The following is a 144,179-nucleotide window of genomic DNA, read 5'->3' as shown; positions in this document are numbered from 1 at the left end:
ATGAAAGAGGGGGACGAGTGGAAGACAGCCTTTAATACCACAAAAGGACTTTATGAATGGTTGGTCATACCCTTTGGCCTTACAAATGCACCTAGTACATTCATGAAACTAATGAATGAAATGTTGAAAAATTGCACAAGGCACTTTGTGGCAGTTTACCTTGATGATATCCTCATTTTTAGCAAAACAAAAGACCATATGAAACATTTAGAGATTGTGTTAAGAATATTGCACAAAGAGAAGTTAACCATCAACCTAGAGAAGAGTGAATTCTTGAAGCAGGAGCTTGTATACTTGAGTTTTGTATGTTAGAAATAGATAATACTGAGAGGGGGGGGGGGGGGGGGGGGGGTGGGCGGTGAATCAGTATTTTACAAGCTTTTGCCCACAACTTGTTGGTAAATAGATTTGTTCTTTCTGATTTTGATTCTCAGATGCCCTAATTTGTGAACAATATCTGGTTACAACAGTTGGAAAGTTGCTTCTAAGAAAACTAACTTCCCTCTGAATTATTACGTACAACTCCCTATTGCAGATTTGCAATGAATTTTGTTTGTTCCTAAATCTAATAGGGTATGTTCTTAACCCGAGAATAGGAGAGGTAAATTGAGCCAAAACTATACAAGATTTAACTCAGGAAAGAAATGATTTCATAGTATTAACTAAGTTTATGAATTCACACATCTTATGAACTCATAAGACTGAATAATTTTAAATTGCATACTAACCGCTACTAAACTGAATTCACTAGAAACTGAAATGTAGAGAAAGGAAAACTAGTTGGCATAAAAGCACTTAAAAGATCTCTTTTGAACCTATGATGATAGTACTTATCATGTTCGGTTCACTGTCTCGATACAGGGGAAGGAAGCTCTGTTCTTTCCTCATTTTAATCCAGATAAAAGAGAATATAAACCACTAACAATTGACAGATTGGAATAGAAAATAATTGATACAAAATACCATTCAATTGACTCTGCAACATCAAGTACTTCACACCAAAAATTAGCCAACCTTTCATTAATCTTTCAAATTCATACATATAGGATTCTGAGATGACTATTACAAAGGAAGTTCAATTGGTTCATCTCCTTCAAAAATGACAAATGGCAAGGAGCCAGTTTGTCAATCACAATGATTACATCAAAATATCAAAAGGGGAATATGAATCACTTCACCTTCTTTCCCTTTTCTGCTTTTTTCCTATAGGCCTTAGCGGCTACAATGATTGGGATTAATTCTTCGTGCCTATGGACATGTACATTGGTGTATCTCAAGAGCCATTTAGCATGTTCTCGGGCTAGATCTTTGACAGTGCCCAATCGATCTTGTAATTCTTCCATGGCCACATGCACGTATCCACCAAGCTTCTAAAGTTCGAAGACTCCGTTTTGATGACCAGAAGCTATTTCTATCAAGCCATCTATGAAATTGAAGAAATTTGTTTGCATGACAGCTACTCCAATGATCACCTTCCCTTGCCCACTAGACTGTGGATCTATGTGCAAACCTCTTAATAGCTCATAATCTTTGTCTTGCTCCTTCTTTGCTTGGCTTCAGTTTCCTTCAGTCCCTCTTCTACTGTCATGATCATTTCAGATTTGAACTGGATGCTCTGAAACCATTCGACTAAGGGCTCATCTCCTTTAGGCAGAATCTTCACTTCAACAGCCTCCTTTGCCTTCATTTGGATGATCATCTTCAATAAGGGAACACAATCATCACTCTTGGTTTTTTCTGTGGCCAAGGTGGCTCTATTTGATATGTTACCCTTCTCAGTTTCCAGCCTCAGTATAGCATTACCAATCTGCTCTATAATGGAGAGTCCTTCAACCTTGATTTTTCTACTCCACTCCCTACCGATTTGTCCAAAATGCTTATCTTCCTAGAGCTAGGAGATGAGTGCTTGAACATCCGCAGCGATGGGATCACTAGTCATAGGCATTCCGGAGATGCTGGCCAATGGGGTGACCAATTGCCTGATGAAGCCATTTAGTTCTTGTATCTCCGCCTTCATTCTAACCTTTAACAACTTGAGGCTTTCCAGTTGTCCTTCAATCACTTCGTTTGTTGACTTCCACAAGCCAACCTTGTTGTCATGTCTAGCTTCTCCAAGATCTACAGAATGCAGAGCGAAATCATCTGTAGACATATCTTCAAGTCTTCCTTCCTTGGTAGGCTTTGCAATTTCCATGGTCAAATGCCCTGTTTCAAGGTCTTGTTCGAGGATGGACAAGGTCTTCTGCTTCTTGACCTTGCTCAATGCTGATCCAGAGTGGATAGCAAGAGGCAGAGTATCTTTGTTTGGGGATCCTTCATCTTTCCTCTTTCTTTTTCTATCTAAGGTGTCCTCCAGCCATGAATCTGTGCTTATTACCTTGGAGGCAGTCCCAAGAGATTCTATGCTAAACATCTTTCTTTTGGTTGGAGTGGTTGTTTTTGCAATTGAAGAAAAAAGATTCAATGGAGTTTGTGAAACAAGCTGCAAAGAACCTTGGCCATTCTCCTCTCTTGCAGACTTCTTTGCTACTTCATCAAATTCAGTGGATTCGCTTTCACTGCTTCCATCGTCTCCCAAATCCACCACTTGTACATGAGGGCTACTTGGCAAGAGAAGTGCAGGACTCACAGATGGGACTAGACTACTATGAGGTGAAGGGGGAGGAGTGGCCGCACTGTCTTTCGTTTCTTCCGCCTTCTTCTTCTCTACCTCTGACGGGGATCCGATTACTGGGAGGGGGCCACCCTGGCAAGTTTGAGCAAGGGGAATGTTCTTGTCTGAAGGTTGATTACCTTCGCCTAATGATTGGGCCAGTCCTTGAGTGAGAACTAGCATTACACCTGATGTGTCACCCTGAGAGGAGGGAGCTACAGCAGTTGCTAGAGAGGCCTGAGCTGTGGCACTTTTGCTTTGGTTCTGTCTTGCTATGGTCCACTGGATCCATTTTCCAGTCCTTTTGATAATCCATGCCATCACAACATCTAAATCTTCTCCTACATCTTCATAAGGTTCAAAACTAACAATAGTGCCTCTCAACTTTGTCAAATAGGTGTTACTGTACATATTTTGCCCATTGTCTTACACTCCTTCAACATCATGTTCAATTTCATACATCTTTATTTGATCCACTGTAAGCCTGGCGAAAGCACGATCATGGCTCTTGAACTCATCTCATATTTGATCCTTTTCATATTTGCATCTTGCAGCTTTTGACGGATTCCCCTTGAAGTTGCCGAGATACCCAAGTTTTAGGAACCTTACTCTTAGTGCTCTGTGGCTTTTGGAACCATGATTGCATGATCTCCTTTCTCCAAATCATCTTCATAGAGAATTCAGAAATGGCACCTCCAAATGTTAAATCCGAGAATTCTTCCCGCTCAATAACTTGAAGGCAATTTACCAATGTTTGCCTATCAATAGAAATCAATACTGTGTTATCCGACAATATAATTTGCCTAGTGTCAGGATTATAATGATCTATGCATTCCTAAATTAGTTTGAGAGCTTGGACTGCAACTGGAAAACCAGCTGCCTCAACTAGCTCGCATCCTCGAAGCTTCTCAGTAATGGGATGGATTGGCTCCGATCTCACTCTCCTTTGAAAATCTTGCATGTCGAAGAAGCGAAGAGAAGTGCCCGTGAAACTCTGCAGTGAAGACTTAATTCCATTCAACCCATCGAAACCCGCGAACTTAGTTGCCATTTTATTTGAGAATTAATTTCAAAATCTAGAAAAGAAAAGGATAACAAATGCACAGATATTAGCTTTTCGAAAAAGGTTGTGCAAATTAATAGAATAATAGTTCAAGCAAGAGCGGTAATTTTGCACTGTTCATGTCTCCATCCATATAGGAGATTCAATTCATCTGTTAGTCTTCAGAATCCGTGCCACACGAATGAATTGAAGGAGAGGTCCATTGAAGCAGTAAATTTATGGTTTTAACGAATATCTCAGTGTCTTTTCACCTTTCCATTGGCCCAATGGTAATTTTATATCCTTTCACACTTACTTTCCTGTTTCCCATTAAGTTTGGAAAGTCACAAATACAATACTCCATAAGAGAAAACTCGCCGAGTCGAATTCTGCTTTAGTAACTTTTTTCCACCACAGTTAAGATACTCCTATCGTCATCTTTGGAATTTTTGCACACATTTCGTGGATCCAATCCAATTCTAGGTTTAATTTTCTTTAAAATCCAAAAAATTGTCCTCATGGGTTGAAAACCCGCTGAGGAGAAGACAATTTCCATTTCTCTGCCCAGGCTTCCATCTTACTTCACCTTTTGTCTATGGTTACCTTTGGGTCCGAGAAAGTCTAAAGTGAGTGCAAAAATCCATTAGGGGCCCACCCTTTGTTTACTTTCCTTCGGAATTGCCTTTCGCGGAAAATCAACTTCATGGGTTGAAAACAAGCCGAGGAGAAGTTGATTTTGATTTTTCCACCTAGAATGATTATTGGAGCCGTAATGAGTCCCGGATACTCCCCGAGGTAGATAATCATTAAGGGAAAGGGAAATGCTCATAAAGTACTTCGCTATGGCCTTATTTTGACCCATATGCATCATCTGAAACTCTTTGCGGAAAAACGTCTTCATGGGTTGAAAACCCGCCAAGGAGAAGACATAGTCCGAATTTCTGCAGGCTTCTATTTTCATCGAGTAAACAGTGAATCATAAGTAGAATAACTTTGAAAATAATCTTTGCATGAGCAATGTGAATTTCCATCGGATTAGGTACTAAACCACCCACAAAATCCCGACTTTGAAAAGGAGAACCACCCGGCTGTGAAATGTGGAGAAGGGAAAATCAAATGAAAACTCATTCCACCTAGGGGGCTTAGATCTAGACTCGAACACCTATGGCTTTACTGAAACACAAATTTCCTCTTTGCTAATCGAGTAGAAGAAGAAAACTGGGGGAAACACAACTGAATATTGTTAATTACTTTAGAACTTGCATATGAAAGTAAACCAACAATGTTGAATAGTAAATATAACCATACACACAGAGAACTCATAACACCATTATTTTTTAACTAGGGAAACCCTGGCCAACGGAAAACCTCGGTGGGGATGATACCCACAAGATGATCCACTAAACAAAAGAATCTTGTTAAGGATATTGACCATGTTAAGAGTCTAGAAATACATATAGTGTCTCGAGTCCTTGTTAGAGGACTAGGCCCTGTTAAAAGCCTCAACCTTGTTAGGAGTTGCATCAACCTAGTTAGGAGTTGGTAGATCAGATACAATGTATGCAAGAAGAGCCCACTGCCCTAAAATGCAACATACAATTGAGTTTCTTCACAAGAGTAGATATACATACAATATTGTCTTATTGTTGTCAGCTTCATGTTGAAACTCTACCTTCCCAGATTTTGTTTCCACATGTTTCAGATTGGGCAAGAATACTAACTCTTGCATCACAATCTTCTATTTCAGCTTTAATTCAAAAGTTTCTTTTGCTATCTTTCTTTCTTCTTCTTTTCTTGCTTTCTCCTTCTCTCTTCTGCTTCTTCCTTAATCTTTTTTGCATTATTCTTTGCTTCTTCATCATCCTCTTCATCCGAGCTAGAGTAGGCAGTAATATTTCCAACAATGTTGGACCTATATCCTACAAAAGGATTCTCCATGGCATCTATAGTTATGTGTGTACTATCCACTTGCATGGATTCAGTACTAATAACTATATGAGGAAAGAATAAGTTTGTTGTGCCTCTTCAACTTCTTCACCTTCAGTAGGAGTACTGGCCTCCACATAAACTGGACTTCCTGTTTCCAGCTACGCAAACCTTGGTGATCTTAGGCATGAAAGTCATATATTTCACTATGGCTTCTTCGGTTTCCTTCTTAACTTCTTCATAGTTGCCTTCCATAAGAAGAACTGCTCTTCTCTTATTCCTCAACAAAGATTTTATACCTTTCAAGATCTTTTCTATGTCTTCCTTTGTACTTTACACAATTTATTAATCATATTCTTTCTTAATGTAGTGTCTTCTTCTACTACTCTTCTCTTCCTGTTAAGCAATCTATTGTACAAATCTTTTGGTATCTTATTTTGGATACTATCAAATCTCGTATTCCTCAAAATCATATTCCTTACAATGGCATTTTCTAACCGTCTCCTATCCATGTTAGTATACAAACTATAATACTTATTCAAGTGAACAAAACTATCATTATTTATAATCTGCATATTCAGATTCTCAATTTTAGGCTTCCAAGCTTTCTTACCGGTTGGTGTCCTTCTCCAACTTTCTATTCAACTAGCTTCTCTTTAGTCTCTTCCTCTTACTCCTCAAACTCACTGATTTGCAGTGCTTTTCTCCTCTTTTCAGGTCCACCGGTGGTCTACTTGACCCTTTTCTTGGGAGATGGTGTAGATTCTTGCTTAACCTTTACCAATCTCTCTGATTTCCTCTATGCAAATGTTGTTGTCACCTCAACATCATCAGATTTCCTCTTTTGTTGACCATTTTCTACTCTAATTGGTTGAACTTGCACAACTGCTGCATAAGGTGCAGTAAGTATTTGTGAAGTAGACCCTACTACTGTCACATCCACAAATGGTGCTACAACGGCGATAGGTGTGGCTGCCAACACCTCAGATGGCCCACTGGCTTTCATCTCCATTGCTATACCTTTAATCTCATTGAATTCTTCTCTTGTCATGCCTGGCTTCTTAAGAATGGATTCAATATTCTTCTCCACATTCTTCTTGATCTCTTTACTATGAAGTTCAGAATGAACTTCCCTTATCTTCTCTTTATAGGTACCCCATCTTGGACATTCAGTGTCCCTTTCTGACTGTAGAATAATTTGTGTGTATCCTTCAATGAGTTCATCACTCATTTCATATCCCATGGGTTTAATAAACTTCACTCTAGGTTCTGCTACCTCCATACAAGTAGTGGCAGTTTTGACCATGAAACATATTACATCTTTATACTTCTCCACCATAGAGGGAGGGATTCTATATCTTAGCTTCATCTCAAATTGGAAGCTTTTCATCATTCTATCAATGTCTCTATCTCTGACATTCTCTAGTCTGGCCCTGTAACACTATATAACCATCTTCATCGAACACTGAATACTGCCCTAACTTGTCATACTAGGGAATTGCTTAGTTGCATAGAAAAATAAGTGTCAGTAGAGATCTAATTCTAAAGACTGCATTCTTAGCCTTCTTCAACTTTACAATGTTGTCCAACAACTGCACTATAACAATCTCATACATATTTACTTTCTTCTTCTCAACTGCCATTACATAAGCTGCATGCAAAAGTTCTGCTAGCACAAAGTTCACTCTAGAACTATGATTCAGTTTATATCCTGTAATCTTGCTCAATATTCTAACTCCATTGTCCTAGATCAGATCAACTCTTATACTCCTTCCATCAAACTTAGTTTTCAGGTTTGTCTCAATTGTCTTTCTCACATTTTTGTCATTCACTGGATTACACCCTTCATTGCTTAAACCTATGACCTTATGAATTAGGTCACTGTCAATTACAATAGGCAAATCACCTACTAAAACATTTCTTCATGAACTCAACTTAGGATAATCCTGCTTCACTCATCATTATCAAATTTCGTGTAAAACATATACTTAAGCAGGTTCAATTCATTTAGGTATGCATACTTAGATTTTAGGGTTAGGTCTCCATTACACATAACTCCTAAATCCTTGTGAATATCCTCATCTCCAACATTCTCAAACTTACAATGAATGTAGCTTCTAGTGTCTTCTACGTGACGTAAATTTGGTGGCATTTAGGAAAATGCTCCTAACAGATCATCAATAAGAGAAACAAACAGGTGTTTCTTGAATTTGTACCTAGGTCTCTCACTTATATCACAAACTGACTGGCTTTCTATTCTACTAACTATGATACTGAAATTCTAACTTAAAGCTTTGCAAAATACCTTTGCTATCGTGAGTTAGGGCTTCTACAACTTTGCACTCAAATTCGCTATCAAATCGCTCACTAATTGCTCCAAACACTTCACAAGATCAAATGGTACTAAATCTCTTACTTGCAATCCTTAAATCATTTCAAATTTAACTTCTCATTAAATGTGCATCTGCTTCTTCTACAAAAGATGTCACTAATTACCAGTAAACTCGATTTCTTCCATATGACTTACTACAATCATCAAAAATCTTGTGCACTCAACCATAGATTCCTCTCTATCTCGTCTACCTTCTGCTAACTTCGCAACTTCTATTTCACATTTTGTCATCAATTCTTATTAACTGATGCTCTGCCTCTTCTAGAAATGCTTAGCTCAAATAGGATGAGTCACAAACAATTTCTGACTTCGATTTCCCATTAGGTGCATCAAAATATTGTTCTTCCAAAACTATATTAGAGCTTTCTGGATTAATAGCTTTCACAAATGCTTCCTTGAATTCATCAACATGTTCTTTGATTTCTTCCTTATGACTATTGTTGCCAACATTACCATTTCTTCTGTCATTCCTATTATTGTTCCTTCTATGATTAGGATTTGTGTTGAAGTTCCTTCTATCCATTCTGCAAAATCTTTTTGTGTCAAAAGTTATTACATAACAGATATATAGGTGCATTCCTTCTCTAATTGGTTCCAATCTGACTTTCAAGTGCTCTGCAATTCCTTGCAATATGTTCAGGATTGTTACACTTGTAACATACAAATTGTTTCCTTTCACCATTAGATTTCTCTCCATCCTTAGATCTGCTTTGTAATCTTCCTCTTTCATTACCTGTAAGGTTAATATTTCTAAACTTTCTATTATTCCCATTATTACTATCAAACTTAGGTTTCTTACAATCTATTGCTTTATGTCCATAACCATGACAATTATACCAAAAGAAATTAATAATAGGTTTAAAAAACTTACCTATGCAATCTCTCTTCATATGACCTAAAAGATCCCTGATGGATCTCTGCTGCAAATCTGCTGTAGATTTATTTTATTTTTTTGTTTTTTCCTGTTTATTAATGTTTTCTTGTAGAACTAGATGGAAATGCAGAAGGGTTTGTTTGTTTTTGTGTTTTTGATGATTATTCCACATAGAAATGAGAAGTAGCAAATGGCAAGAAAAGAGTCTGAATATAAATAACAATATGCAGAAAGTCAAAGTTGATACAAATCGTACCAGGCAGATCTCTGAATTATAGAGCCAAATAAAAGATCCGGTACATTTCCTCTAACAATGATGCCACAACTGGCTGATGAAAACGGGCTGATAAGATGCAAGAAACTACCGCTGAGTAACTGATTATTCTATGTATCCAAGTGCTGCAAATGACAGAGTACGGCTGCAAGTACGACTGCAAGAAATGGCAATGTACGGCTGCTAGAATTCACCTCCCATACGCCAAAGAACATGCCCAACAAAACAACTGTAGGTCCAAGCTGAAGTGGTGTCTACCTTCCTCCTGAATACTGTTGAAACTACTGACAAACCAATACCCAATTCTGCTGAGGGTTACGTCCCAGCCAGCAATTACCCTGGGGTTTGCGTCCCAGAATGCAAATCGCTCAAGTAGAGCAAATCTGAAAAGAAGTGTTTGAAAATATGCATAATCATGAGAAATGGCGCCCATCTCCTTATAACCCCTTGCAAAGCAATTCGAAACCTAAAGTGACCCCCAATTGGCGTTGGCTATAAAAAAAATGAATTAAATCTTATTTTAAAGTGACCATGTCACTAGAAAATGACCTTTTCCACCATAGTAATAAATCCGTTCACCGAATTGCCCTGAGACCAAAGAGGAAGATTTAGAGAATTTCAAGACCTTTCCAACGATCTATCATAACATGGGATACGCATCCAGATGAGGCCAAAATTCCCTTATTACTCCAAAATGGCAATTAACTTAGCCTTATTTAAATATTAAACGCTAACTTAGGAAATATTAAAAATATAACCCAAATAGCCACAAACTGCCCAATTGACATCACAAACCATAAAATCATCCTATCACCTGTCTGTGACTGAAGTCGGAAATCAAGGATCCACTGGCAGTCTCATCCCTAAAATCTAGGGATGCTCCTAAAATTTAGGAAACAAGCCCTATCCCTTTGAAACTGAACCCAAAGGGTCATCTCATGGAAACCCAGCCCTGGGCATGATCATACATTCTAAAAAGTAGGAATGAACCCCATAAATGTAGGAACTGCCTCCTAAAAACAAGGAACGTCACCCAACTAATCAATACCCATGAGAAAACCAAGTCCCCAACACTGAATAACCATACTGGGTCTCTATCCGACCATGTCAGCCTACAAGACCCCATAATAAGCTGACTCACATGTCTCTATTAGACTGAGCTAGAGTGGGGACATGACAGTCCTCCCCTCTCGGAGATGCCTGCCCACAAGCAACTGTAATGCAGGATGTTGTAAAATGCTCTCACCCTCCCAGGTGGCATCCTCAATGGGAAGATCTCTCCATCGAACCAAATACTCTCGAATCACCTGGCTTCTCAGCCGCCATTCCCTCACCTCAAGAATCTCATCAGGGACCAAAATCAATTTACCTTCGTCATCCATAGGAGGTAATTCGGGTGAAACTATAATATGTTGTCCAAGGGCCTTTTTCAGGCAAGATACATGAAATACATTATGAACTTTTCTGCCATGTGGTAACTCAACCTCATATGTAACCTCTCCCACTCGCCTAAGTATCCTGTATGGACCATAAAAACGTGGTTTGAGCTTCTCAACTCCCCCCCTTTTTAGGGTGCTCTACCGATATGGTTGTAAACGTAGAAAGACCATATCATCCACCTCAAATGCCCTCTCAATCCTGTGCCTATTAGCGTACATCTTTTGCTGATTTTGGGCCTGCTGCAAATTCTCCCTAAGAGATCTCATGACATCCTGGTTCTCTTGTAACCAATCCTGACCCAAGGGAACTCTACTGTCACCAAATGCCAAATCAGTGAAAGATAATGCCTCATATACATAGAGAGCTCTGAAAGGCGTCATGCCAATGGACATATGATGCGTAGTATTATAACAATACTCGCCCAAATGCATCCAACGCACCCATGCTTTTTGCTGCCCTGACACATAGTTACGCAAATATCCCTCAACCCATTTGTTAACTATTTCTGTCTGCCCATCCGTTTGAGGGTGGTAACTAGTACTAGGTGTTAACAAAGTACCAGCAAGTGTAAAAAGTTCCTGCCAGAAGGAACTCATGAATCTGCTGTCCCTATCACTCACAATGGTCTTGGGAAGACCATGAAGTCTAAACACCTCCCTGAAGAACAACTCAGCCACCTGCGATGCTATAAAATCTAATGCAATGGGAAAGAAGTGGGCATACTTCGTTAACCTATCCACAACAACATAGATGCAATCTTTCCCCTGAACCCGAGGAAGACCTGTAATGAAATCCATGGAGATCCCTGTCCACTTCTGTTCCGGTATAGGCAAGGGCTGCAATAATCCCGCTGGGTAGGTATGCTCCAACTTGTTCTGCTGACAAGTCATACACTCACGGACATGGCGTAAAACATCATCTTTGAGACCCTTCCAAGAGAATCTCTCACGTACTGCCCTGTAAGTCTTACCATATCCTGGGTGTTCGGCTGTAGGAATATCATGGAGAGCATGCAAAATTTGTTCCTTCAACTAAGAACCCGGAACAAGGTAAACACTGTCTTTATAGTAGATAATATCATCTACCACACTGTATCTGTCATCCACTATCAATCCCTCCATAATCTCACAAGCATGCTGATCTTTGGAGTATTCAACTAAAAGTTGAGCCTTCCAATCTGCTGAAATCTCGCTCAATGAACATAGGGCAGCCAATGAAGGTTTCCTAGAGAGTGCATCAGCCACAGTATTATTCTTCCCCTTTATGAATTCGATATCAAAGCCATAAGCCTGAATTTTGCTAACCCATTTTTGTTGTCGATCATTGAGCTCTATTTGATTTAGGAAATACTTCAGACTGTTATGGTCTGTACTCTGTTCTCACCACAAATTTACTGCCAACAAGATACTATCTGAAATTGGCTAACGCATGCATAATAGCCAACATTTCCTTATTATAGGTAGAGTACAACTTTTCATTGTTTTGCAACTTCCTGCTCTCATAGGCAATGGGGTGTCTATTCTGCATCAACACCGCTCTTATACCCAAGCTCGATGCATCACACTCTAGGACAAATGGCTGCGAGAAATCAGGTAGTGCCAAAACGGGGCAAGTACTCATAACCTCCTTGAGTCTATCAAAGACCCCCTGTGCTTGTTCTGTCCATCTGAATGATCCTTTCTTTGTGAGATCTGTCAAAGGTGCTACCAGCTCTGAGAAACCCTTCACAAATCTTCTATAATAAGCACACAATCCAAGGAATCCTCGTAACTCAGTAATGTTTCGAGGAACAGGCCAATTCTGAATCGTCTGAATCTTCTCTTCATGCACCTTCACCCCCTCAGCACTGATCACATGACCCAAATATAACACCTCCCCCAATCCAAACTCACATTTGGAAAGCTTAGCAAATAGAGACTGACTCTCCATTATGCTAAGTACCTCCTCGAGATGTCTGAGATGGTCCTCCCAAGTACTGTTGTACATCAATATGTCGTCAAAAAACACTAGAACCGATTTTCTCAACTGCTTGTTGAAGATATGATTCATACAGGACTAGAAAGTAGCTGGTGCATTGGTAAGGCCAAAAGGCATTACCAAAAACTCATAGTGCCCATAGTGACAACGGAAGGCGGTCTTGTGTACATCCTCTGCTTGTACACTTATCTGATGATAACTTGAACGAAGATCAATCTTAGAGAAGTAGACAGCCCCATGTAACTCATCTAACAACTCATCAATGCGCGGAATGGGATATCTATTTTTTATTGTCTTCTTGTTCAAAGCTCTATAGTCTACACACATCCGTAGAGTCCCATCCTTCTTCTTAACAAGCACTATAGAAGAAGCAAAGGGGCTAGAACTAGGTCGAATGAAACCCATGTCCAATAGCTCATGAATAGTCTTCTCAATTTCATCCTTATAGGCTCTAGGATGACGGTATGGAGTAGTAATCACTGGCTTCACTCCATCCTCCAACTTTATACCATACTCAAACCCTCTATCTGGTGGCACTCCAGGAGGTATATCACCAAACGCTCTACTGTGACGATCCATCACTGACTGAATGTCCAGATGAAATACACGGCCATCCTGAGATATGGGTGTTTTGGATTTAACCAAACAGTGTGTAGCCGAAAGCACATCATTATGCCTAAGGATGGTCTCCATCCTGCGACAAGTCACCTCCCTGGGTCCACCATCTGACGCTGCCCTCAAAATCACCTTCTGCCCGCTAGAAAGAAACTCTAACTGCATACGGTGGTGATCAATAATGTAATGCCCAATACCCTGTAACCACTGCATGCCCAAAACCACATCATAATCTTCTATGGGAAGCACATAGAAGTCATTAGTCAAAGTATAATCTCCCATTTGAATACTAAGCTGTGGAATCCGCTTGGTACAACCCAAAATGGCACCATCAGCCACCTTCACTCCAAAACCACCAAACTCCTCGTACTGTAAGCCATGCCTCTCAACTAATTTTTGATCAATAAAGTTATGCGTAGCACCTGTGTCTACCAAACTGGTGATCCGCTTACCCTTAAGTGTACCTTTCAACCGGAAGGCATGAAACTTAGGATAATTGGAGAGGGTAGCCATAGCTACTTTAGCTGATGCCACAGGCTCAGCGGTGTCTAACTCCAACTGTGTCGGAAACTGCTCAACATCCTTTGTATTATCCTCAATATCAGTATCAGGAACCTCCTCATCCCTTAACTCAGAAGTCACCTCAATCAAATGAACCTTTCCTTTACCCATGCAACGGTGTCCTGGTTCCCATGGTTCTTTGCAGGAAAAACACAACTTTTTCCTCCTCAATTCATTCCTTGTCTCCTAATTCATCCAAGGAGTTTTAGATGAGGTCCCTCCTTTGTTCTGTGTCGTATTGGCCTTCTGTGCAAGCCGTGAATCTCTAAATGGTTTCTTATCTGCCTGATAAGAAGTGGGAACAGTATCCAATCTCAATGTCACATCAATAGCCTCCTTAAGAGTAGCTAGTTGGAAAGAACGTACCAATCCTTTTAGTCTATCCTGCAAACTCTCAATGAACAACATCACACTACGTTTCTGAGGCATATCCGGTACCATAACTGCAATATGCTGGAACTCATTAATATAGGCTTCTGCATGACCAGTTTGTTTAAGGTGAGCCAACTCCCTGTAATAAAGTTCTGTATCCTTACGGTCAAATCGTGCAATGAGTCGCTCGGTGAACTCAGCATAGGAGTGAACTAAGGCGTGATCCTGGGTGACCAATCCATGGTGCCACCAATCATAGGCAATCCCCTCTAAATGCAACATAGCAAACTGAATAGCCTCACGCTCAGGCATGGGCCTCAATGAAAGGTATATGTCCAGCTTGTGGACCCAGGCTCGTGCGCTAGTGTCTCCTAAGCCATTATATGGGGCCAATGTAATCTTCCTAGTAGCTCTATTGAGGTCATAATTCTGCTGCTGTTGTGGTAGTCTATTACCACGATCTCCCCTGAACTTGGTTGTATCTCTACGCTGTGCACAATACTGGGGAAAAGGGAAGACATCCCTAACCTCAGGAGGTAGGGCCCTCCACTCAGTTGTGGCCGCCAAAACTGACTCCTAAAACCCCACTTCTGGTGGTTCCACCTGCGCTGGCCGTTCACCTGGTATGAATTGGGAAAGCAATGGCCTATTCGTAGTAGGTGTACAATGGCGATGCCTCCTACTTGAATGAAGGGAGCTCCCAACTGAAGAATGGGACTGATGGCTGGGCTGACTACCAGCCACTGAAACTGATCTACTTTGCCTGCCTCTGTGTCCACCCATCTCCAAACACTCCAAGGTATCCTGTAACCTGTCTACAGCCTGAGCGATCCTGGGCTGAGTAGTGAATAGGGTCCGCACCATCTCTCTTTCTTCTGCTTCTGTAGGCATGGCGTCGCTAGCAGCACCCTGTGCCTCACCCATAGCTGGTATCTGTGCATCTCTGGCGGCCTCTGCTTGCCACTAGTTTCTCATGCGCTCGTAGAATCTATGTATTTCTCCACCAAGATGCATAGATTTGTATTCAATCCACCAACTAGTGACTACCCAGATGCCGAAATGATTTATCAAAAACTTTTATCCAATACCCAGATGCCAAATCTGTTGTGACAATTTCTCACAAACCCTACAGGCTAGCAGGATGTAAGCTCTGATACTACTGAAAGATCCCTGATGGATCTCTACTGCAAATCTGCTGTAGTTTTATTTTATTTTTTTGTTTTTTCCTATTTATTAATGTTTTCTTGTACAACTAGACAGAAATGCAGAAGGGTTTGTTTGTTTTTGTGTTTTTGATGATTATTCCACATAGAAATGAGAAGTAGCAAATGGCAAGAAAAGAGTCTGAAAATAAATAACAATATGCAGTAAAGTCAGAGTTGATACAAATCGTACCAGGCAGATCTCTGAATTATAGAGCCAAATAAAAGATCCGGTACATTTCCTCTAACAATGACGCTACAACTGGCTGATGAAAACGGGCTGATAAAATGCAAGAAACTGCTGCTGAGTAACCGATTATTCTATGTATCCAAGTGCTGCAAATGACAGAGTACGGCTGCAAGTACGGCTGCAAGAAATGGCAGTGTACGGCTGCTAGAATTCACCTCCCATACACCAAAGAAGATGCCCAACAAAACAACTGTAGGTCCAAGCTGAAGTGGCGTCTACCTTCCTCCTGAATACTATTGAAACTACTGACAAACCAATACCCAATGTTGCTGAGGGTTACGTCCCAGCCAGAAAAACCAATACCCAATGCTGCTGAGGGTTACGTCCCAGCCAGCAATTACCCTGGGGTTTGCGTCCCAAAATGCAAATCGCTCAAGTAGAGCAAATCTGAAAAGAAGTGTTTGAAAATATGCATAATCATGAGAAATGGCGCCCATCTCCTTATAACCCCTTGCAAAGCAATTCGAACCCTAAAGTGACCCCCAATTGGCGTTGGCTATAAAAAAAATGAATTAAATCTTATTTTAAAGTGACCATGTCACTAGAAAATGACCTTTTCCACCATAGTAATAAATCCGTTCACCGAATTGCCCTGCGACCAAAGAGGAAGATTTAGAGAATTTCAAAACCTTTCCAACGAGCTATCATAACATGGGATACGCATCTAGATGAGGCCAAAATTCCCTTATTACTCCAAAATGGCGATTAACTTAGCCTTATTCAAATATTAAATGCTAACTTAGGAAATATTAAAAATATAACCCAAATAGCCACAAACTGCCCAATTGACATCACAAACCATAAAATCATCCTGTCACCTGTTTGTGACTGAATTCGGAAATCAAGGATCCACTGGCAGTCTCATCCCTAAAATCTAGGGATGCTCCTAAAATTTAGGAAACAAGCCCTATCCCTCTGAAACTAAACCCAAAGGGTCATCTCATGGAAACCCAGCCCTGGGCATGATCATACCTCCTAAAAAGTAGGAATGAACCCCATAAATGTAGGAACTGCCTCCTAGAAACAAGGAACGTCACCCAACTAATCAATACCCACCAGAAAACCAAGTCCCCAACACTGAATAACCATACTGGGTCTCTATCTGACCCTGTCAGCCTACAAGACCCCATAATAAGCTGACTTACATGTCTCTATTAGACTGAGCTAGAGTGGGGACATGACATGACCAACTTCATTGCATATGAAACATCTACCTTTGAATTCATGTCTAACTTCCTTAGATAATTCAGCTTGCTTAGCTTCATCAAATTGCTCTATTTTCTTTGATTCATCGTGTCTCACAAACAAATCGACTAGTTCAATTTTTTTAGATACTTCAATAGTTATGCTTGATTCAATCTTACTCAAATCAGATTCTTTACGAGACTCAACAACTGGATTTGGTTCTTTTCTAATTTTAACTTTCTTGGTTAATTTCTCTCCAATAATATCTAGGGCCTGTCTTATCATAAAAGGGTCTCTGGTAAAATATCTGCTCATCAATTTTTTCACTGTGGAATAAAGCTTCTCTAATTGTTGTTTAGCTTGTGTCAATTCTCCTTTCACAATAGTGTTGTATTTTTCTATCTTGCATGTCCTATCTTAATAGAGTTTAATTCAGATGTTACTTGACTTAACTAGGATCTAAGGTCTGCATTCTCAACTTTTAGATCAGGTTCGGTTTTTCTATCATCTTTCTTAAGACTTAAGTTCAACAATTTTCAATTCATGCTTCAAGATCTCATTTTCTTTCTTGAGAATTCCTACTTCATCATTGTCACTAATCTGCTCATTTGATTCCTTTTTCGATTTTAGATCATCAAACTTGTCTTTCAGTTTACCAATGTAAACCTTTGCATCCTCATACCTATCTTTCAGGTTATCTCTTTCTTCAGTAAGAAGATCAATTTGCTCAAGAGCTTCTTCAAGGTTTCTCTTCAACTGTTCAATATCCATAGGGATCTTACTCAAGCTGTTAAGACTCTACAGAGTAACTGTTTTTTGATAACAATTGTTAGAAATAAATAATACTGAGAGGGCGGGGGGAGAATCAATATCCTACAAACTTTTGCCCACAACTGAATATTGTTAATTACTTTATAACTTGTATATGAAAGTAAACCAACAATGCTGAACAGTAAATATAACCATACACACAAAGAACTCATAACACCATTATTTGTTAACTAAGGAAACCCTAGCCAAGGGAAAACCCCAGTAGAGATGATACCCACAAGATGATCCACTAAACAAAAAAATCTTGTTAAGGATATTGACCTTGTTAGGAGTCTATGAAATACATATAGTGTCTCGAGTCCTTGTTAGAGGACTAGGCCCTGTTAAAGCCTCAACCCTATTAGGAGTTGCTTCAATAAGAGCCCACTACCCTAATATTCAATATACAATTAAGTTCTTTCACAAGAGTAGATATACATACAATATTGTCTTACTGTTGTATCTCGCACTTGCTCTGATCATACATCAGATTTCGCATCGCATAAGGCTCGCATATCATTTAAGCTTCCTTCACATATAGTTTGCATCACATTTTTACCCACACTATTTGTGCAAGATATCATTTTCACTTATATCTCGCAAATTAATAAATCTTTGCTTAATCGGCCTTGATGCTTTCTCACATTTGACCAAATATAAAATAACTTGGGTAAACATCTAGGATGTCGACCCAACATGATTAAATAATTTTTTTTCCAAAATAATTCCTTAAGCCGTACACTTCAATTAGTTGTCATGCTCTGTTCTTCTCTACTGATTACCTGAACTTGTAATTTAACTATAGCTTGCGATGTATTGTTCATACAGGTTTGCGCACTGACATACATCATCATGAGCCTGTCAACCATCGATCCTCAACTGCGCATGAACTAACTCAAAGTCTATCATCCATACATACTGTATTTGTTTCTATACTGTTGCAAACTGTTTAGTACTTAGACAATTTTCTAACTCTGATAACATCATGAAATATCAAAAGGTATATGTTTCCATAAATGACAACACTCATACATATACCTAGCCATATTGCCAACATTATAGTCTCCCCAGGTGATTTAAAAAAGGACCCAAGTAAAGTAGAAGCTATCCTTAGTTGACCCACTCCAAAAACAGGGGCTAAAGTTAGGAGTTTTCATGGATTGGCTCAGTTTTATAGGAAGTTTGTCAAAAGGTTGAGTAAGATATGTGCACCCATGTTAGACACCATCAAGGGATGACTTAAGACCAAGTTTAAGTGGACAAAAGAGGCTAATGAAGGGTTTGAGAAGTTGAAACAAGAAGTGGCCACACAATCCATACTAGTGTTACCTAGTATTGACAAGTTGTTTATAGTGCAATGTGATGCAAGCAATATAGTTGTGGGAGTAGTCCTAAGTCAAGAAGGAAGACCAGTATCATTTTTCAGTGAAAGGTTGAATGAAGCCAATTCCAGGTATTCATCTTATGAACCAGAGCTCTATGCACTAGTCCAAGACCTTAGAAAGTGGAGGCATTATCTTTTACCCAAGGAGTTTGTTGTTTACACAGATAACCAAGCCTTAAGCTTCATAAACACTCAAGTAAAGTTGAGCCTCAGGTATATCAAATTAATGGAGTTTCTCCAAGCCTATACATTTACCATTAAGCATGAGAAAGGACAGAATAATAAGGTAGCAGATGAACTTAGTAGGAGACTACTAGCTGTCCAAGAGATCTAGTTACAAAGCATAGGAGTTGAAGCATTTAAAGATCTATACCAGGATGATGAAGACTTTTCAAAAGCCTGCAAGATATGCCTTGATTTCAATAATCATTCTCATAGTAATTTTGCTGACTATACATTACAAAATGGGTGTTTTTCAAGGGTAATCGGTTATGTGTCCCTAAAGGGTCGATGAGGGAAAACCTCATCCAAGAGAAACACAGTGGAAGTTTAAGTGGTCATTTTGGCTTAAACAAAACATTAGACCTAGTACAATGGTTGTATTACTGGACAAAGCTACAGAGGGATGTTAGGAGATATGTTGAGCAGTGTGTGATCCATCAAAAAGAAAAGAGAACATCATCTAATGCAAGGTTATACCAACCACTACCTAGACCTAATAGACCATGGGACTGTATTAGTATGGAATTTATAGTTGGCTTACCAAGGACAAATACTGGATATGACAATGTATTTGTGGTAATAGATAGGTTTAGTAAGATGAGTCATTTGATACCTTGTTGGACAACTCATGATACCAGTTACATTGCTCATCTCTTCTTCAAGGAAGTAGTAAGAATCCATGGTTTTCCAATCAGTATAGTGTCTAACAGGGATGTTAAATTTACGTGGCATATTTGGAAGACATTGTGGAAAACACTAGGTACAAACTTGGCACATAGTTCATCTTACCATCCTAAAAACAGATGATCGGACTGAGGTGATTAACAAGGTGCTTGGAAACCTATTGAGATGCCTAACCAAGGAGTATGGTCAAGCATGGGATCTGGTACTTCCACAAGAAAAATTTGTTAACAATGACAGTACAAATAGATATACTGGAAAAAGTCCATTTGAGATTGTCTATGGCCCACATCCAACAAGTATTTGCGAGCTCAGGGAATTGAAGAACCAAGATGGAATCAGTGGACATGCAGATGACTTTGCACAGTCTATGAGGGAGGTACATGAACAGGTGAAGAAGACTTTGATAGAAGAAAATCGAAAACTTAAGTCCAAGGCACATGAAAGGAGAAAAGATCTACAGTTTGAAGTAGGTGATTGGGTAATGGTGCATCTCAACAAAGCCATACTTCAAAGGGGCATACCAAGAAAATTATAGATGAGGAGAGTGGGACCATGTAAGGTTCTAGCGAAGTATGGACAGAATGCCTATAAGATTCACCTACCAAAGGAGTTATCAATATCACCTATATTCCATATACAAGACCTGGTTAGATACAAAGGTTCTGATGTGGCAAAGCAAGCAAATAACATAGAGGTAAAAAGTGATGTCAAAGACCTCAAGTTTCCAGCTCAACTAAAACCAATGGCTGAACAAGTGTTAGATTCTAGGGTTAAGATAAAGACAAGGCATAAACTCTACATGGAGCATTTGATCAAATAGAGGCACCAACCAAAAGCATCACTGAGAGTGATTTCAAGAAACTAGGCATTAGTATGGACCTCATCACTCCTAAAGTGACTTGAGTTATTTGTAACAGGGGGAGAATGGTGCACGAGCATCTAGGATTTTAGCTCAAAATCCTAATGCAATTTTGGCGTGTAGGTGGCCCTCACCAAACCACTAAAGAATAAGGACTAGGATAGAGTCCCAAGAGTGTTCTAGGAAGGTTAGAATGTCTAGATAGAATTTCGGAGTTAGTTGTAGTAAAATTGCTCAAGTTGATCTTGTAAATGCAAAGTCACAATTGTTAAGGAAAATTTGGGAAAGTAGCCAAAAGGTGGATAAAACTTGTCAAATTTGTGATAAAGGAGTTCTAGGAGTCATTTTATCCAAACTCCACAAGTTGGCTTCATAGGGATGGCATTTAAAAGCTTTGGTGAAAAAGTTGTCAATGTTGCTCATGACAACATTGCAACATTGCAACTTTGCAATGTTGTCATGACAACATTTTGCAAAATATTGCTAATCACCACGAATTGGTTGGATCTCAGTTCCAATAGTTGGAGCATGGTATTTGAAGGTATTTGAGGTCAACCACAACCACATATTGGAGTTTGATTAAGTTTTGTAAAGTTTTCTAGTATTGAACAATAGCAAAAACTGATGTTTTTACCACAATAAGCTTTGCAACTCGAGCAACTGTGCATTAATGGCTTGAATTGATGAATCCAACTATATGATTAGTTAGGTGGTTGTTTTTACTTTATTTGTATGTAGGAGTAGAGTAGGAAATTTTGTTTTGGCTATCTATCTAATATTCTTTCCTCATGACTGGTTCATTGCTCAATATAGAGTTGAAGAAAAATGGCTCTAGCATAAAATCCCATGGTTGGAATTTTACGGCCAGTTTAGACATGCTAGAGTATTGTACATACACTGTCAATATGCATTTTGGAGTCCTGGTAAACAGGTTTTCTATTTTTAAGATCAAGTCCTAGGCACGACAAGGTGTACCCGGCTAGGCAGCTTGATGGTTGCAGAGCATAAATGGAGAGTTTCATGGATTGAAATAATCAATCCTAGTGATTAAAGGAGTAGACGGATGTGTGAAGATGCAATGTTCATAAGGAGTAGTCATGAAGAGGCCATTTGTGTTTGTTTTGGAGCCAAGAAAGTTGTGTCAACATGAAGGGCTAAGAAACCTTGTTTTTAGGCCAATTTATAGGAACAAGGTGTACGGATAGCTAGGTGACCTAAAACCTAGAAAATCTTCAGAAACTCTGCAAAGAGTATTTGGATCATGGAATAGATTTGGGCCTTGTTTGGTGACTTTTCAAATTATAGGTCAAAAACCTAACTAGGGGGCCTAATTCAGGTTGAAAGGCTAGTAGTCCTACAACCAAGAGATCAATAAGAAACATATGCAAGGTGAGTATAGATGGACTCAAAAAAAGTTGAAAGGAATCTAATTGGAAGCTTTCAATCCTTGAGAATGATCAGTAATGATTTGACATGCTGAAAAGAAGATTCAATGAATTAAGTCACAAAAGGCAAGAGAGCAAGTGTAGGGAAGAAACTTGGTGGAGAGACCTTTAGAGGAAAGGGGAAATATGAGTGGAAGTCCCCTAGATAGGGACTTATAGAAAGCCCTAGTGAGGTCAAGAAGAGACCTTTCAGAGTACTTAATAGCCTAGGAGTCAATTGGGAAGATCTCCCCATTTAGGGTAGCTTGTGCATTGTAGGTAACATGTGTGTTGCTTAATTGCACTTATTTTGTTTCTGGATTTACACTGGTTGGAAGGGCAATTAGAGCATGAGGCTTCTAGTAAGTTTCTATTATGTATATTCTCTTTGTGTGCTTTGTCTCCTTGTTGTGAGTGATTGTTAAATTGACCCTATATGGCCTTCAAGGTATAAAAAATGAAGTATCAATATGAAATCATGATTATCTTTCTCATTCAGTTTGAATTGGTAAATTTCCCCTCTTGAATAACAAATGAAGTGTCAAGTGAAAGAATTGTTCCCTAAACCTCTTTTAGTATAAATAGTTATGGTATATGATTAAATCTTGCTTAGCATGTGTTGCTTTGATTTTGAATAGAATATCTATATCCCTCTCTTGTGTTGAATGGCTAATAAACACTCTTTGTCATGTCCCCTCTTTCGCACTAGTCCTTCGGGCGCCTGGTTAATCTATCTCCACATTGGATAGATTAACGGCATTAACAATCAGAATGCCTGCTAGTCACAAGGGAAGATTTATCTTAAGTTTTTCATTTAACATCTTAAAGTACTTTAATAAAGTTACTTTATGTTTTACTAAGACATTCACTTTATGAAGTGACTTAAGTGACTAGAAGACGAAATTGGTGTTTTATCCCACATCTCTTGTGCCAACAATCTTCCCTCACTTCGAGGTTATAAAAAGGAGGCTCAGTCTTGGGAAGAAGACACGAATATAGGATACAAAACAAATTCCAAGGTTACTTATGTGTGACTGGATTTTCCTAAGGATGCAAACTCTTGAGGAAAAGTGCAACTAGACGAAAATCTAGTTCAGCACAGTATGATATCAATCTGAGAAGCTTGATTTGGAGACTAGATATGAGTTCGAACTGCATTGGTAAATATGAGAAGATTGGTCAGAGGTAAACATTATTTTCTTAAGAATACCAGCTGGAGTGAGTCGGCTTTCAGGAACCGACACATGCAGGTCAGATTTGAGATTGTTTGCAGAGTGTATTCTGTCATTGGCATATCATTAAGTAGCCGTGTAATGCCAGAGAGGAGTACCGGATAGTTGGCAGGAGTTCTTCACATCAAACCAGCTCCATACATGGTCTACACATGAACTCCAAACCGCAGGACTTAAGGACGGACTGGCAGCAAGACAATGACAGCATTGTAGTTTCCGCAGTCGGGATTGGGAGTTACAGTCTGGGCGGAAGAGAATATCAATGCCTGAAAGATATCCATGGGAAGGAGCACTTATTAACAGCCTGCCGGCATCATCCACAGCCACAGCAAGAGTCGGGCTTCTTCAGCATTTGGAAGTTCATCACTGTTGGTAGTCGGGTTGAGCACTGACTGAGGTGGGCGGTCAGCTTATCCAGGTTTTGAGTGGTGTCCATCTGAGACGGGTCTGTCCATCCTCTTTCCCCCTATGTAGAATTCATTTGTTTGTATGAGAGTATTAAAAGGGCTGAACACATACTTCAGATGGTTTGCTTAAGTTCATTGAATTATTTGGTGAAAATATAAGTTGTGTTGAACATGTGCTCATGTTTTAAGTGAATGTAATGGTATTTGTTTGACATATTCTTAGAAGTAATTTCATGAATAATGATGACTTGGATCAGTAATATTGTTTCACAAAGTTCTGATTATTCACCAACTCTTTCACGAAATTCCTGTCAGTTTTAGTATGATATTTTTAATGCATATCTAGCAGAGATTATTACACTCTTACCTTAGTGCATTGTGTTTTTGAGCCATTGAATGCTTAGTTCACATAGTTGTGTGCGAGAAGGATGTCTGATTAGAACAAACCTTTGGGTAAAAGACCTAGGTCCCCAAATTGCATTCATGACCTTGACTAGTCTAAACTTTGATAGAGTATTAAATTCCATCAGAAAACAAAATGTATAGAGAATGAGAGTAATCAAATTATATGTAGAATAGTGGTGATTACACTATAGGAACATTTTGTTGGTGAAACTTATAGTCTTCCAATTGCATTGTTATGATTAAGGATATCTTGTAAATGTTAAACTGTCGTACCACAATAAATTAAAATGTCAAAAATGAATTGTATGGAAAAATGAATATATTCCTCTATCTACAACCCACACTTAGCAACCAAAGTGGCATGGATGAAGTTACACGTAGTTAGAGTATCGAGCATTACAATAACACATTACCCTCCCAGAACTCCTCAAACCCCGAAGATGTTATAGCGAGGAGTAACATATAGAGAAGCAATGGTACCACCTTTTGTTTCAATGTATATTGAATTCTCATCATAAGGCTGCTTCTCATCTGATTCACCATGTTTGTTGTTCTGATCTAGTTCTGTGTTTTCATCTTATTCACTATCTGACACAACCGGAATATAATGAATTTCCCCTTCTCCCATACAGCTGTGGCCAGGCTCCCATGATTCTTTGCAACTAAAAAATATTATTTTCTCCTCTAGAGTTCGCTGCAATCATTATTATCTGATTTCATTTTCTGTGGCCAATTTTCTAAAAATGGTTTCTTATCCTTATGTTGCCCCTGTGGAATTCCACTTTACCATGCTTTACATTTCATTTCTGTAGTTTCTGTATCTAAAGCTCTTTTAATGGCATCCAATAAAGAACATGGATTTGGTATCTTAACCCACTTTTTCAGAGAATCAGACAATCCATCAATTAAATGTCATTCTAATATATCTATCACCATCACTAACAATCTCTGAAAATCAGTTATATAGTTATCAAATGTACCCCATTATTTTGATTGAGCCAATTCCTTAAATGTGAAGTTATGGGTCCTCCTCGTCAAACCTATCAATAAGTCATTCTATGAACTCTGCATAGGTGTCACTCTGGTCATGACCCAATGTAATGTCCCCATTTTTGCTAGCATCATAGTTTGAGAGAATAGCCTATTATTGTGATCCTTGTAGGTTAATTATTGTGAATAAAGGGTCTTTTGAGGCAAAGGTTTGGCTATGGTAGGGTCTTGTCTTCTTCACAAGTCAGTATGTTCTAGTTTGGTCTTTGTTTGACTCAGAATGGACCTCGTTTCAGCTTAATTTCATGCACCAGCTATTTATAGAAAGTTCGGTGATGATTGAGAGGGACCCTTTCTATTTTTGGAAAGTGCATTTGGTCACATGGGGAAATAATAGGTGACTCATGTTTCAAACAACATATTTAAAAATAAGTATTTTGGCAGTTATCATTATTCTAGTGGCCAAATTATTTAAATCATTAAATGGCTTATTATAAAGTTATAACTTTATAATTTCACTTAAGTTGAGGGTTGAGTCATCATTGGAAGGGGCTGTTTATTTAATTAGTTATAGGCCTAAGTTAGGTATTAAATATAAAAGTGCAAGGAGTTTTTATATCTAAAAGTTGAAGCCTCTTAAGTCAAAAGTGTCTTCGTGAAGCCATGTGTTAGAAAAGTTATTTATTAAAAGAATCTAATGGAAGCTTCCAATTAATGGTGTGTTGATGGCACCAAGTGGATTATAAAAGGTGGCTTCATGAAGCAAATGAATCATCCAATTGTCTATTTGATTTTATGTCTCTTTGTGAGGGTTTATGAGTTTGGTAATTTCGAATCCCTTGCTGAGGTATGAGGATTTGGAGCTAGGTTGTGCATTTAATACATAGCTGCGGTATTGTGGATTAAATTCTGAGATTTATAATTGTACTCTCTACTGTTGCTACTGTGGCTGAGAAGGGATTCGTTGTTGAGGTAAAGAGGGTTTGGTAGTTGAATTCTGGAAATTATTTTAGACATCTTCCATACGGAAGGTTAGTTGCTGCTGCAATTGTTACACATTTTGCATCTGGTATTTGGTGTTGGATTATTCCGAGTTTGGCACCAAGCATCAAGTTCCATCAAAAGTTTAGCTGCTGTAAATAGACATTGTTTACCTACAAAAAACAATGCCGAAGATACTATCAAATTGGTGTTGCATCATACTGTTTTGGGCATTGGAGTCAGAGCTGCAATAACACCAACTCTGGCATTTGTGAGGATCTGCGTTTGGGATAAAGTAAGATTTCTGCCAAGTCTGGTCTGTGCAATTTCAATCTGACAGTAATCTCCCTAATTGTGAAGCAATTAATTGCAAATTTATAATTGCAAGTCCTTGGGTTCTTGGCATTTCAGTTTGTAATCAATTGCATTAAATTCTAACATCAATAGAGTCCCAAGGAGTTGAATATCAAGAGCTGTCACATGATATTTAGTTTTCATGCCAACTGTTTGTTTTAATGTCTAGCTGTTGTAGTTGCATATTTACCTTGTGCCCGACATCTACATGCACTCTAAAAGTCAAAAGAATTTCAATTGAATTATAGTTAATTGCCTAGAAATCTTAGTAACAGTTTGAAAGCATATAAATCACATTTGGCATCATATCAAGCAACCAAATACACTCTGAAATTAAATGACAGCAAGATAAAGGATGCATGCGAAGTGTTTGACAAAATGCCAAACATCTAAACTCTAATGTAATTAGATGTTGTTGGAATTAGAACTAGTTGAGGTTCTTACACCCAATATTATTAAGCCATGATACCACCACTCATGAGTTGTTCCCTCTAAGGCAGCACATTTAATAGCTTTGTCTTCTGCTGTTGGTGAAAATAAGTGTCAATAGACTAGTTACCGGATTCATACCTTAGAGACCGGATCCGAATTCGTGTCTAGATTCGTGGTGATCCAGACAAGATCCTTGTTTTACACTGTGGATTTGTCCGGATTCACTACCCGCCAATCCGGACGAATCTTTCGTCGGTAGAAATTGTGTATCAGCCGACAGGTCCCTTCAGAAAGGAAATTGTGTATCAGCCGACGGGTCACTTCAGAAAGGAAATTGTGTATCAGCCGACGAGTCCCTTCGGAAAGGTTCTTGTTATGTAGCCGACGGGTCACTTCGGAAAGGTTTTTGTTATATAGCCGACGGGTCCCTTTGGAAAGGAAATTGTGTATCAGCTGACGGGTCCCTTCGAAAAGGTTTTTGTTATGTAGCGACATGTTGTATGTGGCCGATGGACTCCTTCGGGAAAGTTCTTCGGAAAGTATTTATAACCCCTTCGGGAAGCATTGTATTCATCTTATCATTCAAGCATAATGTACTAGTTGGCATATGTGAATAATAATAAGAAGAGTTCTGCTGTTCGTGTTCATGTTCATTATCTATGTGGAATTCTTAATTAACCTATGCGGCAAACATTTGGCGCCATTGCCCAATGGACCTGGTACGATGACAGGCAAATGAAGATTAAATGCCGAATCAGTTGAACAAGAATAAGAATAAGTTGAAGGAAAAGGATGAATTACACGCAGCACAGGAAAATTTAATTTTGGCACAACAGGCTGAACGTAGATGGAGATTTCAGCAAGTTACCGACGAACACAAAAGCACTGAAAAATTCTTGGAAGAGACTCAACAGCAGCTTGATTTGGTGGAAAAAGCGAGGGAGGAGTTTCTGAACCTGCATACGCCACGGGAAGAGAATCCTGATGGAAGTAGATCGACTCGCATGGCTCAAAGTGCCGAAGGAGCATGAGCGTGGAGTGACCTCTTTGTCCGAGATATACTTCCGGAATGAACAACTTCAGTTGACGAAACCTCTTCTTCACCAAACAGTGCGGAAGTCGAAAACAGCGCAGGTGTTGAAAACAGCGTGGAAGTCGAAAACTGCACGGGTGTTGAAAACGTGGAAGCCGAAAATAGTGCAAGTGTAGAAAACAACTCGGGTGTGGAGAACAACGCGGGTGTTCAAAACAATGCGGGAGCTCAGAACAGCGCCGATGCTTAAAACAACGCGGGAGTGCAAAACAGCACAGGCACACAACAAAACCCTCAACATACAATGATAATGGCAGGTCCGAAAGAAAAGTTGCCTAAATTTGATGGTGATGAAGCAGCTGATCCCATTCAACATTGTAAAACATGTGAAACGATCTGGAGGGCAAATGGCATAACAAATACAAACGAATGGATCCAACAATTTCCCGCTACCCTATAGGGTGTTGCAATTGATTGGTTTATTGATACTGATCCACAAAAGTTAAACAGTTGGGATAACATTAAAAAGGAGTTCATCGCTGAATTTTAACTTCTGCGCGACGATAATGAAATTGTAGTGGAGATATTCAATACCAAACAAAAGAAGAATGAAACAGTACGGGTCTTTGCCAGGAGGTTGAAGGACTTAATCAGTAAAATGGAGAATAAGCCGACAGATGGGCTCCAGAAAAGATGGTTCATTGAAGGCCTTCAGCCGAAGCTACGAAAAAAGATGAAGATCGTGCCACCATCAACATATACTGAAGCATACAATCGGGCATTGAACCTCGAAAGTGAACAGAAGACAAAGAAGAAGAAGAAGACGAGCTCATCCGATTCCGACGACGATACATCTTCAGGAGAAGATAGCAGTGATGACGAGGGAAGCAACAAGAAGGTTCGTGCCTTCCAGAAGGACATGATTCGGATGATGGAGTTCAAGAACATGAACAAGGAGACTAAGGGCAATGACCTATGGTGCACAGAGTGCAAGAAAGAAGGCCATACGAAGGGATCCTGCCCGAAAGATCAATTTTGTGAGATTTGCTAGATTATGGGACACCCGGTAAAGGAATGCCCTTTCAATTTGAAAATAAGAACACCGCAACAAGTGTTCCTGAAACAGGAGGCATCCCAATCAGGAGGGAACGGGAACACCAGTACGGAAGGTGCCACATCGGGCAGATATAGAAACAACCGGCGCAACAACAACAACAACAATATCGGCAACAACAATAATGGCGCAAGGAGTCGAATTCAATATGATGCCAATGGCTGGCCGATAGTTCAATGCCGTGTATGCAATTTGTGGGGTCACTTTGCCCAAGAGTGTACAATAGCAAACACACCGAAGTTGTTATACAGATGGTGTGGACCTGGCGATCATGACGATGCTAAGTGCCCGAAGTCCGAAGTAAACTTGATTACTATCGGGATGGATGAGGAAGAAGTTCTAGCAATCACTCAGAAGCAGGCAAAGCTATACCCTGATCTAACAAAGGAAAAGAAGAGACTGGAGGAAGCACGAGAAGAGATCCAGAGAGCAACACAAATAGAAACGGCACACTTGAAGGACACGCCGAGTACCTCTGTACGGAACTACGCAGAACAGAACATTGTACGGCAAATATTGCAAGCCGAGATACCCGTCAAGATAAATGATCCGTTGCTCACTATGCCTTAGCTCCGATCGGCACTCACAAACATTGTTCCCGCTGCTCAACTACTAGGAGAACATGGAAGGAAGCAGGAAAGTGGAGCAAGTACAACGGACAAAAAGGAGAAGGAAAGTGGCGCAAGTGCAGAAGATCCAATGCTGTTAGCTCTTTCATCCGGACGCTATCCAGCGGTTGTTGAAATGGGCATTCTCAGGACTGTGCTAATGGACACGATCGTGGACGGAGGGTCTGGTGTCAATGTGCTACCAAAGGATACTTGGAAAAAGTTGGGACAGCCGACATTGTGGCCACCTACCTTCCAGTTGTTAACAGCCGATCAACATGGAATTAAGCCATTGGGAGTACTCACAGCGCAACCAGTGACGATTGGAACACAATCGTTCCCGTTGGACTTTGTCATGATTCCACTGAAGCGGAGAGGATACGATGCTATTCTGAGTCGGGGGTGGTTGATACAAGCCAAGGCAAAACACGATTGGAAGAAAAATACTTTATCACTTGAAAGAAAAGGCTGGAAGTATGTCATTGATCTACACACTCAGATGGTTGGAGAAGAAGCTCTATCGTCGAATTTTGAAGGAGAAGATGATGAGAGGAGGCAAAGTATAGAACCCGATCAAGAGGGAGTCCTACGATTGGAAGGAGATGACGATCTGGATTTAGTAAATGGTATTTACCACTGGCAGATGGAGGATTACGAGCTCTTTCCGAGTTGTAATATGCTAAGAATCGACGGAGGTAAGAAAAAAGGAAATGAATGTCCGAAGGAACAGAGAGAAGCCGAAGAAGGAAATGAAGGTCCAAAGGAACACAGAGAAGCCGAAGAAAGAAATGAATGTCCGAAAGAACACAGAGAAGCCGAAAAAGGAAATGAATGTCCGAAGAAACACAGACAAGCCGAAGAAGGAAAGGCGAGTATGATTGAAGCTGAAGGAAAGAACATACAGTATGAACCCAAAAGAAGGAAAGATTCTACTGTACGACTACGTAGGAAGAAATTATTACGTCGAACCACAGATATAGCAGAAAGGTACTGGCAGCAAGGAAGACACACAATATGGTCTGCATAGGCAACAAAGAGGAAGGGTTCAATAAAAGTTGTAGCAGTACAAAGTGAATGTGTTATTGACGGGCAGAAGGGGCAATTGATGGACTCCATGGTAGCGAGCTTTGGGAACAAACTGGGTGATATGGAGATGACACAGAACAGGCGTAGCAGGGTTCAACTCGGATAGTGGGTATTGAAGTACGACGACCGAAATGAGATCAAACCAAGCAAGTTCAAAAATAAGTGGGTTGGGCCGTATCAGATACGAGAAGTTGGTGATAATGGAGCGATGAAGTTATCGACACTAGATGAAAAGGAAGTGGCCGACGCAATGAATCGATTGAAGTTGAATGTCTACCATGGAAGAAGTAACGCACCTCCGTGGACGAACAACTGAGAAAAGACTGTAAGTACTATATATATGTAAATATTGTACATAATTGTTCCAAAAGTGAGATTTAAAAAAAAAAAAGAGAAGAAAAGAAAATGGACCGTACTGATTTTGACCCTGCCAAGAGCGTACAGCTTTTTCTGTATTGATTTTCCAGGCAAGTGTACGGATTTTTGTGCCATACGGATTTCGCCAAGTTTTGCATCTTGTTATGGATTTTTTGGAGGTTTTAAGCAGTGTACAGAAAAGCATTAAGTCTGATATGTACCGTACGGATTTTAAAATGATGATGCAGTGTACGGTTTTTAAGTAAAGGTTGTCGTACAAATTTTCTAGTCTGGCAAGAGCGTACGGAATTTTATATTAAGTCTGGAATTGGCATAAAATTGTACGATTTCCTTCACACATGAATGTACAATTTTTTTAGCTATTCTAACCATGCACCATACAGACTTTATTGAAATCACCGTATGGTATCTTAGTACAGATTTTCAACAAAAGTTATGGTACGGGTTTCTAGTATAGTGACCGTACGGATTTTTTGGGGGATTTGATCAGTGCAAATTTCTACATGTGCTATACGGATTTTTGAGGAGAGCCACTGGCACTGTACGGGTTTTGGCCGTACGACGTATGGAATTTGGAGGAAGTTGGAAGTAAAGGCAGCGTATGGAAATTGCAATTTGGAATGTAATGTACGGATTTTTAAACGACTGGCCAGCACATGAGTTTTAGCAAGCAAAGTACGACTTCCTTCATATAGTTATAGTACAAATTTTCACAGAGTTGAGGATGAGGAAGGATATTGCTATAGTACGGATTTCAATGGATAAGCTCCCTGTGTGCTTCAATATGAATTTGCAAATTTAAAGCTTCCAGTTGTGTACGATTTTTGCATAATGTGGCGAATTGATTCTATAGGTTTTGGCATACGGCTTCTACCTGTTATTGCATTCAGACTTTGGAGGGCATTACAGGATATTGCATAAGGAAGGAGTCGATACGGTGGCAGGATGTATGGTGTAGCTGTACATTAGTAGCACAGAAGAGTGACAGGAGGTTTTCTAAAAAAAAAAAAAAAACGTCGACAAATCAAGCATGCTTAGAATGAGTAACGGAGGATACCAAAGGGAAGGGGAAGCATCAACGATTGCCAGAAAGAGTGTGTTTCATGCAGTTTTGTGTGGGTTTCAAAGTGTTAATTTGGTCTTGGCGGCGAGGGGCGCTACACCCCACTGGGGGCGTTGCCCCCTCGACCCCCAATCGTTGCGGATATCAGTCTTGGGAAGTGTGACCAATTGATGAAACCTGGAGCTGCTGTAGGCATAGTGTGCTAGAGGTGGAAAGATCTACGGAAAAAGCATTTTGAGAGGGGTGTTACACTTGGAGTAGGTGTTGGCCGTGAAGCTATCTTAGTGGATGCGTAGAGAGCTCGGGAGGAGCTAATCATCCAGTTGGAGGCAGTGCAACGACACTTGGTTCAATGTACTCGGAATTGGAAGGCAGAAAGCGATACAGGTGGCTATCAAGGTCAGATATCAGATTGGCTAAGGTGACAGTGTTGAAGACCAGTTAGTCAGTCAATGTATTTTGGTTGTTGATTTGTCTCAGAGATTTTGTAATTGTCGTTCGGAGACAACTTTTCTTTTGGGGGGGATGATGTCGTCGGTAGAAATTGTGTATCAGCCGACGGGTCCCTTTGGAAAGGAAATTGTGTATCAGCTGACGAGTCACTTCGGAAAGGAAATTGTGTATCAGCCGACAAGTCCCTTCGGAAAGGTTCTTGTTATGTAGTCGACAGGTCCCTTCAGAAAGGTTTTTGTTATGTAGCTGACGGGTCCCTTCGGAAAGGAAATTGTGTATCAGCTGACAGGTCCCTTCGGAAAGATTTTTGTTATGTAGTGACATCATGTATGTGGCCGACGGACTCCTTCGGAAAAGTTTTTCGGAAAGTATTTATAACCCCATCGGGAAGCATTGTATTCATCTTATCATTCAAGCATAATGTACTGGTTGGCATATGCGAATAATAATAAGAAGAGTTCTGTTGTTCGTGTTCATGTTCATTATCTGTGTGCAATTCTTAATTAACCTATGCGGTAAACAGAATCCACTATGTAAAACAAGGATCCTGCCCAAATCAGCACAAATCCTCAAGGATCGACAGACAAACCAAGGTTTTAAGTTGGTCTAACTTATTTAATATAACTTTTTAAATATTTATTTTTCTTTCTAACCCTAAAACGACCCTTTTATTCGACATCCAAATAAAGCTCACCTCAAATTTTCTTTCTATCTCATTGTATTTTTCTCTTTTATATATATATATATATATATATATATATATATATATATATATATATAGATAGATAGATAGTTAGATAGATATACCCTCCATGAATCTTGATTGGGAAAAAAAAAATCATGAATCTATGGATCTAATTCACATACACGAATCGGATTGTTGTGAGGTTCTCACACCATCGCCCCAAAATTTTGGGGACCCCCTTTCTTTGGATCCCCTTGGCAATTTTTTCGGAGATGTCCAAAAAATTTGATTTAAAAATTTTACGCTTTAAACACCTTCGGGCCAGGAGGGATGTGGTGGGATTTCTTTCTTCACCTGGTCTTAACTTGATTTTTCGGAGCATGTGATTTTATCCTAAGGCTGAGCAAATTTAAAAGTCAACATTTTCGATAGTTAGAACCATACTTGGCGAGATAAAATTTACAATTTTAATTTTGGAATTAGAGAGTTTTATTTTGAAAATTGGATGTAATTGTATAATCTTGAGCATTTTCAAAACGAAATTTTTTTAGATTTAATTGTTTTGAAATTTTATATTTTTGGTGAAAAAGAAAATTTTGTGATGGTAAAATTAAATTTGAAAAATCGATTTTGAATGCTAGAAAAATGCTTTATTTTTAAAAAGTAAAATAATTGAAATTACATTGCAAAATCGAAAATGGACTTAATTGCAAAATTTTGCATCAAATTGGTTAAAATTGTCTTGAAGATTTTTAAAATATTAAAAAGATTGGTAAATTAAAGTTGAAAATCGATTTTAGCTTGCTAAATCCGATTTTAAATGATATTTTAATTACCAAAACATCATTAAATGAAAATTTTTAACATCTCCAAGGCTTTCTTAACTTTATTTTGCAATTTTTGGTCCTAACAAGCAATTAAATGTGCAAATTTCACTATAGGCAAAATTAATTTTGGCTTAGCATTTAAATTGGGACCATTAATGAAATACTAATTTAATTTTCTTCTCCTATAGGTGCTAGTCAGCCAGCTTGGAGGAGTACAGGGAAATTGGTATAAGAGGACTCCTCCCTCTCCCATTTCTTCATTCCATCAAAGCCTTCTCTTGCTTGGCAATTTCTTTTTAGAGCAGCCTTCTTCTCTTGTTTGGCAATTTTTGGAGGAGCAGATTTCTTCTTGTTTGGTGATTTTTTTTTGGAGAAGCATTTTCCAGCCTTGGACGATTTTTTATTTTTTTTTGGAGCAGATTTCTCATGTTTCGCATCCATTTTCTTCTTCCATAAGGGCTACAATTTCTGCCCTGGGCGATTTTGTTTGGAGCAAATACAATTTTTTTCTTGCTTGGGCGAATTTTGTGGAGGCCTAATTTTCTCTAGAAGGGCTGTGAATTTTGCACCAGATTTGGGTAATTTTATTTGGCGGAGGATATGTGATCAAAAGTCTGATTTTTGGCAAGGTATGGGCAGTTTCAAAGAGATTAAAATTCTGATTTTTTTGCAAGAGGCTTGATTTCCTAAGGTCTGATCTGAATTCAAAGAAAGTCCAGCTATTGGTAAAGGTAAAATTCAATTCATTTTAGAGCTGAAGTTTGGTTCAAAGGCAGAATTTACTCTTTGTTCTTGCTTGTTTTTGTTTCCCTTATGTTCTTCTTGCATTCATCATCCACCACTTCATCATCCCATCTATAGCTTGAAGTTTGGAGAGATAAGTGTAGATTCCATGATAAGACATTTGGCGAGGCAGAAATAAGCTAGACCACCCTAGAAATGAAGTTGGGAGATATAAGTGTAATCCATTCTAAGGTAACGAAGAGGCAGAAATAAGTGGTAGTCCCACCCCTAGGTTGAAGATTGGAGATTGATAAGTATAGTGATAGGACTTAATGAGGCAAAAATAAGTTAGAATCCATCAATAGAAAGAAGGTTGGAGATCGATAACGGCAGTCCATATCACTTAGAACGAAGGGGAAGAAATAAGTGTTTAGGCTAGTAGATGTTAGTGCAAGCAAGAACCCTAAGGGAACGAATATTAAGAAAGACAAGGAAGACATGATATCTAAGACCACCTTTTTCTCGAAAGTGAGGCGAATAACCGATACCAATATCGGTATAATGAACATGATACAACTAAAGGACAGACTGAAGGAAGGACAATCCCCCATGGCAAAGAAAAAAGTGGAATTGTACATGCAGCGACCTTCCCTCCTACCTTACCTTGCCCAGAATTGGTCATGGAATGTGCATCTAGGTTTGACTTGGTTAGTAAATCCATCATTTTTGATGAAGGGAAGAGAGTGTTGGCCAACATCGGCGGACAAGTGATCGAAGAAGCATTTAACATCCCTCAGTACAAAAGCATGACAATAGTAATGATGGATCAAGCAGCTAAGTTATTCCAAGACAACCAAGAAGCTTATTTTATTCATTTAAAGAAGGATTGGCTACACAAGGGGGCAAGAAGGGAGTTACCAGATCATCAAGGCTCACTGTGTTAGACTTCAAATCGGAGTATGGCGACCTCATTGTGCTTCTCAGTCGAATCATGGGCCTAGCTTAAGGTATGCAATTCGAAAATTGGATGTACTTCTTTATTGATGAAATTGAAAAAGGAAAAAGAAGATTTGATTGTGCTAGGATCATAAGCGAGAATCTAGAATTGCAACTTAGGACCGTACAAAATCAAAAGCAATTCTATATGGGGTTCTATCTGTTCTATTTGATTGCAAGATTGTATGAAAATCTAGGAATTAACGCCTTAGGAGTAATTGGCAATGGGTCGGGGCAATGTTTGCTGCATGAATGCTATCCACAGCTTCATTTGCACAACAATAAAGACTATAAAACATTTTGTGACACCTTTGCCATGAAGACAGTTAGGGTAGTACAAGGGACACCTGCAAAGATACTCTCATCGGAAGCAGAAGCAAAGATTAAGAAATATGGGAGTTGGTTCATCCGATTTCCGCAATTCACATATATTAGAGTAGTAGAAAGTACAGTTTGTCCCAAGAGACTTCCAAGGTACCCATCCAATAAAGTAGTTTTGATAGAATTGGCTAGGCAACTTGAGCATTATCACAGAATGATGAAACTCAAAGGTCAGACAGGCATTACCTTCTCATTTGGAATTGGCAATGATAGTCTTCCCAATCCTATCACCTTTGCAGCTACAGAGAAAGAATTAGAATGGTATCATCTAGCATGGTACAGAGCAAGGCAAGGATTTGATCCTAATGGTCTTATCAAGGCATCTCATGGAAATACATTCAAACATGTTCCTACTATAGAAGATTTCTAGGCCAATACACGAGATGACTTTCATGTGAGGAAGCTAGCTTTCTCAAGATCGTGAGTGAGCATGATGAAGGAAATTAGATGGAAAGGCCTTGATATTCCTGATAACTGGAGGATGATGAAAATGTGTTGAGAGAAGATTATAATACAATGGAGGGAAAAGAGTTGAATCTAGTGGATTGGAATGATCACCAGGATCCTTCCTTGGAGGCAGTTACAAGAGTAGTTGATTTGCATATTGAGTTGTGGTACAATGGGAAGTTGACGAAATTACAAAGTCAAAGGGTACACCTTACTTATGAGAAGATGAAGCCAAAGGAAGGTCCAGCAGAATCAGTCGGACAGAGGGGTGAAGGAGGTAGCTAGCAACAAGGAACAGTTAGAAGCAAGACGAGAGGTTTGGAGGGTGAAAAGGGTAAAGAACATCAAGAACCTCCAGCAAAGAGATAGAATGCAGTGCCATCAAGGGAAAGTATAATTGAAGCTAGAGGTCGAGAAGATAACGCAAGTGAACAAGAGGTCGCGGTAGAGGTGAGCTCCAATTTAGAATCAAGTGGTTACAGTGATAGCACTGAGTACTCTCCTCTCTTAGAGAATCAGCATGGAGACGCATGGCAGTTACTAGTGGAGAAGAAGATGGGCCAATTGATATTGAGGAAGTAAGCTAGGCGCCTGTGGCTGTTGGTGATGATCAACTAATTGACCCAAATCCAGAGTTGGAGAGATGCATCGCACCACTATGGTTAAGGCAAATGCTTATGCCAAGAGGCGAGGTAGCAATTGTCCGAACAATTGAGGACATCCAACAATTAGTAGAAAAGGTTGATAGCGAGAACCAAAGACAAATTGCAAAAACAATGGCAAAGGTGATTAGCAGCGACAACGATGGTCACCGAAAGGTTCAGATTGTTATACCAATGGTTAACAAGGATTGGATGAAATTGCAGCTCAAGAATACGAGATAGTAGAGCATAACTTGGGAAGAAACACGAATGACATGGAATATGAGGAGACCAAGGAGGGCATAGTTTCAATCAGCGGAAGGTTGAGGAAGGTAAATGAAAAGATCATAAAGTTGGAGGCCAAGAACAAGTATTGGAGAGATTGCCAACCTATCCAAAAGTTGCACCAAGCAGCCCTTCTTCAAGACAGCGGGAGCAACATGGAAGAGATATCGGCTCAGCTGCGTGAAGTCAAGTATTGGATTCATGATACGATCCAAGATGGGCAGAATTTTTTGCCTTCCTTTGTCTTGACATTTAGGTTATTGGTGGCTATTAGAGATCAATTCAGAATATTTGAAGGTGAATGGAAGGATTTCCTCCCAATCAAGGATTTAGCTATTCCCAAACTATAGGCATTCATTGAGCTCCCAGAGAAATACTTGGAAAGGACCAAGTTGATTGATGAAGGATTGAGTATGATGGAGTCTTGGTTTGTTACCTTGACTATCAGATTGAGAATACTTGAAGAGGTACAGAGCGAGATTGCACAGCATAGCCCAGGCGTTGACACTTCCATCTCAACCATGATGAGCGACGTTGGGGCTGCGCTTGATTTTGAAGATATCAAAGAGGAGAACATCAATGAGACAGAATTTGGATCGAGATTGGATGAGTTGGGAAGGTTGCCATCAAAAAGAAACATTTGGGCACCCTTGCCTCCCTCAATGCCTTTATTGGATACGCAAAAGAATATGAGAAGGATCATGAGAAAACACTGCAAGCAGCAAGCAACATGATGAATTTAGCTGAGCCCAAGATGAAACACACACCTTGTCCTCCCATGAAAGAAGTCAATGACAAGCTAGCCAAGTTCATTACTTTGGCTAAAAAGATGAAAGAAAATGGTAGAACTATATTAGAAGATCATTTGATGTAAGCCCAAGTGGCAATTTCTCTTTCTTCTTGGATAGGACAAGTGTCTAATTTTGATTAGCTACCATTTTGGTGCCTTCTCATTGGTTGCCACTTTTCCTCTTTTTCATTTGTTCATTGATGAGGTGGCATATTCTCATTAGCCGATGGGGTGGCAACCCTAATTAGGGTTTCTAGGATCCAATTTGGATCGTTATTTTGCCTTTTTATCTCTACCATCGGTTGTAAATTTTGGCATCTATATAAGGCCATTTGCTCTCATTTGTAAAGGGTCGAAGAAAATTGTTGCTAAGATAATGCCAAAATCGCTTTTCTTTCTCATTGTTGTGACTTGCATGGTGATTAAGAACTTTTGGTGTTGTTACATGGTTTCTACTTCCAAATAGAAAGAATAAGATTTTCTTTGAAGTTGTTAAAATAGATTTCATTTCAAGTTGTTAAGTAGAGAGTAAAGTAGAAGGATAGTTGCATGGTAGTATTAATAGATATTTGATAGAGATCTATAACTAGGCCACTAGTATCCTAGCGGCTTGTTGGGAAGCCTTGTGTGGTAAACTAGTTCTTGTTTACCATATGGGTTAAAGAGTTTATTAATGCATATAGACAATAGACAAGAACAGGTAATGCAACAGTACTCCTTTTATTATTCGCATATATGCTAAAGAGATTACATAATGCTTAATGATGATGATTACAATGATCTCCGAGGGTGTATATATACTTTCCGCCGAACCTTCCCAAAGGGGTTCGTCGGCTACATGATAATGCTAATCTACCCGTCGGCTACAAAATATTTACCGACGGCATCAACCCATCGACTACACAATATCTACTGACGACATCATCCCCCCAAAAGAAAAGCCATCTCTTAGCAACTTCAAAACTAACAAAATAGGAGACAACAACATACAATATAGAAAAAATATATACTAAAGAGAAGGTAGTGATTCTGAAGAACGCTGTTGCCGGCGCAATTCATACATTTGATCTGTCCGAATGCGCAAATCCTCCTGAGTCTGCGTATTAACCTCTACGGCTTCATTCAAAAGAAGCGCTGAATCCATAGCCTGGGCCTTAGCTAATTGCAATTCCTGCTCGGCCGCTTCCTTATCCCGCAAAAGTGCTGCACACTCAGCTGCCCACACTGCTTGCTAGCTGGCCAAGTCCGCATTTAAATTTTCTCTAGCCTCCCTCTCTACTTCCAAAGACCTCTTAGCTGTGACTTTGTCTGCTGCCCCGTCTGCTTCTATATGCCTGCGAGCACAATAGACTTCTTTATACAACCGCACTATCTCGTGCGTTAGCTTCTCCATCAGAGTGGTGCACGAACCCAACTTAGGCTCGGTGGCCCAATCAGCCAACATCTCAAGTGTCTCCACTGCTGCCCATCCCCTGTTCTCAAAGCAAGAGCGAAATCGCTGAGGACAAACCCCTCGGAAATAAGCCCGGACCAAATGCAACTCTTTCCGATGAATCAAATCCTGTAATGCAATGGTATGTCCTTTCTTTAGTGCAACCCGCATGGCTTTGAAGTAATCCTTACATCTGTCTTCATCTGACCCATAATCCTCCTTCGCCACATCGTCCATCACCCATTCCCCATCACTACTCATCTCTGCCACTCCTGCGGTAACCATGTCCACATCTGGTGCTACCTCCTTCCTGGGCGCATCCTTGGACTATGGAACTGCCACCTCCTATGGCTTTGATACAGCGGCTGGTCCTAGGGAGACCCCTCCATGCCTCGGAGACTGGATGGATGGACCAACCTCTGGAGGAATGAGTTAGAACTGCTGCCGCAAGAATGCGCTCGCTCTGTACATCACCTCTATCTTCTCGGGCTGCTTTGTCTGTGTTGGCTCGAGGCTCTCATCTTGCTGTGCTGGTTGTACTGACTGTGTTGGTTGCACCTCTACCAACAAGGAGGACAAAATAGTGACCACAACATCAGAGCCAATCACATCTAATCGAACTTTAGGTTTGTGCTCTAACACTGGCGACTCTACCAACTCCGAGGATGGCTCTGCTGGTGCAACAGGGTCTGGCGAACAACCTCGGAAAAGCATGCCCTCGATCGTGGCCATAGGAGAAACAACATTCGTCACGGCTGCCGGTGCAACAACATTTGTTGTCGTCCGTGGGACAACATCTGCCACCGTCAATGGAGTCATAACGACTGGTGCATGACACTAACCAAATGGAGGAATGAGTGAAGTGGTGGTGGATAAGTGTGCCGAAGTTGGCAACTGAGGCAGGGTGAAGAATGTGGACTCGCTAGCTGTTGGGTCGCTGCCAACTTCTGCAGAAGCACTCTCTTCCTCGGACTCGGCCTTGCTGCTCTCTGAAGTGTCCTCCCATCCATTGTCCATGTCTCTGTATGCCTCCAATCCTTGGAATACCTTCTTCTGCCCAGCTGTTGTTCCATCCGTGTCCAAATGGCTCCAATAGAATATTGGAGGCTCTCCTAGCGCCAACTTTCCCCTCGGTGGAACCTCAAAATCATCAAGTGGTATCTAATTAATGATTGCCTCCAGAAACAAGCCAATGGCATGGTGCGGCATTAAAAACCTCTAGTGCTGGAGTGTCATAAACTCCTCCATCCTATCGGTGAGGACTGTGGCCCAATCGTATACTGTGCCATTCATGATGTCGTTCATGAATACAATCTATGGCAAAGCTATATCCGAAGCCCGACTTGCCCTTGTCAACTTGCTTTTGATGACATCCATGATGCATCTCCAGTGGCCCTCTCGAATCAAATCTCGCCGAAGCCCTCTGCATTTGGCATCCTTTACCACTGACTCCATCTCCTTAGGCGTAAGATCACGGCCTACTAATTTCACCCAATATTATTTTCGTTCCTGTGACAACTTGTGGTTCTTAACTTCCACTTTCCGTCCTCCTTGGCCAGGGATGCCAAAAACCCTAGTGAAATCCTTCGGTTTGAAAGAAACTATCATGCAGTGCTTCTTGTACAAAAATGTATTTGTTCTGTTGTGCCTATTGTATGATTCTATCATGGTTTGCAAAGCCGATTGAAACAATTGAATGGAGAATACTGGAAGCTGTATGGCACAATGCACTTGTGCTCGTACCAAAATTTGTTTGATTACCTCGGTTCGATTCCTAGCAACGACACCAAATGTTTACTATATGGGGTAAAGAGTTTATTAATACATACAAACAATAGACAAGAATAGGTAATGCAACAGTACTCCTTTTATTATTCGCATATATGCCGAAGAGATTACATAATGCTTAATGATGATGATTACAATGATCTCGGAGGGTGTATATATACTTCCCGTTGAACCTTCCCGAAGGGGTCCATCGGCTACATGACAATGCTAATCTACCTGTCAGCTACACAATACCGACGACACCAACCCGTCGGCTACACAATATCTACTGACGACAATTCTTTTCCTTTGAATCATTGCATCTATAGAGGTGGACCTGCCGATTAGCTTTCATTAGATTCAATCCCTGTCCATTTGCTAACCTTTCCATTCATAGAAGTAGGAGTAGAATAGAAAGTAGTATATTATTTGGAGTTTTGAAGAAGGTTAGGAAGGTGTAAGTCATTAGACAATTCACCCTCCATCACCATCACCATCTCCATCTCCATCAACATTATTTGGAACTCATACAAAATCATCATCCCACGAAAAGTCCAATTTATCCTCAAATAAACAGTGTAAGGCCACCTATGTGATTACCAGCAAATCACAACGATATACTGCGTTAGAATCCACAGGTGTAAGGAACATTGGAGTTTTGCTTATGTCCGCATGAGTATTAACTTTTCAAGAGAGGAATTGAGGATTTGATAATCCATATCAAGTGTTCAATTGCTATATGTTATGTAGTGGTACAAAACCGACACTCAACACAGATTCGTATTCCAAATTGGTAACTAAGGTCAAGACTATTCTATTACGGAAGTAGTTGGTAAATACTTGCTTGTTATTAACAGAGAACGAGAGGTCAATTTATACAAAAGAACAAAGCGATGTTTCTCTAGGAAACTATCAAAAAGAATAAAAATATTCTATTCTAATAGATAAAGCTAAAAAAGCGAAAGCTAACTAAAGCTAACTAGATATTTACAATAGATAACCATTAACTAATAATAGATGACTTATCTATTATTGTCATACCCTCCCTTAATGGTTAATATATCTAGAACACCAAGCTGTCATCTGAATTTGACAAACTTATTAGGACCAAGAGGCTTGGTGAGAATGTCTGCAGTATGATCTGTGGTAGGAACATACTGCAGATCTACAGTCCCGTCTTCAACTAGCTATCGTATGTAATGACAATGAACATCCACATGCTTGGTTCATTCATGGAAGACTAGATTTCCTGCTAACTTGATAACGCCTTCATTATCAACAAACAGAGGAGTTGGTCCTTCTGGTGACATCTACATATCCGCAAGCATCCGACGAAGCCAAACAACTTCACGTCCTACCTTAACAATCCTTTTGTATTCATTCTCTATAGAAGAGAGAGAAACTGCCTGCTGCTTCTTGGTGGTCCATGTGACTGCACCAGACCCCAAACTGAACACATATCCAAATGTTGACTTTTTATCATTAATAGTGTCAGCCGACTGGATGGTCTCGGCGGTGTTTTTGTAGCCGACGGAATGATTGTCGTCGGTGTTTTGTATTTTGTAGCCGACAGGTAAATAGTTTGTAGCGGACATAATGTTTATGGCCGACGGAATCCTTCGGAAAGGTTCTGCGGATAGTATTTATATCCCGTCTGGGATCATTGTAAATCATCTTCTACTATCATTCATTGTATGAAGAATAATGTATGTCTAGCATATGCGAATATAATTCTGCTGTTCGTGTTCGTGTTCATTGTATGTATGCATTGTTTCAATTTACCCGTACGGTAAACATTTGGCGCTATTGCCCGATGGACCTGGTACACAGGCAGGCGGATGGAAATTAAATGCCGAATTTGTTGAATAAAAATAAGAACACGGTGAAGGATAAAGATGAGATTTGCGCAGCTCAAGCAAATTTAATTCTGGCACAGCAAGCAGAGCGCCGAAGGAGATTCCAGAAGATTGCCGACGGAAATTGAAGCGCGGAGGAATTGCTGGAGGAGACTCGATAGCGGGTGGAGTTGGTGGAAGAAGCACAGGAGGCGTTCTTGAAATTGTGTTTGCCGAGGGAAGAGAATTCAGATGGAAGAGCATCGACTCGCACAGCTCGGAGTGTCGAGGGAGCACGAGCGTGGAGTGACCTCTTCGTCTGGGATACACTTCCACGGGAGACAACGTCAGAAGATCCTTCTTCTTCACCAAGGTTCGCAGAAGTTGAGACCTTCGGTGTGGGAGTTCAGACCTCTGGTGTGGGAGTTCAGACCGCCGGTGTGGGAGTGCAAACCTCCGGTGTAGGAGTTCAGACCACCAGTGTGGGAGTGCAGACCGCCGGTGCGGAAGTGCAGACCGTCGGTGCGGGAGTGCAGACCTCCGGTGTTGGAGTAAACAGTGCCAATGTTGTAGGACCCAGTAACGCCTCTCTACCAAATTTAGTTGTGATGGCAGGACCCAAAGAAAAGCTGCCGAAGTTTGAGGGCGATGGTACAGCCAACCCCATCCGACATTGTAAGACATGTGAGACGATCTGGCGGCAAATGGAATCACAAATGCCAACGAATGGGTCAAGCAATTTTCAGCAACCCTACGAGGTGTGGCGATTGATTGGTTTTAGGATACAGATCCACAAAAGCTAAATAGATGGGATAACATTAAAAAGGAGTTCCTAGCGGAATTTAAACTCTAGCGGGATGATAATGAAATCGTAGTAGAAATTTTCAATACCAAACAGGGGAAGCACGAAATTGTCCGCGTCTATGCCAGGAGATTAAAAGACTTAATAAACAAAATGGAAAGCAAGCCGGCAGACGAATTGCAGAAAAGATGGTTCATCGACGGCCTACACTCGAAGTTGCGGAGGAAAATGAAAATTGTGCCACCTTCGTCATACACGGAAGCTTATAACAGAGCATTGGACCTCGAAAGTGAGCAGAAAACAAAGAAGAACACTAGCTCATCTAATTCGGATGACAACGAGCCTGTCGGAGGTGATAGCAACGACGATGAAGGCAGTAGCAAGAAGGTCCACGCTTTACAGAAGGACATGATCCGCACGATGGAGTTTAAAAACATGCAGAAGGAGCCAAAAGGCAGTGAACTGTGGTGCACGGAGTGTAAGACTGACGGTCATACTAAAGGATCGTGTCCAAAGAACCAATTTTGTGACATTTGTCAGATCATGGACCATTCGGCAAAAGAGTGCCCCTTTAACATGAAGACAAGAGGATCTCTATAGGTGCTTCTTACACAGGAGGCTTCCCTGTCGGGCAGTAGTGGAAATACGAATAGCGCAAGTGCCACATTTGAAGGGTACAGGAATAATAACAGAGGGCAAAATAAGAACAATGCGAACAAAAACAATAATAATGGGAGCCGAATTCGAACCCAGTATGATGCAAACGGACGACCGATTGCTCAATTTCGAGCATGTAATTTGTGGGGTCATTTTGCGCGGGATTGTACAATGGCAAGCACACCGAAATTATTATGCAGATGGTGTGGACCCGACGATCACAAAGATTCCAAGTGTCCAAAGTCTGGAGTAAACTTGATCATTGTCGGCACGGATGTAGAGGAGGTTCTGGCAATTACACGGAGGCAAGTGGAGGAAAAGAGAAAATTGGGGAAGCGCAGGTGGAAATTGCAAAGGCATTATTGACGGGGACATCTCAGTTGAAGGACATCACCGACACCTTGGCAAGGAACTTCGCAAAACAAAACATTGTACAACAAATCTTACAAACGGAGATACCGGTCAAGATAAGTGACTTCCTCACAATGCCCCAGTTACGGACGGCCATTCTGAATCATAACCGTTTTCGAAAGCAACGAAGGACACAGGAAGGGATAGTAGGGAACTAACGACAACAGACCCAATGCTGCTAGCACTCACATCCGGACGGCATCCGACAGTCGTCGAGATGGGGATTTTGAGAAATGTTTTGACAGACACAATTGTCGATGAAGGGTCCAGCATGAATGTGTTGCTGGAGGATACTTGGAAGGAGTTGCGAAAGCCGACGCTGTGACCACCTACATTCCAGTTGCTCATGGCGAACCAGCACGGGATCAAACCGTTAGCAACCTTGAGGGTGCAACCGGTAACCATTGGTACGCAACCATTTTTATTGGATTTCGTAGTCATTCCATTGAAAAGAAGAGGATATGATGATATTCTGAGACAAGATTGGTTGGTGCAAGCAAAAGTAAAACATGATTGGAAACGAAATACCCTATCAATGGAGCGTAGAGGCAAAAGATTCATAATTGACCTGCACACACAAATGGTAGGTGAGGAGGCAGCATCGTCAGACTCAGAAGGTGAAGGCGACAGTGACGACGAAAGAAATGACGATGAAGGAAAGAGGAGAATGGAACCGAACAATGAAGGAGTATTGACACTAGGAGGATCAAATGATGACGACCTAGACTCGGTGAATGGCCTTTACCATTGGCAGATAGAAGACTACGAATTGTTTCCGAGTTGTAATATGCTAAAGGTCGACGAAGATGAGAAAAAAGAGTGTCTGAAGGAATACAGAGCAGCGGAAGAAGGAAAGGTGGTTACGCCTGAAGCTGAGGGGAAGAACATACAGTCCAAACCCAGTAAAAAGAAAAATTCCCCCGTCCGGTACACGGTCAACGGACCGCACAAGAAGAAAAGAATGCATCGTACTGTAAAATTACTTGAAGGGTGCCGACATCAAGGAAATAAGCTAGATGCACGACGACTATAGGGAAAGTGGGTGACAGAGGTAATACAGAATAGACATAAGGCATGGCATGACAAACTCAGTAGGTTTCAGCCGGGGCAGTTGGTACTCAAGTACAACGGTCAGGATGAAATCAAACAGGAAAGGTTTAAGGCAAGATGGGTTGGACCATATCAGACCCGGGAGGTCACCGACAATCGGGTGATAAAATTGGAGACATTGGACGAGCAAGAGGTGCCTCCGGCAGTCAACGGATTTAAATTGCAAATATATGGTGCTAGGAAGACTCCGTCCCTGTCGCAGAATGGCCAGCTGACTCCCTCGTCATTGCAGAATGGTGATGCCTGGAGGCAAAATTGAGGTACTATTCATTTTTTTTCCAAAAATAAAAAATAAAAAAAAATTGAAAAAATAAAAAGTTCAAAAAAAATAAATAAAAAGAGAGCTAGCGAACTGAGTCCCGCGGGAAGCTTGTCCGGCAGCTGTCTGCGGGAGGTCTCCGCTAACTGTCCCGCGGGCAACCTGTCCGCGGGTGCATGTCCAGTGGGCAGCTGTCCGCCGGAGGTCTTTTGCGGACGGTGTCCCGCAGGCAGCCTGTCCGTGAACGTCCGATGGGCAGTTGTCCACGGGAGGTCTTCCGCGAACTATGTCCCGCAGGCGCATGTCCGGCGAGCAGTTGTCCGCAGGTGGTCTTCCGCAGACTGTGTTCTGTGGGCACATGTCCGGCGAGCAGCTGTCTGCGGGAGGTCTTCCACAGAGTCATTCCTTTCTGCGGATGAGTCCGGAGTTTTTCCCACGGAGTAGCCGAGTTCCCACAGATGTTTTTCATCTTTTTGCAAAGGGTTTTTTCTCTATTTTTCGTGGATGCTTTTGATCATCCACAGACAAGATTGTTGTTGTACATTGGTCTTGCATTCCGTGGAAAGTCTTCCGTGGGCGTGTTTGGAGAAGGCCAAGGTTCCTGCAGGCGTTATGTTCTCTTCACCCTTCCGCAGGCGTCTTTCCTTCCACGGGCATCAGTTGTCCCTGCAGATCATTCCCGTCACAGTCTTTCTGCGGTGGTTTATTCCATGAACCTACTTCGAAGGTGTCTTGATTTCGGCAGGGGAAGGTGGTAGGAAGCTTTCTAAAAAAAAAAACGACGACAGAATCAAGTTGTTTGGAATGTGTAGTAGATGATGTCAAAGGGGAGGGGAAGCATTAGTGGTTGCCAAAAAGAGTGTATGGCAGAAAATGACAAAAATGGTGTGTTCCGTGCAGTTTTGTGTGGGTTTCGGAGTGCTGATTTGGTCTTGGCGGTGAGGGGAGCTGCCCCTCGACCCCACCCTGTACTGTGACAGGGAGCGTGCCTGGGGCGCTGCCCCAGGACCCCGCGGGGGCGCTACCCCTCGACCCCACTGGGGGCATTGCCCGCTGGACCCCCAGTCGTTGCGGATATCAGTCGTGGGAGTCTAATCAGTTGAGAAGAGTTGAAGTTGCTGCGGGCATGGACTTTCTATGTACCAAAGGCACTGGGAGTAGGTGTTGGTCGGGAGGCTGTCTTGGTGGATGCATAGAGAGCTCGGGAGGAGCTGATCATCCAATTGGAGGCAGTGCAGCGACACTTGGCTCAGGGTACTGAAGAATTGAAAATAGAGAAAGCAGCACAGGTTGCTATCAAGGTCAGCTTGAAGAGACAGTATTGTGTTAGCAGAGGCTACAGGCATGGGACGAAGGTGACAGTGATGTGTCAGAAGCAGATTTATCTGGTTGTAATTAGTTTGTTAATGTATTTTGTTTGTTACTTTGTTTTAGACATTTTGTAATTGTCGTCTGGAGATGACTTTTCTTTTTGGGGGGATGGTGTCAGCCGACTGGATGGTTCCGGCGGTGTTTTTGTAGCCAACGAAATGATTGTCATTGGTATTTTGTATTTTGTAGCCGACGGGTAAATAGTTTGTAGCGGACATAATGTTTGTGGCTGATGGACTCCTTCGAGAAGGTTCGGCAGATAGTATTTATATCCCGTCTGGGATCATTGTAAATCATCTTCTTCTATCATTCATTGTATGAAGCATAATGTATGTCTGGCATATGCGAATATAATTCTGTTGTTTGTGTTCGTGTTCATTGTCTGTATGCATTGTTTCAATTTACCCATATGGTAAACAAATAGAGCCTGCCCAATCTGAATCTATGAACCCACTAAGTTTAGGATTAGAACTCCGAGAGTACAGAAGTAACGAAGCACACGTTTTGCTGCCATCCAATGATCAGCCTTAGGAGCTGTCATAAAACATGAAATATAGCTGACTGCGAAGCTGATATCAGACCTAGTAGCAGAGAGGTAGATGATGCTGCCTACTAGTTGCCTGTATGTAGTATCATCAATGGAAGGAGAATCAGACTTTGCTGATAACTTGAGACCTTTCTCCATAGTTGTAGATGCAGGTTTGCAATCCTACATTCGAAATTTGTGTAACAGGGCCCTAGCATATTTGGACTGAGAGATGAATATACCAGAAGACTGTTGCCAAACTTCAACACCTAAGCAATAATGCATGAGTCCAAGGTTAGTCATATCAAAAGACTGGCATAATTTTTGTTTGATTCCTTGAATCAAAGATGTCGAACTGCCAGTGATGATCAGATCATCCACATAGATAACCAGAAGGATGATGTCATTGTCAGTAGACTTGATGTACAAATTTGAGTCTGAAGAACTCCTCTTGAAGCCTTGACCACTGAGGTACTTATCAATCTTGATGTACCATGCCCAAGGGGGCTGCTTCAAACCATAGAGAGATTTTACCAATCTAAGAACTTGATGGTCTTTACTAGTAACCTTGAAACCAGGAGGTTACGTCATGTAGACCTCTTCATGGAGATCATCATTCAGGAAAGCACTCTTTACATCCATCTGATTGACCTTCCAGCCAAACTGAGCTGCCATGGCTAGCACTAGTCTAAGGGTGCTCATCTTTGTAGTAGGAGCAAAGGTCTCCTCATAATCAATGCCCTGATGCTGAGAAAAGCCCTTCGCCACTAAACGAGCTTTATACTTATCCAAAGTACCACCTAATTTGTATTTGGTTTTGCAGACCCATTTGCAGCCAATGGGTTTCTTCTCTGGTGGAAGATCAGAAAGGACCCAAGTGTTCTTCAATAGGCTCTGGTGTTCAAATGTCATGGCCTGTTCCCACTCTGGAATTCCGTTAGCCTCGGAATATGTTTGAGGTTCAAACATACTGTAAATGTTGGCCATAAGAGCAAAGTTAGCAGAATTTGTAGTTTTGCTCTTGTTTCGAGCAGTTCTCCCATCGATGAGCTCATCATCACGAAGATCAGCAAGTGTCTTAACCCAACACTTAGTCCGGATAGGAGAAGGACCAACAGTAGTACTAGGAGATGCTTGATCAGCAGGATCCTCATCAGAAGAAGCTAGATCAAACTCGGGTGAAGCATCTAAAAAGCGAGGTGATCCTGCAAGAGAAGCTAGAGGTGTCTGTACAGCTATCACTTGAATAACTGGAGCTACTGGAGCTCTCTCATCAGGTGGACCTAATGGAAGCTGAACTCCTAAATCATGAGCCTGCATAGGCTAGTCTGCTGGATCAAGAACAGGAGAAATAGGCATGAATGGTCCTCGCTACTCATCAAAGACTACATCACGACTGTATATGAGACGAGATGTCTCAACATCAATCAGGCGGTAGGCTTTGTGAAGACTGCTATATCCAACAAGCATCAGTTTCTGACTCTTGGCATCCAACTTGGTGCGTGAAGCATCAAGGATCCAAACAAAAGCAAGAGAGCCAAAAACCTTCAAGTGACTGATTCTAGGCTTACGACTTGACCAGGTCTCTGCCAAAGTTTTACCTTTGACTGGCAGTGTGGGTGACCGGTTCAACAGATAAACTACAATGTTAACTGCTTCTGCCCAAAACTGCTTCGAAACATGTCTATGTTCGAGCATGGAATGAGCCATCTCAGTGATTGTTTTATTCTGATGTTCAACTACACTGTTCTATTGGGGCATGTAGGGTGTGGTGAACTGGCGTTGGATGCCATGTGTATCCAAGAAGCTAGAGAAAACATTAGAACAAAATTCCCCCCATTGTCTGATCTAAAAGCGAAGGGTTTAAACTTCTGAAATACAGTAAATGCATTTGATTTCTTTTTAAGGAAATATGCCCACATTTTTCTACTGAAATCATCTACAAACAACAGAAAATACCTGGACCCAAGAATAGAAGGAGTGGCCATAGGGCCGTAGATATCGGCATGAACAAGCTAAAGTACCTGAGAAGCTCACCAAGAATTGCCATTAGGGAAAGGTGTGCGATGTTGCTTCCCAGCTTGACATGCGTCACAAACTCCAAGGTGTTGAGTCTGAATCTCTGGCAAACCAAGAACAAGCTCATCTCGAGCAAGCTGTGAGAGATAATGCACATTTAAGTGCCCATATCGCTGATGCCAAAGTGTGCTGACAGAAGATCGCCGAGTAGCCATAGCTAAGTCCTGAGAATCACCAGAATCAATAAGTCTAAAAAGACCATGATCCTCAAGACCTACTGCAACAGTAGACTTAGTCGCCCGATCAGTGATGGTGCACTAATGGGAACTAAAGGTGACTGCCAAATCTGGAGAATGTCGCAGCAACTAACTGACTGAGAGTAGATTTAGTTCCATCCCTGGAACATAGCGCAAATCAAGGAATATGAGATTCCTCCCCACAGACTAAATCTGAATGTTGCCTTTACTGACAACCGTGTACTCTTCTCTGCCACCAAAAATAACAGAATCTGAATAAGGTTGGTAGTCAGTAAACCAGTCTCTATGGTGAGTGAAATGTCGAGATGCACTTGAATAAATGTACCAAGCAAATGACTTTACATGATCTGCAAGTCTTTTAGCCATAAAGGCATAAAAGGCAGATTTTGCCTACACAATGTGCTCTGCACTGTTTGCTTTGGGTTGCGAACCTAATTGCTTAGACTAGGCAACTAAGCGTTTCTGACATTCAACCTTCATGTGACCATACTTGTGGCAGTAGTTGCATTGAATGTTCTTCTTTCTGTTGAGATGGTTGCTGAAACTTGCCCTTATCTTTCTGAAAGGATTTCGCAACAAAGGCTTGCTCAATGGAGGTGGAACTGGAGCTGCTACCGAACTGTTGTTTCCACCAATCTTGCTGAAGCAGCAGGGTGCAGAGATCAGTGAACTTCAGATCAACACCAGTAGATGTAATGTTGAAAGTTTCGATAAAATGCTTAGAGGATTTTGGTAAACTCCGAAGAGTGATTACCACACTATCCTCTTCGTCCATCTTGCGACCGATGGCAAGTAGTTGGTCATGGATTTCCTGAATCCGATTCAGGTGTGCCTGGAGCGTGGTGTGCTCATCCATGACAATAGAAAATAGAGTGCTTTTCAAAAAGAAGGCTCTAAGTCTCATGAAGACCTTTCAGATGTGTCCAGATTTTGGCAACTGTCTTGCCAGATGGAATCTGAGAAAGCTGATCATCAGCTACAGATAATTTGAGAAGCATCACTACCTATCGATTATTCGAATCCCATGTATCTTGATCAAGACCCAGAGAAGTCGGACGCTTTGTAACACCCAGAACAAGTTGATCGATGTTCCAATATTCAAAGATTTCCATAATTGCGACCATTAAATTTGGAAAATTATGCTCAAGTAGAATATTTGTCAAAGATGCCATGACACGTTTTTCAATGAAAAACTATAAAAATCTGTGAAGGCATGTTCTTCGAGGCAAAAATACGAAAGACCCAGAAGAGAGCTCAAAAAATGTAGAAGGAATCTATTGTCGTTTTCTGGATCCGCTGGCTTGAAAATTGAGGCACAAAAATCAAGGCACCCAGAAAAAACGAATGACAACCCAGTGAGCTCTCGAAAAACCCATCAAGAATCTGCAGTCAAAAAAACCTTGTCGATTTAGGGCACGCAAGTTTGAAAAAATAGTGTCCAAAAACTAAAAAAAACGCGCTGAATAAGGCGCGCGTGGGAAAGAGGACAGATCTTCAGCAAAAACCGAGCACTGTCCAATATAAACAAGCATCTAGTCATGACTAAAAACAACCAGAAATCGTGAGCAGAGGATCTGAGATGAGCGCAAGCTGTGGATGCGAACTTCAATTGCGTTTTTTTCTTTTGCCAAAATCCCGAGTTGCAGGTTTTTTTTGCATTCCAAACTCTAGCCTGAATAATCTCGAAAATAAGATTCAGATAATTTCAATAAGAAATTATTATTTTCAAAAAAATAAAATAAAATTCAGCCCTACTCTGATACCATATCACGGAAGTGGTAAATACTTGCTCGTTATCAACAGAGACTGAGAGGTCAATTTATACAAAAGAATAAAGTGATGTTTCTCTAGGAAACTATCAAAAAGAATAAAAATATTCTATTCTAACAGATAAAGCTAAAAAAGCGAAAGCTAACTAAAGCTAACTAGATATTTACAATAGATAACCATTAACTAATAATAGACGACTTATCTATTATTGTAATATATTCAAGAATCACATTGAAGCCTATTTTCTTAATCATCCCAGCTGGAGTATTTGGGATTATCAAACAAATTATCCAACAATTAAGGGTTTGGAGTCCATCCACTCCTGCAATCCAGTCATTGATTGAGTTTTTGTGGTGTGGTTTCAATATGTTAATGGACATGGTTGGATTTTTGTGTGATACATTGGTGGGATCAAATATATTTTGGTGTAGCTGATTTACCTGTTATGAGTGTGTTATCATTTAATACAATGATATGTAGCACTTATGACATTTCAGTATCTTTCCCTTCATTGTTTCACCTTTCTAAGTCGTGTGTTTGATATTTAAGCTGCTGTCTATCTAATTTTCTGTGGAGCGGATATCATCCTAGATTGTTTGTACCTGTTCATAGTAAAAACTACTCCTGGGAGCAGCCATTTACTCTGTTGCAGCCACACCTGCTAAAACCATTGCTGTACATTTCAGTCAGGCCACCAGTTGTATAGTCCTACATATTTCTGGGTTGGGTAGCAGCTACTCGCAACTTGTGTGAGGCTGTCGTACATATTAAGAAGGGTTCTTGACAAATAATTGCTCTGTAATTCATTCCTTCAGAGCCACGCCTCTCTATTAGTCAACCATTCTTGTGAGTAGATATTATTTGGAATATTATGATAAAAATTGGTATACGTATTGTTTCTTCCAAATAATTACCATCAATTTCCAGTAATAGCACAATCGATATATTATCTACTTCATAGTTTCAGTTCATATGGATTTGAGTTGTTTCCTATGTAATATTCTATATTTTTCCGGCAATCAGAAACATACAAAAAATTACAAATTTCCTAAATAATTAGAAGGGAGTATTACATCCTGATCCTAAATTTAATCAAGAATGGCTTCAAAAGTTGCATGGGCAGTTGATTTGTTTCAAGCATCAGCGAATACTGCTTCATTTCAGTAGATACTTTCTAGCCAAGCCAAAACAAAAAGATCATACATATGATTTTCTTACAAAGTCAACTAATGAATTCCAAACGACTACATTTTTAGTTGCAAAGGTCCCAATTTCGATAATAACTTTAAGTTTGAGGCATAATTAATGAATCTCTAGAAGATAATCCAGACGATCATACCAGACGATCATACCTATCATGGTTAATATGGAATGCAATAGTCATGGTGATCCCCCCATTCAACTTCTTTCTACGTTGATGGTGTAATCATCAATATATGCTTCCCACTGAAGATAATTAGCTCCACCAATGGCCCAATTCATATCTACCATGAACAAGAGATTTTACGCTCCTGTGTATAAAAATAATATGTTCAACGCACAAAATAATCATATATTAATGGTTAAAAGATACATTAAACTATCTTAACAACCTATACAACAAGATGGAATTTTGAGTACTGAAAAAAGAACTTAAAGATCAAATTTGTTTAAATTCTTACTCTTAGGAAATTAATAGTTATAAAGTGGACTGATCGAGATTAAAATATAGGATAGAAGCTGAAAATAAGTTTGCATTTAGATTCTCCAAAGAAAATTTCCATTTTCTTTTCCAATACTGTCAGTGCTTCTTCCTCAAATGCTTCCACATCTGAACTCTACAGTAAGGAAACACTTCAATTAGAAACCAAAACATTTGGACGATACATGCTTCTTCCTCAAATGCTTCCGTATCTGAACTCTCCAGTAAAGAAACACTTCAATTAAAATCCAAAACATTTGGATGAAACAGTTTCATGCGCTTCAAAGAAAAATAGTGCTGCAATTATCATTAGTGATAGTAACCAATCCATTCTGCTAGTAAGTACAAATCTCTACAAGACAAGAAAGAGACTAATGCCCTCCTTATCAAGAAGAAACCTTAACTAGAAGAAGCGAAGATTATAATTGACAATCTATTCACTCTAAATCCACAACTCATTTTGATATCATAAATTACCAATAATTCTCAGAGAAAAGAAATGTTTTATCTCTCTAACATTGATAATGATACTCTGAAGAGTATTCTAAAAATTCGTTTCAGATCTAAAATTTCGCCGTACAGCCTATCCCAATTTTTAATAGTTGGGTTGGGTTAAAACTACAGGCAATACAATGATGATAACAACAAAACTTGTAGTATCCTTTCCCATTTGACCTTTTAAATATAAAATTTTATGCAACATCAGTCCAATTGATCATTTTGAGTTTAATCTTGGATGTTATTTTCAAAAAGATGATAACCATTCATGATGGCTGACACAACTTCCAAATTTAGGAAGGTGGAAAGCTATACAAACTCAATGCTTCATTTCCTCTGTTGCCTTTACTTTCTAAAATAAAAGTATAATCTTTTTGCATTTACTGACAAACAAAAGAAAAGAACATAGGTGTAGCCACCTCCTTCAGGTGCTCAAGAAATAATTGATGTGTTTTGAAAAAACTCAAGGATTTCCCCCTCTTATAACCATCCCACAAAACATTGACTTGGCTCCAGTTTCTTCATTTCTCAATTTCCTTGCTTATTGCAACACTCCTATTGTAAGTTCAGACAAAAAGATGTATTTGCAGAAGCTTATTAAATATTATAAGACTCCCTTAAGAACTTCTCCCTTTGCTTCTCCATCTCATTTGTAACTAGGTGTAATGACCTCATCATTCAAAAAGAAGATCATAGAGATAGCAGGCAATATGGTCAAATAATCATTTTACTCACCCATCAATTATTATTGATTTGGGAAAGAAGATTAATCAGTTTGATCGTCGAAGGGTGATTATATCAAAGATCAAGAAAATATACTATTTCTATCACCACCTAAGGGAAGTTAAGTAAATACAAGAGTTAAAAAACCAATTAACAGCGATTATACTTAACAATGCAAAGGCAACGATTAGGGAAAGGTACAATTTACATAAATAAAAATTGTTCATGGAAGGCCAAAGGCATTCAGCGTAGCATTAAAACAATTATAGGATTCAATGAGGAAAAACTATCATAAGATTACTTGGGGATTCCATTATTTAATGGAGCAGTCAAAGAAGAACATTGGACAAGAAGTGGAAAAATGTACAAAGAAAATAGCAAATTGGAAAGGAAGATGGCTATAATTATCTGGATGAATCACAATGTTAAAATATTTCATATCAACAATACCAATATATTCATTATCCTGTTGGCAAATTGCAAGCATTATAAAATGGAAGCTATCTTCAGTGCAATGAAAATTTCAGTGGGAGGGATGGAATGATCAGAAGAGTCCCTTTGATTGCATGGGACAAAGTAACACACAAAAAAGAGGCTGGGGGTGCTAACATTCGGGATATGTGACCCCAAAACATTGCGTTAGTAGCTAACATGGCAAATATATAGAAATTCAGATGCTCTTTGGGAGAAAATTGTTAAGGGGCAAATACCTCAACTCCAATGAACCAAAAAGAATACTCATGACTGAAAATCCACAAAGAGGATCTGTAGTATGAATTTTTTTATGAAAAGCAAAAATTTAATCAAAAATCACTTAACTTGGAAAGTGGGAATTGGCCAACAAGCACTGTTTTGGGAAGAACCATGGAACAGCTATGAATCCCTAGACTCTATACCAGAACTTGCACAAATTAAACAACAGATGCTCCGAACTTTGGAAACAAGGTTTGAGACTATATGCATACAATATAAAGATTAAAATTTATAATTATACATAGCAGACGCAAACCATTTGATATGTTAGATTCAAGTAGAAAAGAAAGTTTTAAAAAGGAATTAGCGAAAAGGCTAATTAAATTATCAGATAAGAAAGATTAAATTATCTGGTTTGCCACCAAATTAGGAGAGCACTTAGTTACACTAGTATATTCGGCAGCACAATCAAACAATACAATTAGGGACTGGCCAAATAAACTTTGCTGGGGCAATTATGTTGTCAGATCCAGCAAAGCTTGCAAATAACTGTCTGAAATTTTCCTGTATGAGAAAACCTAAGCCCTAAATGACATTGTCTTTCATTTGGCTATTGTCATCAATTTTCTTGTCTTAGTCTTAAGTCAAATTCCATGTTTCGTAATGTTGCGAGTTTCAACACAAGCTGCCAGCCCCATCATGTTATCTATTTGTGTGTTCATTTATCCAATGTTTTATTGTTAGTATAACTGTATATGTACCTCATGTCCTAAGTACACAACATAAATACCCTTCTAAGGCCTAGTGAATAACTTGTTTCATATGTGTATCATCATGTGCAAAGTATTCCACTTAAGTCATAAGCTTATTTGAGTGACTTCTTCATATAAGTGAGAGAGTTTGCAGATCTCACCAATCCATCAATGAGTTGTATATCACCCAACATGAAGGATAGTTCATATCGGTGGAACTCACTCATATCAATGGGAGCAATGAAGAGGTGAAGCCAAAAGAAGTTGAAACATATTGATGAGACTGAACTGTATCAATAGGAGACTTTAAGCTGCATGCATGTTTCATTCTTGTTCTTGAAATCTCATTAGGACTCATGGAAAGACTTTGAGCTTTTGTAAGCTCCTAAATTACCAAAAGTTACTCATATGCTGAAGGATATTCTTGTGTCTAGTCTTCTGTTTTTTGGGATTATTGCTCCAACTGATACTTTGTAAGTAAATTACAATGTCAATTAAGGATTGCATTGGGAAGGTAACATTTTAGGTGGCAATTATGACATTAATGACACTTTTGTTAGTTAAGGGAAATATAATAATTTATCTGTCCCAAAACGTTGTCAGTTGCTGATAGTTAGTAGTCTTTACCAACTGCCAAGCACTACTTCTATGAAGGTCGGGACAATTCATGCTGTTGTTAATGTTGGAGATTGTTGTGCTATGAAAGATATATCATTTTGCCATTGATTGCATTATGTGATTTTGTGCTATCTCTAGTTATTGATGCCATTCGATTTGTAGCTTATACTATGCAATATTGTTGAATGGTTACTTTTGAGTTATACTGTAGAATCCATCTCAAGATATGAATCTAACATTTTGGTGTCATTGCCTAAGTTCGAATCAAGAGGTCTAAGGAAGTAATAATAGGCAGGATAGAGGCATAATGGGGCATACCTCCGACCAATAAATATTGGTAACTAACGATGATGTTGAGTATGTTAGCATTGTTGGAGACGTGATTCAGTGGTCATGTATTGCATTCATGACAAAGTTTGTCATTGACGTCAACATATGCTTTATTTTGTGCAGATCACTAGAGTTAAAGAGGAAGATTTGTTTGGCGTGGTCAATGGTCAACGACTTATGTTTTGCACTCATAAATATATGTTCAGTGATATGTGAGGATGCTACAATTAATTGCACATAAGGATATATGAAGACATGAAAAAGTTATACTATGTTTTTTGAAGGTAGTTTTCAGAGACAGTTTCTGGAAAGCAGTTGCTGGTAAATCAGCTGTATCCTTTGACAGAGATGGAATCTGGTTAAGTAAGTTTGGAGAAAAGTCTGAGACATGCTGAAGATGCTATGGTTGAGATGGCAAAATCAAATATGCAATTTGAACTGACTCATTGAAGACTGTTCAGAGTAATATTTCCTATGAGCCAACTATTGTTGATACCATTAAGGAATGCATTTACATGTAACGTGTATTGTAATATCTTAAAGATATCCTATATTATTATTGTGAATTGGGAAATCCTTTGGACCAAATCAATACTTGTTACTAGCCCTTGGTATAAATGAAAGGCCATTTCCTTGTGGTAGAGAAAGAATGATGTGGTTTTTTATTGGTGAGATCGTTGTGCAAACTTGAATGCGAATGTCTTTTCATCAGAGCCGAGATTGATAAGGATTAATGTATTGTGAACTTCAAAGGAACTGTATGTCGTCGGTAGAAATTGTGCATCGGCCGACAAGTCCCTTCGGTAGAAGTTTTGTTATGTAGCCGACGGGTAAAACAGTTTGTAGCGGGTATAATGTACCTGGCCGACCGATACCTTCGGGAAGGTTCGTTGGAAAGTATTTATAACCCCTTCGGGAAGCATTGTAATCATGATTATCATGATATATGGAAACATAATGTACTGTTGGTATATGCGAATAATAATAATAGTTCTATTGTTGCTGTTCGGTGTCCGTGTCTATTTCCTGTGTGCGTTGCTTGATTAAATCCATACGGTAAACATTTGGCGCCGTTGCCCGATGGATCTGGCACGCACGCAGGCGGATATGAATTAAATGCCGAATCAGTTGAACAAAGATAAGAGTAAGCTGAAGGAAAAAGATGACATACGCGTTGCGCAGGAAAATTTAATTTTGGCTCAACAGATAGAGCGTCGAAGGAGGTTTCAAAAGCTTTTCAACGGAAACAAGAGCGCGGAAGGATTGTTGAAGGAGACTCGGCAACGGCTTGATTTGGTGGAAGAAGCGAGGGAGGAGTTTCTGAACCTGCATACACCACGGGAAGAGAATCCTGACGGAAGGAGATTGACTCGCACGGCTCGGAGTGTCGAAGGAGCACGAGCGTGGAGTGACCTCTTCGTCCGAGATATACTTTCGGAATGGACAGCTACGGTTGATAAACCCTCTTCTTCACCAAACAGCGCGGAAGTCCAAAACTGCGCGAGTGTTGAAAACAGCGCGGAAGCAGAAAATAGCGCGGGTGTTGAAAACAGCATGGGCAGCAGAACGGGCAAAACTCTTGAAGGATGTGGCAGCAGTGGTACAGGAGAAGGACGCAGCTATCCGGGATAAAGATGCAGTAGAGCATGAGTTACAGTTGGCCAAGAGACAGGCTATGGATGCTGCACTTCTACTGAAGGAGGCCGTAGAAGTTAATTCACAGATTCAGACAAATCTGCGCATCCGGACTGACCAGGTGTATGAGTTGCGTCGTCATCAGCACTCTTCTAGGAACCCTCCTTCTTCTCTCTAGTTTTTCTTTTTTCTTGATTGTGGGTTGTCTCCTAATTTTGCTAGTCGTCAGGGGACGACTTTTCTTTTTGGGGGGGATGATGTCGTCGATAGAAATTGTGCATCGGCCGACAAGTCCCTTTGGTAGAAGTTTTGTTATGTAGCCGATGGGTAAAACAGTTTGTAGCGGGTATAATGTACCTGGCCGACCGATACCTTCGGGAAGGTTCATTGGAAAGTATTTATAACCCCTTCGGGAAGCATTGTAATCATGATTATCATGATATATGGAAGCATAATGTACTGTTGGTATATGCAAATAATAATAATAGTTCTGATGTTGCTGTTCGGTGTTCGTGTCTATTTCCTGTGTACGTTGCTTGATTAAATCCATACGGTAAACACTATATTCCAAAAGGAGTTGTTGTTGTAATGCTTCACCCCAAGTTGTGTTTGTGAATTATTCTATTGCACTATAATTGTTGATCACCAACCGTAAATGGGTACTGAATCTAGAATCTATTTATAATTTACTACAACTTGGTACATAGAGAATAGATATAGCCAGTCCTATGAATCATTCCACTAGTAATGACAAGAGCGAATCTGTCGAGTAACAATAACAATTTCCTCTGTTTAATTTCCCAAATAATCATGTTACAGTTCCCAAATACGCTCGCAGAAAAGAGTTATAAGCCCGTGGAAGAGAGTTTGCAACAGACGGAGGACAAACCCGCGAAAAAGACACACGAAGGAGAAAAAAGTCTCCATGGAAAAAAGTCCGCGGGGATATCCATCGATGAGATACACGGCGGACGGAGAACAAACCCGCAGAGGAGAAAAGGGTCTCCGCGGAAAGAAGTCCACGAGGACATCCAGCGGAAAAGAAGTCCGCGGGGGACAATGCTCGCGGGACATCCAGCGGAAAAGAAGTCCGCGGGGACAATGCTCGCGGGACAGGTGTTCCGCGGACGCCGGTCCCGCGGGCATTGTCCCCGCGGACTGTGCTCCGCGGGCAGGATGTCTCGCAAACACCTGTCCCGCAAGCATTGTCCCCGCGGATAGTGCTCCGCGGGCAGGATGTTCTGCGAACACCTATCCCGCAGGCATTGTCCTCGTGGACTTCTTTTCTGCTGGATGTCCCGCGGGCATTGTCCCCCGCGGACTTCTTTTCCGCTGGATGTCCCTGCGGACTTCTTTCCGCGGAGACCCTTTTCTCCTCTGCGGGTTTGTTCTCCATCCGCCGTGTATCTCATCGATGGATATCCCCGTGGACTTTTTTTTGTGGAGACTTTTTTCTCCTTTGCATGTCTTTTCTGCGGGTTTGTCCTCCGTCCATTGCAAACTCTCTTCCGCGGGCTTATAACTCTTTTCTGTGAGCGTACAGACAGCTTGCTCCAAGCTTCGAGGCCAATCCCAGGAACTACCACATTGATCAAGATTGAAGTGGCAGCCCGAGAATGTTTGAGGATGGATTTTGATGAGCAATTCGGTTTGATATTTTCACTGGACAAAGGCTTGTCTGTTTTCATTGTTGGAGGAGACGTTTCACCAGAAGTTTGTTGGAGTTCTGGTGGGAGTCTAACCAGTTGAGAAGAGTTGAAATTGCTGTAGGCATGGACTGTTTGTGTACCGAGGCACTGGGAGTAGGTGTTGGCCGGGAGGCTGTCTTGGTGGATGCGTAGAGAGCTCAGGAGGAGCTAATCATCCAGTTGGAGGCAGTGCAGCGACACTTAGCTCAGTGAACCCAGTATTGGAAGCAGAGAAAGTAGCACAGGTGGCTATCAAGGTCAGCTTCATCAAGGAGGCAGTGTTGTGTTAGTAGAGGCTACAGGCACGGGACGAAGGTAACAGTGATGTGTTAGAAGCAAATTTCTCTTGTTGTAGTCGCTCTGTTAATGTATTTTATTTGTTAATTTATCTTAGATATTTTGTCAGTCGTCAGGAGACGACTTTTCTTTTTGGGGGGATGGTGTTAGCCGACTGGATGGGTCCGGCAGTGTTTCTGTAGCCGACGGATTGACTGTCGTCGGTGTTTTGTATTTTGTAGCCGACGGGTAAATAGTTTGTAGCGGATAGGATATTTGTGGCCGACGGACTCTTTCGGGAAGGTTCGGCAGTAGTATTTATATCCCGTCTGGGATCATTGTAATGCATCATGTGATATGATATGCTCTGTATGTAATGTTTGGCATATGCGAATATAATTCTGCTGTTCATGTTCATTGTCTGTATGTGTTGATTTCTTTACCTGTACGGTAAACATTGTATGGTTGAACACAACTTATTTTCTTTGCAATTTTGAATAGTATATAAAGTATTTTCTCTATTTTCTGGTCTGCAATTTTATTAAACCAAATCGTAACCCCGTCGTTTCCTTTATTGTCAACAGTGCCTCCTCAGTACAAGCCATAGTAGAAGAAAGCCGTCCTTTGGTGGCTCACAATGATGTAGGATAGCTATGAAAATTACAGCAAGCAAGAAGACCAAATGGAGGTGTGAATCCCTATTTTACTAGGCACAAATTGCTGGAAAATAACACAGGCCTCCAATAATGCCTCACAATACTCGAGATTCGTCCAAACTCAGAAATGAAGGTAGCTAATGATGTTTGGGGTTCAGTATAGTTGATGTCTAGCACAATTTGCCTGCTTACAACTTTGGCCGCAGGAACTGACAGAATAACAAACCCACAATATTAATTTCGTAATCCAATTCAGCTTCTCAGATTGAAAACCTGAGTCTCCACACTTCCCAAAATAACTCAGTAACAAGATTCTCCAAGCTACAATTGAACATAGTAGGAGAATTAGATAATTATATACCTCAGCACAATTATCAAATTAAAGAACTCTGAATTTCTTCAAACCCCAAGTAGTCGATATGAGCAATAAAAATATGTTAAATCAAGATGAACTCTCCCCAACAAAAAGCTGCATTTATAACACAAATTGAACCATCTAGATTCACTCTCACTCTTTCCGCTTAAAAGGCAACTTTATAATATAAAGTTATAACACTTTATAATATAAAGTTATAACACGTTATAATATAAAGTACTTATGCTTTATTAAATGTAAATTAAATCATTAGCTAACAAGCACACCGATAAAGACTTTTAACAAAGAATTCCCAAAGAAATCAAATATTCAGAATTAGAGGGCCCATCCTACTTGCATCGCTCAATCCAAAAATAGCAACTGACCAAAAGTGACTTACTAAAAATAGTAAGTCCCAAAATAGCAATCTCATGACAAAGACCCCCAAAACCAGACATCAACGCATAAGGGTCATGATAATGAGCTGACAAACCAACACTCCGAAGACTTGCTAAATCGGGGACATCACAACAATTTCTCCAGAGCTCTCTTGCATAAAATAAAAGATTTGTTTTACAATAAGAGAAAACTCCTTTATATAAGCAAAGGAGTTGAGAAAAAGATGGAGGAAAATGTGGGAGCAACTTAACTAACTTTGACTGAGTCTAACTTAAAGAGAAATTATTGGATTACATGTCATTACACATGCAACTAGTATTACATGTAATTACATAATTTCATGCAATACATCCTCTTTGATCTACAAACATAAAAACAAAATAACAATCTTAAAGATTATTCTTTCGTGCCTTGAATTTGATGATAACATCACACACTGTAGGAAAATTAGAAATCTCCATTGTCTTTGATATGGCTTCCATTCTAACTGTATCAACATATGCTGATTTCACAACCTTGGAATTTGTTGCGAGAGAATCTTGCAAGTGCTTTGCTAAAGATTATACAAGGCAAACTTGTTCATTGCATAAAAACCAAAAATTTTAGAATCTAAATGAGCATTGATCCTAATTGTATATTCAGAAGTTATCCCTTCAGCTGCAACCAAATTACCATGTTCATCAAGGATTTGGCATCTTATTTGTTCTAAGTCACACATGATCCCAAATTCTATTGTCTGGCAATCTTCTAAACTGGCTTGCAACTTTGCTACGAGCTTTCTTAGTGTCTCTTCCTTGTAACCCATGAGTCCATGACATCTGTAGAACATTTCATAGGATGGAAGATTGTTACACATGACCATGGTATCTAGATTAGATTTAGCGATCTCATTCCAATTATTCAAAATTTCTTTCAAAGTATTAGCCTCTTGAGCCAAAGATGCAGACAAATCATGTATCATTTCTTCAACATTTTTGATAGGTCCAAGAACTCTAGTCATATCTATAATAGCTTGATACTCCTTAGGAAATGACTTCTCCCATCCAAGACTTTGCAGCTTCTACTATCCTTTTCTCCTTAGGCATCTGAGATACAATAACTGCATGTTGTGGGGATTGTTGTTGAATAACCTCGTTTAAGAAAGCACCCTCTTGCTTGAGCTGATTTTTCTTTTTCCATAATTCATGATTGCTCTTTGACACATTAGCAAGTGCGTCTTGACCATCCTATAAGCAACCCAGTCGTGATTATTTTCCAAACTTTTACCTTCGTGAATTTTTAATCAAAACGAGTAAGTTCTTCAACTTGCTTGTTCACCAATGGCTCAACACTTTCAACAAACTTGGTCTTTTCAAAATCAACTAAGATCCTTGAGACAATCTTATCTTTCAAAGATTTGGACTCAATTTTCTCAATAGGAAGACCATCGGGGGGTATGAAAAACTTTCTTCTCTTCATTGTGATCCTGCTTAACTTTGTCGGCAAATTGAAATTTTCATCTATGGAAGTAGGTACAGTGGAGACCATTGGCATTGATCCTGATTGTATCTTTGTTATGACCGAGTAGGATTCAATTTGCACAGCTGAATTTATAGGCGCATGATAGGAGGAAATTGTTATGAACAACTCAAAACCAGTTAGGGATGTGTCAAGTTGACAAACTTGACCTTCTATAAGAGTTAGAAAATCCTCGAACACATTCCCTAAATGTTCACATTATTCAACTATTAAAATGGAGGGAGTTGTTGAAGATATAGGTAGAGCCAATTTATTGACTTCTGAAGTCAGGATGGAAGGTGTAAAAACCATAGTTCCAAGAATCACGGCGATTCATGCGATTCACGCGATTCGGCGATTCGATTCAAGCCAAACGATTTTTTGTGAATCGGTGAATCGAATCAGCGATAAAGGGTTTATGAAATAAGTTACTCACTAAATTTCAAGGGTTTTTTAAATTTTCCGATTCATGGCCGATTCGATTCCGATTCATGGCCGATTCACGATTTGATTCGACCTTGCCGATTCCGATCCGATTCCGATTCTTGTTACTTTGGTAAAAACAATGGAAAATGAGTCCACATCATCATCTATCATACCCAAAAAAGGCGTCTCCTAAATGGATGGTTCCTGATTTCATGCAAGTCTTGGAGGAGATATGATCATGACTTCTTCCTCCTCATCTTCTTCATCAAGTTCTTCGTCTGATTCTTCCTCTGACTCTTGAACTTGTTCAGGTGTCTGAGATAATTTAAATCCCTTTCCACCTTTTAATTTGAATTTGAGGGATTTCTTTATATCAGAAGAAGATCCTCCATCTTTACCAACAATTTCTAATTGCGACTTTCTTCTAGGATGACCAAAACTTCCACAATTCAAACCCAATTTTGGATTGACCCTTTTAAGACCTTTGATTTTCAACCACTTGTTGTTGTTTGCCAAAATGGATTGAAATCTATCAAGAATAGATGTACCTTCCTTTTGCTGTCATTGAATAGGGAAAAAGCATCGTTTATCAAAACCAACTTGATGATATTTTGGATCAAGAATATTGCCATCATCCTCAACTTGGAAATCAGAGGAGATCTCAAGCATATTAAGATCAATGATTTGCTGCAAAGTTAACCTGCAGTACTCCATTTTCATTATATCCAAGTTGGTCCACATGTCAATCCAAATATCTCTATATGGACATAAACAAATGCTCTTTTGATTTTTGAATTCATCTCTCTGTAATCAAAAACAATCTGGCTTTGAACTTCTTCAATGTAACCAATTGAAGTTTACTTCCATGACCTTTGCTTTGTGTACAAAATTTATCAAGTAATGACCAATTACCTAGGGCTTGACAAAAGAAATACCAAAACTTGGTCTATGTAGAGTATGTTGATCAGATTGAACCTCCAAGAGTTCTCTGGCAAATTCCGTTAAAATGATCCTGTAGGTAGCATAACTAGGTAAGGTATATGGTTCTCCATTGAAATACCCAACCCTTAAATAGGTAAAGATTGGAAACTGGATAAAGATGCAACCATACTGATTAACCTTGACCCAAGCTTCATCAAACACCCTTTTAACGAACAACTGCCTATCAAACAAACACCGAAAATGTCCAAAGAATGCATCCTGAACTCTTCTATAATGGTATTTACTATTAATCAAAGTAATCTAATCATAGTATTCCTAAACTGAAATTTGAAGACGATCTCCTTTGGTTGAAAGCCTAGAAAAAGATCGCATAGCAGCAGCAATATAGACAAGATAGAAATTCATGTAAAATGGTGTCAATGTTGCTACATTAAGCAACTGCTCACAAAGTGCAGTGCTGATAAGTACCCCCCAAAAGATATGTTCCTTATTATCAATGATTTGGAAAATGAACTTATACATCCATGGTTCAAAAATAATTAGAATACTTGCGACCACATATCCTACTGAGAAGACTAGTTAGGTCTTTGTATTCCAGCTTGAAACTAGATCTGTGAATGTTTTTTGACCATCTTGAGAAGTTGTTTCTCTTGGAATTCAACCAATATAGATTAACATACATTTGATAATTTTCCTTATTCGTATTCCATATTTCCAAAGATGTCTCTTTGGTCAAATCCACACACTCTGCACTCTGCGGTACTTTGAAAATCTGCTCAATAACCTCGGGATCAAGGATTATAATAACATTACCATCAACATCCTTAATGGTTTTTGACTTCGAACTGAAACACTTTGCACATCCTAGAACAAATTTCAGTTCCAGGCAGCCATAGGAAAAGAAGACACCAAATGAATATTACTTCTTTTAATGCGTTTCATTTCACGACTAGTAGGAGCTTCTATCCGTCACAAGAAATTGGTCATATCTACGTGCCCGATCTCCGTATCTGACACACTATCAAGAATAGATATAACCTGGGATGGAGTTGCATGAGCCAACTCTTTATCATACTGATATTTCATTTTGTCTTTCGATCTTGCAGATGGGGGCATCCCTTATGCTTGTGATACAACATGAGAATCCAAAATGTGAACACATCATCAGAGGATATGGCTTCCATAAAAACGTCGATTCTCAATCAACAACAAAGCTTTGGAGAATGGATTAGATACTTCAAAGATCTAATGTGATGATCTTGAAAAGGGATAACACACATATGTGAAGACTGAAGTACGGCTTGTGAGGATGAAAATATGAGGTGAAAGTGAATGTTTATGAATATGCTTCAAGACATGGAAATGTAATGCATAGGAATACGTGCAAATGAAATCCTTTGACTTTTAAAAAGTGACTTTAAGTCAAAAATGGTTTTTCAAGATATCATTGCATGCAAAGTGAATTACGTGTATATGTGACACGCAATAAGGAATGAGAAGTGAGATTGCATGTAAATGTAGATTAAAAGTGAGTTTACATGTAATTGCATGCAAAAGATGAGATACAATTTGTTGTAACTTGTGACATGAAATGGGAAATTACATGTAATTGCTCGTGAAGTGTAATGGCGAATACAGAACACAAAGATGCAATGTGCTTTGGCATGTAATGGAGGTGGAATGAAATGATGCACTTGCATTCGTTAATGGAAGATGCAGTGAAATGAAACGTGTGTCATGTCCCCTCTTTTAGCTCAGTCTAGCAGAGACATGTGAGTCAGCTTATTATGGGGTCTTGTAGGCTGACAAGGTTGGATAGAGACCCAGTATGGTTATTTAGTGTTGGAGACTTGATGTTCTGGCAGTTATTGATCAGTTGGGAGACGTTCCTTGTTTTTAGGAGGCAGTTCCTACTTTTTAGGAGGTATGATCTTTCCTAGGGTTGGATCTCCATGAGATTACTCTTTGGGTTCAGTTTCAGAGGGATAGGGCTTGTTTTCTGAATTTTAGGAACATCCCTAGATTTTAGGGATGAGACTGCCAGTGGATCCTTGATTTTCGACTTCAATCATAGACAGGTGACAGGATGATTTTATGGTTTGTGATGTCAGTTGGGCATTTTGGAGCAATAAAAGGTTTTTGGCCTCATCTGGATTCGCATCCTATGGTGTGATAGCTCGTTGGAAAGGTCGCGAAATTCTCTAAATCTTTCTGTTTGGTCTCAGGGCAATTCAGTGAACAGATTTCTATCTATGAGGAAAAAGGTCATTTTCTAGTAACATGACCACTTTAAAATAAGAAATTATAACACTTTCACTACCCAATGCCACTTGGAGACACTTAGGATTCGATTTGCAATTGAGAGGGGTTATAAGGAGATAGAAGCTTCATTCTAAGATCATCTTTTGCATATTTGACAACTTGTTTATGAATTTGCTCTGAATGGGCGATTTCTAGTCTGGAACGTAAACCCCAAGTTAGTGATTGGCTAGGACGTAGCCCTCGGCAATCTTTGGCACCGAATCTCTTAGGCATTGTGCGTGGTGATTAAGGACAGAGGCATCAATTCTCATTGAGGTTTCAGCGTAGCATATCATCTTTCCAGTTGGGACGTGGTTCATTGCAACCTATGGGATGCCATTTCCAGCAGATACACCACGTAGTGTATAGAGTATTGCTTGTATTCACCTCCAAATGTATGCTGGATTCAAGAACAATCTTCACCTTCCAGTTTGACATTAAATTTGTATGCGAGCTTTGGAAAATGCATTGGATTTATTGCTTGGCTCTATGATTCAGACAAATCTGCCTGGTATGGTTTGCAATAATTCTTATTTTTACTGAATACCTTATTTATTTCAATCTTGTTTCATGGTTGTTGTTCCCTATTCCTTTCTATGTTATAAAACCATAAAAAACAAACAAACCTTTCTGCACTTCTCCCTAGTTCTACAAAAAAACATAAATAAACAGGACAACAGATTTAAAAATATAAAATTATAGTAGATCAGCAGAAAAGATCTATTAGGGATCTTTCAACGTGATCAAGCTCTTGGGAAAGAACTTGCAACTTCTTCCAAATGAAGAAAAACAAGAAAACAAGCAAGCAAACATGAAAACAAACACAAAAGAAACACGTACTTTTGGCATTAGACTCAAACATGTCAACAAGCAAGCTACTTCAATATGTAAACTCAAATTTGGAATTTGAGAAAAAACCAAAAACAGAATGAAGGTCAGATGATGTGTTGAATTCTCTGAACAGTGCTTCCATATTGTAGCGTCATGTCATTTTGAAGATTGCCAATTTGTTATCCCCAATATTGTAATCCTTATGATTAAGGAGCTTTGATTATAATTCTCTCTTATGGAGTTATAACTATGAGCGGTGAAAAGGCACGATTGTTCATACTTGCATCCTTTCACTTATATATAAATATATCAAACAAGGGACAATTTAGATATACTCCCAAAAAACATTGCATATTTTATACTATACGCACTAGTGATATATTATTTTTCATTGGTAAAGAAATGGAATTTTTGAACTAGGCTCATGGATGTTTGATTATTGAATAAATTTTTATGTGATTTTGGAGTCAAATTGCATTGGATGGATCATCCGTAAGGAGTGTCTCTAGTGCACTTTTACTGCTGGCATATTTTGTAAGCATAAATATTTATTTTAAGCTTTAGAGTTGGAAATCTGATAGAGTTTCGTCCTTTATAATTAATTTTAAATTCTATAAATAATTTTTATGATAGATAAATGGGTGAGATCAATTATAGCATTTTAAAATCGATCATCATAGATATAGTGAAGTATTTGTTCCTATATCTATGTCTGGTTTGTCTCCCAACCACAAGAGTTAAAATACATTCTAGACTATTTTAAAATTACGTCCATATATTTGATCTATCGCATCTTGATTACTAAATTATTTATAGTTGATATATGTAGAATTTTATAAAGTTGTACATTTTAAACTTATAATACTGACTCTATCACCCTTTTAATTTTGGCATTGGTCTTTATGGTATCCATGATTCGCAATCCATATGCTGGCAATTATTTCATATATTTCCTTTGAAGAATTAATATATTCATTTGTTGCAATAATTCATAATAGTTATTCTTTATTTAAAACACCCTCATATTTACATAATCATTTTCTTTTGTTCTTAATTCATAATTTGCATGTTTAAAGTTTTCTCTAATCCTTGCCATTTGGGAAAACTTTCATTGCATTCATATTCAAAATCGATATATTATAATTATCTTGGACTTAAGTGATATGTTCAAGATAGGTATACCCTCTTTGGCCTTGCGGAGCCAAAAGCACAAGGAACTCGAATTACATTGTTTAGTTCTGTCAAGTTGGCCATAGCCGGTTGGATATCCCAACATCGAGTTGGCAAGACTCATAGAATTCCAATCTGCGGTTTTGAGAACCAATACACCGTTGAAGCATTCTATAATGGCATCATAGCTACTTCACTGTGAGGATTTCGTCCCACGGTTCCTTGCTCATACTAATGACCAAAAACTTAGTTACCAGTTGTTTGCAAAAATGCATTCCACACCCTGTTGCTCCATCTATGATGACGTCTTAACTCCTCTCATTCCCCCATCGATTTCCCTTTCTTGAATGTAACCGCTACCACCAAAGAATCTCCGCCAATGACCAACACACTGCCCAAAGTAGGATTCGACTGCTTGTGCATCCACCTCAACACCCAAGTGATGACGTGCCCATGAAAGACAAAAAACAGCTCCCTTGGCTTATTCAATGCAAAAGCAATACTCTATTTGTCTTTTTTACAATCCGCCCAGACCCTTAGATGGCCTCCACAAATGACACGTAGGAGGCCACGTCCACCCTTCCTTAATGTTGTTCTAATGGGACATGACAATCCACCCCCCCTAAATTTACTTGTCCTCAAGTAGCCATGATCCCAATTGCCTCAATGTTGTTCTCCTAGGTTGCATCTTCGAAAGGTAAATTTTCCCACTGTACCACATGCTCCTTAATCATCCTCTTGCGTAACACCCTTTCTCTTGTGTCTATAATGGCCTCGGGAATCAATATTAATTTTCCTTCCTCGTCAAGTGGTGTTAACTCTGTCAAAGACTCAAAGGTGTCATATTCTGCCCAATAGCCTTCTTAAGGTGTGACACATGGAACACATTGTGTATTTTACTATCCGCTGGTAAGTCTAACTTGTACGCAACCTCACTAACCTGTCTGATTATCCTGAACGGCCCATAGTAACGAGACTTCAACTTCTCGAAACCCTTCTTTTTAAGAGAGGACTACCTATATGGCTGCAACATAAGGTACACCATATCCCCCATCTCGAAAGTGCATTCCACCTTGTGTTTATCTCCCTACTATTTTTGGCATTTTCTGATTTTGGGCTCTCCACATGTTACCCTTTAGAGTTCTCATGAGATCCTAGGTCTCTTGTAAGCATTCTCTAGATTTGGGTGTCCAACTGTCACTGAAAAGAAATTCCACAAAGTCTCGAGCATCATAACCATAAAGAGCCATAAAAGGTGTCATTTGTATGGACAAGTGGTGAGTGGTGTTATAATAGTATTCGCCAATGTGTATCCATTTCACCCATCCCCTTTGCTGCTTGGCTACGTAATTATACAAATAACCTCCAAGCCACTTATTCACTATTTCTATTTGGCCATCCATTTGAGGGTGATAACTAGTGCTCAGAGTCAATTCAGTGCCACATAATCTAAAGAGTTCCTACCAAAATGAACTCATGAATTTGTTGTCACGATCACTGAAAATGGTCCGTGGTAGGCCATGTAATCTAAAGATCACCCTGAAGAATGTTTCAGCCACCAGAACTATTGTATGCGTGGACGGGATAGCTATGAAGTGAGAAAACTTGGTTAACTGATCCACCACCACATAAATACAATCTCTTCCCTACACCTTGGGTAAGCCTGTGATAAAATCCATTGATATGTTGTCCCACTTCCACTTCAGAATGGGTAAGGGCTGCAATAACCCATTGGGCTAGGAGTTCTCATGTTTATTTTGTTAGAAACCTACACACTCCTTCACATGCTGCAAAACATCCATCTCGGGCCCTTTTGAAGCAAAACACTCTCTCACCTGCCTATATGTCCTGAAGTATCTATGGTGCCCTATCATCAGTGGGACACGGAAAGCTCTAAGGATTCTTTGTTTCATTGTAGAACCAGGTACTAATCATATCCTGTTCTTATACATGATCATTCCATTCACAAGAGTATACCTCTCATCTTGGATAGTACCATCTATGATACCTATTGCCAAATCATCTATAGCATAATCTTCCGTAATCAGCTCTCTCCAATCATCTAGTAATGCTCCAATTGCACACAAGTGTGGCCTGCGAGATAACGCATCAGCAACTATGTTATCCTTCCCTTTTACGACAACTATATCGAAGTCATATGCTTGTAGTTTTCTGACCCATTTTTGTTTCCTATCATTCAACTCCTGCTAGCCAAGGAAATGTTTCAAACTGTTGTAGTTTGTCTTGACGGTGAACTTGTTATCAACCACATACTATCTGAACTTAGTCAAGGCATGCATTATGGCCAACATTTCCTTGTCATAAATAATGTAACTCCACTCACCCCCTCTTAGCTTCCTACTCTCAGAAGTGATCGGATGTCTGTCTTGCATCAATACTACACCCACCTCCTCTCCCGAAGCATCACAATGTAACTTGAAGGGCTTAGTAAAATCAATAGTGGCCAACACTGGGCAAGAGCTCACCAATTGCTTGAACTTGTCAAAACATTGTTGAGACCTATCTGTCCACTCAAGAGCATCCTTCTGAGTCAAGTTAGTAAGGGGGCCTATCACTTGTGAGTACCCCTTCACAAAGCGCCTGTAAAAACCACATAATCCCATCATGATCATGTAACCCAGGAGAATGTAGCTGTAAGATTATTGGCAGCATCATTTAAGAAGAAAGCGTTAGAATGGTTTACAAGTCTTCCTGTGGCTTCTATATCAACTTGGGACGAGCTTGGAGATGCATTCACAAGATTTTTTGAAGAAAAATCAGATCATTTGTCATTAGTAGAGCAGATGATTACCATCAAGAGAGCACCTCAGGAGCAAATGACAGACTTTAATATCCGATTCCAAAAAACTTGGAATAGGATACCTACTGCGATAAGGCCTTCTGCTGATCATGCATTTTTGTATTATCTAAAAAGTCTTAATAGTGATATTTCGGTAATGATCCAATCAATGGGGGGCAATCACTACCTCAGGCTTATAGCATAGCTATTAGGGCAGAAAATAGTCTTATTCAAGCAGGAAAGATAGCTCCTAGGCCTCCCATGCCATATTTTCCAGATATTCACCCAAATATGCCACTTAATATACCCCCTCTTGCTACTATACCTGCAGTTCCAGCTATAGAATCAGTAGGGAGTCAAACTAATGCTATTGCTGGTCCTTCAAATGAGCTTCAAAAAATTAAAACTTTTCTGCAGACCTTAGGAAATGAGTTGATTAGTATGAAAAAGCAGCAATACCAAAGTCCTAGGCTGCCGTATCAAGGGTATAATCAATAGTTTCAGCAGAGTAGACAGCCATATCAAGGTCAATGACAAAATATAAATCAAAGACCATATCAGCAATATAACTCAAATTCTTCAAATCAAGCCAATCCAGTGAGAGATATGGTTCCTACACAAAATAACCTTGCAGCGGATTATGAATGGTGTTATCCATGCAACCAAGCACATAATCAGGCCACATGTTCAAATGGAGTGATTAATCAAGCGTTTATGGTCCAAAATGCTACTAGTCTACAACAAGATGCATCTTCTACCATACCTGAACAGCAACAAGATGTAAATCCCAATGAAACAGCATTCCAGAATTGGCAAAGTGGAGAATTATGTGGCGTAAATGATGATTCCGCAATTGTAACATATGCTAGAGCAAAGAAAAGAGCTCTAGAAATTGATCAAACAGCTGATAAAGGTAAAGAGCATATTATACATGCTAGGCCATCATTCACAAAGGGTCCAAATATACCACAGAAACCTACAATCCAGCCAATCAACAATCAACCTCACAAAGATGTAGATCCGTGTCATGTCCCCTTTTCAAATAATTAAAAAATAATAATCTTTGCTAAGGCAGGCCAGGCCCAAGAAAGTGAAGTTTCGAAAAAAGGGAGTTAATCTTTGGAAACCGTTGGACTAATAAATGAGAATTATTATTAAAATATGTTTCATTAACCTCTCTTGGACGTGAGTTACATTTATGCCCTCTTTTAAGGGGGTTTGAAGGCATTTTGGGCACATTCCAGAACTTGATTTTCGCTCATTCTTTGTTATTCTTCAGAGGCTGCCAAACCTGTGGAGAAGGAGACCCAAGAACGGGAGTTTGCAGGTTTCCAGGGAGACCCAAGAACGGGAGTTTGCAGGTTTCCAGGAAGGCTAAGGACGGGAGTTTGAAGCCATTCCATGTGCATGCTCATACAGAGTTTGCCTTTGTGCTGAACAGTGTAGATTTGTGGGTTTGTGGGTGTGTTTTTTGCATGAGTTTGGTGTTTTCAGTTGAGCATTTCATATCAGTTTTGGTTGCTGCTGTATTTCAGACTTTAAGCTGTTAAAATAGAGCTGAATATATGTATTGGGACGTGATTAAACTTCTGAGATAGTTTATTAGTGTTTTTGTGGTGTTTTCGGGCATTTTTGTGTTAATTTCGGGAGCCCGATGAGCATAGTTTTTGTCCTACATTTGTGAGCTATTGTGTAAAGGCTATATAGATCTGGAAATGTCATTTGTAGGCTGTTATGCTGCTGAAATTTCTGTAAAAATGTCCATTTTCAGATTTATTAATAATAGGTGAAGCTGTGAAGCTTTTGGCACCATTTCTGGCATACCCGATTTGGAGTTTCTTGAGAAATTTGGAGGATCTCTGTGATATTAGTTGTTTGATCTTAAAGATCTGATTAAAGGTTGGAAATATCATACAAAATCAGAAAAGGGACATTTCAATCCGGCTGCTGCTAAAATACACTAGAAGGTACATACAGCTGTACCTTACAGCATAGTGGACAGCATGAAGAAAATGAACGTGTCTATGACTATGTGGGATTCTTTATCCATTCCGAGACAAGCTGAGATGTTGAAAAAGGCATTAAATGGTGAAGGTGTGCAAGAGCAAGTTATTGAAAATCGTGATAAAGTGGTGATGACAAATGCTGAGCCAAAAAATGATGAAAACAGCAAAATAAAAATAACGGTCCAAGGTAAGGACGTGAGACCTCCTTTCTATGTTTTTTTAATCATTGGCAAAAATCTAGTACATAATTGTATGGTTGACAGTGGAGCAACTTGTTTTGTTATGCCAAAAAGAGTAGCTGATCAATTAGAGCTAAAATATGAGCCAGTAGAGAAAGGGGTAGTTCAGCTAGATGGTACTTCTGTAAATTCCATAGGTCTCATTAGAAATGCTAGTTTGACCTTGCATGCTTGCCCTACCTTTTCTATTCCACAAGACATATATGTGACAGATTTACCTCCCTATTTTGGACTTTGCCTATCAAGAGAGTTTACAGCTAAGATAGAAGGTTATTTGTCATCCGACTGGACTCATATGATTTTCCATACTAGATATGGAACAAAGGTGAACATAGAATCAGAAGTACTTGCAAGAGATATTATAGAGCCTTATACACCTAGTACGGTAAATGCAAATTATGTCAATTTTGGCCAAGATGATGGTGCTGCTCCTGTTTCACATACATCCACTGCTGAAATCCCAGATATACTTTTAGATGAGTGGGTTGCTGAGAATGCTTTTATGGCTAATTTTAATACTGTTCTAGATGTTGGAATGGGTAATTACATGTTTCAAGAAACTGGTTTGGAGTTGCCAAATTTAGTTAAAAGGGTAGAACCTGATTCTGAGCAGCAAGGTAAGGTTTGGAATATGTTTTTTGATGGATCACGAGGTAAGCAAGGTGCTGGTGGAGGAGTGATGTTAGTATCCCCTAGTGGGGTGAAACATTATGCAGCCTTTAGATTTGGTTTTTCTTGTACTAACAATACTGCTGAGTATGAAAGTCTGATTTAGGGATTAGAATGGGCAAGGAAAAAGGGCATTGGTTGTATAAAGGTTCACGGTGACAGTAAACTTATTGTTAATCAAGTAAGGGATTTACATGTTGCTAAGAATGATATTTTGAAACTATATAAGCATCGTGTATGGGACATTATTGAGGAGTTTTCTGCTTTCAATATTGTTTCTATTCCAAGGACTAAAAATCAGCATGCTGATAGATTAGCAGCTGTAGGTGCTCAATTTAATATACCTGCAGAAATCAGCAAGGACAATGTTCAGCAACATGTTAAAATTGTGGTAAGGCCTTCAATTCCAGATAACAATGTAAGCTAGTAGGTTTTTGAGAATGATGAACAGATCTTGCAATTTCTGCTAGAAGAAGATATTTTTTCTATTTCTAATCAGGATAAATTAAAGCAGAATTATGGAGATCAGATAATGCAGCTGAAGTCTAATAAATTACCTAAAGGTTTGGTATCGCTTGAATCTATTTTTAATTCAGATGATCAAGCTAAAAAGGGTAAGACTGGTTTGTTGGCTTCTCAAGAACATTATGACAGTTTAGAGGTGGCACCAGGGAAAAGCTTGAAATTTGGTAAGGTAAGTACTCCTTTGGAAAAAGAATCTTATGTTCAACTTTTTCAAGAATTTGTTGATGTATTTGCATGGGAATATGGTGATCTAAAAGGTTTCAATCCTGAGTTAGCACAGCACACCATAGAATTAGAGCCTAATGCCAAGCCAATTAGGCAAAGACAAATACCTGTTAATCCCAAATTAGAGCCATTAATGCAGAAAGAGGTTTTTAGGCTAATTGAGAGTGGGATTATTTTTCCAATCAAACATATTAGTTGGGTGTTCAATCTAGTCCCCGTTAGAAAGAAAAATGGAGAGCTAAGGTTGTGTGTAGATTTCAGGGATTTGAATAGAGCATCATTAAAAGATAGGCACCCTCTTCCCTCTATGGAACAGATACTTCAGTATGTTGCTAGTTCAGAGCTTTTTTCCTTGCTAGATGGTTATTCAGGGTATAATCAGATTTTAGTAAAGAGTGAAGATCAATTTAAAACTGCTTTTATCACTAAATGGGGTACCATGGCATACAAAAGAATGCCTTTCGGTTTGTCAAACGCAGGGGCAACATTCCAAAAAGCCATGGATATGGCATTTAGTAATCTGATGTACAAATTTGTATTGATATATCTTGATGATATCACAGTATATTCCAAAAAGGCAGCAGATCATGTGAGTCATTTAAGTTAGGGTTTTGAATGCTGCAGAGAGTTTGGAGTATCTCTTAATCCAAAAAAATGTGCTTTTGTTGTGCATGAAGGTAAGCTTCTGGGATATGTAGTTTCTAAACAAGGGGTTATAGTGGATCCAGAAAGGATATCAGCAATTTTAGAGTTACCATTACCATATCATAAAAAGGGATTGCAGTCTTTTATTGGCAGAATTAATTTTGTAAGACGGCTTTTGCCTAATATTGCTGAATTATTGAAACCATTAACTGCTATGTTGAAGAAAAACGTTTTTTTCACTTGGACAAAGGAAGCCAAGAATAGTTTTCAAGTTATTAAAGAATCTTTAACAGCAATTCCTGCTTTAGTCAATCCTAATTTCAACAAGGATTTTATCTTGTATGCATATGGTGGTTATGACACCATTTCCGCAATGTTGGTACAGCAAAATGCAGAAAATTTGGAACAGCCAATAGCCTTTTTCAGCAAAGGTTTAGAAGATTATGAGCATAAATACAATTTTTTGGAAAAGCATGTTCTCGCTGTTGTTAAAGCGCTTAAGAAATTTAGACACTTGTTGTCTCACAATACGATTCATTTAAGGGTTGCACACCCTAGTGTCAAAGAATTCTTACTCAGCAAGGATTTGAATGAAAAAAGGGCGGGCTGGATAACACGAGTCATGGAGTATCACGTGGATATTCAGGTGACTAAGTTGGTTAGAGGTAAAGGCTTATGTGAGCAGATTGCTGATGGAGACGTTTTAAGGTCACAAGAGCAAGTAGATACTGTTTTGCTGATTAATGCAACAACTGATGCTGATATGTCAGCAAGCTGGTTACAAAATATGGTTCATTTCTTAAAAACCAGTGAGTGCCCAGCTAATTTAGACAAGGCAAAATGAAGGTATTATCGTTTACAATCTGTTCCTTTTGTCTTAATTAATGATGTTTTATATAGAGAAGATCACAATGGTGTTCTTCTCAGATGCATCGATTCCGATCAGATTGCAGACATTTTGCATGAATTTCATGATGCTCATTCAAGAGGCCATTTCTCTCCTAGAACCACAGCATATAAAATTCCTAGAGGTGGATATTATTGGCCTAATATTTTTAAAGACAGTCATGCATATGTCAGAAAACGTGTCAAGTGTGCCATGTTTGCAGGGAAAGAAAGGCTGCCAGCTTTGCCTTTGCAGCCAATTAAGACAAAACAGCCCTTTCAAAAGTGGGGTGTTGATTTCATAGGGCCAATTAATCCTTCGTCAAGCGCAAGGCATAAATGGATAATTACTGCCACTGATTATTTCACACGTTGGACAGAGGCAACAACACTCAAGGATGCGAATGAGACAGTAGTCCTTAATTTTTATGATGATATAGTACACAGGTTTGGAGTACCTAATTCTGTAATTTCTGATAATGCACTTGCTTTCACCGGATTAAAAATAACTAACTGGGCACTTAAACATGGAATTTATCTCAGTACTAGTTCCAACTATTACCCACAAGGTAATGGCTTAGCAGAATCTTCAAATAAGAATTTAATAAGGATTATTAAAAGAATTTTGCAGGAGAATCAGTGAGATTGTCACTCTAAGCTGAAGGCTGCTTTATGGGTGGATAGAATTACTCCAAACCAAATAATTGGGAATTCACCTTATCGATTAGTTTATGGAAAGAAAGCTCAGTTGTCAATTGAAATAGAATTACCAGCACTTGATCTTTGTCGTCGGTAGAAATTGTGTATCGGTCGACGGGTCCCTTCGGAAAGGAAATTGTGTATCTATGGAAGCATAATGTAGTGTTGGCATATGCGAATAATAATAATAGTTCTGCTATTGCTGTTCGGTGCTCGTGTCTATTTCCTGTGTGCGTTGCTTAATTAATCCATACGGTAAACATTTGGCGCCGTTGCTCGATGGATCTGGCACGCAGGCAGGCGGAGATGAATTAAATGCCGAATCAGTTGAGTAAAGACAAGAGTAAGCTAAAGGAAAAAGATGACATAAGCATTGTGCAGGAAAATTTAATTTTGGCTCAGCAGATAGAGCGTTGAAGGAGGTTTCAGAAGATTTTCGACAGAAGCAAGAGTGCGGAAGGATTGTTGTAGGAGACTCGACAACGGCTTGATTTGGTGGAAGAAGCGAGGGAGGAGTTTCTGAACCTGCATACGCCACGGGAAGAGAATCCTGACGGAAGCAGATCGACTCGCACGGCTCGGAGTGCAGAAGGAGCACGAGCGTGGAGTGACCTCTTCGTCCGAGATATACTTCCGGAACGGACAGCTACGGTTGACAAACCCTCTTCTTCACCAAACAGCGCGGAAGTCCAAAACTATGCGGGTGTTGAAAACAGCGCGGAAGCAGAAAATAGCGCGGGTGTTGAAAACAGCGCGGAAGCAGAAAACAGCCCGGGTGTGCAAAACAGCGCGGGTGTACAGAACAGCGCGGGTGTCCAGAACAGCGCGGGTGTGCAAAACAGTGCAGGTACACAAAAAAACCCTCGACATACAGTAATAATGGCAGGTCCGAAGGAAAAATTGCCTAAATTTGATGGTGATGAAGCAGCTGATCCCATTCGACATTGTAAAACATGTGAAACGATCTGGAGGGCGAATGGCATAATAGATACAAACGAATGGATCAGACAATTTCCCGCAACCCTACGAGGTGTTGCCATTGATTGGTTTACTGATGCTGATCCACAGAAATTGAATAGTTGGGATAACATTAAGAAGGAGTTCATCGCAGAATTTCAACTTTTGCGTGATGACAATGAAATTGTCGCAGAGATATTCAATACCAAGCAAAAGAAGAATGAAACTGTACGAGTCTTTGCCAGGAGGTTGAAGGACTTAATCAGTAAGATGGAGAATAAGCCAGTTGACGGGTTACAGAAACGATGGTTCATTGAAGGCCTTCACCCGAAGCTGCGGAAGAAGATGAAGATCGTGCCACCATCGACATACATTGAAGCTTACAACCGAGCAATGAACCTCGAAAGTGACCAGAAGACAAAGAAGAAGAAGACCAGCTCGTCGGATTCAGATGACGATGAGCCTTCAGGAGAAGATAGCAGCGACGATGACGAGGGAAGTAGCAAGAAAGTCCGTGCTCTCCAGAAGGACATGATGCGGATGATGAAAGAATTCAAAAAAATGAACAAGGAAACTAAGGGCAATGACCTATGGTGCACGGAATGTAAGAAAGAAGGTCATACGAAGGGATCCTGCCCGAAAGATCAATTTTGTGAAATCTGTCAGATCTTGGGACACTCAGTAAAGGAGTGCCCTTTCAATTTAAAAACAAGGACACCGCAGCAAGTGTTCCTGTCACAGGAGGCATCCCCGTCAGGAGGAAACGGGAACACCAGTGCGGAAGGTGCCACATCAGGCGGATATAGAAATAACCGGCGCGGTCCAAACAACAACAATAGCAATAACAACAATGGTGGCAACAACAACAATGGAGGAAGGAGTCGAATTCAGTACGATGCAAATGGTCGGCCAATTGTTCAATGCCGCGCATGCAATCTATGGGGTCACTTCGCTCGAGAGTGCACAACGACGAACCCACCAAAGTTGCTGTGCCGATGGTGTGGACCTAGAGATCATGATGATACTAAGTGTCCGAAGTCCGGAGTAAACTTGATTACCGTAAGGACAGACGAAGAAGAAGTTCTGGCAATCACTCGGAAACAGGCGAAGCTATACCCTGACCCAGCGGAAGAAAAGAAGAGAATGGAGGAAGCAAGGGCAGAGATCCAGAAAGCAACACAGGCAGAAACGGCACACCTGAAGGACACACTGAGTACTTCCGTACGGAACTGCGCAGAACAAAACATTGTCCGGCAAATTTTGCGAGCCGAGATACCTATCAGGATAAGTGATTTGTTGCTCACTATGCCTCAGCTCCGATCGGCACTCACAAACATCGTTCCCGCTGCTCAACTACCAGGAGAACATGGAAGGAAGCAAGAAAGTGGAGCAAGTACAGTGCACAAAAAGGAGAAGGAAAGTGGCGCAAGTGCAGAAGATCCAATGTTGTTAGCCCTCTCATCCGGACGCCATCCAGCAGTCATCGAAATGGGAATTCTCGGGACTGTATTGACGAAAACAATTGTGGACGGAGGGTCTGGTGTCAATGTGTTGCCTGAAGACACTTGGAAAAAGTTGGGACAACCGACATTATGGCCGCCTACATTCCAGCTGCTAACGGCCGATCAACATGGAATCAAGCCCTTGGGAGTCCTGATAGCACAACCAGTGACGATTGGAACACAACAGTTCCTGTTGGACTTTGTCGTGATCCCACTGAAGCGGAGAGGATATGATGCCATTTTGGGCCGAGGGTGGTTGATACAAGCCAAGGTAAAACACGATTGGAAGAAAAATACTTTATCACTTGAAAGCAAAGGCCGCAAGTATGTCATCGATCTACACACTCAGATGGTTGGAGAAGAAGCTTTGTCGTCGGATTCTAAAGGAGAAGACGATAAGAGGAGGCAGAGTATGGAACCCGATCAAGAGGGAGTCCTATGATTGGAAGGAGATGACGATTTGGATTCAGTAAATGGTCTTTACCACTGGCAGATAGAGGATTATGAGCTCTTTCCGAGTTGTAATATGCTAAGGATCGACGAAGGTAAGAAAGAAGAAGGATATGAATGTCCGAAGGAACACAGAGAAGCAGAAGGAGGAAATGAATGTCCGAAGGAACACAGAGAAGTCAACGGAGGAAATGAATGTCTGAAGGAACATGGAGAAGCCGAAGGAGGAAATGAATGTTCGAAGCAACATAGAGAAGCCGAAGAAGGAAATGCGAGCATGACTGAAGCTGAAGGACAAAACATACAGTACGAACCCAAAAGAAGGAAAGATTCTACTGTACGATTGCACAAGAAGAAAGTATTATGTCGAACCACAAATATAACAGAAAGGTACTGGCAGCAAGGAAAGCACACGATACGGTCTGCACAGGAAACAAAGCGGAAGGGTCTAATAAAAGTTGCAGCAATACGGAGTGGACGTGTTATTGGTGGCCAGAAGGGGCAACTGATGGAGTCCATGCTACGGAGCTTCGGGAACAAACTGGGCGGTATGGAGATGACACAGAACAAGTGTAGCAGGTTTCAACTCGGACAGTGGGTGTTGTACGACGATCAGAATAAGATCAAACCAGGCAAGTTCAAAATTAAATGGGTCGGGCCATACCAGATGCGGGAAGTAAGCAATAACAGAGCAATAAAACAATGGATGCTAGACCAAAAGGAAGTATTCGATGTAGTGAAGAGGTCGAAGTTGAATGTCTGCAATGAAAGAAGTAACGCACCCCCGTGGATGAATAACTGAGAGAAGACTGTAAGTACTGTATATATGTAAATATTGTAGATAATTGTTCCAGAAGTGAGATTTTCAAAAAAAATCACCGTACGGTTTCGGGGAAGTACCGTACGGATTTTGGAAAGTACCATACGGCACCGTACGGTTCCATATTTGCAGGAGACAGCATCGTACGGATTTAACTTATTCACCGTACGGTTTTGGAGGAAGTGTATGGATTTTCCAGCTCAATGTACGGATTTTAAAATGATGATGCAGTGTACGAAATTTATTGGTTCACCGTACGGATTTTTATAAGAAAGCAATGCACAATTTTTAAGTTGCAGATACCATACGATTTTTAGCAGCAAAGTTACCATACGGATTTTAAAGCCAGTTCTTGTACGATTATTTTCATGGTTGTCGTACGGATTGTGGAGACAGCGTACGAATTTTTGTGATCAAGCAACGTACGGATTTCATGCTTGCTGTACGGTTTTTAAAGACAACATATGGATTTTAAAGACAATGTACGGGTTCCATCATCAAGTTGGTGTACGGTTTTGCCGTGGCACGGATTTTTCTTGCATTGTACGGTTTTAAAAGTTACATTGAAACCACCGTACGGATTTTGACAGCCTCAAAAGGGTGACATACGGAATTTGATAGCCTCAAAAGATTAATGTACGGTTTCTAGAGCCAAAATTTGTTTATTTTCATTGTACGAATTTTTCAAGACGGTGGGATATTGCAGAACGGTTTTTTTTTTAAGCAGATTGGAATCTAGATTGTGTCAAGTTGGAAGCCGTACGGATTTCATCACAGAAGGATGACAGGAGGTTTTCTTAAAAAAAAAAAATGACGACAGAATCAAGTTGTTCAGAATGAGTGACAGATGATGCCAAAGGGAAGGGGACGCATCCGTAGTTGCCAGAAAGAGTGCAGAATCGGCAAATAATGACAGAAATGGTGTGTTCCGTGCATTTTTGTGTGGGTTTTGAAATGCTAATTTGGTCTTGGCGGCGAGGGGCGCTGCCCCTCGACCCCGCCGGGGGCGTTGCCCCCTGGACCCCCAATCATTGCGGATATCAGTCGTGGGAGTCTGACCAGTTGAGAAGAATTGAAGTTGCTGCAGGCATGGACTTTTTGCGTACCAGAGGCAGTGGGAGCAGGTGTTGGCTGTGAGGCTATCTTGGTGGATGCGTAGAGAGCTCGGGAGGAGCTGATCATCCAGTTGGAGGCAGTGCAGCGACACTTGGCTCAGGGTACCGAGGAGTTGGAAGCAGAGAAAGCAGCACAGGTGCCTATCAAGGTCAGCAGCACAGGTGCCTATTAAGGTCAGCTTGAAGAATCAGTATTGTGTTAGCAAAGGCTATAGATGCAACGGGATGAATGCGAAAGTAATATGGCAGATCAATATTGTTGTATTAGTTGTTTGAGTTTTGTTTTGTAGTCGTCAGGAGACGACTTTTCTTTTTTGGGGGGAATGATGTCGTTGGTAGAAATTGTGTATCAGTCGACAGGTCCCTTCGGAAAGGAAATTGTGTATCGGCCGACAGGTCCCTTCGGGAAAGTTCTTGTTATGTAGCCGACGGTGAATAGTTTGTAGCGGACATGATGTATCTGGCCGACGGATACCTTCGGGAAGGTTCGTCGGAAAGTATTTATAACCCCTTAGGGAAGCATTGGAAGGGGATCAGATCTATCTATGGAAGCATAATGTACTGTTGGCATATGCGAATAATAATAATAGTTTTGTTATTGCTGTTCGGTGCTCGTGTCTATTTCCTGTGTGCGTTGCTTAATTAATCCATACGGTAAACAATCTTGTCACTCAATTGGTTCTTTTTGAAGAAGGAGATCCTATGTCAGTGCGATATGCACAGTTGCTGGAATTGGAGAAAACTAGAAGGAAAGCAATGCAAAATATGGGGTATCAGCAAATGCAAGTCAAGAAAAGATTTGATAGAAAAGCAAGAGCCAGAGGCTTTAATGTGGGTGATGTTGTTCTCAAATGGGATGTTTTGGAAAGCAGGCCAGGCCATCATACTAAGTTCGACCACATGTGGGTTGGTCCGTTCCTGATTGCTGAATGCAAGGAGCACAATGCTTTCCAGTTGGCTACAATGGAATGGAATATCTTGCCAATCCCTGTGAATGGGATTCACCTCAAGCCTTGTTTTGAGGTATGAGTTTCAGTTCTACCTTGTATATATTTTTTTTTCTGTTTCAATAAGTGCATCTGCATTTTTAGTTGAGTTTTCCTAAGCGTTGTCCAAGTGCATGTTAGTTTCCTGTTTTCTTAGGTTAGTTTCTTGTTTTCTTTGAGTTTTAGGTTGGTCAAGTTGCTGGTTTGTGTTGATAAGCTTTCATAATTCGCCCATCTCATTCATGCATGCATTAATACATGTGTTTAAATGAATACATATACCTAACGAACACATGCATACACACATACATAATGTTGCAGCTAATCAAGTCCTGCTACCAACATACATACATGCATATACATATGTCTGTCATTCATACACATTCATTCAAGCCCACCATTCATCCATGCATCAATCAAATGACCAGATTATGAAGGTTGCGACTTCTAAAGCCGTTACTTGAATTTGGCCATACATGTTAGTCAGCTAAATAAGAGTCGTAAATCTTATTACACTCACGTACATGCATTCAAAACTCAACCAGCAGCTTTAGAAGTCGCATCGTGTCAGGTATAGGTGCTAGGATGCATTTTATTTTCAGACTCCATGCCCAATGGATTTTTTAAGGCTACTGATCAAGTGTCTAGCAGGCAAACAAACAGCAAGAAGTTGCCAAAAATGTTAATTAATTTTAACACATGTTAAAATTCAGTTCTGAGAATTCAAATTTTATTTACTGAAAACACTTTCATTTGATATTTGAAAGAATATAAATGTCCTTGTATCATTCATTTCATGAATATACAATTGTTTTTTTACACATAATGATGAAATACTGAAGGCAAAGTATCTCACACAAATCAAGAATACCATTGCTATCTTTCATATATACTAAGAACAAGAAAAATAGAATATGTGAGAGAAAGTCAGAGATAACCAGCCATTGCCTTTTAGACTTTGACTGGTTAGATGTTCTCGGTCGTTGCATTGTCGCCCATGGTTCAGTTTTGATCCAGTAAGTTTCTGGTTCTTCGTTCTCCTGCAAGAGGAAAGAGGTGGGGTTAGATCTTTATGATCTAAGCAAAGACTAGTTATCTTTAACCACGTACTCGCACATATCATATTCTTCTTATTTTTGAATACATACAAAAAATAGCAATGTGCATTCTAAGTATTCAAATGCAAATCACAAAAAGGTAATTTGTGAGTGTCACAAGCCCATGCTCGAACTTCATAAAAAAAAAACAATTTCAAATACCAGAAAATTGAAAAAGTTAGTTGCTGGAAAATAAAGCACTGTGACAAAGGAGCAAGCAGAGATGAGAACAAATTAAGAAAAAAATTGTTAAACAGTGCAATAGATCAGTCAGAAAACATGGAAGTATTATATGGAATACTGAAGCATAAACAGTAAAAACAAGCTGTAAGCCAAAATGGTCATCACTTTCACGCCATTTGATTGCATTACTAAATTACAGTGGGATTCCAGATGAAATCTTTATTGGATTTGTGTATGAAGCTTTTGATTGCATACCAAATAAACTCAGTGATAGAACAACAGCATTTAAAGTTAAAGGAATGCAGATATCTAGATGAAGATTATATTGTGCTCAGAATGTTATCATTGTGGAATTCCATTTGATGAACCATAAATATAAACTAAGGCAATGTATGCTAGAGGAAATCAGAGACATTGCAGTAAGGCAAGGTTCCTATTGATGAATCCTTTTATTTGATGGGTACAACTGATCCAAAAGTATATTTTAAAAAGAAATGAAGTTTGTATAATTCATGATCATGAACAGACGAAATTGCAAGAAAAGACTTCGATGGTGACCTGTATTGAGTATCAATGAACACAAAGCTTTTGAAATACTTCAAACGTGAAATAGTATGGGAAAGAATGTTACAAGAAGTGATAAAACTTTTAGACAGCCAATTAAAGCAGAACCCTTATCATAACAGTAGCAAAAATTGATTCAAATGGAGTTAAAACAACAAATCAAATGTAACGGAATCGTGCTTCCAGCACCAATGATCTTAACTTTCAAATACTGATATCTACTCAAAATCCAATTAGATACCTGCAATATATAATCAAATATGGAGTTATTTTGACAGAAAAGAGAAAAACGTGCTTCAAAATCAGTTAAAGAAAAACCCTGCAAAAGAACGTGCTCCCAGCACTAAGTTCTTAAAATGGTGACAATTTTGTTAAGAGAAAAACGTGCTTCCAGCACTAAAGTACAAAACGCATTTTGTCATAATAAATCAAATGCAACAGAATTGTGCTTCCAGCACAACATCAAAACGTTTATAAAAAATGGAAAAAACGTTACCTCCAGCCGTAAGAGACCATGATGACTCCAGGATAACAGCAGAAGAGAAGAAAATCGTGCTTCCAGCACTGAGACACGTCAGAGGATGAGTAGAATAGGGTGACTCAAACACTACAGCAAGCTGGTGATGGCAAACAATGGAGTTTTCTCAGCAAACCCTAGCCGAATATCTCTCTTTTCCTCCATGCGATGTGAAATAAGAATGAGCAACTTTTAGGGTTGCTAATACGACTTAAGTCTCTCACGCCTTTCCTACATTGAATAAACTTTGAAATCCAGTGGGAGACTATTAAGTCGGTTTTTTTTTTTTTTACTTTCTTTTCACTATGTGTAGATGCCATGGGTTAGATGTCATGTCCCTTTTCAAATAATTAAAAATAATAATCTTTTCTAAGGCAGGCAGGCTTAAAAAGGTGAAGTTTTGGAAAAAGGAGTGAATCTTTGAAAGCTAATGGACTAATAAATATTAAAATATGTTTTATTAACCCCTCGTGGACGTGAGTTAGGGTTATGCCCTCTTTTAAGGGGTTTGGAGGCATTCTGAGCTCATTCCAAAACTTGATTTTTGCTCATTTCTTTGTTATTCTTCAGAGGCTGCCAAACCTATGGAGAAGGAGACCCAAGAACGAGAGTTTGCAAGTTTCCAGGGAGACCCAAGAATGGGAGTTTGCAGGTTTCCAGGAAGGCTAAGGACGGGAGTTTGAAACCATTCCATGTGCATGCTCATGCAGAGTTTGCCTTTGTGCTGAACAGTGCAGATTTGTGGGTTTTCGGGTGTATATTTTGTAAGAGTTTGGTGTTTCCAGTTGAGTATTTCATATCAGTTTGGGTTGCTGCTGTATATCAGACTTTCAAATGTTAAAATAGAGCTGAAAATATGTATTTGGATATGATTATACTTCTGTGATAGATTATTAAGTTTTTGTGGTGATTCCGGGCTATTTTGTGCTATTTTCGGGAGCCCGATGAGCATTGTTTTTGTCCTCCGTTTGGGAGCTATTATGTGCATGTTATACAGATCTGGAAATGTCATTTTATAGGCTGTTATGCTGCTCAAATTTCTGTAAAAATGTCCACTTTCAGATTTATTAATAATAGGTGAAGCTGTGAAGCTTTTGGCACTATTTCCGGCATACCCGATTTGGGGTTTATTGAGAAATTGGTGGATCTTTGAAAGATTGGTTGTTTGATCTTAAAGATCTGATTAGAGGCTTGAAATATCATATAAAATCAGAGAAAGGGACATTTCATTAGAAGTGTTTTTAAACACTTAATTATTTTTGCAAATTCATTTGAAAAAAAAAAATTTAATAGTGACCTTATAAACTATTCTATATTTTTGTGTGAAATGGCAAATCTTTACAAACATATTTCCCTTGTTTTCTATCTTTACCTTTGAAGACAAGTAGATAAGAGTGACCTATTTTAAGAGAGGAGAAAGATTCATTAAAGACTTAGTATTTCAAATCCTTTGGATTATGAAGAAAGATTGTAGAGATTTTTATTTTTGGTCGAATTCATACTTTGACCAAGCTTTTTGGAGATCTTTATGGTCAGTTAGAACTCTTTTAGGGATTTTTAACATAAGTCATAAGTCCTGTTATGACTTAGTGCAGTTGTTAGGAAGTGAGTCATCTTCTTGATAAGTTTTGACTCCCTTTTTGTAGCCTATCTTTCTGAATTCGACCCAGGTTGGGATTGTATTTAGGAAGTTTTCTGAACTCATTTAAGGGGTTCTGATAATGCAGAGAGAGGCTCTTGTGATATTTTTATGTCCTTGGCAGTTTTCATGCAAAATTTTGTAACTTTTTTGGAGACTAGTAAATACTGATAGCATTTTGGAGCAGTTTTCTATCAGATTCAAGCCTTCTTTCTTCCTGTGTTTGTGTGTCAAGTGCATGATTGATGAGAGATATAAGTGAGTTAATAATTCCTTATTTCCTTTTGTCTCATCTATTACCTTATTGCAGGAGTGTATGTTGTATGCAGGTTATAATTTGTGTCTAAGATAAATTTGGTTTTCATGTGAAGAAATCCTCTTCCTTGCTAATCTGTTTAAGGACCTTGTTATAAAATATTAATGCATATCTATACAGAATAGAAGTGTTTCATCTTTAGTCATAGAATTCATATAGTCTTCTTAAGAAAGCCATTATTTTCTCAGTATTCCTGTCACTTTTGGTGTATCACCTGGTTCTTTAGTTTAAGTTACAAATTATAAGTTCATTTCATGCAATTCTAACTCTTTTCCCCATAAGTTTAGAGTAGTTTCATATAATAACCAGAGATTATCCAATAAGGAACCGGCCTAAGAATCCGGAGGTTTCATTTCTAGGTACGCATGTCCCACATACAGAAATGATTCCCATGTTAGGTAGGATAAACTATATTAGTATAGTTTAATAGGGTGCAAATTCTCAGCCTTAACAATTACCTCTGTTGTCTTTTGGCTGTTGGGCATGGAGATCTTCTCACCATTGCTTGGCCTTTCTTCAAAATAAAGGATATGTGTGCTAATTTTAAATGTTCTTTCTGTTGACACAAACCTTTTTATTTCCCTTGCATCTACTGTTATTATTTTCAAACTGTGAAAACAATATATGTAATAGCTCAAAGAAGGCTTTCCATTATGATGCCATTATTTATCAGGGGAGTATTTATTATGTTTTCCTCATATTTGAAAGGGATTCATGTACTGGCTGCCACGCACATTCTTTTTTCATTGTTCAGTCCTTCCATGTATATGTATTGTTAGCATTGTCAAGTCAAATATCATGAAAGATTTCAAGAAAACGAGGGCTCCTTCAGTTCACTTTCAGCACTAATAGCACACCTTCGTCCATTGCCTTTAGTTTCAAATTTAAACACAGCTTTAGCCCTCTGCCTACCTCTGTTCTAAAATAAGTATTGTTTTTACCAGGCTGCTGTAATTCAGGATTTGTTTCTAATTGCTTCATCTGTGCACTTACAATGAGGAATTCATGATGATTGTTCACTTTTAATGCAATCCAGATTGCTAGTGCTTTCTCAAATTTGAATTGCTGGAACATTTTTGCTTGAGAGAATTTGAGAATATGTGCTGTTTGAGAAGTTTTTTCCAGTCTCATGATGATTGCTGGAATTCACAATGATTGTTCACTTTTAATGCAATATAGAACATTCTTGTTGCTAATGCTTTCTCAAATTTGAATTGTTGGAACTTTGCTTGAGAAAATTTGAGAATATGTGCTGTTGGAGAAGTTTTTTCTAGTCTCTTACTCATCTGACTTGAAGAAATTAATTCTGTTTTCAACTGATCAACATGTTGTCGTTGCACTCAAACACCTTTTCTGTTCTTGATGTTCACGCTGTTCTGTAGCTTGCATCATGGTTTTGTTATGCATTTGTGACTGTAGTATTTATTACCTTTTCATTTGTAAAATCTGAAACAAAAGGTTTCAAGCTAAGGAACTTGTCCCTTTAATGTTTTACTTGTCTGGTACTGAGTTTACTGGAGCATCTCTGTTGTAGAAGCAAAAGATTTTATAAAATTCTATTATGAACAAGTGATCCAATCTGTTATGATCATGTTGCACAAGAAATAAGCATGTTAGCAATAAAGCATTTGTGTTGGGATTGTTTTTCCCTTTTCTGCTGATATATATATTTTTATTTTGTGAAGGTGAATGGCATGATAGGAATATGAATATGAGGTGAGATGAGACACGGTCATTGCTTAGATCCATTGGACTTAAGAATCTTTTCTGTGAATGCAGGATTCGGATGCATGGATGAGACACAGTTCAAGGCAGCGAATGGATGGAACCCAACCAGTCAGTATAGGCAATGACTGGTGCCCATGACCTTTCCTCTCTTCTACTTCATTCATGTTATTTATTTTGGTAGAGTAGGAATATATATCAATAGTTTAGGGACTACTCTCATGGTCAATTGTGTGAGAGAATTTCACTTTCAGCTTTCCTTTATCATTTGATGTTTGTAAAAATCAATTGTATTATCATGATGAATAATACAAGGACATTATCTATTCTTTCAATATGAATGAAAAGTGTTTCTTTTGCAATTTTGAGTATGACTTGAAAGTGATAAACATGTATGCTTTACTTCATTTAATTTTTCAGTACTGAATTTTAACATGAGTTAAACTTAAAATTAACAACGATATTTTTAATTTGTGCAGTTGCACCTAAAAGGTCCAATTTTTGGGCACTAAAATGGTTATATCTTTTGATTTCCAACTCCAATTAAGCCATAAGATAGATTAAATCGAAGGCAAAACCTAAAGCAATAACTTGAGTAAAACCAAAGGACCAAAAAGCCAAAAAGCACACACTCAAACACGAGAAAAAGGACATTGAAGGTTTCAAAAATCAAGCATAGGCTCATTAAACAAAAAGGCTAAAAAGACTCGATGAAAGCCTTCAGTAAAATGATTCATTATATCAACTGGAATCAATTGGTTGATCAATACTAACCAATTAAGTAATGTACCAAACTTAGATAAATGTGAAACTAAGTTGAAAAACTTTCATACTATTACTTGCATTTTGTGGTGACAAAATGCAAGACAACAAGTGCAAGGTCCAATGGGACCAATATACAAAAGAGAATGCCACTTGGAAAGATTATGATGAAATCTCGTAAAAATTTCCACATCTTTTTGCAAGAACTTGAACTATGAATAAACTATGATTCAATTTTAAAAGTAATACAATGTAATATATGTTTTAATTGGAATAATTTTGTTTGAAAATTTCATTGAAGAAGACGAAACACAAGGGGGAGGGTATGTTACATCCCAAATTTTTTCTTAATTTGAAAATGCTCTTATAGCCATTGAGATTTCATGTGAGGTCGGTTGACTGGTAAATTAGTTAAACATCAAGGGAAACGAGCTAGTTGTCGCCTGTGTTTGTATTACCATCACGTCTACCGCTACCTTCCCCCCTAATTACCACTCATAAAAGCCCTCAAAAAATGATTGCACATTTACTTATAGCTGAATCACACATGTACTAATAGTTGATCATTTTTTTAGTTTTCTTGGTTACGGATTGGTCCATTTCTGCAAAAAGTACTTTTTTTGGGTGAGCGACTATTATGGGGTCTTAATGGCAGGTTTTGAGCTAACCTTTTAAAATGGAACTTTTAGCACCTCGCACTCTACGAGATCTACAGAGAGCTTTATAAATGCGAGAAAGACGAAAGGTTATCTTTAAGCTCTTCACTCACCTATAGAGGTTCACCCAAAATATGGGCAAATTTCGACATACCGATTAGCAACTGCAAGTGTGCAAAATTAGCCTAGGCAGCGACTGGGTCGTTTCCCCTATGGTTTCATGTGAAATGGAAAAGTTGGTTATTCATTATAATTTCTTGAAAACTGAAATGGAGGTTAATCGTTATGATGTTTTATGAAAATGATTACTTGTTATAGTAACTTCATATCATAATGAGGAATATTTTATTATTTTGACAGTTCACTTTTTGCAGGAGTGCAGCAAAGGGGGGGAAGCATTGCCAAAGAGGGAATTGGGTAAAGGGCACTAATCCACAATGAGACAACATGTATGAGTTCTAATTACCTTAGCTAAGGGTAAACGGCTAGGAAAGCAAGAGTATACTATGGAAAACCATGAGCTAACCAGGTCAATATGTGTATATCATTAAATAACAAAAGAAAAATACTAAGTATTAATTTAACTAAGAAAAAATTTGTTAACATTATAATTTGGGATATTTCTGGGGCCTCCCATTGTGTCGAGCATGTTTTAATATAACGACACCATGATACCTATATACTTATACGTGTACATACATATATATGTATGTATGCATAAAATCAATTAATATGTACAAGAATGTATATGCTTACTTTAATTTTGAAGTATACATTAGATACATAGGTTTAGGATTTACGCATGTTTATGTTTATGTGTACGTACATATCCAGTTATAGATAGGTACAATGATGTCCCTGTATTAAAGTAGTAGGAGGATGAAATTAATTTACTTCCAACTTTGGCTATGGCCTTAATAATATATCCTAAGCGGCTATATTTCTTATTTTCTTCAATGGGCTCTAATGTCCTTTCGGTGGGCAATTTTAATTTTATGTTATTGCCACATTTGTCTGATGGCTTTTTGTTTCCGTGACTTATTTTGCCACCTTGCTTTCTTCTTACTTGTAACCGAGCATGCAACCAAGAGAAGCAAGTTTTATTTAGGATGGTTCTTATTGCCAATGATGGCAGATTCCTTGACGTAGTGCAAGGCAGGAGCATCCCCAATGGAGATGTCCTAGCCCTCAACAAATAACCACATAGCGGATTATAAACAATAACACATGTTTACCGTATGGGGTAAATAGATTAATGCATACAAACAATAGACATGAACATGTAACACAGTAGTACTCCTATTATTATTCACATATATGCTGAAGGGATTACATAGTGCTTTCAATGATGATTACAACAATGATCCAAAGTTGTACATATACCATTTTGAAGGGGTGACTCAACCCCGCTGGCTATTTTATAACTTCACCAACAACATGCTAATCTACCCGTCGGCTATTTTGTAATTTTACCAACAACATCATCCCCCCCAAAAAGAAAAATTGTCTCTGGACGACAATTACAAAACTCAAAAAATAAAAATTGCACGACTAATTACATCAATACACAGATACTAGCAGGAGAATGGGTCCTTGGTGTGGCAAGTGTTTGTGCCCTCAGTTCACTCAGCTCAGCCCGTAGCTTGTAGACTTGCTCCTTTCGAACTTTCAATTCGGCTTATGCTTCCATCTGAAGCTCCAAAGCTGACTACATCATCCTTGCAATCTCTCCCAATTCCTTTTCTTTCTCATCTGCTAGCTTCTCTTTCTCTGCTGCCAATTGCTATAACTAACTCTGTTTTTCTAGCAAGGTTGCCCTCTCGGATTCCCAGGCCACCCTTTCTACCACTAACCTGGCAACTAACTCCTCCCGAGCCCTCTCAACTGCTGCCTGATCTTCTTGGCTCCTCCAAAGGGTGTAATATGCCTCTGTGTATATCTGTACAATCTCCTGAGTCAATGTCTCTATCCGACTCCTCAAGCCCAGACTCCCCGTGGTGGCCCAATCCTGATGCATTTGTGTAGTTTCCATGCTTGGCCAACCTCTATCCTTAAAGAAAATTGTAAAGGAAGCCGAGCATCCTGATCTCATAAAAGATACCACTCCCTCCAGCTCCACCACTGAGCCTAAAGCCTGCACCTCGGCAGATGCCAACACCTATCGAGCCCGAGTTGCTAAAGCGGCTATATCAGCAAGGAATGTTTCCACTGCTTCTGACGCCACTAGGTGTTCCTGCTATACCCCCATAGCCTTTTCTACTACTTCCGCCATATGCTCAATAGCGTTATGTGATAGTCCCACATCCTCTACTGGCTCTGCTACCTATGCCTACTGAGTGTTCTCTGGAATTTTGTCCCGCATAGGTGTCTGTATGTAGGCCATCCGAGGTACTGGAGTACGGTGGATCCGCGTACTTAAGTAGGTACTCAGCCTCTGAGTTCGACTCTCCCTATCTCACTCAGGTGATGCTAACAGTGTTAAATCCACTATAACTACTACATCCAAACCCACTACATCCAAGTGCACACCAGGCATATTCTGGCTCTTTGCTATCTTTGGTACTAGTAGTTTGGGTACCTCCATGGTAATCTCCTTTCTCCTTCAGTACATTCTATTGCAGATGCCACGGTTTTTGCTACTGGTTGTGCTTTGGCAGGAGCTGGTATACTCTCTCGGCTGATGGGTTTTGCCACCTGTGCAAATCCCATGCCAAATCCAACTGCTAGTCCGATCTATCGGATTGAGGGAGGTCTTACCCCGTGCTGCCAGGGTGCAACTACTATAACCGCCTGCTGTGGTGCTGCAGTCATCATTATCAATTGTCATGTCTGTCCAAACCCTGGTATATGTGCCATGTGCACACCTACTGGGACTAGGTAGAATGGCGGACAGTGTCGAGCACGGAAATGACAAGGGGGTGGCTGTGACAATCTCAACCTCTTCATCATCGTCTTCCCCTTCTTCCTCTCCCATGCTATTTTCTTCGGAAGATGTCTCCTGTCGTCCGTTGTCCATATCACCTCCTATATCAAGCCAGGGTCTCTTCTGCCCTACAAAGCCCTTTTGCCCAGTTGTTGAGTCTAAGTGTTTCCACCACATAATGGGAGGTTCCCCGAGGGCTAATGGTTCAGGTTGTAGCATCGAGAAAGAGACCTATGGCATAATGCGGCATATAAAATATCTTATGCTAGAGTGTCATAAATTCATGCATGCGTTCAGCCAGCACAAATGCCCAATCAGACACCTTCACATTCATTATGTCGTTCATCATGGATACCTGTGGAAAGGAGATATCAGATGCCCCACTTGATCCAGTAAATCTACTCTTGACTAAATCCATCAAGCATCCCCACGGTCCCTCCTGGATGTTTATTTTCTTCAATCCTCTACCTTTTGATGTTTTAGCCAATACTTCCTGTTCTGCTTCAGCCATGTCTCCGCATACCAGCCTGATCAAAAACATTTTCACCTCCTTGGTAATCATCTTGGGTTGTACCTTTTCTCCTTGCGGCCTTGATATGCCAAACACACACATGAAATCTACTGTTTTGAATGAAACTACGAGGTCTCTTCCCAGGTATGGAAATGTGCTTTTCCAAGAGACCCTGCCATAAGTCTTGATCATGGTGTGTAGAGCACCCTCGTTGTCCCAGATGCAAAAAATAGGCATTTGAATCGCCCATTCCACTTGTGCCCTTCTAATGCTAGCTTTTATTGGATGACTATTAGGACTTTCCTGCCATCACTTCCTACAATATATACCGCTCAGTCCCTCAAATGCTATATTCTATGGTGTGATTTTAGCAATTGCAAGTGCCTGTGCCTTATGCTTCTGCTTGCTGCTGCTACTGGTGCCTTCACTCTGGTTACATGCGGGCGACATTTTCCTCCCTTTCCCAACTGTAGATTCTTCTGATTCTCTTTTCCACTTTCTCTTGCCTGCAGACTCCATTTATTCTTTTCCTTAATTAGGTCAGTTATCCCTCTGCATGCACAAATTCTTCTCCTTCCTAGCATCCGTACGGCCCTATTTGCTTCTCTGGACTAGTTGCATGCCACTCTATTTGCCTTACTAGCTGAACATCACATGCCGTACAGTCTCAATGCTTTGCTTTATGGGGTTGTACACTGTACGATCCTGCTCTGCCCTTTGCTTTCTTCTGTATCACTATGTTTCAGTCCTTCTATATCACTGTACAGCCCTTGTCACTTTTGTCTCTATTTCTTGCTTCCATACTCCGTACGGTGTTCGCACTTGTTGTCTCTATTCCCTAATCCCATACGTCGTGCGGGCTTCATACCTCTAACTTTGTTCCTTGCATCGTACAGTCTTCATATGGTATCTTGAAGATGCTCTAAGCTCCTTTGGAAACTAGACTCTCAATATAGTACATCCAACTATGGTGGCACAACATCAATTCATACGTGTTACTTGATGCCATACATGTTGCTCATCAACATCAGAAGGTAACTCGATAACATGATTTGATCGGCAAAGACCAATGACTCCGCCAATTACCTATAGATCATGTCCCATACCTATCATTGCAAAGAAGAAAGTGTTGAAGGTGCTACTTACAATGGCCGGAGAAGGAGCCGTACGGAAAACACCATACAGGCACACCACAACTCAAACACCAAACATTCATTATGTTGTATGGTGATTTCATCGAGACATGCTCTACTTCTATTTACCATACGGTGCCCATCATGTGCTATAAAATTGTCATACGGTGATTACTTCGTCTGCCTCTCCTTTATGTACCGTACGGTGTCTGCCAGCTGATGTTATACTGTCATACACCACATTGACGTCTTTTGTCTACATCCCAGCTCACTGTACGGTGGTTTTTATTGTTAATCTTTGACTATGTTTACCATACGGTCATGAGGGGCTCTTAAAAAGGCTGTAAGGTGATTATTGGCTTGCTAAAGTTGTCGTACAATGGCCGTACGATGAACTTTAATTTTTTTTTTTCTTGTACTACTACTCCTTATTGTTCGTCGACGAAGTAACAACTCTGGCATGGTATATTTTTAACTTGGAACCGTTCACCGTTTCTAGAATTTCCTGCCCGTCCAATGTTCATAACTTTATTGCTCCATTATAACCTACTTCCCGGATTTGGTATGGCCCGACCCATTTGACTTTAAACTTTCCTGGTTTAATTTCGTTTTGTTTGCCATACTTCAACACCAGCTGTCCTAGTCAGAACTTGTTCAGTTTCAGGTGTTTATCATGCCACGCTTTGCGCCTATTTTGCGTCACCTCCATGGCCCATTGTGCCAATAGCTACTTCTCCTCGAGTTTTTTCAGATTATGCAACCTTTCCCTCAGGCTTTCTATGTCCCCTAACTTATTCTCCAGCGCGAACCTCAGACTCGGTATCATAAATTCTGCTAGTATCACCACCTCTTGTCCAAACATCAATTGGAACGATGTGTGTCCCATTGTCACCTTGTATGCTGTGCAGTATGCCTAGAGGGCAGACAACAATTTTTCCTCCCAGTCTTTGCCTTCGACCGCACAGGACTTGTAGATAATTGCTACCAAGATCTTATTTGTATCCTCAACCTATTTGTTTGCTCTTGGGTAGTACAGGCTTGATAGAGAGTGATATATCTTGAATTTCATCGTTAACAGTTTAATGACATGATTTACAAAATGCCCTCCACGAACACTCATTATCTAAAGTGGAATCCCATACTGAGTGATTATTTGCTCATATATGAATTTCGCTATACTAACTGCTGTGTTATCTGGTAGAGCCCATGCTTCCACCCACTTCGTTAAGTATTCCGTAGCTACAACTATATATCGGCATCGGTGCATTCGACTTGCTTTCAGAGGTCCCACGAAATCCAATCCCCAGCGTTTGAATAATTCTTGTGCATGTGAGGGGTTAAGCGGCATAAAGTCTCTTTAGTGGCTTTCCTGCCCTTTGGCAAGTGTCACACCCGACAACCCATTCTCGTGCGTCATTGTACACTATTGGCCACCAGAGTCCTGCCAACAATATTTTTCGCGTTGTGGTATCAAGTCCCATATGTCCTCCTGTAGGACTCTCATGTGCTTCTTTCAACACTCAATATTTCCTCCTCTAACACACACCGTCGAAGGATATGAGCAGGCCCCATTTTGTATAATAATCCATTAATCAATTGAAATCTATGGCTCCTTATTACTAATTTCCACCTTTCATTTTGTGGCATCTCCTTTGGTGGCTATTCCGTGGAAAGGTACTCCCCAATACTCGTGTACCATTTTGGCAGTACTACAATTTGAAATAACTGTGCATTAGGAAAATTATCATTCACTCTGTTCGTCGGTTCACTTGTTTTAATTCGCGATAGGTGGTCTGCGCTAACATGATTCTTCCTGGGTCGTACAATGATCTTAAAGGTGAATTCCTGCAACAACAATAGCCACCAGTTGATTCTGCCTTGGATGATAGGTTTATTCACTAGGTAAAAAAATACTTTATAAAGTGCTGGAAATCTCTTCCACGGGTAGTCTCCGCCGGCATGAAGAACTCCGCCTGAGATTGCACGAGTTGCAGATGAAGAACTCTGCCTGAGATTGCATGAGTTGCAAATGAAGAACTCCGCCTGAGATTGCACGAGTTGCACATTTTGTACAGATTACACAAGTTGGAAAGAACTGCCCTCAACCATTGATGAACTTGAAGGCCATTGCCATCTACAACATTTTCATATAGTTGTCTAATGCGTGGTGCAAAGTTAGAGTCAGCAATAACGGCATCAAGATTATACATTAGGCTGCGTAAGGTTTGGTTGCTTCTCGTGAGGGCGGTTTTGTGACAACGCAGGGAGATTTTTGTATATTCATCACAACAGCAATAAAATTGTGGAGTCCACATTCTCCTCTAGACGGGGTTCCTTGCCGGATATTTTAAATACACTTGGCACATATCTCTCCTATTCTCGGCCTGCAGGGGATTGGACAGATAGTTTTCCGCAAAATTTCATTGGGTTGCCGCAGGAGTAAGCAAAACTATATAAGAAATAGCAAATAAAACGCCACCTTCATATGGAATCGGCAGGAAAGCGGAAGCCGTGGAAGAGTCAGTTGGCAGCTAGCATGGAGAAGAATTCAAGAGTTTTGGCATCAGGAATTCGAGTTGCAGGCCCTTCCGGTTCCAGTAGCAAGAAACAGAAGACCAAGGAGGAACTCACTTATCTCACCGTCCAGTTTGAGAGTCTTAGTGGAAGCGAATGCCGGAAGTGGTGGCAGGAGACCCCCGAGGCAGACCAAATTAAACAGATTTTGATGCGGGCACAGGTACATTTGGCTATTCAGCTTCCCATCTTTTCTATCTGGTTGTTCGAATCAATTTTGCGCACCATGATAAAGACATATAGCGCTCCGAGCAGAACGAGTACATTCCTCTACAAGCAGCATCAGATGACAGTATCTTTTAAACCTAGGGATTTCACTAGGGTTTTCGGCATCCCTGGCCCCGATGGGAGGAAAGTGGAAATCAAGAATCATAAACTGTCACGGGAACGGAAGGAGCATTGGATAGATCTAGTGTGCAGGGACCTTGCACCCGTGGAAAGGGAGACATCGATTCAGGGGACAAAGTGCAGAGGGCTTCGCAGAGACTTTATTCGGGAAGGTCATTGACGTTGTATCATGGACGTCATCAAGAGCAGGTTGACAGGCGCCACCCGGGCCTCAGATATCGCATTGCCGCAGATTGTGTTTATGAATGGTATCATGCAGGGAGTGGTATATGATTGAGCCTCAGTACTTGCCGACAGGATGGAGGAATTCATGACGCTTCAGCACCGAACATTTTTCATGCCGCACCATGCCATCGGGTTGTTTCTAGAGGCTACAGCTAGTCAAATTCCAATGGATGGCTTTGAGGCTCCTCCAAGGGGCAAGTTGGCAGATGGGGAGCCTCCCGTATTCTACTGGCGACACTTAGATACAGGAGGATCAGCAGCAGGTCACAAGAAAGTACTTCGCGGATTGGCTGCTTCTGGAGAGACAAATAGCGAACGGGAGGGCACTTCGATGAGTGACGAGGCTGAGTCCGTGGAAGAAGAGGAGAGCACATCGGCTGAAATTGACGGTGAGGCAGTGGATAGTGGGCCCACATTCTTTACCCCTCCTCAGCTGTCAACTTCGGCGCACTTGACTACCCTTCAGACAGTCATTCCGGTGTTTGGTCAGCGCCGTGCCCCGGTCCTTATGACTCCTCCAGCGGAGGCAAATGTCCCACGGACAGTGACGGAGGTGGTCCCACAGGCAGTGTCGGATGTTGTTCCACAGATAGCCGTCGAGTCATTGCCAACGGCTGTAGCGAAGGTAATTCCAGTTGTACCAGCAGATGTCACCATCACAGTCCCACTTAGAGCACAGTCACCACCACCACAGTCTGAGCCGCAAATTCGGTTGGAGGTCATTGATTGTGATGTAGTGGTCACCGTTTCATCATCTTTTTTGGCAGAGGCCGAGTCAGCCCAGCCAGTACCGGAGGCGAACATGGAGCTTGCGCAGTTTGACCAACCAGGGGTGATGGATAGAGCTAGTGAGTTTCTGAGGTAGCAGTTCTGACTCACTCCGGCGAAGTGGGGTCCGTCCATTCAGTCTCCTAAGCGCTCAGGAACATCACCAATAGGACCAGAGCCTCAACTTCAGGAGGAGGGAATGCCACATGTCGTGGTTGCGCCAACAACAGAGAAGGTGACACCGGATGTGGGCATGGCTCCCGCTGATGAGGAGGAAAACAGTGATGCGGAATGGTCGTTGGAGGCCTTCGCCAAGGAGGACTATGGGTCGGATGAGGACAGGTGCCGGGATTACCTCAAGACTATGAAGTTTGCATTGAAGAAGGGACACGATGTGGCAATTCAGGCCCTGACTCGATGGAGGGAGTGGCACTTGATCAGAGCATATATCCGTGGGATTTTTCCTCGACGATTTCAGACTTGCTTTATAGATAGGGGTTGGCCAGCGACGGAGACAGCTGAGATGTTGGCAGATTGGGCCACTAAGCCGAAGTTGGGACCTAGTGACACTCCTATGATGAAGCTGGCACATGAGATTGTGGGACTATACAAAGATGTTTACTATGGTTGTCGGCGTGCGGAGGCAGACAGGGTTGCAGCAAAGAGATCATTGGCAACTGAGACTGAGGCTAGACAGAAGCTAGTTGCCGACTTGGCCGACCAGCAGGCAGCATGGGCCACAGAGCGGGCAGCACTACTGGCAGATTTGGCAGCAGCGGTGCAGGAGAGAGACGTGACTAAGCAAGGTATGGAGGCAGCGGTTCGAGATAAGGATGCGGCTGAGCATGAGATGCAGTTAGCTAGGACGCAGGCCCTGGATGAGGCACTTCTAAAGGAGGCCGTCGAAGTTAATTCTCAGATTCAAACAAATCTTCGCATCAGGACAGAGCAGGTGTATGAGTTACGTCGCCAGCAGCACACTTTTGGGACGCCCCCTTCTCTCTAGTATTTCTTTTGTGGTTTGTAAGTTGTCTCCTAATTTTGTTAGTCGTCAGGAGACGACTGTTTTTTTGGGGGGGATGGTGTTAGCCGACTGGATGGTTCCGGCGGTATTTTGTATTCTGTAGCCGACGTCGTCGATAAATAGTTTGTAGCGGATAAAATATTTGTGGCCGACGGACTCCCTCGAGAAGGTTCGGCGGTAGTATTTATATCCCGTCTGGGATCATTGTAAAGCATCATTCATCTACTATTGCGAATATAATTCTGCTGTTCGTGTTCATTGTCTATATGCGTTCATTTTCTTTACCTGTACGGTAAACATCTGTCTCCTAAAAGCAAAAACCATGTACCTCGCTGCGCTATCAACCTTCTCTAGATCCGATAGGCTCTCTGCTAACCTCTGCAATAATTTCAACTCAAATATTTGGATATTACATAGGGAATATACAACTAAAAATTCCAAATTTTAATACCAATTTAGATACTGACTATTTTCACAAAATACCAACAACCCATTTGATAAAATATCCTCTATTATCTTAGTCAACAACGCCCAGAAAAATTAGAAGTTACAATCCATGAACTTACAAGTAAGACACGCAATGAAACCCTTTGAAATGAAGACTAGCAGCAGCAACAAAATTCTTCAACAAACAAACGCAACTGCAGGTATGGATAACGTTGCTCCCAAATTGCAAATAGACAATTACGCCTAGCAACATATATAAATGGGTGCTCAACCAACTCCAAATTAACAACCACACAACCACTTCTCAACAACAGTAATAACAGTATGAGATGATGCCAAAATCCAAATTCCCAACACCGCAATATCTCCCAATCACAGTGTATACGACAATGGAGATAAAGAACAATTCTCATAAAACTAATTCACAATACCTTAGTTGTGAATTACTATGAATTTCTCAAGGAAAAACCCTTAGACTTCAGCAAGGGCATCAAATATCAGAACCTCAGGAATGTCACAAAGACAACAGAAGCAAATAATAATATTCAATCGAATACTTTTCTCATCAAATGGGCTCATATTTATAATCTCTAAATGGCACAAAGTTTCCCAAATGCAACTTCACTTGAGGAGCTTCCTCAACACAACATTAAAATATAACAAAGTTCCATATAATATAATTATTTATTATTTTTGGGTCCCAAAAATGACCTTTTCCACCATAACATAATATTTTGACATACAAGGCCATTGTTTCTTGTGCCCACAATTTAAAAATTTTCATCCTAGTTCCAACGAGCTATGATACTAAGTGACCAATATAACACACCAACAAAAATAACAACCTCAGCATATATAGATGAATAAAAATAATAATGCACTCGTCTTGCAAAAACAACTGAAGAAGCATCAAAATTGAAATTTGACAACACCAAAAGTGATCCTAATGAAGAAAGACAATGAATAAACTTGACGGCTGACTTACTATAAATAGACGGTCCCTCCAAGATTCTTGGATCCCAAACCAGAAGTCTGAAATAAAAACTGAGAGCATCAATGAACTCTTCTAACTGAATTGGGCTCATCGGAACCAACAATTTGACTTACTATAAATAGTAACTTCCTCAAATGGAGCCAAAACAAACCATAGGCTGCTAGAATCCTATAACCCTACAACTGAGACCCTCAAATCCCCCTATCAGCTCACAAGGGTCGCAATGGTGAGCTGACCAAGCCAACTGCAAGAACCTGCTAAAAAAGGGGACAATACATTTAAAAAGGGGCCATTTGACATCCTAAGTTAACTTCTAAAGAGGAGGTTAAAATTAATATTAGTAAAGAATGAAACTTGTAATACTTGACTCCACATTGAGAGACTAAAAAAATGATTTTATTTAATCCCACGTGCCTTGGTGAAGAGGGTAGAACATCTTGGGAATAATATAAAATCAATTATATGGATCCCTTTCTCATGTTGTGAATTCGGATATTGTTATGATGTTGGTTTGTGAAGGCGTTTTTGCTTCTTTTTGATGGTTTGTGAGGACATAAAGCCTTGCGGTTAACATTCCTCATGTTGTTGAAAGACACAATCTAGGGAAATACTTGGTGATTTCACATAGAAATCACAATTGAGCTACAATGGTGCTACTACTTCCTTAAAATAATTGGAGTCACAAAGTCCTAGTGTTCATTCATGAGGACACATTGAGGGACTTTTCTGATTTTATTGCACATTTGGGAGATAGTTTATCCCCGGCCATACTCTTCTAGACTGCTCATACATCATCTAGAAGGCTGAACATTGCTTGAGAAGAGTTGTAAATTTTCTTGGAGTGGATGTTTGGAGTTTACTGAGATATTTCACTGGTTTTTGGACACCATTATTCCCTTCTCTCCATTCTTCCAGTTGTCCATTTTGGAGTTGTTTGGTGTAGGCAGCTAGCGTTTGGAAACCCTCATTTTCTGGTATTGTTGTTGCATGTCGGTTAGTCTCATTTATCAACAATTGGGTATGTTAAAAATATGATTATAATTGTGTTTTATCATCTGGGTATTTTCTATTTTAGTTTTGGCATTGTAATTTCAAGATTTCTCCATTGTACCTACTTTAAGCCAGGCAACATTGGTGACAAACTGCCGCTCTTAGATAGTTGCATGTCATTTTTTAATTATGTTTTAGTCTAAGTAAGTTGGAGAAAACACTCCTCCATAGAGTAGTTTTTTAATTTTAGAGCAACGCATTTATCAATTTTTTATCATTGTACAGGTTGAATCGGTGTGAGTGTTCCCCTGCTCATCTGATTGGCCTATCTTTGAGAATAGTGTGCATGTCATCAAAGCTAACATTTTTCATTATTTAAATCTTGTTACATTTGTTTCAAAACAAAAATCTAGGGTGGTCATTATAGTGGCATCAAAGCTCAGAATTTCGTGCCATCCTATTAGGAAAATTCAAAAAGTGATTTCCAGATTTTAAAATGGCATCAGATGATAGATTGAGGCTGGATAAAGTGTTGTATAAAAATGTTAGCAAACTTAATTCGAAATCACAAACAAGGGAAAATGTTCTCATCACTTTGATCTAATTAGAGGGATGTTTGACCATTGTAGAGCAATAACCTACTAATTTATTGTAGATTGCTTTTTCTCCTAAAATTACTTCTTTGAGTCAACACAAGGGGTTGCGGAATTCAAATAGTGATATAAGGTTATTGGTTACTACTATTTGATGGAGATCACGATAATCATAGCACCTTGAGAAGCCTATGAAGATAACATAATGATAGAGGTACTTAGCTAATTGTTGACAGGTTCCAGGATCTTGGAGGTGTCAAAAGTCATCACTTTTCTAGAAGAACTACCATACTAAATATATTTGCAGGGATCAGATAAGTAATCTTATGCTAAATTTGTGATTTCATACATAGCATGTTTCATCATTTCTTGGTCACAATCAGGAAAGAGAAAAATGAATATATTATTGCAGCCATGGAGACTGTTATGGTTATTGCAATTAATGAGATTGATACTATTTTTCAGTCCCTTATGCATTTGTTGTTAGCTATTTCGAGGCAAGAACAAGATGTTTCTAAATCTGCTTGAGAGTTGATCAACAATGCATTCAAACTTCAAACAATGTGAGGGAAAGCTAAAGAACTTCTTAGAAATCAAGGAGGCTGATGCAACAAAAATTGATGGAGAGATTATCATGAAATATGAAGATCTTCAGGATGGTTCTTTGATTATGTGCACAGCAACTAAGCATGAGGAAGTGTGCACTAAAAGTGTCATAAAACAATTTTGTTGCAATTTGAGAATTATCTACTGATGCTACTGAGATTAACAATTTTCTTGTTGATGATGAGCAGGGTCAAAACAAATTTTTAGATGAAGGGGATCAAGAGACAAATGTGAGGATGATTCTGAATCAGCTTCAGATGATGGGCATGTTGAAAACAGGGGCAATGATGCTCTCCAATAAGCTAATAGTGATGATTTTATGTATTATTCCAGTAAGGATGCTTACGATAACTTAACTACTAATGAGTTGGGAATTGATTTATTCACAGGAGTAACTGATCATGAGTGCTGTGATTTATCATTCTGTGTTGCTGATCTTGAGCATGGACATAGTGGCATTGTTGAGGGTAATAAGGAAGAGGCACAAGTGATTTGGGACAGCCTAGAAGACTTTGATGTCAGGTATGCTAGTTTTGACTTTGGTATTCATTATAGCAGCAGTACATTCACCTTGTATGATTATGATTGGAAGAATGAATTGTTGATGTCTGCTGAAAATGAGACACACACTTCATCTGCAATGGATGACATTAGAAGCCTAGCTGAAAGATTCATATTCATGACACCAAGAGACTAATGTGAACAAAATGTTCCCCTTATTGATTTGAACACGATCAAGAACATTATGGAAGAAATAACATCAGTTTTCTTACACGTGATGCATGAAATGGATGTTTCCACCAAGTTTGCAGATGAGACTGTCTTTGACTAAGCGATTGAGACAAAAGGTCAGTGAGCTTGCCATTGAGCTTGATTCCACTAGGTTTTCTTTGAAAAGATTCCAAGAGGCACTTCTTGAAGAAAATAACCAGCTTTATGAGACTAAGCATTTCAAGGAGCAGGAGAATAGAGAAATGGCCAAGGAAATTAGTCAGGTAATTGAGGAGCTCGATTGCATTCAGGAGGAGTATGCCTTTATTGTTTGTCCCGTAAGATCAGAAAAAGTGAGTTTGGAGCAGCATAATATTGGGTGAAGCATGAGGATGATAGTAATTAGCTGATTGATAACCCATTGTTTGAGATGGATGTCGAGAAGATAATTGACAATTCTCTTTTTGAGTTAAATAATGGAACAACTATAGGTTCTAGCATTGCATTTGGTGGAAATAGCAAGGGTCTAGGATCGAGAAGAAGATTCAAAATGAGCTGGAGAATACTTTTTAGCCTATTGTTGATCTATGACGATATGAAATGACTGGTTACCCTCATGGTAGGCCATGAGAATGGCATGATACTTGGAGTTATGTTGAGCACTTTCCTAGGTATGTTGGTGATGATTCTTGGTTGGGTATCTGTCCTTGGGATTCTCAACAAGAAATGAACGAGATTATTAGGAGTCATTGGAGTGATCTAGTAGTTATAGTGATCGTAATTTCAAAATTGATAGTGCTCATCTGTTTCTTACCAGCCATCTTGTGATTCCATTTGTTCATTTACAAATGTATTCAAGAGATATTTTAGCCGCAATGGAAGCATTGAAAGTATGGCCTCTCTTGGGTGTGTTTCTAGGCAAATATTGGACTAGATTTTTAGTTTTGAACTTGCTGATTGGTTGCAGGTCAGTTATTTTACACCATGTTTGGCTCTCATTCAAGAGATTTAGCACCTTATTCTTTGTCAAGGAAGTGAGTTTTCAGTTGGAGCTTGCTTGGAGGTGTTATCCAACCACTTCTGAGTTTTGTTTTGCATCATGACACCCAATTTTCATACTATTTCTGGGAGATTCCATCATGTCGTTGGTGTCTTCTGTGTAGAGCATTTAAATCAGATCACATTTTGTTAACTACAGTCATTACCAACAATAGTTATTGTTTATTGCACATATTCCAAAATTATGGGGTTCATTTTATGAAGATGAGTTGGATGATTTCTTTAGTCCAACAGAGGAGTAGATCTTGGTTGAGGATTGATGACAAGGGAGATTTGATCATATGAGATGGCTTGTTAGCTACTGCCATACTCATGACTTCTGTGTATCCAGTCTACTCATCACCAGTCCAGGTTTTTGGCATAGTGGTTGCTTTGCTTATGTAAACGAATGGCTACATGATCATGGATGTGTTCCAAGCTTGGGTACAGGCCCAACAAGAATCCGCACAACCACAGCATTTAGGCTAGGACATCACATCCCACCAAAGTTCACAAGGCTCAACCTTTATGCGAGGCATCAATGCCTTTTTCTTCCATTTTTCCTTGTTAAGTGTATTTTTTTCCAACTATGGTTTGTTAAAACAAATTTTGCTTGTCTTCAAGTCTTAATCAGTCTCTTTCCTTTGTGTTTACTGCCACCTAAGGGAATTCAGTTGGCGGGAATGATAGAGAAGCATCTCGAATCCCCTCTATCCAATACTCTTTTCCTTGCAAGATTTGGATGTATCTGGTAGTTGTAGAAGTTACTGATCAATTGGATATTTCTATCCCCAAATCAAACAATTTGATGAAGGCAATAGGGGAATCAATTAAGGAGTCTCGTACTGTCATCTACCAAGTAAAAAATGACCAAGACCCACCTGCCATGGTCATGGATTTGCAACAGGAAATAAATTCATCGAAAGGGAGAGAGAAAGGTCTTGGTTGGTTTTGTTTGGAGCAAAGAGGACTTGAAGACAAAAGGGAGATCGACAACTTGTTTAGGAAGAGAATCAAGTAGGGCTTTGGAGGAGTTTGAGCTGGTTTTATAATTGCATATTATGACCACCATTTTGGTTTGATAGCTTCTCTATGTTGCTGCAAAAGAAGGTCGAGCATGGAATAAATTGATTGTCTAGAATGACTGTTCATTTTTCCCTATCATCATTCTAATACCTATCACAGTTTTGAGAGTACTGTCACTGAATTTGTTTTTGCATTTACATTTAGCTTCCTCTCGACTATGAGCCACTAAGGCTGCCATCATATTTGGTATCAAAGCGGAAGTGATTGGTTGATTGGGGAGTGGCCAGAATGGCACAAAGAAGGATGTACAAAGGTGCATGAGGATGTGGTTAAAGAGGCCAAGTTGAAGGGATACACAAGATGTTATAGAACATTACAGCAAGATTGGACGCGATGGAGCAAGCCTAGAGAAGAGGATTTGTACAGATGATGTAAGTGATATGGAAGAAGAAGAGGAATCACAAGCAGTTGATGATGTCAAGCAGAGCTGGATGAAGTTGAAGAAAGACTCCTCAGAGCATTCATGGGTGTTAGAGCCAAACCAAGGATTGGGGTTCCCACCTATTCAAGAATTCTCAGTGATGAAGAACTCATTGATTGAATCAATGATCTTGACAAGCATTTGAGTACGAAGGAGTTGCAGAAGAGAGAAAAGATTAAGTCTTCCTATACAAGCCTCAAAGGCCAAGATGTCAATCAAAAAGAAAAAAGAAAAAAGAAAAAATTACTTCTTGGGATAGGATGGTTGCTAGATAGAGAGCTAAGGTCCTTGGAGATTACCAAACAAATATTTTCCAAAGAATGCAAAATATTAAACAAAAAGATATGTCAATTAATGAATATACAAAAGAGATCTACAAGCTGATGATTTGTTTAGATCATAGTGAAGAGGATTTGGAAAAGGTAGCAAGATACCTTAATGGTTTGAACTATAGTGTCCCCTAGATCTCTTGAAGAAGCCTATCAATTTTCCATTAAGGAAGAAGAGAAGCTTGTGAGGAAACAAAATCAGCAAGGAAGAACTAGAGGAAGAAAACAGCCTGTTAGCAGAGGACAGAAACACCATCAAGCTGAAAAAGCTAATAGTTCCAATGCACCAGCCAATCAAGAAAGAGAAGGATATCAAAATAGAGTAGATAGATCATTTAGAAGAGGTGGTTATCAAGGAGCAGGAAAAGGTTTCTTTTGTAAGTATTTTATGTGTGACTAGTATACTGGTCATAAAAATTGGGAGTGTCCTGAGTTTCTTCAAGGAGGTCCATACAAGCCTGAAAGAAGCAATGAGATAGTACAAGCAGATTAAGAGAGTGTGGAATCACCTTTTCATCATAATGAAGAAACTAAGACAGGAGATTTTTTACCGTTCAAAAGAGTTGTTAAAGCCACCAAAGGAGAGTCAAGAACAGGTATGACGAAGAGCTTTATTTAAAAAAAGGTGCAAACCAAAAGGTGAGTGCTACAAACTTATTATAGGCAGAAGTAGTACTAACATTATTGTGGATATGACGAACAAAATAGGTTTGAAGAGAACTAAACATCCTACGCCTTACAGGAATATGGCCTTAGCATAAGCTGAGTTTTCTTATAATTATTCTCCAAACAGAAGTACAGGTTTCAGCCCATTCTGTATTGTATATGGCACACATCCTCAGGGTGTATTTAAACTCTAAAATATTGATGATATGGAGAAATGAAGTGTAGGTGGAGAAAACTTTGCCAAAGTCAAACATGAGATTCATGAGGAGGTTAAGATGAACACTGAAGGAAGTGTATCATCCTAAGTTGTAAGCACCTAATTTGTGTACAATTTATTGATTATTTGGGGTCCACTTAAATGCTTTTCTATGGTAAGATCACATATGGCACTTGTACCTAAATTCAAAAATGGGACCTCCATTCCCTTCAATCTTGCTTAAAATTGAGGTTAGCTCTTATTTTCAAGTGTGTTCCTCCCCCTTTTCCTCCAATCCCATAATTCATCTAATCATCTATGCCCTATAACCTTATTTGTGGCGTTTGTGATCTGTTCAGACTTTGTATTGATTTGTACGTGAAAAACCACATCTACCTTATTCTCCTGGCACCCTATTCAAATCTCGGCTCACTCTCCTAGGTACCTTAGCAAAGAATACCATTGGCATTTTGTCCCCAAGGATTTTGGCCTAGGGATTTGTGCTAAGGTTTTGGTGAGAAATTGAGTCTTGTGGTAGGCCTGCTTAGAGATGTATATAAACACCCTATCTCTCCTCATTTTGGCAAATAATATAGCCAAAGATCTATTATCAAGAACATGCACTATTGTCAAAGTACTCTGGCAAATCAAGCAATTCAAGCTATCATGTGCAAGGAAGCAAATCAAGTTCAAGAGCCATCAAATCTTCAAGTTCAAGAGCCATCATATCTTCAAGTTCAAGCATCCAATATCTTGCATTCTTCCAAGAATTCAAGGTGTTTTCTTTCGTAGATCTGGCATCTTTTCCCCATTGGAGGCAAGGCAAAGGATTTTTCTATCAAGGAAGAAGATTCATAGCCATGTACTTCCATTCAAGTCTTATCTCTCTTCTCAATCCAACGTTGTGGTGAATTACAACATCCATTCCATAAAGTTTTGTCTTTCATGATTTCTTTTTGGGCTTTTGTGTACACTATATAGTCAAAGCTATTGCATTAACATATTTGATCACATTCAAAGAAGTATTAGCATTACCAAGATATGACAACACGGTTTCCTTTATTTCTATTCATTTCAAGGTTGATTCCTAAGAAGGGGTTTGACTGAGACAAACCCCTTTATTCAACCTTCTTCCTCATTTTTCTATGTGCACGAATAGCTTATGGAGCTATGTGATCGAGATTGACAAGATTGGACACAGTCGAAGAGACCCAAAAAGTTTCAGACAAAATTGCCAGTTACAAAACACTATTGGTGTTTTGTCCTCATGTTTAGAACAAATTTTGGCCTGTACGATGCACTTTCAGCCCATTTTTCACATAGGTTAGCTCTAAGCTTTGGTTTCCATTTCTACATTTTCTGCTCATTATCAGACTGTTATTTCCAATTTTTTGTAACTTGTCTAATTAATCATTTTGATTACATTAGTACATCATTTCCATTTCATCAATCACATCATTTAACAAAAAATCTCTTTCTCCATATAGTGTTTGAGTCTCCTCTTGAGCATATCAGGGGCATCTTCCTTATGAATGTGTAATTGTAGAAAAGGGAGATAATTTACCTATGTTTGCATTGCTCCCCTTTTCCTATTATACAAGGCGCAATTAGTAATACAAACAGTATGCTAATAAAAAGCTTAGAGAAGTTCATTAATAGGTGGGTGACCCTGTTTTGGCTCATCTTAGGAAAGAAAGATTTCCTACAGGTGAATTTAACAAACTGAAAAGGAAGAAAATCGATCATTGCTTAAGATTCTCATAAAGTTTTCAACAAACACTTATGACATTGACCTTCCTCAAGGCATCAATATCTCACCTATTTAATGTTGCAGGTTTATATCCCTACAAAGATGTTGGAGAAGGTGCAACTGCAAAGTTGAAATCTGATGAAGACCAGCATAAGACCCATTCAGCTCCACTAGATATTGAATGCATTTTAGAGAAACAGATGTAAAAGAACAACCATGGAAAGGAGTATTCCAGATACTTCAGATAGTGAAATGGTGAAATTGTCCTTTAGAAGATGCTTCTTGGTTGTCAGTGTGAATTAAAAATTCACTATGCCATGGAGTTAGAGTTTTTTTCTATCGCCTCATTCTTTCTTCTCCACGACATTTTTTTAAGAGTGTCATGTCCCCTTTCTAGCGACATAACTTCTATCGGGGATTTGCCTATCACTGACTCTCGTAAGCAAATGATTTTGGAGAGAGAGTCATTCTGTTGACAGATGATTACATTCTTGCTCTCAGGAAGTTATTATCCAGTAAGTGGGGCCTACTTGTTTTAATGTCGAATTGAGATTGTACTTTAACTTTATAAAGTTATTTATTTAATTTTATAAAGTTAATTAATAATAAAATACATTATAATAAGTTATTATAAAAAGTTGTTCTGGAAGCTTCCAGCGACTTCTCAAAAAGTAAATAAATAGAGGGCAGGGGGCACCCATTGGAAGCAAGTGATTTTGTGGATTCTACTACTTATCATATTGGAGCAATTTGTGGTCTTCGGTCTGCAAATTTCCATTAGGTCTTTGGGAACGAAAACTCCCTTGGATCTGCATAACTGAGGAAGTGAGATATCTTCTGAAGGGTTGCTCATTGGAGATGGTATTCTGCCATTTCATGAAGGATCATTTCTGAAAGCTAAAGAGTTAGAATTTCTGCTTGAGAAGGGTCATAAAATACCCTAAGGCGTCTCAAATTTTACCAAGAAAAGCATCCAATTCTCAGCCGCAGGTGTTATGAAAGGTTGGAGGTCCCGTTATTATTGGAGAGGAAATTGAGTAACTATCGGCCATACATCCATGGTGATAGTCGGGTTGCAAAATGATCAAGCCAGCAAACAATAACATGCGCCCGAATTTTCCTAGTTGGTCATCTACATGAAATGCGAATTGTTGCATGCCAGAGCTCACTCGAATCAAGGGATCACAGGAAGGTGATCGGGCGGGAGAATTACCTTTTTAATTAATAATTTTGGCGACTTTCTACAGCACCCGCAGTCATTTTTGTCATCCGCGTGGGTTTGGAAAAACCGATTTAAAAATCGCAGGAGGGCACGGGCTTGGATTGGAACCAGTCACAGTCGGATAGTGTAGCCAGTGATGTGCGATCTTTCCCTTCAAACAGACAAAGGCGAATCTGAAACCCATTCCGACTCAGCCTGAGAATTGCCAACAGTATTTCATAGGTGGCTCGAAATTCAGGTTTTTTATTAATATTCAATAATTGTTAAAAATCATAGATGATTTGTTCTTTTTATAGTCCAGATTATGATTAAATCAGACTTAGCATTTGGATTCAATTGGAAAATTGTAACAATCAGACCTCTTGAATTTGATTATTGTTGCACCCATTTGATGAATATTGCTTAAGACATTACATATACTTAATGATCGCATGCCATCATTCAGTATTGGTTATCTTTCCTTGTGATCTTAAAATAAGGACCATCTCAAAGAGCTACATGCCTCTGACTTTTCAATGCGGCATATACTTTGAACGTCTCCCTTACCTTTCGGCAAAAGGCTCTAAAGCTATGTACATGCCCCACTTGGTATTATGGCATGTGTTTTGGGTAAGCTCTCTTTTTTTTTTCACCAAGATCTACGCTTTAGTGCCACAAGTTTTGTCAAAGCACTAACCATAGTTCCTTTTTATCGGTGGGCCCATGCACTGCATAAAGTTATATCCTTGCTACATAGTGTGCCAAATGGTCATCTCGTGGGCTTTTGTGTCATGTCCCCAATTTTTAGGTGACAGTTCGATTTAATTAATTTAATTAATGGTTGTCCAAGGACGACTAATTAATTATTTTAATTAAATAAATAGTTATTAAAAGATAACTTTATATTTAATAAAGTGACTTGGAAAATATTTAATAAAGTCACTTGAGGAATAAGATCAAAAATGTTCTAGAAGTCTCTGGAGAAGGTGGAGAGAAAAGAATAAATAGGCACCCCGGGGCTCCATTCGAATCAGGCAGTTGATTATCTCTCTTTGATTTTCAGATTGTGATTTAATCACAAGTGCATTGTGGAACCTAGGGTTTCTACAATTGTCACAGTTGGCCATTGAGAACGATAACTCTCAATCGGTACGAAATTTTGAGGGTGTGAAATATCATCCGAATTATTGCAGATTGGAGGTGACATTCAGTCATTTCATCAGGGCAATTATCTGTGGCTTAAGGCCAATTTCTGTGGTTCAGATTTAATGCTTCTAGAGACTAATATCAATTTAAATTTGTAAGAAGAGTTTTGAAGATTATCGAAGATCATTTTCCCAGCCTGAGTGGAGGGTTTGCTACGCAAGGCTGAATGCGACATTGAGAATTGAGTGCAAGGCTTGGCAGTTCGTTAGCGGCATCAGTTTGGGATCAGGCAAATTCGATATTAATAGCCCTTCATAATCATTGATGGAGCCGGCAATCTCAGCAAGTTAATCGTCTTGAGATAACACCTGACAAACAATTCTTGGCTGCAGCTGGAAATCCAAACATTCGCTTGTTCGAAGTTAATTCAAATAATCCTCAACCTGTGATTAGTTATGATTCCCACACAAACAGCGTTACAGCTGTGGGATTCCAATGTGATGGGAAATGGATGTATTCGGGTTCAGAAGATGGTACTGTGAAGATTTGGGATCAGAGAGCTCCAGGTTGCCAGAGAGAATATGAAAGTCGAGCTGCCGTGAATACAGTTGTCTTACATCCAAATCAGACTTTGGGTGATTCACGGATAGTGGGAAACAATCCTTAGATACCATTGCGACTCAGCCGACCAGTTCGCCCCTATATCTGGATTTGAGACTGCACGATTTCTGTCGGGAATGGATCTAAATCCGTCAATGATTTCATCAGCGGGTTGCAGTCATATTTGAAGGAGTGCTCTCGTGGCTCTGAGGATTCATAGGGAAACCTCAGTAGCTTCAAAAATTATCCCAGTTGACATTATATCCGGGTTGGACGTTATTTGAAAAGGGGACAATTATATTACAAACCACACCAGTCTAGCAAGTAATGGTAGGTGTGCAAACTCAATAATATATGCGGCATCAGAGTGTGGTGGGCAGATCAAGGAACAAAAAATCCAAATCACCATTACGGGAGTCTCATGGCAGCAGCAATACCAGGTTCTTGATGTTATTCATTTCAATTTATATTCAAATTTGTAATAGATCCGTTCTTGAAATAGATTCTCTTGAATACTGTTGGCACTACAATTGTCACATTGCAGTCAGCTCACTTGGTGAATTATTTGAGACATTACACTCTTAATCTTTACTAGTTGTCTTCATAGTATGAGACAGGTGTTTTTACAAATTGTCTCAGTTTAGCATTGGTTCTTAGTGACTTTAATAGTAAGAGCTTGATTGCTAATTGTTTGACGAAATGTCAAACCCATGAAGTTTAGTATTTTGGTCGGGGTTATTTTAGTACTTGCAAATTATTTGACGAATTGCCACAGTACAATATTGGGATTTAGTGACCTTTATAGCTAGGGTCATTTCAGTGGTATCAGAGCGGTTTTCTTGCCATCCTGTGGGGTGAGAACCAAATTACATGAGTGATCAGCACTCTACTTCAACCAAGATGGACAGGTACAGCACAAAATCTCCAAGGACACAATCTCGGACAAGTAATAGACATAGTATGCAGAGTCGAAAGTGTGGAAAGGAGGACTATTCAGGCATTCAGGATGAGCTCAGAAAAATCAAACATAACATGTCTGAACTGTTGGTTAAACACCACCGTATGCTTGACAGGCTGTCCGTCCCAGCTAAGGTGAATAAATCAACTGGATTTCGTTTTGACAAATCTTCTCACAAAGCGTTGACTGATACAATGAGAGATGCTACTAGGAACCTTAATGAGGAGTTCGAGAAACAAGTGTGCAACCGGTCAGAGGCTTCAGTTCGGTCACAGGAAGAAGTGGTGAAGAATATTACGCTGATAGATAATAATTGTCAACTTGACACTCAAGTTGAGACAGTTGTATACAGGTTTCCCAAGGGTGATGTCTCATGTACTCAGGGTAGTTTGGTTCCGACAAGCAATGATTACAGTGAAGTGAGTTCAGATGATGATGAAGATGTCATTGTGCATGGTGATGAGATACCTGGTGAAAATGAGCAGACATCGAGCATTTATGATTTTGCTGACAGAGAGTACCAGGCTCAGTTAGATGCTTCGTCACATGAGGATGAGAATGGCAGTACTTCACATGATTTGTCCAGCCAGCTGAAGGTAAGCAAAGATAGTATTGTGGCTTCTTTATCTCATCATGACAGGATGCGGGAGATGTTAGAAGAGCACATCCAGATGATTCAGTTACAAGGAAGACATAAGGGAGTTCAGGCGAATTCTTCTTGCTGTGACTTACATGCAATTGGTGAAGGAATGGGAACGACGAAGTTGAGCTATTTGCATCTTCTATCAGACCGTGATCATCTTCTAAGCCTTACCAAAGATTATTCAGATGCCTTGAGGAGGAAGGAGGAGGAAGTTGTCAAGCTTTCTTGCGAGCTTGAGGACACTCGAGCAACTTTGGCATTACAGGACTGGGAGAGACATGAGAATGAGCATGGCATGGAGCTAAGTTTAATTTCATCTGGTACGTCTAACACTCAGCTTTCTACATTTGACGGATCATATATGGTAGCTGATAATGTTACGAGTTCATCTTGCATTCACATCCAGGATACAAGGACAATGGCAGACAGGTATGTGAAGTTAGTTGGTATTGGTCACATTACTCAGGTAAGGAGTTTGCTTGAGTTACCAGCTGTTTCTTGTTTACGGATATGGACTCGAGAACATTTCAGCAGCATTTGGGATTCAGTTAACTGGAGATCTTTAACACTTAATGGTAGCAATGATTGTCTGAGTGCTATCATGGATTTGATTAGCAGAGTATACGGTGTTGTCTTTCCTTGTGCCAGCAGAACATCCGATGTTGGTATTAGTTTTTATACACCGGTATTGGGCTTGGTTCATATATGTAGACGACCCTTCTTGCTGAAAGGTGTTGAAGATTTTTCATATTTGCCAGTGTGTACGGATGAGTCCCAGGATCATTTTGGCCTTGATGACATCCAGGAGGATGAAATGGACAGTTTTGAAGACACAGCTTCTTTGACAGTTTCTTTGGGTACAGAAGAGCTTGACAGCAGTACTACAATTTTTGACAATTTGGATATTGATATGGACCTTGGAGATGATTCACGAGATATGGATGTTAATATTGAGGATACTCCTTTAAGAGCTCCAGAAGAAGATTGTTGGAGACAGTTCAGCCAGAGCCATCGTGTGACTAGCCAGTTGAAAGTTAGTGAGCGAGACATTGCTATCGCTTGTGAGCATTTTGATACTGCTCGTCAGTTGTTGGCTGTTACTGGTTGGGGTTCTTCTATGACAGATGAGTCCAGCGGTGGTTATTTTTCTTTGGCAGAGATTCATGCCTTGCGTGAAGCTGTTCGGATTTTGAAGCAGGATTATTTACGATTGGTAGCCGACCGTGATCACTTGGTTGAGTGGGGGAGTACAGCATATGAGGCACTCTTGGATCGTGAAGAGGAGGTGAGTGAGCTTTCCCAAGAGCTCATAGCGACTACTGAGGCATTAGAGGACACACAGCGAGATCTACAGAAGTCGCAGTTTCAGTTGAAGGAGGTGACCGTGGAGTTGGAGCATTTACGGTCAAAACCAGCCCCAGACCCAATTCATTTGACTACTGAGGTGGATGATGGTAAGTACACTTCCGCAGTTACTACTAAGGAGCATATTGTTAAGGCCGACACATATATTCAAGATTTGGTAGTAGCTGGTTCTAATGAATTTGGGATACCAGTAGAGTCAAGTCTCCAGATTGATTCTTCTCTGATAAACGACAGTGTGGTACAGCTGAGTATGCCACCCTTTCAGGAGGACCAGATGTGGTGTAAAGGGGAGTATGTAAATGTTTCCTCATATAATTTTTACTGCACTGAATCGTTTATGGAGTATTTGCTGGACAGTGCATGTATTCATTTGGACTCGCATGAAGTGACAGAAGGTGTTCTCATCCATGATACTAGTGTTATTTGCAGATTGGTTGAGAAGATTATAGGGGTCCTTTCTACTATGCTACCTCACAGGGATCTCGAGAAGGGGTTTGTTGAGCAGAGTGCACAAGGACCTATCCGACCTACAGTCACTCGGAGTCAGAAAATGGAGCCATATGTTGATTACCAGTTCAGTGATGATGAGCTAGCAGCAGAATTTGGAGGTTCTTACCGGCATTATACGGTAGGGTACGCTCATCATTTCTCTTTTGACACAGAGATAGAAGATTTTATTTCACGCAGATGTAGATTGGCTCCAGTTTCTTACCATCCATTAGGGGATAGATTGGCACCATCTTTTGCAAATAAAATTGGTAGTAGCAAGTTACTCAGCCTGCAGCATCGACACACCTGGAGTAGTTTTTCAGAGATTGGATTTGATGGCAATGATTCAGGTACCTATAGCTGTTGTCATATCTACAGTGCAGTTGGGTGCAAGTGTCATTCTGACGGGGGCTTCAGTTTTGATAGAGTTGATGTTTCAGTTGGCTTGAGTTCCGCAGAATGGTTTCTTCTACTGACATCCACAGTTGGTTTACAGATAATTTCATCAGAGTTGTCAGATGTTTGTATGTTGAGTACAGTTTCTCAGCTACTGGTATTGATGATTTCTCCACGGGAGTATGATGCGGATTGGGATGATACACAGGTTTACATTTGGGATCCAGGCAGACTGATTGGTTCATGGTTCAGCCATTGCTTGGGGACAAGCAATTTCAAGAAGGGCGGACTGTCATGTCCCCAATTTTTAGGTGACAGTTCGATTTAATTAATTTAATTAATGGTTGTCCAAGGACGACTAATTAATTATTTTAATTAAATAAATAGTTATTAAAAGATAACTTTATATTTAATAAAGTGACTTGGAAAATATTTAATAAAGTCACTTGAGGGATAAGATCAAAAATGTTCTAGAAGTCTCTGGAGAAGGTGGAGAGAAAAGAATAAATAGGCACCCCGGGGCTCCATTCGAATCAGGCAGTTGATTATCTCTCTTTGATTTTCAGATTGTGATTTAATCACAAGTGCATTGTGGAACCTAGGGTTTCTACAATTGTCACAGTTGGCCATTGAGAACGATAACTCTCAATCGGTACGCAATTTTGAGGGTGTGAAATATCATCCGAATTATTGCAGATTGGAGGTGACATTCAGTCATTTCATCAGGGCAATTATCTGTGGCTTAAGGCCAATTTCTGTGGTTCAGATTTAATGCTTCTAGAGACTGATATCAATTTAAATTTGTAAGAAGAGTTTTGAAGATTATCGAAGATCATTTTCCCAGCCTGAGTGGAGGGTTTGCTACGCAAGGCTGAATGCGACATTGAGAATTGAGTGCAAGGCTTGGCAGTTCGTTAGCGGCATCAGTTTGGGATCAGGCAAATTCGATATTAATAGCCCTTCATAATCATTGATGGAGCCGGCAATCTCAGCAAGTTAATCGTCTTGAGATAACACCTGACAAACAATTCTTGGCTGCAGCTGGAAATCCAAACATTCGCTTGTTCGAAGTTAATTCAAATAATCCTCAACCTGTGATTAGTTATGATTCCCACACAAACAGCGTTACAGCTGTGGGATTCCAATGTGATGGGAAATGGATGTATTCGGGTTCAGAAGATGGTACTGTGAAGATTTGGGATCAGAGAGCTCCAGGTTGCCAGAGAGAATATGAAAGTCGAGCTGCCGTGAATACAGTTGTCTTACATCCAAATCAGACTTTGGGTGATTCACGGATAGTGGGAAACAATCCTTAGATACCATTGCGACTCAGCCGACCAGTTCGCCCCTATATCTGGATTTGAGACTGCACGATTTCTGTCGGGAATGGATCTAAATCCGTCAATGATTTCATCAGCGGGTTGCAGTCATATTTGAAGGAGTGCTCTCGTGGCTCTGAGGATTCATAGGGAAACCTCAGTAGCTTCAAAAATTATCCCAGTTGACATTATATCCGGGTTGGACGTTATTTGAAAAGGGGACAATTATATTACAAACCACACCAGTCTAGCAAGTAATGGTAGGTGGGCAAACTCAATAATATATGCGGCATCAGAGTGTGGTGGGCAGATCAAGGAACAAAAAATCCAAATCACCATTACGGGAGTCTCATGGCAGCAGCAATACCAGGTTCTTGATGTTATTCATTTCAATTTATATTCAAATTTGTAATAGATCCGTTCTTGAAATAGATTCTCTTGAATACTGTTGGCACTACAATTGTCACATTGCAGTCAGCTCACTTGGTGAATTATTTGAGACATTACACTCTTAATCTTTACTAGTTGTCTTCATAGTATGAGATAGGTGTTTTTACAAATTGTCTCAGTTTAGCATTGGTTCTTAGTGACTTTAATAGTAAGAGCTTGATTGCTAATTGTTTGACGAAATGTCAAACCCATGAAGTTTAGTATTTTGGTCAGGGTTATTTTAGTACTCGCAAATTATTTGACGAATTGCCACAGTACAATATTGGGATTTAGTGACCTTTATAGCTAGGGTCATTTCATTTTGAGAGAGTTCAACATTTTATTTGAAGGAGCCTTTGCGCTCAACTATCGCATGTCCTCTTTGGCAACTTACGCAGATAGCTAAACATGGTTGTCTCGTGGGTTGGGAGAGTGAAACTTTTGCTTCAAAGAAGGTTTTGCCCCTGTTTGTCCCATGTTACTCCAAGAAAAACCAAAAGCATACACGCATCCCACTTATGTGTGCTCAATTCTCATGCATTCCAGCATGTTTTCAAGTTTCAATTCGACGCAATTCCCCAAGAGGTCATCACAATGATTGCAAAGCATGATGAATGATCAAAGCATGCTAGCGGGATGAGGGTCAGCTTCTAGTTTTTCAAAGAAAGGGATGGAAGTGGCGATTTCTTGGCTGCGTAGAGTAGGACACCTGGTGCACTCTCTCAACTACTTTCTGTTATGAAGAATCAAGTCATGCCTTAGCTTATAAAAGGAAAAGTGTTGTAATGCTAAAGTGAATTTTTGGGGGCATATAAAATAGGACTTCAACAGAAATATTCTCCCTCTTGGACTCCCTTGTTTGGCCAACTATTCTTTATGGCTGAGTGGTTTGGGGGCATTCTCTCCTTGGCTCTGATTGGGCCTCAATTGAACGAGTTCAAACATTTCTTTTACGGTGCATCATTAGATGTCACAGGTTTACTCCTCATAGTATCATTCTTGCTGAGTTTGGTGCTCATCCCTTCAATCTTGTGGCCATATTTGACCTGATTTGGTTCCTTCATCACCTACATGGTTTTGCAGATTTGGTTGGTGATTGTGATAGATACTCCTACCTAGCATACTATTCTTCTGTTGCTACTGCGAGTTCTGATACTAGCTCTTGAGCTCACTATTGGTATGCACAGGCATCTTCCTTGCTTAGCTCGATTGGGATCGATATTGACCATCTCCCTCCTTATCAGTTCTCGTTGAATGCCCCTACTCATCTCCTCCCCTGTCAACAGTTAAATGAGCATGTCAGACTAGATATCTACAAATAGTACATTATCAATACCTAGACTAACCCTCCTAATAGCTTACGTCCGAGGATGGCCTTCTATGCGGAGCACTTTCTGGAGATCAGTGATGGGATTATTGTTTGTCCTAGTTACCTATCTTGACGGTGGTTTCATGCCCTACATATCTCTTTGGGGTCTTTCAAAGTTGGTTCTCATCGTGTTTGGGCTCAAACCAAACATCATATTGACAGCAGAGAACGGATCTGTAAGCTGTGTACTTTTAGCAAAGGTTAAGACGGAGACTCCCTTTACTTTCCATTGCCAAATCTTTTATGAGATTAGAGGGAGATTTTATTGTCTGTTCTGGGACTATTTTCCTCTTTCATTTTTCTTCAGTTATTGTGATCAGCGGTGTCTTGCACTCTATCTTCAGGAGGCCACCCTGCTCCATGATAGTACTTTACAATCACTACTTCCCTACAGGCATACCTCTGATCAACGTATTACTACCTATTTCGCACCTTTATCTCCTTTACAGGGTGTGAAAAGGCCGTCTAGCTCAACTAGTTCTACTGGTCATTCTAGATCTGTTAGATCCCACAATGGTTTCTTGCATCAACGACACTCCTCCATGAGCTCACAAAGACAGATCAAGGCTCCTGTTCACTCGCAGTCTTATCATTTTGTGACTGATTTCTTTTTGCCAAGGAAGGACTCCTAGTCTTTGCCTTGGCCTCTCTCTGCGCCTCTCTCTTCTTCCTGTTTATTGTTGTTCATTTTTTTTTAACACCATTTGGTGCTCCTGCTATTGTCAGTTGTGTTGTTGTAAAATCTCAGTCCCATAGACCTCTTGCAGTCTTTTGTTGGACATTAATATTATTATCTTATCTTATCTTATCTAGAAGTTTTTGCATTTTCAAGCCTTGAACTATAATGTGTATTTTGAATCATTAATTTGATCAATTGTGCTTTTAGCCCTTCAATCTTTGAAGATACCTTATTCATGAATGTTTTTGTTCAAGTTAGCTATTACTTTTAACTTTAGTATATGCCTTTAAGCTTTGTTGAATAGATTATGCTTTAAGCTTTTATGTTTTTTGGGTGTATTGCATAGTTCACTTTATGCATATTTGCAATGTTATCATATTTTTGTCATTGTTCCTAACGTTTGTGTTACAATATTGCCTTGAGATTCCATCTACTTGGTGACTCAGGGCTTCCTTAGGTCATTCACCTGACCCACTAGGGCTTCTAAAGACCCTATTTTTCCTACGATCTTGCTCAAGAGATCCTATTCCTTCAGTTGGAGGCACACTAACAAAGTAACATCATTGCTCACTAGCCTTCCCCAGTCCACCATCAACCCTCAAGTCCACCTAGACCTCCAAGGGTGCTAACTAGTCATCTATGGTTTCTGTGGACTCCTTCTAACATCCAAGATCCCAAAAAATTCTGATTTAATGGGCACATTCAACCCACAAGGCTTCAAACACCAAAATGCTCCAAAAAGGCTACTAGGAATTAGCCCTCCTAAATAGCCGGCAACAAGATTTCTTGGAAAAATTCTTAACAACCCTGCAAACAAACTATATTTATGGATACCCTTTTCGGAGTACCTCAAGATTCTGTAATTTTTCGACCCTCAAACTGTCCGTACAAACAAAGTACAAAATTTGGCTAAAATGAGGGTTTCAAAGGCTTTATCGCTGTTGTGATAGAAAACCACCTTAGACACCTTTCCAAGACCTCTCCTTTGGACTGGAGCAAGGTTAGACCTTCTCCTTAATCGCTGTGTGGCCGGATTGAGGCATTTAAACTCTCAATCCCCTCCATAGCTTGTTTTTCCAACTATGATCCCTAGCCAAGTTGCATTTGGCTTGCCTAGGGCATCACTTTAAAAGTGCTTGCTGCTATTTTCAAGGGCCCTCCTTCCTGGTACATAATATACATGGAACTTAGTTCCAAATCCCAAAATACCAGAGGTTTCCAATGGTGGGAAGTGGCCTTAAGATCCCATTTTTCAATGCAGCCATGTTCAGGACAGCAAACTGTCTAAAACAAAAATATTTTTTTAAACCACAACAAAATGATTGAAATGATCAAAAAAAATTTACAAAAAGATTTAAAACAACATTTCAGAACTTTTCCCACACAAATATCAAGCCATACAATCCACTTCTATTGAAAAATGCTTCAAATGCATAAAACCAGCAACAAAACCATGTGCAAAGTCCGTACAAATGCAAAATTCATCAAACTAACTTGTCCAACCTGTACAAATCCGTCCATTTGACTTATTATAGGCTCCCTCACATGCACTCAATCAATTTTGATGGTTATGGCCTTCAAACCAACCAATATGACAAAGTCGTGACATGACAACATTGACAACTTTTGAGCAACTTTTGCTCTAGAGGGAATTAGACCCTCTAACTTGCTCCAAGGACCACATAGACATATTAAATGACATATATGAACTCCAAAAACCTATTCAACCCTTTAAAAGCCTATTTTGGTCAGTTTCTCACATTTTGGACCTAAATCACCTAGTGAGCAACTTTAGGCCTGTAGACCCATTTTGGATCCTTCTAGCTTAACCAACCTTACCTAAGGACTAGTCTAGTCCTATTATTGCACTAGTGATGTGGCTAGCATCACTACAAGCCAAAAACAAGGAAATACCTAGGTTTCAAACTTAGCTTGCCTAGGTGCTCCTGCACCACTCGGAATAGCTTATGCATAGATTTGTTAACACTTCTTAAAAATCTGGCGTATTTCCATCCTTTAGATTAGAATTACTTTTCGCTCCCCCTTTCCCCCTCAAAATGAAGAGTCAGCTTCAAAAATTCCTGAGGTTGTTCAATGAAAATGCATAAGGTCCCCCATTGTAATATTTTGATTACAACAGAGACCCCCCTTTGTGTTGTCCAATACATATTGTGATAGGATAAGCATACGATTATTGCAAGGGTCATTCAAATGAGTGTGACAAAGAGGACATATGGTGGCCTAGTACTAGCCGTACGATGATTTGGAGTTGGGCGTACGACAAGGAGAGCGGGGTTGGTGTATGGGGAGGAAGGAAAATGGTGTCTGGTGTACAAATTCTATTGGCATTAGTAGGGGTGTTGACAATGGAAAGGGTGTCAATATGATAAAATCCAAACAATGTTAGCATTCGTACGTTGTGAGCCCAATCCCTTCAAAAGAATGTTTTAGGCATTCTTTGTTGTGGTTGATACTTGCCTCCGTCTAGTATTTCAGACCTATGTCGCCTGTCTACAAGTTCGCCAATGCCAACACCAGTAAGTGTACATGAATAGCCATAAAGTACAACTCTAGATCGTGCAATTTGACACAAGATAATCGCCAGAGTAAATGATACAGAAAGTAATTGTTAATTCAAATAATGATGTTGCTTTTGATTTGCCAGATCTTGTTGTCCTCAATTTTCACAAAATTGTGGCAACCCTACACAATTTTCTCATGGATTCGTGGGTGTATCCATTTTGTTTTAATGTACTGGTAAACTGCCTTGAGGGTAATTCATTATTCCTAAACTGTGCTCTATGTAACTTTATTCGTGTGTTAGGGTATATGTCTAAAAGAAAGTCTACCCATCAATAGACTGTATCTAAGATTACAAGCATTCAATTGATAACCTCATGAGCACGAACTCATGATTTTGTTTGTCTCAAGGGGAGCTTGATGCAAGGTCATTGACCTCTCTTTCCTTCATTTTGCCTTGTTAAGTCAAGTTCCAATTTTGGTTTGTAAAGTCAAATTTTGCTTGTTTTAGAGTCTTGTATCAACGTCTTATCTTTGCGTTTATTGTCAACTAAGTTGGGGATTTCCATGGGCAAGAATGATGGAGAAGGATGCAAGATTCAAATATTGTTGGCAATTATCGAAGTTATTGATAAATTGGAGCTTGATGTCACTACATGGATCAATTTGATGAAGGGAGTAGGGGGAGTCCTGTGTTGGTAACTAACAAATAAAAAGCACCCACGATCTGGCTGCCTTGCAACAGAAAATAAATCCATAAAAAGGGAGAGAGAGAAAGGTGTGTGTTGGTTTGTTTGGAGTAGAGAGGAATTGAAGACAAAAGGGAAATTGATAACTTGTGAGAGGAAGAGAATCAGGCAGGGCTATGGACGAGTTTGAACTCGTTTTATAATTGGTTGTTATGGCCAACATTTTTATCTAATAGCTTCTTTTTGTTGTTGTAAAAGAAGGTCAAGCACTGAATAAGTTGATTGTTTTGAGTGACTGTTCATCTTGCACCATTCATATGTATCATTATTTGTAATTCCTATTACATATCTGAACTTATTGTCATTGAGTTTGTTTCTATATTAGTATTTTAACTTCCTATCAAATATGAGTCACTAAGGCTCTTATCAACCTTGAGATCTCAGCTTTGATACCAAGCAAGGCAACCACTATGCCAAAAGTCCAAATTGATAGCAAATGTGTTTGATACTAAGAAGGGTTTTTGTCCCACAAAACTGCCAACATAGGCCAATCGCCTCATGGATACATGGTCACCCGATCGTGGATGGGTTTCAAGCCATGCTAATCACCCAACAGGAATCCACACCACCACAACAATAAGGCTAGGACATCACAATATCAATAAACAAATGTAAAAACCAGTTTTCTCGGGTTTTAATTAACAACTAATATACTCAAAGAAATATAATATTACTTCATTTTCATAGGAAGACAGTAAAATCAGTTTCGTTCATATGAAAGAGATTGACAGTTAAAAACTAGTTAAACAAAATTTCTTAACTAAGAACTTAAAACACTATCAATAAATTACTATAGAAATTAAAATCCACATACCATGGAATTTGAAATCAGAATTCATTGTAAGGATGCTTCTGCAATCACCCAGATTACTCCACAAATACCACTATAAAAAAATCATATAACATCTATCATTCAATACCACTATATCAAAATAAAATGATGATTACTATTAATTACCACTATATAAAATTAGGGCATCAGAAACCACTGTATCAGTTAGGGCATCAATTACCATGGGATCATTTAGGACTTTGGATACTACCGTAACACTTAGGGCTCTAGTTACCATTGGATCATTTAGGGCATCAAATACCACTGAATCAATTCAGGCTTCAAATACCACTGAATCAATTAGGGCTCCAGATACCATTGTATCACTTAGGGCTTCCTATACCACTGATTCAATTAGGGCTTCAGATACCATTGTATCACTTAGGGCTTCAGATACCACTGATTTAATTAGGGCTTCAGATACCACTATATTATTCCTTTCCTTCTGGCAATAACATAAGATTAGAAGATATGCTTATATTTATTATTCATATAAATGAAAGATTGATATAACATTCCATCAGATAAATCTTTCTCTCGCAACTAAATGTAAAATAACTGTAATGATGAGAAAACTCAATTAATCTTACCTTAGTCTTGCATATACATCATAAAAGTAAAATATTTGTTTTCGGTAACCAATAGAATGTATAAGTTATCTTTGTCTATTATACATCTGACAACTTGGGGAGAGATGAAACATTGTCAGGGGCTTAAACACCCAACCTTTGACCTTAACTTATTCCCCACACAATCTCCAACGAGAAAGGTCCTCCCTACCCGGAATTAGAATTGGAACATCTGTCACCTACTAAGCATCCTAGTATCTAACCACACTACTAGACTTGACAGCAGAAGTTACAATAACAGGATCATGCATGAGCTATTAAAAGATATTATTCTAGAGTTAAGGTTTCATATTTGACTTTTATTTTCTAAGTCATTGCAGACTCCATCTCACCTCTTCACCATTTCCATGGCTATACAACCGGTGAATCCTAGGTGCTCGGATCTCAGAGCAATCGGCTTTGTCTGTTGTTTTCCAACAAATTCATGAATAACATATATGTTCTCGCTTATCACAATTTGTGATTTGAAAAGGATATTCTTAAAGATTGCAGAATTTATTGTTTCATTAATTAATTTAATCATATTTTATTTCTCTTCTGCATTCTTGCAAATTCATTGCACCTCTTCACCATTTCATGGCTTCTTTGTCGGTGAATCCTAAGTGCCTAAAAGATTATGATCATTCTATTTTATTTACACCTCTTCAGCATTTCATGGCTTCATTGTCGGTGAATCCTAGGTGTTAGAAAATTAAGGGCATTCTATTCTTAATGTCATGGATAAAGACTGCATGATTAATGCCATTGTTATTCAAAATAATGGTGATGGTTTATATAATCATTACAATACTCTACAACTATCATTTCAAATTCTTAGTGCTGGTCGTAGTATTCAGTAATTAAAGATCAGCAGAACTATATGGAAATTATGAGAACCATCAGCAAGTATTCATATATAATCTCAGTTCTATTGTTAGTCTTTCTCAACCTAGCCGACTACAGTCGAAATCATAAATCAGAAAAGATGGGAGTATAATACATGACGGAAGAATAACAGTAACCTGTTATGTATGCGATTGGGATTTTGATTGGAACTTGGCCTCCTCCCGTCCTCCAACCAGTATTCTTGCTTGGCTTAGAGCACCACCCGCTCATGATTATAATGTGATCCGGATATTTGCAAGGTCTGGTGGAAGTGAGGAATAATGGTGATGATTGGGTGTAGCTGACTGAATATGCAGTAAACGTAGCAGAAGCATGGTGAGTCGGCCTCAAACAATCCGACTCTTATCATGACTTGGAAAGTAGGAACTCGTCTTGAAAAGTAAGATACATAGCAGGAAAATAAGGATGATATTTGAGGTCTTGGTATGGCTTCTCTTAAAGAACTAGCCGTGGCTTCTCAGCTTCTACCGGTTTAAAAAGATTATAGCTGATTCAAATTCCAAATGTTTTAATTTGAATACCAAGTATTAAATCAATTTATCATACCAAGTGTTAATCGGTTATAAACAATGAAAGAATAAAAAGAATGGAAGGAGAGTTGGAAAGGTTATAATTCGATTACTGTTATAATTTATATTTACATACGTACATGTAAAAATAAAATAATGTGGTGACATCATTTTATCATATTATTATAATATAATGGTGTCACTTCATTTTTATATCTATATGTATGTATATAGATATATCTATTATAATAATAACATGAAAGATCATATTAAATCCTTTGAGGTACGTTTTATATTTTAATTCAATTATTTATATTTCTCAAAATATTTATTTATTTAAATAGCTCATGCGGGTCCTACAAATGTATCATATTTCAAGTCGCTAGGTCCTCAGTCCATCTGCCCAGTGATGGTGATGCTCCTGAGCCTAATTCTTTTCTGACAATGCTTCCACCCCTTCGACGTGTTTTCTGCAAGGAAATTCTCTGCAATTAAATCATATTATCATAACAAGTTATAAATAATCATAACCAGCTGCCTTTTCAATTCCATGAATTCGTGATAAATAATCAACTAGTATGTTATTTTCACATGAAATTATAATGACTAACCATCTTATCATTTCACAGGATTATAACCAATTTAACTGTCAACTGACTTTATGTGAACCTCAACGGCTATTTTTCAAATTAGGTCAAAAAATTGGGATGTAACAACAGATCTAGAGATTCTTAAATAGGCATATGGAAAGGTTTTGTCTTACAAGAGACGTGCTTGTACATGCCTACAGTGATTAAAATATATTTTATACTTCTTTACAATTTATAGTTGGATTTCATATGTTGGAATCCTCAACTCTGTTTTGAGTGAAAAATAAGCTTGAATCAATTCATGAAATGTTTAAACGTGATAAAACATTTGCAAGGCAATTAATATAAGACGATGCTTGCTTCCATTGGAAAAATGAATCTTGGTGAGAATTAAATCATTTGGAATAAACATAAATATAGTTTGCTTTACGCAAAAATCAGAACTCCTAGAAATCGTCTATTAATATAAAATTGGATTTTTCACCTAAAGAGGAATGCGCTCTGCTAGGGTTTTGGGTTATGTGCTTTTTTTCTTAAGTAATCCTTTTGTATCTGTGTCATACCACATTTACTACAGAATTCATAGGGGTTTTTGTATCTGTACCACATTTACTGCAAAATTCATATGGCTCCGGCCAGCTTTGGCACACCAATTGTTGTTGGTGCTAGAGTTGTTACGATGGACTCGCAAGTTCGTGCCGGAAGTGTTTCGAAAGGTATGCCCTACCCTAATGTTGTGCTTAATGCCCAATTTTTTGACAATGCTTGTGATTCACTTGAAAAACAATACCTTGATAGATTATCTTGTGGGTAGAATTCCTCTTGAAAGCATACTGAAAGAATTGGTGGCCAAGGCTTCAACTCCTAGTGGAGTCTAACTCAATGGCATTCAAAACCTCATCAAGGGTTTTTCTTTGTATTGCTTTCACAACCATTCTCATGTTGAGGCTATCGTCAGCTATATCCCCTAGTCTATTTGGTCTTCCTTGTTGATTTTTCAGCGTTCGTCTCAAGACTTTATTGTCTCAAACAATAAAAAGTTAAGGGTTCCCATGTATGTGGAGTTCCCTGGTCTTCCCTTGCCTTATCGGCCTTTCATGAAATCCATTGCGCACACCCTCGACAAGGCGTTTTATCAAGAAACTGATCATTTTTTTAATGCTCGTAATCATAAGAGGGTTTATGTTGAGGATGGTCTTTCACACGACCTCAAAGAAACTGTTGAGATTCAAGTTGATGCAAGAGCATCCAGTGGTGTAAGGGCAATCCTGTATCACCCAAAAATATGCTTAAAGTTAGTTTCTATTTAAAGTGCTTTCATTTCTAGATACCCATTTAGGTCAAATAAAAGATTCGAACTCTCAAAGCTCCACTATTGGTTTTTTGGGTTAGAGTTTTTGAGCACCTTGGGATATGTGCCAATGTAGAAAATAGGTTATTTTGTAACTGAGCCATAATTATAATGAATTAGAGGGTGTAAGTTGGATGGATGATTATACTTGTAATTTAAAGCACTCCAAAAAAAGAATCAGGTCAAAAGGCTTTACGGTTTGAGATTTATTGCAGTTTTAAGTTGCTTGAAGACCTCTTAAGAGCACTTCAAAGTCAGATTTGAGGCACTAAACAACCTCATACAGGCCCGAAAAATGGGGAATGAGAAAAGCTTGTCCACATGGATATAGAGTGCTTGGAGAGCTTTATAGAAATGTAAACAGTTCGTCAATCAAAGTCCCGAATCAAAAGTTATGCCTCCTTGAAGTTGGACTAACATTTTTGGATTCTTCTAATTTTACACCGACTTCTAACATGTTTTCTAGAACATTCTATTTTGGCGGTGGATGCCAAATAGCATATTCTAAAATGTATTCCTAACCCTAAACCTAATTTGGTTTTACTTAAGGACATTTTTGGCATTGTAAAGGCAGTTTTTGGTGGAGTTCGGGAGAAGGTACTCAAGGAGGGTTTTTCTCCAGGATCATACAACATTCTAAGCCCATAGGGCATGTCTTTGGACCTATTTTCATTGTACTGAATGTAATAGCAGATCACTTCTGATAATAATATTCCCCTTTTCCTATTGCGTTCATTTTGGTCTGGAATTGTGCCTCCATTAAGTGGTATCGGAGTAGGTTTTCATTAGTGTGTAGACAGAGCGCCGACTATGAGGCAGTTTGCACCAGGACTATGTGGTTGTGGGTTTTGATAGAAGAAGATGCCTCCATGAAGGAAGCATGGTGGAAGGGTTAGAGTTGTTACTCCTAAGGTTAGAGCCCTCCAGAGACAAGTCCAAGCATTGCAAGAGGAGATCCATAGAGGGATGAATGTTGCCGTAGGCGACAAAAGTGAGGAAGAAAATGAAGAAGGAAATATTGGGTATGAAGGGAAGGAGGCGGAGAAGTCCTAAACCAAGCAGAGGAGAAGCTTTTTAGGGTCATTGCCAAGCTTGGAAAAAGACCTAAAATTGACGTCGGCACGTTTGTGGGAAATCTAAACCCGGATGAGTTGATTGACTGGATCAATGAGTTGGAGGAGTATTTTGAGTATGAGGATATCAAGGACCCTGATAGGGTTAAGTTTGTGAAAGCCAAAATGAAAGGCCATGCCAAAATTTGGTGGCAAGAGATTCAGTTGGAAAGAAATAGAAAAGGAAACGAAAAAATCACAAGATGGGATCGCATGGTGGATAAACTAAAGTAGTTCATTCCTGTTGATTATGAGCTTGATTTGTTCAAAAAGATGCAAGGGTTAAAGCAAGCGGGAAAATATGTCCAGGAATACACAGGAATTTTATCGAGTCCTTATTAGGATGGGGCATGCAGAAGCAAACAAGGAGAAGGTTGCCCGTTACCTTAGTGGGCTAAGACCTAGCATTTAGGAAGAGTTAAGTCTAGTTAGAATGGCTAGCATTGAAGAGGCATACCAATTTGCCTTGCGAGTTGAGGAGAAGCTAAACAAAAAGTTTGATGGAAGGCAACTTTGTCTTGCCACCCTTTACAACTAGAAGCATGTTGTAGACAATTATGTAGCCCGAGGAGCTCAAATCAAGGATTGCCTTCATTGTCTCCAAGTGGGCGATCAAGCTTCCAAAGAGTTTTTTTTGAACCCTCAGAGCCCATCATACCTTTGTTGGGATCAAAAGAATCAAGGAAGGCCAGAATGTTCTCTCTAATCTTCCTAACATTCTTCAAGCTTTTGTCCTCATTATGAGAAGGTGTTCACAATGTAGGGAAGTTCTTCTGCAAGGGACCAAGCTCTAAAGGATTACATTGTTGTTGTTCCTAACAGGCTTTCTGTGGAACAAAAAACCTTTTGTGATCAAATGCTTACCCTTGATGACCTTAAGGAAGTCGTCTTTTCCATGGTGGATGACAAGGCCCCAGAGTGTGATAGTTTTCCTTGTGAATTCTACAAAGCTTTTTAGGATTGTGGTGGCCCTGACCTCCATAAAGTCGACTTGGAAGCCTTTCATTCCCTGTCTCCAAGAATTATAATTAAGAAAGGCAGTATCAAATTCATCCCTAAAGTAGGAGATCATGAAGATACTTGCAATTAGAGGCCTATTACCTTGCTCAATGTTCCTACAATATCATTGCTAAAGCTATAGCTCTCAAAATTTGTCACCTCCTATCTCAGGTGGTGCAGGCACATAAAACTAGTTTATCCAGTCCGAGTTCATCCTAGGCAACATCATTGTTGTATGGAAAGGGATGGAGTAGGCCAGAAAGTTCAAGTTGTTGAAGTAACATAGATCGTTTTTTGCATGTACTATCATGACCATTGTAATTGATGTCTTCCAAATGCAGATTTGAAGACTCAAATATGAGAAGAAGAGACATGTCTCTATAGTTAATCATCATTACTTAATATATTAATTATATAAATAACCATATATATATATATATATATTACATAAACTAAGAATATTTATCTAATGCTGATTTATCATCAACAGTGTATCTCATGATTGAATCAATCTGACTGCAACTACAAACTTAACACTCCCTCTTAGTTAAATAGGATTGATATAGAACACATTATGCTCTTGAGTATATGAAGAGATATCATCTCAGTATGATATTCCTGGAATGACATATTTAAGGATTGTTTCTTAATTTTAACTCATGTTAAAATTCAGTTCTGAAAAGATCAAATGAAGTAAAGTGTATATGTTTATCATTTTCAGCTCATACTCAAATTGCATAAAACACTTTTCATTCATATTGAAAGAATAGTAAATGTCCTTGTATTATTCATGGTTTCTACCTATATGCCTCGGAAAATGGGACTCTACCTATATGGGATGTCATTGATAGAGGTTGGCACAATCTACTTCACAAGCCTATACATGCAGCATCCTACTTCCTTAATCCAGCATACCAATTCAGCCCACATTTCAAGACTGATGATAAGGTGTGGAGTGGCCTCTATGATGTTGTAGAGAGAATGTCACCTGATTCAAAAGTTGGAACAATTGTAGTCCGTGAGATTGAGTTGTTTAGGAAAGCTCAAGGGGACTTATTTGCACAAGAGTTGTGCAAGAAAAATAGGTAGATTGTTGATCCTGTCTTCAGGGATGAAGATGTGGAGTGGGTAGATCAGGTCGATCGAAAGGCTAAGGCACTAGCGACGGCAGTCGAGGAGGCTAGAGTGCGAGGAAACGGAGTGGAGGACCTTGAGGCTAGGAGTGATGGATCCGAGTGTGATGATGAGGATTATGTGGGTGAGGATGAGGATGAGGATGAGCCTCAAACACAGGGAGAGGATGGCTCTACAATCTTCCATGACTTATCTTAAGTACACTCGTAGAAGGACATAGCCTACTATGAGACTTAGTCTTCTAGTTGTTATTTTGATATATGTTTGAACTTTTGATACCATGGATTTCATAATACATGAATATTGTAGACATTTGAGTCTTTGACAGTGGAGTGACACTATGTTTATTACTTTAAGTTAATACTTTATAGTGTATAACTTTATATTATGTTATTTAGTTTTTTCCTTCAGAAATTCGCTTTTATACTTATGTGATCTATGCAAAATTGTGTATGTGTATTAAGTAGCTTCTATTTATCTCAATTATTGTGTACTTGATGTTAATTGACTGAAAAATGCATGAAACAATCTTAAAATCATTAAAAATCTTTGAATTTCATGGGTTTTTCAATTTTTCAAGTCCTTGCTGAGTCCTTTCCAAGTTCGGTCACCGAGTCCGAGTCCGAGTCGGATTTTGACTTTCCGAGTCAAAGGCGAGTCCAAGTCCTGTAACTATGGTCTAAAGTCACACATGTCGAAGAGTGAAGGAATATTGATTTATTTTAACAAGTGGCAAATCAAGTTTGAGTCACAAAGACTAATTCTAGGAGTCAGTTTGGGTCGGATTTAACTTTGACTAGGTAATCTGGGGGTCTTTGTGGCTAGTTGGAGCATTTCATGGGTAGTTAGGAGTGAGTCATAGGTTCCTTTATGACTTAGTGCAGTTTATCAGTCAGCTAGTCATCATTTTGATGAGTATTGACTCCTTTTTTGGAGCCATGTTTCATGGATTCGACCCCAAGGGGGTTTGTACTTAGTCTCTTGTACTCTTATTGTTTAGGGAGTTTTGTTTAAGCATAGAAGGATTTGTGACATTTTGTTATGTCCTGGGTGTATTTTTTGCATTCTTTGTAATTTAGTTTTGGGATACTCAATATATGAATTGAAACATTTTGGAGCAAATTTTCTTTAGCTTGATTACGAACCTTCTTCTTTTTCTACAAATTTTGTGTAAATGCTTGATAGATAGGAGAAAATAGTGAGTTTTAGAACTCCTTTCGACCTATCTCACCTATTATCAAATTGCAAAACTGTAAGTTTGTTTGTAAGTTGCAGTGTGTGTGTCACGTCTTTAGGATTGTTAAGTGAAATAGTATCTTTTCCTTAGCATTTTTTTCAGAACCTCACTGTGAAATATTTATGCAAGCCTTTATAAAGCAGAAGTGTTTAAGTCATACAAAGATGTTACAAAATGAAGTCATTTGTATGTTTTGTATCAATAAGTTTTGGTGTATCAGCTATTAGCTAGGTTCATTTTTAAGGTTTTATTTCTACATCTTCTTCCCTTTTCCTATCAAGTTCAGTTCATTTCAGTAATAAGATCTTAGGTGACTATCACAAGGAGCCGGCCTATAACCCGAAGAGTCACTCAGTTTCAATAGAAAAATCCCACTACCTATGATTGATTCCATGTTACCTGAAATTTCCAGTTCATTTCACTGAATTGGTAAGGTGCAAATTTCTTGGGTTATGAAGGATATTAACATAAATCTATCAACTTAGATGTTATATTTCAATATAATCTGAAGTATGCTTCAACAAGAAATATCAATCATATGATATTCATCATACGTGTATTCTTTTGGTATGGGCACTAGCATCAAATCCTTGATGCCTACCAAAAGAATATGTTATATCCTAGAAGGATATGAGTTATCTGATTTTCAACACTCCGGAACAATAATTTAATATAGTCTATCAGATAACAAGAAATCACAATGTCATGGTCTTCGGCACTCTAGGACAACTTAATGAAGTTTTTCATAATAACATGTCTACCATTTATAAGGTTATCACATTACAATGGTTACCTTCTGTCCGATCATGATACTTTCGCTATCATGACTTCCAACACTCTAGGACAACAATTTAATGAAGTCTATCATGATAACAAGACTACCATTTATAAGATCGCCACCTTACAATGGTTACCTTTTGTCTGATCATGATACTTTCATTATCATGACTTCCAGCACTCTGGAATAACAATTAAAAAAGTATATCATGATAATAAGTCTACCATTTATAAAATCGTCGCCTTACAATGGTTACCTTTTGTTTATATATGTCAATGAAAGAGCGTCACCTTTCATTACATATCATATGTGAAATAGTAACCACCATGAACCAAGTCAAAGGTGGTACAAAGGCTTTCACCTCAATTCTCTTTCACAGAGAAGAATGCATTACAAGGAGTTTCACTTAGAACTTATTCTCATAGAGAAGATATCATTTACAAAGGATTGCACCTCAAAATTCTCCCTCTGAACAATGATCTTGGGAAGTCGGGTCCTCTAGTTACTTCATTAGAAGCTCTCTTCGCCCAAGGATGCCTTTCGAACTCACTCTAAATCTGATATCAATCTTCTGACTTTCTGATGATAAGTCATTACTTCCTCATGATATACATAGGAGTAGGCCCATCAAAATCATGCAATCACACACATGTATTTCTAGACTCCCTTTGAGTATCAATCTTCTAAACTCCTCTGTTGCCTTAGAAGAAGTTTCATACTCCCTCTTAATGTAGAAGGATCTCATAATCTCAATCATCAAAGATATTTGCTTCAAGAACCTCACTTTATCCATCTTGATCATTAGCATCTTTGGAGCTACTATCATGAGATTGAGTCTACACAATATTTGGTAGCATGTGTAAAGTGCCAACCTTCTTTTCCTACAAAAACATTCTTACACATAAAGGAAAAAATCAAGGCAAATAACTCTTATGCTATGTATAGGATTATAAATAAATGAATAGATAAATGTAAGAGATACGAGTACTTATCTACCCTTGAGGATCATGGAACATCTCCTTTCAAAAGATGGTTCAAGTGGGAATAAAACATTGGTTATTATTCCCACCACAATGTAAAATTCCCACTCTTATATAGTTGAACACTTTTGCATCACATCAAATATGATAACTTCTTTCTAAGTTCCAACTTGCTCTTTTCATCCATTGAAGGTCCAAATATTCATTAAGCTTAACAGTAGAATTAAAACATGTCCTTCCATTTTCTTAAACTTATCCACGATACGCCAATATCTTGATTGAGTATGATTGTGCCACACGAATGAATCTACAACTCATACGTCAAGTTTCATTCATCAAAGAGAGAATCGTAGATGCCTCAAATGAATTCTTAAAAGTTCCATTAACTTCTCACAACAACTCAAATTTCCTTTGTTCATGCAAAGGTATTTGTTTGATCTTTTGATTAAACCTATATGTCCACTTATTATATTAACTGACGTGCTATTCAATTATGACTGAATTTGTAGGGGATATCGTACCCCATCTCTAATTATTTATGATTGAAATTTGTCCTCATTATTCAATCGAACTACTCTTTCTTTTACTATCATTCCTTCCAATACAGTCTGCATGCTCGATGTGTGATTCACCTATACATTTTTGAATCCATGTCATCTACTTCCTTCCATAATTCACCGTCTTATACTCCTCTTCTTTCCCTGCGTAATGAGACTGTTTCCATTTACCACGACTCCTCTGTCACGGTGGTAATATGTACTCCTATATCTCTAGCATTGGAAACCATTATTCTTTATTCTAAAAGCCTCTATCTTCTTGTATAAGTCATTGGGAAATGCCTTTGAAAGCAGTGGGTATAATGCACTTTGTTCACGTGCTAGGTCAAAATGAATCTCCCTTGATTTGTTTGCCAACTGTTAGATTTATAAACCAATGTGAATTTCCAAGTCAAATGGCTACGATCCCCTGCTTTTTTTTCTTTCCCTTCTTTGTGCCTATTTTTTGATGATTCTTCCTCCTTCAATAAAATTTCTACAACGTGACCACCTTAACACATGCCCAATATGCTGCACATACAATGGGAGTTTATAACCTTAATAGTTATCCCCATTGTCAACAAAATCACCTTAGATATTAATAGCTATTGTGCAAATTTAACCTTCGCACTTATCGAGCTACCAAACATCTTAAAAAATATTCATGTGAAAGTCTTCATTTTGAGAGAGTTCTTGCACCGAAGCCCCTACTAGAACCAAATTCATTGGTCTCACATACCACACATTTGATGAATGTCTCATGGCAACACAATATATTCACAATAGTTATAATGGAAATACATTTTCAAAGACGTCTAACTATATAAATTCTTCATAGTAATGAAAACATGTTGAGAGTTATATAGATATAACCTTTATTTCAATGTACCAGAAATTGAAAGGTCTAAGATATGTTGGCGATTCCTTTGTACTTTATTTCAGATAAACTTCGAACAGACATAGTAATTTATGTTAATATATTAGTTCTCAAATTGCACCATTGGAGTGGGGATAACCATAATCCCTGCGTGTGCAATTCTCAAACTCCCATGACCATCTTTTATCTAACGAGTAGGGGGATTCCAGAATTAATCCATTCTTTAAGGATGGTCTACAACATCTTTTAGTTTCAAACGATAAGAATAAAGCTCACAGTTATCAATGTTGTAGCATTCTTGGTACCTTGTTACAACTAGATGTAGAAAACGTTGTTTAGTCCTTCAATACCATCTAGACCAATCACTATTACATTCTTTGCAAGTTTCACAGGTCACCAAACTATTATCAAGTTCTCATGCACGTAGACCACAGGAACATGCATTCTATTCTAAATCATCTTCTATTCCATTTACATCTACAGTTAGGCTCTGATACCATGTTGAAGTAACATGGATCATTTTTGCAAATGTACTAACATGACCATTGTAATTGATGTCTAATGCAGATTTGAAGACCTATAAATATGAGAGGAGGAGACATGTCTCATGAAGATGTAATGTTCCAATCCCCCGCAGTTGAAGACGTGCTTCCTCTATATCCTAATTCCATCCTTGTCAAGTAGTTGGAGGGTATTGTACAGAAAGTAGAAGGAAGTGTATGGTGTCTTAAAGTTGGTCGTACTATGCAATTGAGTTGGTTGTACGGTGTCTTAGGCTTTGACCGTAGGGTGTTGTATATTGGCCATAATGTTGGAATGAAGGGTGGTCATACGGTATGGAAAGTAGGTTGTACAGTGATGGGAGGGAGGCCGCACAGTGATGGGAAGGTGTCTATACTATGAGGTGGGCTATTCAACACGATTGTTTGTGGGAGCGATAAGGTGATGATGTCGCACTCTGTACAGTGCTAGTTGATGGATCCGTACAGTTGCAAGTAGATGGATCTGTATGGTGTATGGGTGAAAGGTGACGGAATGTGATCTTTGCCAGAGTATTTTACACATCCACACAAGAAAGACAAATTGTTACCAATAACAATTATATTGCCAGTGATTGCACATAGAGAAATAACAATAGCACTTCAGATTTGCCAGATACAAATGATAGATAAAATGCCACTCCAATTCGCTAGAACTGAGCCAAACCATACAAATGGAATAGGGTGAAGGTTGAATCCCACTGAAACCGCGAGAGCCAAGTATGGAAGATCTTTCACTTCCGAAATGGTGACAACGGAGAATCCCAACGAGAATTCGCAATACAAAGAATAATAAACCAAATTGCATGCCAACTACTACCTATATGCCCTTCTTAAATACCCGTTAGAGAAACTTTTTGAGGGTTTACAAAGATAGCCAACAGCCACACCTAACTACGGAAACAATTAAATAAAAATGGGTCCAAGATATACTAAATCAATCGGAACCACAGATACAAATATTATTAACTTGGGGTCCATATCAATTAATTAAAGTAACTAATTAAAGGTCCTTTTGTTATATTATTTAAATTTTGGGACCAATTAATTAATTTAATTTAATTATTATATTAAAATTTGGGAACATGAAAAATCCTCACTGTCTGAAAATTGCTTGCCCTCAAGCAATCCATTATCAGACGAAACACCAACAACTCCAAGGTCCCAAATCAAACACATAGGTGAGACAAGTGAAATGACATCAATCCTCTGCAACACCACATTGTCGTCAAACTTTCGCTGTGCCACTCTAATATAAATATTGTCATGTCCTGAGTCACTAGGATCCCAGACCAAACACACAAGCGAATTGTCATCAAACCTCCCTTGCACCACATTTTTGTTAAGCATCCACTACACCACTCTAATATAAATGTTGTCCTGTCCCAAGTCACCAAGATCCCAAACCTGAAATTCATCTGTGTAATCCATTATGATTGCCAATTGGGAATAGACTTCATAATCAACCAACTGTAAAGATTTCTCCTACAAATAATCCTCAATCAAATCTACATTACAAGGAGGTTGAACAACTACCCGTAGAGCTTGCTTATTCAGAGGGTCGTTGGTAGAACCCAAATTTCTATCAAGTTGATCGTCGAGCATCAGCTCAATGATATTTGTGCAAGTACTTTCTTCCATAATCATTTCCTTCATCTTAGACTCAAGTACCAAGTAGATTTTGTCTTTTTGGTAAATGATTTCGCCAACCACCTTGTATTTGTCATCCTATACTTGACCATCCAAAAGTTGGCACGCAAAAGTTTTCTTGGCGTATTTGACTAATAGATGTGCCCTCCAATCGGCTCGAAACTGAGCCATAATGTAATCCAAGTCAAAGCTCTCCATTCTCCCAACAGGCTGGCAGAATAACTAGGCTCTGATACCATTGTAATGTTCCAATCCCCTACAGTTGAAGACGTGCTTCCTCTATATCCTAATTTCATCCCCGCCAAGTAGTTGGAGGGTATTGTATGGAAAGTAGGAAGGAAGTGTACGATGTCTTTAAGTTGACCATACTGTGCAATTGAGTTGGTCGTACGTTGTCTTAGGCTTTGGCCATACTGCAGTGTATGTCGGTTGTACTGTTGGTATGAAGGTTAATCATACGTTGTGGGAAGTAGGTCGTATGGTGATGGGAGGGAGGTCGTATGGTGATGGGAAGGTGCCTGTACAATGAGGAGAGCTTTTCCACATGGTGGTTTGTGGGAGTCGTATGGTGATGATGTCACACTCTGTACAGTGCTAGTTGATGGATTCATAAGGTTGCAAGTAGATGGATCTGTATGGTGTATGGGTGAAAGGCGACAGAATGTGATCACTTTGCCAGAGTATTTTACGCATCTACACAAAAAAGACAAATCATTACCAATAATAATTATATTGCCGATGATTGCACATAGAGAAATAACAATAGCACTTCAAATTTGTCAGATACAAATGATAGATAAAATGCCGCTTCGATTTGCCTGATCCGAGCAAACCATACAAATGGAATAAGGTGAGGGTTGAATCCCACTGAAACTACGAGAGCCATGTAGGGAAGATCTTTCACTTTCGAAATGGTGACAACAGAGAATCCCGATAGGAATTCGCAGTACAAAGAACAATAAACCAAATCGCATACCAACTACTACCTACATGCCATGCTTAAATACCCGTCGAAGAAACTTTCTGAGGGTTTACAAAGATAGCCGACGGCCATATAACTACGGAAACAATTAAATAAAAATGGGTCCGAAATATACTAAATCAATTGGAACCACAAATACAAATATTATTAACTTGGGCCCCATATTAATTAATTAAAGTAACTAATTAAAGGTCCTTTTGTTATATTATTTAAATTTTGGGACCAATTAATTAATTAATTTAATTTAATTATTATATTAAAATTTGGGAACATGATAGAAGAGACGTGTCTCTATAGTTAATCATCATTAGTTAATATATTAATTATATAAATAGCCATATATATATATATATATATATATTATTATATTATTATATAAATAACCATGTGTATAGTATATATATTATTATATATATATAATATAATATATGTAATATATATATATATATATAATATGATAAGAATTTTTATCTAATGATGATTTATCATCAACAATGTATCTCACGATCGAATCAATATGACTGCAACTACAAACTTAACACAAGCAGCCAGCAATCTTTCTCAAAATTGATTTTGCCAAAGCCTATGACCATATTGAATGTCCCTTTATTCTTGCAACTCTTCAAGCTTTAGGTTTTGGCCACATATTTCTTCAATCTGTATGGATGTTCTTTGAAAACACCTTTGCTTGCATTACCATCAATGGCCATCACTCTGAGACCATTGGTCTCTTCAAGTCCATCCACCAAGGTTGTCCCTTGACCGTTGCTCTTTATGTGCTTGCTTCTAAAGGCTTTGGATATTTTTTGGCAAATGGTATTTATTCCAGCCTTGTCAAACGAATTTCCCTGCCTGAGCCTCCTGTTAAGCTTGTCAATGGGCACTTTTTCAACAATTCTTTTCTCACTCTTATTGAGGATGAGGCTAATGTGAACAATGATCTTCAATGCCTTCACACTTTTTGTTTTGCTTCTAATTCGGTCATTCAATGACACAAGACTCTTTGTTGCCACCAATCATTTCTGCCCACACCACCACGGCTCTTACATATATAACTGGAAAGGGATTCAACAGAATGAGATTTTCTGCTTTTTAGGCATGTATTTTGCCTTTCAAGCATCGCATATAAATCTCTGGAATGCGGTTATTGCCAAATTTGAGAAGAAATTAGCTTATGGGATCACTAAGCCTCTTTCTCTCGTAGGTAAATTCCAGATTTTTCCAAGGTGTTGGCTGCCACCCATGTTTATTATTCTTCCTATTGGGCTCCTTCCAAAGCCTCTTATATGAAGCTTGAGAAGCTCCTCAGGAACTTTCTTTGGGCCTATGGGGCTGACCATCATGGGTTTCACAAAGTTGCCTAGGAATTTTGTTGCCTTTCGAAGGAATCCAAAGGTCTTGACCTTCTCTCTACCCAGAATGAGGGTTTGGCTTGGTGTACTAAACGGGTGATTCGTGCCTTAACTAGAGATGAGACTTGGAAAGTTCTTCTAGGCATTGTATTTCCTCAAGTTTTCTTTCCAATAGACCAACCTAGAAAGGAATTGATTTTCAAACCCTTTTCATTATGTAAGATCCTATTTAAAATCTAGGGCACATTTGTGGCAAGAGCATTTGGATAAGTCGTAGCTTCACTGGTTTGGTGTTGTGTTTCTTGATGGGCTTTCAATGAACTAACACAATCTTTCTTGGTCTCCCCTATTTTCTATGCAAGAGGTTCTACTTGCTAAAGCTCATGGAGTCAGTGTTTTGCGCTTTCATAATCACAACATCAAGACGCTCAAAGATTTATTCTCTAGAGCCACTATGAATCTCAGCACTTGGGAGAATTTATAGGTTCAATTTCATTTGTCTTGTCCAAATCAGAAAACTTACGACTTACTGGTTTTTCCCCTTCCTCCTCACATGCTTCATAAGTTGAGTGTTCAACCTATTAAGCCATGGTAGAAAGATTGGAAATGGTATCTTTGCACTCCTCTTTCCAGTTACAAGCCCAAGATGGGGTATCTTTGGTTGGTGACACATTTGCCTATGGTCACTATTCTGAACCAATGGTGGCACTTGCAGTCCTCCCAAAAATCCTGGAAATTTTGTTTCTTACAATTTGGTCCGCCATTATTGAGCCAAAGATTACACACTTTGCCTGGTGTGTGTTTTTTTCAGGGCTTGCCCTTGGGTTCTCGGCTCTAGCATTTGGGAGTCTTGGATCCGAAATGTCCTTTATGTGGTCACCCAGAAACCTTTCTTCATATTTTTTGATCCGATCAGTGAACTTAACAATATTGGAGCTAGACTCATGACTTTTTCAGGCCTTTTAGACCTAAACCTTTTTCTCAGCATATGGTTTTGTCAAGTGATTCACCTAGAATCCCCTTCAAGTTCTCTCAAATATGGCATGCTTTTAGGATGGAGATTTTATTCACTCTTTGGAAGGATGGAAATGTTGTACTTTTTCACTCGCAGCTTTCTAGACATAATGTTTCCATGTCTACTATAGTTTGCAATGCAATAATGTGATTATGCAGATACAGGTCCAAGAGAACAAGGTGGCCCACCTCCGAGAGCTTATGCAGCATTAGGGTAATGCCCTGAGTGCGGTTGCCATAGTGTCATCGGACTCCACATGTACCGACCACACTCTGTCCTGTGGACGTTGTTGCAGTCGCAATTTCTCTGGCTGCCACTTATAAACCCCGAGATCTCAAGCACCCCACCCCTCCTTTGATGGTGGTGATGATGGTTGGCATCACCATTCAGCTTCCTCACTGCGTGCGACTCTGGTTAGTCCCCTACTGCTGCAACTCCTCCTATTGCTTCTGCCTGGCCTGCTCCCAGTGGTGATTCTTCGTGGCCTGCTACCACCTCTTCCAAGTGGTTCCCTCACCTGGCCTTGGCCATTTCGCCTCCCAAGACTGAGGAGGAAAAAGATAAAGATGATGATGGGTGGATTATCCCTAATCCACCCACAAAACCCAAAATTGGATGGGAAAATGATGATCAAAATGATCCACCTCCCTCGGCTAGTACTGCTTTGGCTGCCTGAGGTAGTTATATGTTTTATTTTATGATAGTTGTTAATGCCTTCCAGCTCTGAGCCAAGTGACTCTTTTGAGATGATCCTATATCCCCTGACTTCAATTAATAAAGAAGGCCTTGTTCATCGAAATATAAATTTGAAGAATTTTGATTATATTATGAAGTCAGCTCGCTCATAAATATAGAAAATAATATTTATGA

General features: G+C 39.4%; 1 protein-coding gene across 1 annotated transcript; it reads right to left on the bottom strand.

The window, feature by feature from the left end:
• Positions 1 to 10,738: 10,738 nt before the first annotated feature.
• On the bottom strand, positions 10,739 to 11,722 carry LOC149554076 (uncharacterized). The gene is made up of 4 exons (XM_089790409.1): positions 11,641 to 11,722; positions 11,383 to 11,479; positions 11,161 to 11,258; positions 10,739 to 11,058 (listed from the first exon to the last, which is right to left on the bottom strand). Exons 1-4 carry the CDS (start codon positions 11,720 to 11,722, stop codon positions 10,739 to 10,741), a joined length of 597 nt encoding a protein of 198 aa, XP_089646535.1.
• Positions 11,723 to 144,179: the final 132,457 nt, after the last annotated feature.

This window comes from Cupressus sempervirens, chromosome 6, assembly GCF_028749045.1.
Source record: "Cupressus sempervirens isolate cs-2001-9-10 chromosome 6, ASM2874904v1, whole genome shotgun sequence".
Classification (NCBI taxonomy): Eukaryota; Viridiplantae; Streptophyta; class Pinopsida; order Cupressales; family Cupressaceae; genus Cupressus; species Cupressus sempervirens.
The sequence above is the reverse complement of the archived record's forward strand: the minus strand, read 5'-3'. Positions and strand labels throughout refer to the sequence as shown.

What these genes read in the sequence shown, in the direction of transcription:
- LOC149554076 (XM_089790409.1), bottom strand. Translation starts at nt 11,722, where the DNA reads ATGGAGGGATTGATAGTGGATGACAGATACAGTGTGGTAGATGATATT. An exon ending in CAGTGTTTACCTTGTTCCGG is followed by an intron (nt 11,480 to 11,640) that starts GTTCTTAGTTGA and finishes ATGACTTGTCAG; the next exon opens with CAGAACAAGTTGGAGCATAC. An exon ending in GGAACTTTTTACACTTGCTG is followed by an intron (nt 11,059 to 11,160) that starts GTACTTTGTTAA and finishes ACTATGTGTCAG; the next exon opens with GGCAGCAAAAAGCATGGGTG.